General features: G+C 42.8%; 5 protein-coding genes and 2 long non-coding RNA genes across 13 annotated transcripts in view; 4 read left to right on the top strand and 3 right to left on the bottom strand.

Annotated features, from left to right (window-relative positions):
- mllt11 (MLLT11 transcription factor 7 cofactor) overlaps positions 1-2,523 on the top strand; it is a 3,144-nt gene extending 621 nt beyond the window's left edge. The window contains exons 2-3 of the mRNA XM_085445769.1: positions 354-526; positions 1,986-2,523. Of these exons, the coding sequence (XP_085301895.1) occupies positions 359-526; positions 1,986-2,072 (255 nt within the window). The 5' untranslated portion in view covers positions 354-358 and the 3' untranslated portion in view covers positions 2,073-2,523. The remainder of the gene's footprint in view (positions 1-353; positions 527-1,985) is intronic.
- Positions 2,524-3,350: 827 nt separating this feature from the next.
- Positions 3,351-4,439, bottom strand: LOC146682295 (uncharacterized). Its single transcript, XR_014917449.1, has 2 exons — positions 4,375-4,439; positions 3,351-3,802 (listed from the first exon to the last, which is right to left on the bottom strand). It is a non-coding gene; the product is annotated as an uncharacterized LOC146682295 (long non-coding RNA).
- Positions 3,752-12,411, top strand: gabpb2a (GA binding protein transcription factor subunit beta 2a). 5 transcript variants are annotated; one of them, XM_085445762.1, is made up of 8 exons: positions 3,752-3,816; positions 5,684-5,791; positions 6,262-6,429; positions 6,510-6,704; positions 10,381-10,534; positions 10,857-11,033; positions 11,117-11,235; positions 11,979-12,411. In XM_085445762.1, the coding sequence occupies exons 2-8, from the start codon at positions 5,684-5,686 to the stop codon at positions 12,327-12,329; spliced, it is 1,272 nt and encodes a 423-aa protein (XP_085301888.1). In that variant the 5' UTR covers positions 3,752-3,816; the 3' UTR covers positions 12,330-12,411. The 5 variants fall into 5 exon arrangements, with proteins under 5 accessions (XP_085301888.1, XP_085301887.1, XP_085301886.1 ...); XM_085445761.1 differs by lacking the exon at positions 3,752-3,816 and adding an exon at positions 4,564-4,629; XM_085445760.1 differs by lacking the exon at positions 3,752-3,816 and adding an exon at positions 5,020-5,130.
- Positions 12,412-13,868: 1,457 nt separating this feature from the next.
- LOC146682293 (acidic leucine-rich nuclear phosphoprotein 32 family member E-like) lies at positions 13,869-18,561 on the top strand. Of its 2 annotated transcripts, none has more exons than XM_085445766.1 (7): positions 13,869-14,385; positions 15,512-15,661; positions 16,023-16,106; positions 16,184-16,346; positions 16,420-16,541; positions 17,084-17,117; positions 17,202-18,561. In XM_085445766.1, the coding sequence occupies exons 1-7, from the start codon at positions 14,164-14,166 to the stop codon at positions 17,285-17,287; spliced, it is 861 nt and encodes a 286-aa protein (XP_085301892.1). In that variant the 5' UTR covers positions 13,869-14,163; the 3' UTR covers positions 17,288-18,561. The 2 variants fall into 2 exon arrangements, with proteins under 2 accessions (XP_085301892.1, XP_085301891.1); XM_085445765.1 differs by having other exon boundaries at positions 13,872-14,385; positions 15,984-16,106.
- A 738-nt stretch (positions 18,562-19,299) lies between these two features.
- On the top strand, positions 19,300-35,292 carry LOC146682292 (uncharacterized). Its single transcript, XR_014917450.1, has 3 exons — positions 19,300-19,448; positions 22,606-22,849; positions 34,623-35,292. It is a non-coding gene; the product is annotated as an uncharacterized LOC146682292 (long non-coding RNA).
- Positions 35,293-38,222: 2,930 nt separating this feature from the next.
- Positions 38,223-58,054, bottom strand: LOC146682291 (pleckstrin homology domain-containing family O member 1-like). The gene is made up of 10 exons (XM_085445759.1): positions 57,145-58,054; positions 55,953-56,102; positions 49,047-49,187; positions 46,854-46,958; positions 46,660-46,761; positions 46,285-46,575; positions 46,057-46,154; positions 45,624-45,786; positions 42,912-43,024; positions 38,223-42,616 (listed from the first exon to the last, which is right to left on the bottom strand). Exons 1-10 carry the CDS (start codon positions 57,169-57,171, stop codon positions 41,836-41,838), a joined length of 1,971 nt encoding a protein of 656 aa, XP_085301885.1. The 5' UTR covers positions 57,172-58,054; the 3' UTR covers positions 38,223-41,835.
- A 64-nt stretch (positions 58,055-58,118) lies between these two features.
- On the bottom strand, positions 58,119-81,095 carry LOC146682290 (saxitoxin and tetrodotoxin-binding protein 1-like). Of its 2 annotated transcripts, none has more exons than XM_085445767.1 (6): positions 80,854-81,095; positions 80,286-80,431; positions 80,111-80,196; positions 78,086-78,226; positions 77,368-77,483; positions 58,119-58,251 (listed from the first exon to the last, which is right to left on the bottom strand). In XM_085445767.1, the coding sequence occupies exons 1-6, from the start codon at positions 80,968-80,970 to the stop codon at positions 58,177-58,179; spliced, it is 681 nt and encodes a 226-aa protein (XP_085301893.1). In that variant the 5' UTR covers positions 80,971-81,095; the 3' UTR covers positions 58,119-58,176. The 2 variants fall into 2 exon arrangements, with proteins under 2 accessions (XP_085301893.1, XP_085301894.1); XM_085445768.1 differs by having other exon boundaries at positions 77,364-77,483; positions 80,854-81,092.
- Positions 81,096-135,000: the final 53,905 nt, after the last annotated feature.

The following is a 135,000-nucleotide window of genomic DNA, read 5'->3' as shown; positions in this document are numbered from 1 at the left end:
CTGGCTGTGGGTTACCCGGTTATCGGGACCGGGACCAGGACCAAGTCCATTACAAGGACCAAGACCAGGTCTATGACTAAGGCCCAGGAATAAAAAGAGCAGGAATAACATGGAGGATTATTTTGGGTTGCTTAGATCAGATGTTCCACTTCCTGTTTTAGAACCTCAGCTGACCACATAAATATCCTCCCCCACTCGTGGGGTGGAAGGGGGGGGGGATTATTGGATGCACCATCTGTGGAGGCTGGACTCTGTAGGGTCACGGGTTTGACCTCCTGGTTTAATCGATGTTTAAATGATATCAAGGGTGAAAATCTGCTCTGAGATCAGTGATTTTGTGTGTTTTGTCTCAGACGTGATGGAGAAATCGAGCAGCCAGTATGACTCCTTCCTTTTCTGGAGGCAGCCAATCCCGGCTCTCGACCTATCTGAGCTGGAGGACCTGGGTTTGATAGACTGTGAGGCGGCCAACAGCGGGAAGGGAAGGGAGAAGAAGACGCTGGAGCTGTGGAGCTGTGATGAAGAGGTGAGGCTAAAACAGGTGACACATGAAAATGTCCCACTGAGCAGTGTCCGACGAGCCGATATTTCCCAAATCATTATTTGGGAAAAATCTGTGATACAACACTCAAATCTCTGACAGCAGTTTTCAAAGTACTGCAGGCCTGATCATGTGATCAGTTCCAGGTGTATTTACCTCACAGCAGGTGAACACACTCCTGCTGAGAAAGTGCGAACACAAACAAAGGAAATATTGCTTCTAATGGAGACGCTCCAGCTCCAGCTGCTTTATCTGCACCTGCATGTAGATTTAGTGTACAGTTCCTGTGGGTGGTGCTGTGAGTGCTTCCATTGGCTGTTTCCAGAGGACATGAGACACTACACATATCAGGTGACTCTGGGTTCACCAGACCGACAAGCTCAAGTCCACACTCCAGACTTTCCTCTCCCGGCCGAGCCAACAATAAATTGTTCTCTCTTTGCCCCACACAGCCACAGTTTCCAACATCACGGTTACTGCACGCGTGTCACACCACAGACAAAAGCAGAGTGGAAACCTGACATCATGTCCACAGGAAAGAAATCTCCATGTCCTTCACTTACACGGGGGCTTCACTTTTCCTCACTGCTAATATGAAGTAATGCAGTCAGTCAGATGACGCGAGGAAGCTGTTTTCCCTGCAGACGTGCTGATGGTACGAAAGTGGTGTGATGTAGTTATGTATGTCGTAAACTCTTTGGATAAAGAGTGTTTGGGTAAAAACAGATTATTTTATTTATTTTATTGCATAAAATAGCTCTGATTGCAGAGTTTCTGACTCCACGTGACTCAGGCTCTCCTCCACAAATCCCAACATCACAGCTAACAGCTGGATTTTAGCCCAACAGCCATTTCCTGCTGTAGACACAGACAGTAAAGTGACAGTAGATCCTGGTTTAACATGAACTGACTGCTGCAGCACTACAGTGATTCCCTCACACTGATGTTTAGCTTCACTGTCCTTATTTTCCTCTGAGGCACGGGTGGTCAACTCCAGGCCTCGAGAGCCGGTGTCCTTTAGGTTTTAGATGTGTCCTTGATCCAACACAACTGATTCAAATGGCTAAATGACCTCCTCAGCATGTCTCGAAGTTCTCCAGAGGCCTGGTAATGAACTAATCATTTGATTCAGGTGTGTTGACCCAGGGTGAGGTCTAAAACCTGCAGGATGCCGGCTCTCGAGGCCTGGAGTTGGCCACCCCTGCTCTGAGGTATCGATCCTGTCACTAGTTAATGGCAGGCTCCGTACTGACTGGAGGGGGCGCTGTTTTTAAAACTTCACACATGAAGTTACACTATTGAGCCCTGCTCTCAGGATCTAACATAGATGTAAGTTAGCCTTTCTGTATGTAGAGTTTACTCCCCTCTTGGATTTTGCCCTTGGGCTGCGCTGTACAGAGACCTGTTGTTAACTGAAATGTGTCATTCCCTGTGTCTCCTGCAGAGGGAGCTGTCAGAGTTCTCCTCCTTTAATTACTGGAGAGCTCCGATTGCCGCTGTGGACGCCCTGCTCGCTGACCTGCTGCTGTGAAGCCAGCTAACCTCTGACCTCAGACCACACTGAAGCAAAGATGCAGGGTCTGCAGGACAGCACGTTAGGTGCACCACACTTCCAGTTTTCTTCCTGGGTGGAACAGGAAGTGTGGTGCTCTTTGAACCCTTTGATTATCGTTTGGTAAAATAAATTTGACTTGTGATGGAGCAGCTGATGTTTGAAGAACTGCGTCACCCTCTCAGGTGAGGTTCACCTGCAGAACTGAAGGAGATGATGTGACTGGTGTGACAAGGCTTTTTAATTTTCTGGTTTTTGAACAGACGCCTGTGAAGATCACATTGTTCTGTTTCATCTGTGCCTCTTTTCTTTTGTTACAGCTGTTCAGGTTAACCTCACAGTCTGCCCTGTTTATTATTTATATATTTATTTGTGTAGCTGTAATCAAACCTCGCACTCCTGCCAACAACAATAAAAAAGTCCACAGTTACTCGTAAGTTTGGCTTTTATTACAGTAAAAGTAACTAATAAAGTCACACGATCATTAACTGGCCATGTATGTGAATTACAGTGACTATGGAGTAAACCTCGTCATACACGACGAATAAATTCGTGTTCAGCTTCAGGGTCAGAAACACCTCTGTGACATCACTGAGTAATGTTCACAGCACATACCCGAGTGATTACCTCATCACCTGCTGATGATTACAGAATGAGTCGGATAATCAATACATTTGATCAGCAGCTCCTGAAAAATGATCCTCTGAACAGAACCTCTTTCTTCTTGTGCCCGGCGCCTGGTGGTGGATTATGGTTAACGGAGTCGAACATCACAGAAGAAGAAACTTGATTTCTATCATGTGCCTCAGAGCTTCAAACCTCCCTGCACCTGTTAAACAGCGTTTGATTGGTCCATAGGCGCTACAGGTGCAACTGACAGGAAACCCAGGTGTGCTTCTCTGTGATCTCTGCTGCAGGATTTAGCAGAGCTGCCCACGCACCTGAGCCATCAGCAGGTCTGTGCTGTTACCTGATTAGAAGTACTTTCTTATGTTTCACACCTGAACATCGAAAGTGGAGGTTTAAGCTCTTTCAGATCAAAACCCGGCTGACACGCATTTATTTGACCAATCACGTCTCCAAACATCAGGTCTTATTGGTCTGATTCCTCTCAGGTTAATCATGCATCAAGATAATTTTCTTCTTCTATGATCACCTGGGGTCATAGATCGTCTCAGAGAAAACGCACACATCTGTCCTGTCCAACGTGACAGCTCACAAAAACCCATTATCCCTTTAAATAATCGAAACACGTCGAACAGACTATCACTTTTCTTTTTTTATTGGAGATTTATGAATAATTTAAGAACTTAATTTATACATATTTAAATGTGAAATTCCAGAAAACAAAACGCACGACTCTTCTTCTACTACTCCCAACATGTCGTACTCTTCTTTGCTGCGCAGGCGGGAATCAGCCTCTCCTGTTGGCTGATCTGTGGTCAGCCTCGGTCACTGCATCACAGCCCTGTGATGCACACTCTGTTCTTCAAACTGACCTCAGATCTCTTCGCCTCCGCCGGCACAGAGCCCGCCCCCTGGCAGGTTAACACTCTCCGGCTTCCACCTCCGGTGTCGCGGGGCCGCCATCTTTGTAGCACATTAAACATTTAAAAAAAAAAAAAATACCTGTTTGTGAAGGTTTTCTGAGCAGATAAGCGCACCTTTCCGGGTCCCATCCACGCCAGGAGGCGTACGATCGCGAGAACCTTGAGATAAGAAGGTAAAGCAGCTTTATTTTAACTTGTTCCAGCTTACATGCGCGCAGGCTAACGGCTAACATAGCTATAAGCTTTACAGAGGACCACACTTCCTTTGAAGACTTTCAACATAAAATAGTGTACGGTCCAACTGTGGATTTCAGGTACACTTTTACCGTTAATCAGTAGTTTATTGGTTTATTTGCTATTAATTAGCCGAGGGGAAAATACTATAAATTTACATTAGTTGTAATATGAATTTTACCTGCATTTTCGTCAAAAACGGACTATAGGCAGATATCTTCATGACAATAATGTCTGGTTTTCTTCACTTCCAAAGCCTGTTGGCTGAATGTTGTTATTGAGGGCTACCAAATGATTGAAATGCACTTTAAGATCTTTACTCAGAATTTTCAGGAAACATATTTAATTCACAAATACTAAATGGCATTAATCTGAACAATCCCTGTTAATAGTCCTAACGCTGACAGGAGTGCGATGATGACGGTTTACAGTTTTACAAAAACATTTAAATCACTGGACGGCTGTAAAGGCTCTTATTTTGAAGGTTACACCCTTACCATCCGGCCGCGTCTCGCTAACTTTTCTCCGTAAACAGACTCGCTAGAGTCGGACGGGCCAAGCTCTCTTAGTGTTCGGCATTCATGTTCTGGTGCGGTTCTAGTCTTGAAGTGTACGCCTGACTGCACCCATTCTTCCGTAGCACGGATCACAAAACAAGCACAAGCTCCCGCAGACGCCCACGGTGGGGCGGCTAGCATCGAGCCGCTAAGGTTAGCAGCAAGGAGTAGCGCGGCCCCACAAACCTGGAGCCGGTAAGTACTCCCTTCGTCGGCCGCCGCGGGACCACAGCCGCCCGCCGCGGGACCACAGCCGCCCGCGTGCTCCGGCTCGCGTCCTCCGCACGAAGGTGGAATTGCGCGCGCCAGAGTCAACCTTTCCGCACGAGGCTCCGGTGAGCGGTATGACTGCGCGCGCTCCGACAACACCGACTAACCGGATGTGGAAGTAGTTTTTTCTCCGCGTGTAAAATAGGAAATTTCTGTGTGACTTCCCCCGGAAAACCAACAACTTAATATCAAACGGTTTCCTGTCGGTGTTGTTGTGACCGTGGCGGCGGTGCGGGTGGCGAAGAAGAGCACGGACAGGCTGCGCGGGGCGACGCAGCTCATGGCGGAATTTTTCTGCCCGTCGAGGCGCCTAAAATGGCTCCTCGGCCGCGGAGAAGAAGCTCGTCCTTCTCTGCTGTTTCGCAATCACGAGAGCGGTGTGACTACCCGATTTCCATTATCGGACACGGCCTGGGGCACGTTCTGGTAAAATAAAAGCATTCGGTCGGGTGTGAGCCTCCACAACCCGCTCACAGCGGGCCTGGGGGGGTTCAGTCAGCCCCCTGGTGCACTTTAGCAGGTTTCTGTAGCCCTGCCGTGCTAAACCCTCAGCTACGGACCCGTTATCCGACACACACAGGTTTTTGTTCTGTGTGTCTTTTAAAGAGGAGCTAACCCACTGCACATGAGTAGATGTTAGCAAACACACTTTACATTTCTGCTCTTAAAACATAAGCGGGCAACTTCAACTTGAGCCTTACCGACGGAGCAGGTGCAGATGAACCATGTGTGTCCGATAATAGACACCTAACTGTTAGCTTCAGATAAGCGAGCTGGTACGTTTGAAGGAGTTGTTTAATCAGACAGGCTGAGAGAAGTTAAACAGTGTTTTTAAGAAATGTTGAATTAAAGGTTTTTGTTAGTCATAAACAACACCCTGCAAATAAAGGATGGACACTGCAGCTTTCATTGGCTGTTTGAGGATGCCTGAAGTTACTGATTGGGAGAATTGATCAGCTGTATCGATCCCTTTCTGCAGATGTCGCTGGTCGATTTGGGGAAGCGGCTGCTAGAGGCAGCCCGGAAAGGTCAGGATGACGAAGTTCGAAATTTGATGGCCAACGGGGCGCCGTTCACCACTGACTGGGTGAGACTCTGCTGCATGCTTTTTTTTTATTTTTAAATAGCACTAATAATGGGATGGGAACGTCAGCAGGCGGCACAGTGGTTAGCACTGTTGCCTCACAGCAAGAGTTCAGTTCCACCATCAGGCCGGGGTCTTTCTGTGTCGAGTTTGCGTGGGTTCTCTCCGGGTACTCCGGCGTCCTCCCACAGTCCAAAGACTTGTTAGCGGGTTAGGTTAAAGTTAGGTGTGAATGTGAGTGGTTGCCTGTGTCTATGTGTTAGCCCTGCAACAGAATGGCAACCTGTCCAGGGTGTACCCCGCCTCTCACCCTAAGACAGCTGGGATAGGCTCCAGCGCCCCTGAACAGGATACGCGGAAGTGAGTGGATGAAGGGTGGGACTTGAACCTTGAAAAAGAGTTGTTTCTGAGACTCTGAGATAGAAAGCTGCACCTGAGCTCACCTGTTCTGGCTCCTTCTCACTCACCTTCAGCTTGGGACGTCCCCGCTCCACCTGGCCGCTCAGCACGGCCATTACTCCACTGCCGACGTCCTGCTGAGGGCCGGTGTCAGCAGAGACGCCCGCACCAAAGTGGACCGCACCCCGCTGCATATGGCTGCCGCCGAGGGACACACGGTCATCGTGGAGCTGCTGGTCCGGGTAAGACGGCTTGTCTTCATTGGAAGGCTCTGTGTGCTCTAAGCGCTGTGATCTTTGACATATGTGGACCTCCCTTTTAGAACGGCGCTGACATCAACGCCAAAGACATGCTGAAGATGACGGCGCTGCACTGGGCAGCACAGCATGGGCACCACAGCGTGGCTGAAACGCTCATCAAGCACGGCGCTGACGTACACGCGCTCAGCAAATTCGACAAGACGCCATTCGACATCGCCATGGACATCCAGAACACGGAGCTGATGCTGCTGCTGCAGGTGAGTCGACAAGCAGAAGCAGAACATTGAGGTTTCAGTGTGACAGAAAGGTTACAGGTGTGCTCGCACTCTGCAGCGAGGTCGATAACAGAGACTTTCAGGCTGCCCGGAGATCAGGTGAGGCAGACATTTCGCCCGAGTTGTTTTGTGTAGGAATGTTTGTTGCCGGGAGGCCGTAATCAGAGCTGTCTGAGGAAAGGATCTTTAATGCTTCCTTTATTGCCTCCTTTAGCAGAGGAGACACTGGAGTGTTCTTTATGAAAGGGGAGCAGAAAACGCTATCCCATAATTCATAGCAGCAGACTGGAACAATGGATCAATGTTCATTATAACAACATTTTCTGTCTGGTGCAGTGAGCTGCTGAGAGTTTCTGTGCTGCAGTCACTGATAGAATTTATTTACAGCCGTTTCACGTCCGTGACACCGTCAGTCAGCTGAGAGCAGCTCGAGTGATGACAGCACTTGTGTTACTGTGCTTCAGTAGCACAAACACTCAGTCAATAATCCGACAGACTAACACACTTGTCTTTGTTTCACTTGTTGTTTACTGCAGAGAGGCGCTGTGTGTGCACACTGCTGTGAAAAATAAGCTGAGTTCAGTTTGTTGCTGCTGTGAAATCCTGCTTTAATGACAAGCTTTGCTGTAAACACACAGAGGTCTGAGCTAATTGTACCGTGACAGACGCGTGGCAGAGACGACCACATTTTCAGCACTTTTATTTCTGGTTGTCGTACCTCACACACGGCTGCAGCTTTTCAGTTGCTGTCTAACACACACCAACGACAACAACGGGACCCAGTGCACTCTGCTTTGAAGCTGTTGAGGCGCGGTTGCTGCTCGGGTGTGTCCGCGTCCCCCACAGCCGCGCCACACATGCACTTCTCAAAAGGTTGATTCTATTCATCTGGACCCTTCGTCATCATCCAGGTGACTTCTTCAGTCTCAGCTGACTTCAGGTTTCCAACCTTATAAACGGGACATTTGCACAATGACTAAAACTAGCCCCACTGAAGGAACAATGGGCTGTCAGATCCTTGGGGTGGGCCAATTTTTGGGGTTTAAAAGCCACAGAGACGCGGTGTTTAGAAAAAATGTGTCTCAGCTGCTCCGATACGCCTGACATGTACGGGATCACTACAGGTTTTCGCTTGGGCGGCAGTTGTGCGTCAGCTTTTAGATGTCCCCCATTACTGATGGAAATCTCACAGTCTAAGAAGGCTAAGCTGCCACTTTTCATATCCTCCCTGGTGAATTTGATGTGTCGGTCCACCGAGTTAATGTGATCCGTGAATTGTGGAACGTCCTGAGATTTGATTTTCACCCAGGTGTCATCCACATACCTGAACCAATGACTTGGTGATGTTCCAGGGTAGGATAGCAAAGCCCTCTTCTCCACTTCTGAAACGGATGAAATGAAGACACAGTTCAAACACATGTAGTCGATGCTGAGAGTGGTCCTGTTGCTGAGGTTGGGGTTATCCTGTAATCTCTTACGAACTAGGGCTGGGCCATATTATACCGTTCACGGTAATACCGGTACAATGTTAGGCAATGATAACAAAATAAAATATTGTGATAGAATACGGGTAAAACATGCACGCGCAGTGCCTTTGTTTATAATACGCACATGGTGGAAAAAGCATGGCAGCAACAGAGAATGAGAAGGGGGAAAGCGGCTCGTTGAGTGAAACGGATGAACCAGAATTGGTTTGTAAAAATGCTGCAACTTCAGTGATGTGGAACTGGTTTGGTGTTGTCTGCCAGATACACAACAAAGCACTTTTTTTTTTTTTTTTTTTTTGTAGAACATGCAAGCGGGCGTCGTTATTGCCATATTTGTCGGACGGAGGTGCTCTTAAATCAGGGAGTAATCTGGGTCCAAACCTCCGTCAGCTTCAGGTCCCAAAGTCAAACGAACACTGCACCATCACTGAGAGTTAACCTCTTAAGCCTGAAGGGGGTTTCTGAGCTTCATGCTCGAAAATGCAATGCCCAAATTTAATTGGTTATTTCTCTGCAATTACAAACTCTGTGCTTACAATCTTGGTATCAAAATAAAGCTAACACTTGTGAGATTTCATCAGAGGTGTAACTATTGAAGCAGATATTACTGTGTCAAAGTTACTGAGACTGGAACACAGAAAAAGTAAGTAGATTTTATCCTTGCGTAATTCTTTTTAAAATTTTTAGCATATAACCCTTTTAAAAATATGCCTCAGATCACATTTGGTTCCAGAATTTCAGTAACCAACATAATATAATAACCAACATAATATAAACATCATCTGTGCAAAGATTTATGTTTCTAAAGTGAAAGAGTGAAAAATTACAGCCCTGGGTAAGCCAATCTCTGTCTTAGCGTATTTGCGCCGCTGTGTGTTTTTGTGGTTTTCTTTTGCGGTTCATTCAGTGAATTTTGGTCTGATCGTGGTGAAGCTTGGTGTGTGGAGTCAGTGATAGCCCTGGAAGCTAACCAGTCTATCTTTAGCCGGTTACATGAAGTCTGGAGAATTTCCGGTTCGGTTTTGTTTGTTTAGCAGTCTTCTGCGCATTTACATAACTGCTCGTTTAATCATGGCTTGTTTTCAATGTATTTGGTGGTTGTAGAAATGGTTTATATGACATTTTAGCTGAGATTCAGAGGTTTCTGTGGACACCACATGTCTGGACTTATATTTCTCACCCCGTGTTATAACCAATTAAACGTGATCTCCTCCTTTTTGCCCCCGGTACCAGGGGCATGGGGCTGAAGTGGTTGATAACTGTCTAAATTCTTTCATCCTTAATAAAATGATCAGCGTAGCTGTTTTACCAGGTGTAACTATGAAGTTTAACATCCAGGCATCCATGAAAACAGAATTTATTACATTATGTTATTACATTACATTTGCACTGTTAAATGTTTTTATAGCTTTAATGCACAAAAAAACAGCTGCTTTTTTAAGTGAAAACAAATGGATGGGTTTTTTGTTTTATTTTCAATTTGTCAGTTATATTGTTATCGCAAATTTTCATATATAGTGATAAATATTTTTGGCCATATCGCGCTGCTCTATTACGAACTACCTCCAACACTTCAGTGACTGGGATGCAAGTGAAGAGAGGTGTAACATGGAATGAGACCATGGTTTCATCTGCCTCCATAATGACTCAACATGTCTGGATGTTCAGAGCTGCCGACCAACGGGCTTAGGATCGAAGCCAGAAACTCTGACATGCTATAGGTGACCAAGGTGATCATGCAATCACACGTTCTGATAACATCTCCCCTCATAACAGGAAACGGGAATCATAGCAGCCTGGATCCTAACCTATCCCAACCCCTTTACACCCACAGCCGGCAGAAGAAAAGGACATGGGGGGCGTTCCAAAAGTCTCTCCTGTGTCTTTGTACAGTGTTTACAGGAAGTGGGTGGGGTTACTTTGTATGATTGTAGGGTCTTTGCCTTTCAGCACAAAGCACCTGCGCACACCTGATGGCGCCAGAGTGAGGATAAATAAAATGCTACTAACAGAAGCCTCCTGATTGGTTGATTCTGCGGAGGTAGAAATGCAGAAAAAGGCACCTTTAAATTAATGAATGCTTCACTGTGTGTGTGTGTGTGTGTGTGTGTGTGTGTGTGTGTGTGTGTGTGTGTGTGTGTGTGTGTGTGTGTGTGTGTGTGTGTGTGTAGGAGGGCATGCAGAATCAGGTGAATATGAACCAGGTGAGCATGAATGTGGAGACGAGCAGCACCACCAACCAACCACAGTTCATCATCCAGGGCATACCTGCCATTCAGGGGGGCGTGGTCAACCTGGCCGAGCTGCTCAACAAGGCCAATGCAGGTGAGATGTGTGCACACACACACACACACACACAGAGCCCTTTTCCATCTCTACCTCTTTGGTCGGCACGTCACAGCTTGACATGGTGGTAGCAGCTGGTCATTTTTCAGTACTTACTACACCGGGGTTTCCAAGCGATCCAAAAATGCAACCTCAGCAGATTTCTTGCCACCGAATGGCTGGTCAGTGGAAATACTCTGTGAGTCACGAGAGCGCCTCCTTCACGCCATTTTTGAAATGCTGCACAAACAGTACCGCGGTCCCCGACACCGATGAGAAGCCGCAGACCGCATCGCTGTAACGACCCCCTTTTGTTTTTCAGGAGACTCTGAGGAAGCGATGGCTGCCAGCGCTCTTGACTCCAACATCCAGCACGCCACCGTCGTAAACGAAGGTGGTCAGAGGGTCATCACCATAGTAACCGACCAGCACGGAAACCTGCAGACAACAGGAGGGATGGCACAGCCGTTCTTCGTCACCATGCAGCATGGACAGCAGAGTATGATGCTGATGCCTTTGAACAGGAAGTGGCGGGAAGTCCTGAGGCCATTTACATCCTGATTTTTATTTTATCTTATCCAGTGCTTGCCGTGCCTGCCAACACCGTGACAGAGGAGGTGGTGACGGAGGAGCCGCAGCCTCCGCCCTCCAGGAAGAGGAAGCTGGAGGTGACCAACAACCACAACAACACGGGAGAGACGGTGAGCGCCGCCTCCACACTGTGATCAGTGACCTCTGACCTCTGAACGCCGCTTACAGTTTCAGCGAGCTGCGTTTTACAGTGTATAGAAAACAACACTGACCCCAGGCCTAACAAGATGTCACCCTGCCAATGACCCACTGTAGTCTTGAGGGACCATAAAGAAGTGTGTGTGTGTGTGTGTGTGTGTGTGTGTGTGTGTGTGTGTGTGTGTGTCAGATTTGTATAAACCTGCAGAGCTGTGTTCGCCTGAATGATGTGTGCCAGCTCCACTGTGTGTGGATCTAAAGTTGATTTCATCCAATGCTTTTATTTTGAATATGGCTCTGTAGCGCCGTTAACATGGCCGTGCCTCTTGGAACCACGCCACAAACCCAACAGGAAGTTAGACCGTTGTCGTTGCCCCGCTGTAATTGAATTGGATTTGAATCGGGGATCATTTGTGAGCCGGTGCTGTGGGTGGGTTCACAGTGTGGGTTAGTTTGGAGCGAAATTTCCCCAAAAGAGTTGCAAATGCGTACGGCGTGATCCTCGAGCGTGATGTCCAAACCTGAAGTCCAGTTTCATGAATCTGACAATTTCCTCTTTCGAAATCCCCTCAGTGCTACAAATGTCTGAAACCACACCAGCATTCAATACGTGTGCACACGTCACACCACATGGGTTTCTCTCCGTGGTTTGGGTGGGGTGCGCTGGTCTGTATGGTTTTGTGCTGATCGATGAGGATTATTTGTTTTCCTGCAGGAGCTGTTGCAGAGGCAGCTGCAGGAGGCCAACAGGAAGGCGCAGGAGTACCGACAGCAGCTGCTGAGGAAGGAGCAGGAGGCGGAGGAGTACCGCATCAAGCTGGAGGCCATGGCCCAGAGTCAGGCTGGCACCGCCACCGCAAACACGGCGGCTGGCGCCACCAACGCTGCTGCCAGCCCCGAGGAGGTGGTGGGAGGAGAGGAGGATGAGGAGGAGGGATCTGGCGGCGTGGTGGAGGAGGAGGGCGAGATGGTGGTGCTGCAGGAGGGGGGCATCATCATGGAGGGAGAGGAGGGTCAAGTGACGCTGGTGGAGGCGGGGGGAGAGGCGACGGAGGTGAGCTCCTAACGGAGCGCAGCAGGCGGGATTTGCACGATGTACTCATGCCCACAAAAAGACCTGATCCTGGCGTGACACATGCTTCAACAGGGGGCGCCATCCAGACTCCCCGGTTTAGAAACCTTTCACTTCTTTTTTTCAGCAGGGTCCAAAATGGCTGCCGCGTAGAGGACATTGATGACCCAAGGAGGAAGAGGGACCTTGTTTACCCTCAGCCATTTGTTCCCCGAATGCCGCTTTAACGTGTTTCCTCTGCCCGGCGCTGGCGGAGAGGAAGCTTCTTCAAATGTTCCTTCTATGGACTGATTCCTGCCACTCACACCCGCTTTACCCCCTTCACCATCCAGCGGAGGGTGCTGTGAAAGGAGCCGGTTTTCCAGGAATGCTCGGACTCTGCTGTGTTCTTCCGATGTGACCTTGTGTTCATGAGCTGCAGGAAGCGTTACTCTGTCTTCCTGTGACCTTTGACCTGAGCTGAACCAGCTCCATCATGGACTCTGTTCATTAATTATGATGTTGTTTCCAGGTGGTTTCTAAAGGGGCACGCTAAGGTCAGGTGACTATTGATGTCACTACTGAAGTCACATGACCAGCAGTGTGACGCTGCCCTGCTCCACCCTCCTCCACCTCACTCATCTACATAACCGTCCTTAAATTTGGTCTTTTAACTCCTCCCACTTTGGTTTGTGACACTTACATGTTTTGATTTTTACACCAACATCAGACTGGTCACATCACCTCAAGGTCACCGCCACAGCTGTCTCGTAAGCAAACAGCTGTTCTGTGTAAATGCTTCACCGTGAATAATGTGTTTCCTGTTAGAATCTTTCACTTCCTGTCAGGACAGGAAGTGCTAAACGCTAATTCATTCCAGGATACTCTAGACAGGAAATGGAAACCTTAATTGGCCTGCCAGGTGAAAAGTGTCAAGTATAGCTGAGCTTGCCTGATCCTGGACAGTGTGCCTCACCTGCACTGCTCCACCGCTCACTTTTTCATTTCAGAGATAGGCGATGTCACACCTGAGGCTGCAGGAGTGCTCCTCTGCGAGGCTCATGTCTGCCCAGCCTGCTCCCTTATAGAAGCCCACCTGAGAACACACCTGTCCTCCATCACCTGTATAACTTCAGCCATTTTTATACACTCAGTGACGTCGACTTTTTCAGTGTACATATAAATTTGTATTTTTGTAAACTGTACCTTAATGCTTCATGATGATGATGGCGGCTGCCTGTGTACCTGTGATCTCAGGTAAACGCTTCTTCCTTTCAATAAAAGCTTGTTTCATAAGCTAATAGCGAGGTGTTTACTGACCTTAAGGAAATGTCCTGTTTTAGTTTAGCTCCTGTCCTGTAGCTTACAGGCGAATGAACAACGCGTCCCTGATTCTGGATGAAGAACTGAGCTGGACACCGTGGCATCCAGGCTCTGATTTTTGCATTCAAGTGTTTTCTGCACAAACTTAATTGGTAACAGGGGTGATGAGTGCTGGGAGACTGACAAAGCAACAAGGGCCAGCTGCTGCTGTGATGGCAAAATGATTACAATGATGTTTAAGTTTTATATCCATGATGCATTTATTGAGCCAGCTGTAAAGTCAAGTTTAATTGTATTCATACTCTTGAAACTAGTGCAGCGCTTCTGTCCTGTAAATAATTATAGAGCGGTTCATTTTTTTTTTATTAGAACTGCTTTATTTCACTCTGATCTTTCTTTAATTCAATGAAAGAAAAAGGAAGCTTTTGTGCGATTAAACTGCAACTCCCATGAAGCTTTGCAGTGCCGTCTGGGTTTCATGACAAACGACCTATCTGGTAGGACTAGACCTAATCAAGTCTGATTGATGTGCCCGCCGTCCAATCAGCGGTGGCTCAGGCGTGCACGTCCAACCCCGTGGGTTGGTGGGCGGGGCTCGCCGTATCATGGAGGATCAGTAGGCGAACGGCAGCCAGCAGAGGAAGGCAGGCACCGCTCCGACCCCGGGACGCCGTCAGCCGTTCACCGCCACAGCATGGACATGAAGAAGAGGATCACCCTGGAGCTGCGGAACCGGAACCCGGCGGAGGTGAGCCGTTCGGTCTTTGATGTGGCCCGGCAGGTGCGCCCGGGGTCCGGGTGCCCGCTCTCGGGCGTCCAGCTGACGGTCACGACGGGATGCGGAGCATCCTTCAGCTCTGGCCGTCCGAATAGCAGCGGGTTTATAGTCTTAATCCCAGCGGGTCCGGCGTGAGGAGGCAGGGTAACCCGCCTAGGGTGGACGGTGAGTCCCGGAACAGACCGCTCCTCGGAGCCTCCGGGACAGCGACACGGAGCTCGTTTCAGAGGCGGTACCGGGTCACAGAAGCGGATTAACCGCGGAAATGTTCTCTCCTGGCGGACCCTGCGGGCCGTAACTGTAACGAGAGTACCGGGTAACCGGTTTTAGCCTTGCAGATTAGGGCTGGATTACTGCTCGGGAATGTCCTAATCTCCGTTACAGCGAAGTACCGGAGTCCGTGCGCCCGTCGTATGGTGCCGCGTGCGCGCGCTTATGCGTTATATAAGCCGCAGCAGTTGAATAACACGCTCCGCCATTCGGGGGGGGGGAGCAGATGGTGAGTGCCGCCCCCTCCCTACAGGAGCCGGGAGGGGGTGCGGGCGCGTTACATAAACAGGAAGCCAGCGAGAGTCAACGTCACTAACCCTGATCTCCGATCAGATTATTGATCCAGCTGACGGAGGCTGTGTGGACGATCAAACGTGACAAAAGGGCTAATTTACATGTAGATAACTACCTGCTCTGCACTCACCTGTTCAGCTGCATTGTCGAGCCATCTCTACTGGGTTTACCTTTATTTGCTCTGATTGGTTTTCCACACTCTCCGCCCACTCTGATTATAAGTGTGAGTGTTTACCTGTCCATCACGCCTGGCTCGCTCTGGCTCATGTTACAGCAGCCTTCTTAATCAATATGAGTTGCCAGGCAACCTGTAAGTATAATTAATAATTTGTACAGGCTCAGAATGACCTCGACTGTGGTCCTCGTGTTAACTCGGGCTTGACTTATAAACTGATAAATAAACAAATATCACATCTATCACGTTCTGTCTTCTGTACAGTCAGGTATAGGGTTCATCAATACTTCATGTTCAAACTGATTAATAAAACACACACAGAGGCTTATGTCCCATCATGCTCTGCTCTGTCCTCAGATCGCAGAGCTGGTGCTGGACAACAGCCGCTCGGCAGACGGCGAGGTCGACGGTCTGACCGATGAGTTCACAGAGCTCGAGTTCCTCAGCATGGTCAACGTTGGTCTGACCTCGTTCGCCAAGCTGCCCTCGCTGCCCAAACTACGCAAGGTGAGCTCACCTGTCTGACCTCATCAACGGTGCATTCAAACATTTTCAGGGGGAAGAAGGAGATTGGGTTTGAGGTCAGAGAGCACCCTCTGCGGGTGGGAGAGATCTAACGAGCAGGGGGCCTTTGTGCTTTGACAGGTGTAACTGGCAGTATGAAGAACCAATGCCACCAAAATCAAAATCTGCTAAATTAATGTGTAAATGAAGGTGTAGTGGACCCACAAAGTGAAAAGGAAGAAATCCTAATTTTTTGTTTCACACATGGACTGTGGTTCTCCTGGCGGATGGTTTTCCTGACATTCTTGTCTTTGCTCCCCCTCAGTTGGAACTGAGCGATAACAATTTGTCGGGTTCTCTTGAGATGCTGTCGGAGAAATGTCCAAACCTGACCTACCTGAACCTGAGTGGGAACAAGATCAAGGAGCTGAGCACCGTGGAGGCGCTGGTGAGGTTCTTGCGCTGCTCCAGCCATGCTCACAGAGGAAACGTTCTGAGGTTCTAACGTGTCGTTTCCTCCTGTAGCAACACCTGAAGAGCCTGCAGAGCCTTGACCTGTTTAACTGCGAGATCACGTCTCTGGAGGAGTACCGGGAGAGCGTGTTTGAGCTGCTGCCCCAGGTGACCTACCTGGACGGCTTCGACCAGGAGGACAACGAGGCACCCGACTCCGAGGCGGAGGACGAAGGTGAGACCCGCTCAGACGGAGCGCCGTCCTCCTCCTCGTCTCTGTTTCGTCATGCCCGTGTGCGTGTTTGCAGATGAGGATGGCGAGGACGGGGCGGGGCCAACTGGCGCGTACGATGAGGAGGAAGACGAGGACGAGGACGGCTCGGAGAGTGCAGAGGCAGGGCTGGGTTTCCAGGTGAACCGCGCCAACCAGGTGAGCAAATCCAGCTTCATCCTGCAGGTGGAGCCGCAGATGATCCTGGGGTCAGCAGACAATCCCAGGTCCTCCAGTCTGCATGACAAAGTGTCCTTGGCCAAGACCCTGAACCCCGAGTTTCCCCGCAGTGTGTGTGTGGTGTGTGTGTGTGTGTGTGTGTGTGTCCGACAGCCAAACCTTCTGTTGTCAGCCACGCCCCCCATCACTGACAGTTTTGAGGATTAAAAGCACCAAAACAACTATTTGTCATTAACAAAAATTTTTCACCAAAAGCGACACTTTTGTATTTCTCCATTTGTAATGTAATAATTTCTTTGTATTTGTTTATCCTTCTTTTATGACGTATTTCATTTTGTTTTTATTTCCTACATTATTGTTTTTCATTATGTTCTATTACATCTGTTTTTGGAACTTTTGGTCCTCTGAACCTGACGACGAGTTAAATTTGTTTCCTCTGATAACGTGTTCGTTCACTTCCTGTCAGAGGCGTCCAGTCAGAAACGTAAATCTGCTTCTCTTCTTTCTGTGCTTCATCTCAGGATGACGATGAGGAAGACGAAGAGGAGGAGGATGGTGAGCATGTGTTTCAGTGTTGCAGCTGTATCTAGGCTCCAGGTGGGCGGGGCGTGCCCTGATTGGTCCGTTCTGTTTCTGCAGATGATGCGGCGGGCGTTCAGGGACAGAAGAGGAAGAGACAGGCGAACGATGAAGGCGAGGAGGATGACGATGATGATGATGTCTAATCTTGTAGCTGGCCGCCGTCTGTGTGGCGTCCTGTTCTCCTTGGCGGCGGCGTCCCCTGAGATAGTTTGCGTTTGTGAGTCAAGTGTTTAATTTTAGAGAATTTCTGAGAGATTTTGTCCGAACCCCACGCTTCCTGCTGAAGACGCCACGTTTCCCTCTTTTCCCCACCCCGAACTTTGAGCCGCGTTTGAACGCCTCGCTAGTTTGCTGAGCTTCCCGCGTCCTCAGTGGGTTTCAGCTCCTCTGGTCGCCGTTTTCTTTATTATTTCAGGGGCGGCGTTTCCTCCGAGGGGACTGAACGACCTCCCGATGGTTTGTCCTACACTTCCAACACAGCAGAAAGCCACTAGCTTCCAGCGTTAGCGTGTTAGAGCTACAGACAGATGAAAATTAGACCAATGAGTCCAAGCCCGCTTCGTCTGATCAGCCCGGCCCCACCTCGCTATCTGCTCGGGTTTTCGTTGGTGGTTTACTGCGAGCAGGAACTGCAGCCATCCGATAAACGCACTTTCACCTTCCCAGCAGCAGGGCGCGCTCTCCAAATCTCCTCATGACCTTCCTTTTATTGTTTTACTGTTTGACCTTTGACTTTCTCTGCCCTGAATCTATAACTAAATGTGATCAGCTCAGCGCCCAATTACAGCCAGTAGTTCTGAGAAACATGACAGTGAAACAGGAAGTGATTAGTTTAATAATAAAGCTGAGAACGTGAGGGGAGCGTTTGAGTTTTCACGATATCAGCTCCTCCATCAGAGTAAAAGCTGGAACATTCAGGAGCCAGTCAGGAAAAACGGGGCGGTGCTTCCGAAAATATCAGCTGATGTGAAATAAACTGAAATTGTGTGATTTGGATGTTTTATGATCGTTTTTAATGCATTTCAGAGGCTAAACGGCTTGAAGAAAGTTACACTAAACTCCTTCCATCTAAAATGAAAAATACACTTTATTTATTTATGTTAGTTTTTCCTCACCACAGTCGCTTTGAAGTGGTCGTTACTGTTGCTGTGTTAGCGCCCCCTGCTGCCTTTGAACTGGTGTGTTGTCATTCAACAGGTCAAAGTGTGTGACCTGCTGAGGTCAGGGTGAACTCACCACTTCTAAGGCAATACTGTAAATAGACTCAGTTTGGGGTTTTTGAAGTTTTTTATTTTGATGTATCTGCAGCGAGGTAACCCCATCTCTGACCTTTGAACCCTCACCCTGTCTGTAGGGTCAAGATGTTTTACTCTTTGTGGTGTTTGAGTTTTAAATAAAAGATTTTAAACAAGTAAAAGCAGAGTGTGGTGATGTGCTCAGGACAATGGGGAAAAAGCAGAGACGGAGCTCAGTACCCGAGTAAAAGTACTTTCCAGGAGGACAGGAAGTCAGGATGAAACCCTCCGACCTGCACGCCGGCGCTCCTCATCACAACAGGAAGTATCTGCAAAACCTGGGCTCAGGTGCTTATTTCCAAGAATACAAAGAACCAATCGCAGCGGCCGTCCGGTTGGTTATCACCTGTTCGATGACACTGCCCTCTGCATCGTTTGACAGGAATCGCATCGTTACCTGAAGGGTCAAAGGTCGCAGGGCTGGTTGGCTTCAGCAGCCTCGGTGAGTGTCTGGTTTCAGATCATTGTTTGTGCTTTATCGCTTGGTCAGAGCATCCTGAGAGCGTGTGAATGAAGTGAATATCAATCAGCTGTAAATAAAAAATGTCATTTACATTTTTTTAACTGAAAACAAACTCAATGTTATTGATCGCTGATCACATGTTTAAATAAAGTTTTTACAGGAGTGCGAAGCTAAAAAAGTAGACCTATCAATTAGGGGTGCAACGATATTCGTATCGATATTGAACCGTTCGATACAGTGCTTTCGGTTCGGTACGCATATGTATCGAACAATACAACATTTGTCATTTATTTTATCAACTTTCCTTCTGACGATGCTGTCTGTGTTGAGCGCTCAGTGAATCTGCGTTCGACTACTCCGCCTAGGCTGCACTGTCGAGCGCAGATCCACTGAGCGCTCAACACAGACAGCATAGTCAGAAGGAAGAGCGCAGGGCAAGCTAGCGAGACAGAAGTTAAGCTCTCCTTGCAACATGGACCTCCCCACCCTCATTCAGATCTGGCGTTTGGAATTATTTTGGTTTTCATGTGGCGCATGACCCTGAAGGTAAGCGCATCATGGACTAAAGTAAAACAGTATGTTGGATGTGCCATGCAATGCTCAATTACATGGGTGGGAACTAGTGTGTTAGCGCAGTTAGCTCGTTAACGTGTTGGCCGTCTAGCCCCATGCACGGGGTGATCGGCGGTAGCTCGTTAACGGAGATTTGCCGTGTTGTGGCGTTAAGGTCATTTCAACGAGATTAACCTGAAAGCACTAGTGGGAACACAACGAATATGACTGCACATTTACGCCGACATCATCCTAGTGCAAAGACAAAAACAACAAGCATGCTACTAACTTTAGCCGAGTCATTTAGACAGCCGTTAGCACATGATTCTCCTTATGCTGCTGAGAATATAGCCCAGAAGAAGCGGATAGTATAGCTTTTATTTTGGAAAGAGCCATTTCTCTGTAATAAACTCTCTTTTCCAAAGATGAGTGATTCCTCCATCAGATACAGGGCTCGCAAAATCGCTAGCCCGACATCCCGGTGCTAGCGATTTTTTCAGTCGGGCTACCAAAATCTATCTCTGCCCTGCCCGTCGGGCTATTGTAGGAAAAATATATGTCAATGCTTTTGCATTCTTTCAGAAATGTAGCTGGGTAATTATGTCATTGGCATCGGTGAGCCACTGTCAATATGTGACATTGAAATCGCGTTTGAATTTGCGCTTGTTTTTTGCTTTCACTTTGCAATCGTGCAAACTGTGTATAGAGAGCGACAGCACTGATCTGTGAGTGATGATAATTTGTGCACCAATTCCTCTGACATCGTCTTATTAATCGTTAGCTTACTATGCAAACATGACAAGTGAAATCTCCCGCAGCTTAAACATGTGAGAGGTTGATCGCGCAGAGAATCGCTGAGCTTATGTGAGTGCATGTGTAAAAGCAGCAGGATATATATTTCAGTTCTGCTGAGCCAAATAAGACAGGTCAGGGTGAAGAAGTGACAGCCAAAGAAAAGCTTACCACAAAACGGAGAAGTTATGACAAATCAGACTATAAGGCAAAAAGAAAGTGCAGCTTTATGGTTTCATGGACAAAATAATTTCTGTGGCTGCAATATGACGAGCTAAATAACCAGGGCTGCACATAAGTGGTCCGCAGGTGCGCATTCGCTGTCAAAATAAAAAACACGCAAAAAGGGTTAGGGTTAAATTTAAAAACTGTACTTTTGAGTTAAAATATATATTTATAATTTTAATAAATGACAAATTAAAAAGGCATGAAAATTTTTTTTGTATCGAAAAAATATCGAACCGTGACACCAAAGTATCGAACCGAACCGTGAATTTTGAGTATCGTTGCACCCCTACTATCAATGATTAATAACAGGAATTGTGTTTTTCCAGTGTTCACCGATCAGATTGAGCTTTTTCTTTTCTTTTTTTGTCCTGTGGAGGGTGCCAGTGTCCTGCTGCTGAGCCGTTCAACCACCAGCTTTCCTCCTCTTTATTAGTCAGCTGACAGCAAATCAGCAACTTTAAACACTAACACTTATTGATCCTTTTATTCAGTCAGGACGATAATCACAGGTAACAACAGTACTCTGGAGTGGGTGTGGCTTAATATACCTGCTGCCACTGAGTTGTCACTCAGTAAACTGTTTGCCACATCATGGTGGCCTGAAAAAGCCAGGAAGACAGGGTCGTGCCCTGAGCACACATAGATGTTTTATATGTTATTGATATTTTAACGATAAGTGATTCATCACATGACTGATTATTGATGACTTATTAAAAATGGATTGGGGCGATTCAGATGTATAAAGATGGGTGGGTGGGATTTCACATGCTGGCTTTTGAAGCCTTATGATGAGAATTTTATCCACCGCCATGCTTGCTCATTGGCTATCACGGCGCTTACAGACTGCTTAGACTTGACTGATCGATGGAATGATTGTGTGGCAGGGATTAGGATTAGGATTCAACTCTATTGTCATTACACATGTATAAATACAGGGTAACGAAATACAGTTTGCATCTAATCAGAAGTGCAAGAGTAGCAAGTGCAATAAGAGCAGAATACATACAGATAAGTTAAGTAGAGAGCAAATATAGAGATGTACTGATATAGACAGATAAGGGTAGTTTAAATGGTGGAATAGTTATGAACAGATGATGTACAGAAAGAGCAAATATACAGCTGAACTACAAACAAATGTACAGATATACAGATGATCTGTGCACCACACAGATGTTCTATATTGCTATACAGACGGGCAGATATACAGGTGTACTATGAACAAATATACAGATGTGCTACATATATACAGATGTAGCGGTGTGAGGTAAACAGATCTACAGAGTGTTATTTTCAGGTAAATTCTGAACATGTAACTTTTCTCAGCACAGCAGTAATACGCAGTACAGCTGTCTGTTAACTGTGCTACATTTGTATACCATCAGCTTCTTTGTTACTCCATCAGCTCAAATAAGGAAAAACGTTAGAAACAGCTGTTTACCGTCACTGCCGCCATCTTGGAATGTTAAGCCGGGGTTGGAGGGGAAAGCTGAGGTGGGGTTGTTAATCTGGAACGCACCATCAGTCTGACTCGCAGCAAGAGTGTCATTCAGCTGTGTGTGTGTGTGTGTGTGTGTGTGTGTGTGGTCTTCTCGTGTTTCTGCTTCTTTGAAATCTTTAAACTCTCTGAACTAAAAGCTTTTGGTTGTCATGATATTTTAAAGATGCGCACAAACACACACACAAACAGTAAACAGGCAGTATTTTTAGTTCTGTTGCTAAGAGGGGTGCCTCCTCCTCCGCGTGAGGAAGTCAGCCTGACAGTCGCTGTGTGGGACAGGTGATGACCTGGGGAGAAGGCGGAGTCTCAGGTTTGTTTCTGACCTGCTGCAGACTGTTGGAATCACCTTTACACAGACTGTAGACAAAGATGGAGGTCAAGTAGGAAGCTTCTTGATCGCCCCCAGGTTGCTTGCTGTGACTTTGGTTTTAAGCCACGCCCCCTCACTCTGCTTGTTTATATTTGTGTGATTGCTTCATTGATTGATGAATCTGAGCAACCCAGGAGTTAAGTTAGCCACTTCCACTCCGTGCAGCTTCCACTGGGCTGGCAGGCCAGCAGCTAACCTGAATGCCAGTCTTTGTCCACATTGATTTACATCGAAGTAGTGACCAGAGCTCTTTCTCCTCACAGGAAGTGACCGTCAGCAACAGGAAGTGTTGGACCCGAAATAAACACAACATCCAGATGATCCAATGAGACTGAAGAAAACCCAGAAGTGGCATACGACCTGGTACTAAATACATTAGAGGGTTCCCCAGGCAACCAGAGCGTGGAGTGTCCACCAGCAACCAATCGTCAGCTGCAAAGCAGAGTATGACGAGTATGACCAGCAGCTTCAGAGGCCATGCCCTTGATAATGCACACTTCAATCCAGGTGAGTCATAGTTCAGGTCTGATCAGGCTGTAAACATGTTTGTTGAACATGAAGAAGAAACACCCAGTGCATCATGGGAATCCCCGGCAGCCTACGTCTATTGCAGCATAACTAAGGGAGGATCCAGGGTCACCTGGTCCAGCCCTAACTATACCATACCATACCACCTTTATTTATAAAGCACTGTAACATAAAACCAGAGTTCACAAAGTGCTGTACATGCTAATAGCATAAGTAAAGAAAATTAAAATGAGATAAGATAAAATAAATAACTAAAAAACTAAAATAAATTGAAACATGTTAAAACAAATTGAGTCAACCCCTCTAATCAATGCCAAAGGCTTCAGCGAATAAATATGTTTTAAGAAGACTTTTAAATTCAGAGAGAGAAGAGGCCTGCCTTACATGCAAGGGTAGATCATTCCACAACTTTGGAGCAACTACAGCAAAAGCACGATCACCTTTAGTTTTATACTTAGTTTTCGGTACCTTAAGGAGCTGCTGATTGGCGGGCCTAAGGGAACGGGCAGGTTTATATGGTTGTAGTAGCTCCGAGAGGTAGGGGGGGGCAGGCCATTAAGAGATTTAAAAGCAAATAAGAGAATTTTAAAAACAATCCTAAAATGTACAGGTAGCCAGTGGAGTGAAATTAAAATTGGGGTAATGTGCTCAAACTTTTTTGTTCCAGTTAAAAGACGTGCTGCAGCATTATGCACAACCTGCAGCCGCCTAATGGACGCATCACTAAGCCCAAAATAAAGTGCGTTACAATAATCCAGCCTAGAAGTAACAAAGGCATGGATTACTGTCTCAAAATGCTGTTTCGATAAGATAGGCTTTATTTTGGCTAATTCCCTCAAATGAAAAAAGCTAGATCTTACAACAGCTCTGACCTGGCTTTCAAGTTTAAGATTTGCCTCTATTTTAACTCCCAGATTAGTGATGACTGGTTTAACATACTGTGCCAGTGAACCAAGATCTATAATGTCTGTGAAGGTTCTCAGTCATCCAGGTCATCGTAGTCAAAGGAGCTTGCAAAGAAAAGCGTCTGGACTTCTTTAAGTTGCTTGAAGACGTTTCACCTCTCATCCGAGAAGCTTCTTCAGTTCTAAGGTCAAATGGTGGAGAGTCCCAGATATAAACCTAGTGGGAGTTTCCCCCCACAGAGGGACAAAAGGACCCCCTGATGATCCTCTAATCGCCTGAGCCAAGGTGTGAAACTGGGTGTGGGTCCCAATCAGCCAGGGTTTCGGGTGTGTTCATTGTGAAACCTGGCCCCACCTTATCATGCGAATTCCTGAGGTCAGATGGCCCAGGATGTGAGTGGGCGTTAAGGCGTCTGGGGAGGGAACTCAAAACTGGATTATAGATGGCAGAGAGTTGGTGTCATAAGCCCCGCCTCTGTTCAAAGATGGTCGCTCACAGTGGACATAGATGGCTTCTTTCACTCCTCTTTCAAACCATCTGTCCTCTCTGTCCAAAATGTGAACATTGGCATCCTCGAAAGAGTGACCTTTATCCTTAAGATGCAGATGGACTGCTGAGTCTTGTCCTGTGGAGGTGGCTCTTCTGTGTTGTGCCATGCGCTTGTGAAGTGGCTGTTTGGTCTCTCCAATGTAGAGGTCTGAGCATTCCTCGCTGCACTGTACAGCATACACCACATTGTTAAGTTTGTGTTTTGGCGTTTTGTCTTTCGGGTGAACCAGTTTGTCTCTGAGTGTGTTGCTGGGTCTGAAATACACTGGGATGTCATGCTTGGAGAAAACTCTCCTGAGTTTCTCTGATACGCCGGCTACACAGGGGATGACAATGTTGTTGCGTCTGTCCTTCTTATCCTCCCTCGCTGGTGTCTGGTCTTCTTTTCTGTGCCTCTTTGCTGACTTTAAGAACGCCCATTTAGGATAGCCGCACGTTTTGAGTGCTTCCTTTACATGTGTGTGTTCCTTCTTTTTTCCTTCAGGCTTAGAGGGAACATGTTCTGCCCGGTGGTGTAGGGTCCTGATTACTCCAAGTTTGTGTTCCAGAGGGTGATGGGAGTCAAAGAGGAGGTACTGGTCCGTGTGTGTGGGCTTCCGGTAAACTTCGAGGATAAAGGTCACTCTTTCGAGGATGCCAATGTTCACATTTTGGACAGAGAGGACAGATGGTTTGAAAGAGGAGTGAAAGAAGCCATCTATGTCCACTGTGAGCGACCATCTTTGAACAGAGGCGGGGCTTATGACACCAAGTCTCTGCCATCTATAATCCAGTTTTGAGATCCTTCCCAGACGCCTTAACGCCCACTCACATCCTGGGCCATCTGACCTCAGGAATTCGCATGATAAGGTGGGGCCAGGTTTCACAATGAACACACCCGAAACTCTGGCTGATTGGGACCCACACCCAGTTTCACACCTTGGCTCAGGCGATTAGAGGATCATCAGGGGGTCCTTTTGTCCCTCTGTGGGGGGGAAACTCCCACAAGGTTTATATCTGGGACTCTCCACCATTTGACCTTAGAACTGAAGAAGCTTCTCGGATGAGAGGTGAAACGTCTTCAAGCAACCTAAAGAAGTCCAGACGCTTTTCTTTGCAAGCTCCTTTGACCAAGATCTATAATAGTGGCCTCAGAAGCGCCACCAAAAACCATCACTTCTGTTTTCTGTTCATTAAAATGTAAAACGTTCAAAGCCATCCAGGCCCTTATTTCATCAAGGCATCTGAGCAGCGGGTCTACTGAGAAGCCATTTATCTTTTTAAGTGGGAAATAAATCTGGGAGTCATCGGCGTAGCAGTGGAAAGAAATCCCATGTTTCCTGAAAATAGACCCAAGGGGTCGGAGATATAGAGAGAAAAGAAGCGGGCCTAAAACTGAACCCTGTGGGACCCCACATTGAAGAGAAGCAACAGAGGATAAAAACTCCCCCAGTTTCACAGAGAAAGTTCACTCTGCCAAATAGGATCTGAGCCACTGCAGTGCGGTACTCCGCATACCCACCAACTGCTCTAAACGGGAAATGAAAATATTGTGATCCACTGTATCAAAAGCAGCAGTTAAATCTAACAGCACAATAATAACACAGTCACCTGAGTCATTTGCCAAAAACACATCATTAAAAACTCTTAAAAGGGCAGATTCGGTACTATGTAAAGCTTTAAAACCAGATTGGAAAACTTCTAAAATACCGTGTTCTTCTAGGAAGGACATTAATTGCTTGTAAACTACCTTTTCAAGAATCTTTGAGATAAAAGGCAGTTTGGAAATAGGTCTGTAATTCGCAATAATATCATGATCAAGAGCAGGTTTCTTGAGTAGAGGCTGAATCACTGCATGTTTGAGATTGACTGGTACAACACCAGAGGACAGACTACTATTTACAATGGATTGTACAGTTGATGCTATAGAGATTGACAGACCACGTGACTTTCGCGCATTGCATGCCGGTAACTCGTGGCAAAACAATCCAAGTACCGCATCAAATGCAAGCATTTGCAGCACCGCAAAACGTTCATTCTTCGGTTCCAATAAATTCTTGCTTTTTCTTTGCCCCCCAAAAAGGTATGTACAAAACGAAGGAGAACAATGCCGGTCCGTACAAAGACAGACTTAATGAAAAGTCAAAGAAAAGATACGAGGAAAAAAATCAAACCAGTGAAAGTGTTAGACCCTTACGAGCACACAGAGTGGACAAAAGACGTTAGCGTGCTGCCCAACGTCACCACGCTCATATTTATAATTATACGCTTCTTGGAGTGAGTGCATACACTCGTGAAGTTTAGTAACTTCAGGTCACTGCAACAAGCCCAGGTACAGTTTACCGACGGATGGGTGCAGGACCTTGAAATGCACCGTGTAGAACGAAAGACCATCGTACGTATCATAAGTTTACCAGTCTCACAAATCGTCGTCATAAATACACATTCGTTAACCGTTTATTAATAGGACCTTTGAGCTCAATGGTAATTAATTAGTAGTGGAAATAATTTCTGGTAGCATTACAGAAATGTAGCAGTGACAATAATACTGTATGCTGTAATCGTACTGGGCAACTGGTGATACAAAACAACTGTTTTATCCTGTGAATAAAAGTATATGTTTTTGTCAGTGTACCATGGTAATAACAGAAGCGTAATGCAATATTGTGTGAGGACAATTCACTATTGTCGACCGTGGCGACCGTGGCTCAGGGGGTTGGGAATCGCATCTGTAACCGGAAGGTCGCCGGTTCGATCCCTGGGCTCTCTGTCCTGGTCGTTGTGTCCTTGGGCAAGACACTTTACCCTACTTGCCTACTGGTGTTAGCCAGAGGGGCCGATGGCGCGATATGGCAGCCTCGCTTCTGTCAGTCTGCCCCAGGGCAGCTGTGGCTACACCTGTAGCTGCCTCCACCAGTGTGTGAATGTGAGAGTGAATGAATAGTGGTATTGTAAAGCGCTTTGGGTGCCTTGAAAAGCGCTATATAAATCCAATCCATTATTATTATTATTATTATTATTTATGCACAATAAATAAAGGAGCATAGCGCCACAATTTCTGTTCAGCGCCAGACTTGCTTGTAACCTATATCACCAATTATGTTAAGAAAAATGACGCATTAACTACAACAGCAGACTGACCTTTGTGGAAATGCTTGGAGCAGACTAACCTGTGAGCTGGAGTGTTCTGGGACGTTATATTTTGTCTTTGAATGGCTGCAATCCAGTCGCCTCTTTGTTACTTCGGAAACATGGCTCGAACAATTTCTCTTCAACGACGTAATCCGATAAAAACGATCTCTTTACCCGTCGGCTTCCCGTGGCTGTCATGCGACCGGCTATTGCAGTTAATAACACAACAGCTTCTTGACATTTTTGTGTTTCTTTTCATCGCTGTATAGCTGATTTCAATTGAAAGCCTGCGTGCGCTAGTACCTCTTGCCACGAGTTCCCAGAATTCTTTGCGGTTTTACCCCTGAATGACGTCACATTTTCAATCTCTATAGTGAGAAAAACCTCTTTGAAAAATCGAGGAGGGAGAGCATCATAACGGGAACCTGAGAGCTTCATGTGAGCAACCAACTCCTGCAGGCAGAGCAAGGAAACTGGCTCGAACCTGTCAAAGACAGCAGAACTAGGGACAGGGGTAGAAGGGTCGAGAACGGACTGGGAAGTCTGCGCTTTGACAGATGGCACTTTATCAATAAAAAAGTGTAGGAAGTTTTCACAAATTTCCTGAGAAGACTCGACACCAGCAGTCTGTGGAGCGTGAAGGACCATGCCAATAGTCTTAAATAAGACATGAGGCTTACGACAATTTGCCTGAATAATAGCAGCAAAATGTTTCCTCTTAGCATCTTTTACAGTTTTCTGGTAAGAATTCCAGTAGTCTTGTAACATTTGGTATGACACCTGCAGTTGATCCTTCATCCATTTACGTTCAGCTCTCCTACACTTTCTTCTGGCAGCCCGGGTGTCTTCATTCAGCCAGGGTTCATATTTGGCTTTTGCTTGCCTAAGCTTAAAGGGGGCCACTGAATCTAAAGCAGTTTGACAGACAGAGTAAAACCACGTACTCAGCTCTTCTGTATCATTGCATATGAAATCAGGAAGGCCGCCATTCTGATTAAAAACAATAGAGAACTGTCCAGCAGAGGAAGGGTTAAAAATACGACAGCTCCTAGCAGCAACAGGAGGAAGATTAACTTTGGTAGGAGGAAGATTAACTTTGGTACAAGGAAGGAAAACCTCAAACAGGACGGGCCTATGGTCTGAACATACAACATCGCAAACCTCTAAGTTAGAGACAGGTAAATTATGAGTTAAAACAAGATCCAACGTGTGCCCATATTTTTGTGTAGGCAACTATATGCTTTAGCAAAAAGGAAAGTTTGAAGCCTGATCTTGAAAGTAGAGATAGTGTCTGTCTCCTGAATCCAAACTGGAAGCTGGTTCCACAGAAGAGGGGCCTGAAAACTGAAGGCTCTGCCTCCCATTCTACTTTTAAATACTCTAGGAACAACAAGTAGGCCTGCAGAGCGAGAGCGAAGTGCTCTAATAGGGTGATATGGTACTAGAATAGAATAGTATAGAATAGAAAACTTTATTTGTCAATTTCTTCAAATGTACTTGCCATACAAAGGAATTGAAATTACGTTTCACACTGTCCCATGCGTAGACATTGACAACAATAAAGTGCAGATGCACAACAAAAACAGCCCTAACAATGAGGTAATATTAAATAGGTAACAGGGTAGACAAAAAATAAATAAAATAAAGTGTTCCAACAGTGTTCCCTGGAAAATAGTATACTAGTCTACTTGAGGTAGTCCCAGGTTGTGGTTGGTAGGGGTATTTTGTTTTAATGCAGCATAAGACTATAGCAGCAGTAATAGTAATATAATAATATAAATAGTGCTAAAAGAAATACTAAAAATATATAGCAGCAGGTGTGTGCAATTGCAATGCAGAGGTAGTTGTTTCCAGTCAGAAATGTTTTCCAGTTCTTGATTCAGAGAGTGTTTCCTTGTTGGAGAGTGTGCATGGATGGGGGGTGGGAGGGGTAGAGTCCAGTCTGTCTTCCTATACTTCTGCCAATCTGGTGATTCTGCTGGCTGGGAGCCAGGAGGGAAGAGAGTTCAGCAGTCTCACAGCCTGGTGGATGAAGCTGTTGGTGAGCCTGGTAGTGCGGGAGTGGAGACTTCTGTATCTCTTTCCAGAGGGCAGGAGGCTGAACAGACAGTGCGTGGGGTGGGTTGCATCGTTGACAATTGTGATGGCTTTGCGGGTGAGGCGAGTGGTGTAAATGTCTTGCAGGGAGGGGAGTGGTACACCAACTATCCTCTCAGCTGTTCTCACAATGCGTTGTAGAGCTTTCCTGTTATAGTCAGTGCAGCTACCGCCCCACACAGTGATGCAGCTGGAGAGGATACTTTCAATAGTTCCTCTGTAGAATGTGGTCAGGATGGGTGGTGGAGCACTTGCCCGCTTGAGTTTGCGCAGGAAGTAGAGGCGCTGTTGTGCTTTTTTGGCCAGTGATGCTGTGTTGGTGGTCCAAGAGAGGTCCTCACTGATGTGCACCCCCAGGAACTTGGTGCTGCTCACCCTCTCCACCGCAGCGCCGTCGATGGTCAAGGGGGGGTGACAGGTGTGGCCTCTCTGGAAGTTGACAATAATCTCCTTGGTCTTACTAACATTTAGCAGGGGGTTGTTGTCTCTGCACCACGTGGTCAGGAGCTCAACCTCTTTCCTGTAGTGGATCTCATCGCCCTCAGTGATGAGCCCCACTAGCGTTGTGTCGTCCGCAAACTTCACAAGGTGGTTGGAGCTGTAGGTTGGTGTGCAGTCATGTGTCAACAGGGTGAAGAGCAGAGGACCAGAGGTGGGACCAAGTCATTGTTTTGCAAGTCTCAAGTAAGTCTCAAGTCTTTATCCTCAAGTCTCAAGTCAAGTCTCAAGTAATGTCAGGCAAGTCAGAGTCGAGTCTCAAGTCACTGGTGTAAAAGTCCGAGTCAAGTCACAAGCCTGAAACTTTGAATTTCAAGTCCTTTCGAGTCTTTAAAAAAAAAACGAAAAAATAATGTTGCAGTTATGCTAAATGTAAATATTAGACCATGTAATTTTAAAATCTGTGTTTTTCTCAACACATGACAAAATAGTGAACTTAGAAAATATACACAAATTGTGAAATTGCACCTCTTTAAAATGCAGCTCAATTAAACCTAGCTCCAAGAATAATTTTCACCGACAGTTCTGAGATAAGCTGCATGTTATTCTTGGATGCGGTTGTAGGACCGGCTTTAAAATCGCATGACAAAAATATCATACACATTAAAAAAAACTGCATCACCAACGTAGCCTGGACAACATTTGCTAGTTAGATGAAGTCAGCTATCTCATTGTAGCATATTTATATGCATATTTATAATCACACGGTTCTTGGAGTGAGTGCATACACTCGTGAAGTTTAGTAACTTCCGGTCACTGCAACAAGCCCAGGTACAGTTTACCGACGGATGGGTACAGGACCTTGAAATGCACCGTGTAGAAAGTAAAGACCATCGTACGTATCATAAGTTTACCAGTCTCACAAATCGTCGTCATAAATACACATTCCTTAACAGTTTATTAATAGGACCTTTGAGCTCAACGGTAATTAATTAGCAGTGGAAATAATTTCTGGTAGCATCACAGAAATGTAGCAGTGACAACAATATTGTATGCTGTAATCGTACTGGGCAATTAGTGATACAAAAACCCTGTTTTATCCTGTGAATAAAAGTATATGTTTTTGTCAATGTACCATAATAACAGAAGCGAAACGCAATATTGTGTCAGGACAATTCACTATTTATGCACAATAAACAAAGGAGCATAGCGCCACAATTTCTGTTCAGCGCCAGACTTGCTTGTAACCTATATCACCAATTATGTTATGAAAATGACGCATTAACTACAACAGCAGACTGACCTTTGTGTAAATGCTTGGAGCAGACTAACCTGTGAGCTGGAGTGTTCTGGGACGTTATATTTGGTCTTTGAATGGCTGCAATCCAGGCCATCCGTCGCGTCTTTGTTACTTCGGAAACATGGCTGAACAATTTCTCTTCAACGACGTAATCCGATAACAACCGATCTCTTTACCCGTCGGCTTCCCGTGGCTGTCATGCGACCGGCTATTGCAGTTAATAATACAACAGCTTCTTGACATTTTTGTGTTTCTTTTTATCGCTGTATAACTGATTTTAATTGAAAGCCTGCGTACGCTAGTACCGCTTGCCACGAGTTCCCAGAATCCTTTTCAATCTCTATATAATATGCATGTTAAATTTTATATTTGGGGTAAAATATCAAGTCTTTTAAAGTAAACCGGTTCAAGTCCAATTCAAGTCCCAGGTCATTGGTGTAAAAGTCCAAGTCAAGTCACAAGTCTTAGAACATTTTTTCAAGTCAAGTCTAAAGTCATAAAATTAATGACTCGAGTCTGACTCGAGTCCACACCTCTGCAGAGGACTGAGCACACAGCCTTGTGGAGCCCCCGTGCTCAGGGTGATGCTGTTTGAGACCTTGTTGCCCACTCGCACCGCTTGAGGCCTCTGGCTGAGGAAATCCAGCAGCCAGTTGCAGAGGGAGGTGCTGAGGCCCAGTCTGTCCAGTTTACAAATGAGTTGTTGTGGTATTATGGTGTTGAATCCTGAGCTAAAGTCTATGAACAGCATTCTCACATATGAGTCTTTCTTGTCCAGATGAGTTAGGGCTGGGTGGAGGGCAGAGCAGATTGCATCCTCTGTGGATCGTTTCGCTCTGTATGGGAACTGGTATGGGTCCAGGGTGGGAGGTAGGATGGATTTGATGTGTGACATGACTAGTCGTTCAAAGCACTTCATAATAATGGGTGTCAGTGCCACGGGGCGGTAGTCATTGAAACAGGCTGGGGATGGTTTCTTTGGCACAGGTATGATGGTGGCAGTCTTGAAGCATGATGGGACAGTGGCTTGCCTCAGGGAGGTGTTAAAGATGTCTGTGAAGACATTCTTCAGCTCCTCTGTGCAGTCTTTCAGCACACTACCAGGGATGTTATCTGGACCCGCTGCTTTCCGGGCGTTGATGGTGATGAGTGTCCTCTTCACGCTGGCAGCAGACAGGCACAGAGGCTGGTCGTGTGGAGGTGGTGGTGTTTTCTGTGGGCGTGTGTTGTTCTGTGCTTCAAATCATGCAAAGAAGCTGTTCAGGTTGTTGAGCAGAGTGGTGTCGCTCTCACAGCTATGCGCTACAGGCTTGTAGTCTGTAATAGCCTGGATGCCTTGCCATAGGCTTCTTGCGTCCTTGCTATCATTGAAGTGGGAGGTTATCTTGTGTGTGTAGTCCTGTTTCGCTTTCCTGATGCCACGTGACAGGTTGGCTCTCGCTGTTCTCAGGCCTATTTCATCCCCAGCTCTGAAGGCCTTGTCTCTGGCATTAGCATAACAGTGAGGTGATCAGAGGTGCCGATATGGGGGAGGGGGGTGGCTTTGTATGCTCCATTTTCCTGTGTGTAGACCAAGTCCAATATGTTGTCCCCCCTTGTTGGAAAATGTACATGCTGATGAAACTTTGGGAGAGCAGTTTTAAGATCAGCATGATTAAAGTCTCCTGCGAGGATGATGAAACCGTCTGGGTGTGCTGTTTGTTGCTCACTGATGGCCTGATACAGTTCGTTCAGCGCCGCATTTCTATCGCTGTTGTTACTAGATGGAGGTATATAAGTAGCAACCAACAAGATCGAACTTACCTCCCTGGGCAAATAGAAAGGGCGACACTTCACGATCATGAACTCCGCCAGTGATGAGCAGTGTTTGCGTACTACAGTGGCATCACGACACCACTCGTCACGGATGTAAACACAGACCCCACCACCTCGGGTCTTGCCTCCGTCTACGAGAGCCCTGTCGGCTCTGTAGCATGCTAGCTGCTCCAGTTGTATGGCCGAGTCCGGAATGTTGTCATTAAGCCATGTCTAAGTGAAAACTAGCACACAACAGTCACTTACTTTGCGATTCGCTGATCTCAGAAGTCGTATGTTGTCCATTTTATTGTCCAGAGATCGTACGTTGGCCAAGAGGATCGATGGTATGGCTGGGCGAGTTGGCTTAGCCTCAAGCCTGACTCGGACACCTCCGCACTTGCCCCGCTTCCTTGTCCTAGCGCACCGCTTTCGACACCTCCTTGCCCAGGAAGGGGTAGCAGGCGAGTCCGGTGAGTTGCTAGGCCAGCTAGCAGGCTGTCGCAGAAGTCCTATCTCCCTTAGCATCTCAACGTTAGTGTTCAAAACTTGGCAAATCTTGCTTCTCCGAATGTGTAAGAGAGCCTGACGACTGTACACATATTCCGACGTGGACTGCCGAGAAACACTTGCAGAAAGACACTTACTTGACGAACAAAACACCGCATTTTCAGGAGAGCGTGAGGTCGCTGCGTCTACATGCACCGCCATAGTAGGAAAAAGGTCATTAAGATAAGATGGGCTGCTTTGTTTGTTCCCACCTGAGAAGGTGAAACAGGAAACGCTTTGTTGCTGTTTGTCGGTGTGACCGTGTGTGCGTGCTTAAACTGGGTTATTCACTCAGACTGCAGCGGCCGCGACTTCTGATTCATGTTCAGTAAATTATTAATGCTCTCTCTCTCGTTGAGTTATAATGCTCGCTCGCCCACCGAATACAGCCGCGACGAGGTGGGGGCGGGGTTATTCCATGTTTTATTAACACGCACACACATAAGAGGCCAGTGTGCTCGTTCGGCGTTACAGCCTGTTCTCACTGGAGGGATTAGTGAGGATATGGGGGAGGGGAAACGTGCTCGCCGGGACTCAGAGCCCGCGGCGTCTGTTCAAAGCCTCGACCTCCTTTACTCCTCCTCTCCTCTCCTCTCGTACTACCCCACCTCACTTTGTTTCTTCACCTCCTCCTGATACTCATTCCCTGTTTGTTCAGCTTCGTGCCTGTACCTGATGAAATTTGGTGTCACCTGACCTCCTCTGTCTCCATAGGACGCCGAACAGCAGATCTGCTGTCGTTTATTAAACGGTTGTTGTTACTGGTGTTACCGTCACAAACAGCTGCGTTTCTGTCATTGTTTGAAGTTGTTGTGCGATTGGTGGTTGCGCATCCACCTGAAATATTAACAAACCTAGGAAGCTGGACTGGAGCCACAACACTGATGCTCTTTACAGGAAGGGTCAGAGCAGACTCCACCTGCTGAGGCGGCTGAGGTCATTTGGAGTCCAGGGAGCGCTTTTAAAGACCTTCTATGACTCTGTGGTGACATCTGTCATTTTTTACAGTGAGGTATGTTGGAGCAGCAGTTTATCGGCAGCTGAGAGGAAGAGGTTGGGTAAACTCATCAGGAAGGCCAGCTCTGTTCTGGGATGCACCCTGGACCCAGTGCAGGTGGTGGGAGACAGAAGGACTGTGGAAAAATAACATCTCTGATGGACAGAGCCTCCCACCCCATGCATGTAAGTGTTGCTGCAGAGCTGCTTCTGTGACCGACTACTGCATCCTCGATGCATGAAGGAGCGTTTCTGCAGGTCCTTCCTACCTGCAACTGTCAGACTGCACAATCAGAACTGCTCCCAACAAACACAGATGTTTACATCAGCGCTGTAACTGCACTCATCAACCAAACAACTACTACTGTTATAGCTGCATATTACCTATCTCAGTTTATATAAAAAAAACCCTATACTTTAATAACTGTACTTTAATAAACTGTCTGTTTTTGTAATTATTGTCCATAAATATTTTTTTCTGTAAAAATTGTTTGTTTCTCTCTTCTGTTTGTAGATGTGCTTTTATTCTGCTGCTGTTACAACCAATTTTCCCCTTGTGGGACAATTAAAGGATTATTCTATTCTATTCTTTTAAGCTCTAAAAACTGCAGTCCCTCTGACAGCCACCAGAGATTAAATGTTCCCACACAACAAGGTGAGTTTGATGGGCCGCTCCCCTGTTTCAGTAACCTCTGCAGGTACCTTTCACAGGTGAAACAAAATGAACGCTGTTAGACTAAGGATTCTCTAAAAACTTTACCTGTAAAGACTGATTTCTTAAATCCAGCTTCACACACAGAGTTACAGAGTGATGTGTCTGAGAGCAGGCTGTACATGAGCCTTTATACATGTGACGTTTCATGTCCACTTTAACTAAGAACATGTTCTTATCTTGTGGTGCAAACTGATATCACAGGAAAGTTTGCAGTACGTTGCAGCCTATACAACCCAAATTAAAAGATATATGCCTTTAAAGGACTTTTAAAATAATTTTGGCATAAAGAAGGATCACTGCATCAACAAAAACAATTTTCACCCAGACTAAGTCTATTTTAATCTTTAATGAGATCATTAAAAATGCTTCTCTGCCTGCTGCCCTCAGAGTTTAAACGTGAATGTTCACGTACAGAGAAACAGCCTGTCCCTTTAAGGTAAATCTGGATTTCAGTGCACACATGATGGCAGCAGATTAGTCATCAGGAAATGCTCACGCATGCATACATGATCACACACACACGTGATCATGTATGCATGCGTGATGTCCTGGCCTACATCTGCTCAGCTCTTTATCACAGCTCACTGACCCACTCTCTCTCTCTCTCTGTGTGTGTGTGTGTGTGTGTGTGTGTGTGTGTGTGTGTGTGTGTGTGTGTGTCAGTCACACTGGGCACTAGGCCAATAGTGCAGCTGGATTTGTGTCATATGACCTGAATCTGAGGTTGTCATTCTTAAGCTTGAGGTTAAACCTGATGAGTTTCACTTTGTGCAATTTTCAGCCATCTTTAAACAATGGGTGGAAACAAAGAGACTGAATTGCTGTTTGTCTGTCTGTTTGATTGAAAAAGAACAAAAGACTCTTGGGCGCTGTGGTTTACATTCATCCTAAAGCTGACGTTAAAGTTACTGCCAACACCATTTTAAAGTGGTACACAACCTGCAGACTCTCTCTCTGGATGCTCCTAATTTTTATTCTTAGTGATTCTAACAGTTGTAATCTCAAGAAATCACTGAACAATTTATTTCAACATGTCACTTGTCCTACAAGGCATAATAAAACGCTGTATTTGTGTTATGGACCAATTAAGGGGGCATATAAGTCTGTGGCCGGACCTGCACTATGTTCCTCGGATCACAATGTTATTCACCTCCTCCCTGCCTACAGATCTGTGATTAGGAGGGAGAAGGCCTGTGTGAAGCGGACTAATGTCTGGACAAAAGACAGTTGTGTTGCCCTTCAGGGGTGTTTTGATTGCACTGACTGGTCCTGGTTTCAAGAGAACACTTGTGATTTGGATGAACTCACCGATGTGGTGTGTAGCTACTAGGGGTGCAACGATATTCGTATCGATATTGAACCGTTCGATACAGTGCTTTCAGTTCGGTACGCATATGTATCGAACAATACAAAATTTTTAATCCATGCAACATGGCAAACTGAACCTCCCCCACCCTCATTCAGATCTGGCCTTTGGAAGTATTTTGGTTTTCATGTGACGTATGACCCTGAAGGTAAGCGCGTCATGGACTAAAGTAAAACAGTATGTTGGATGTGCCACCAATGCTCAATTACATTGGTGGGAACTACTGCGTTAGCGCAGTTAGCTCGTTAACGTGTTGGCCGTCCAGCCCCACGAACGGGGCGATCCGCGGTAGCTCTTTAACGGAGATTTGCCGTGTTGTGCCGTTAACGTCATTTCAGATTAACGCTGACAGCACTAGTGGGAACACAACGAGTATCACTGCACATTTACACCGACATCATCCTAGTGCAAAGACAAGTGGAAGCAGACAAAAACAACAAGCACGCATGCTACACACTTTACCCGAGTCATTTAGACAGCCGTTAGCACAGGATTCTCCTTATGGGGACCTGATATGTTTAATATGCTGCTGAGAATATAGCCCAGAAGAAGCGTATAGTATAGCTTTTATTTTGGAAAGAGACATTTCTCTGTAATAAACTCTCTTCTCCAAAGATGAGCGATTCCTCAATCAGATACAGGGCTCGCAAAATCGCTAGCCCGACGTCCCGGGGCTAGCGATTTTTCGGGCTACCAAAATCTATCTCTGCCCTGCCCGTCGGCCTATTGTAGGAAGGAAAAATATACAGGTATGTCAATGCTTTTGCATTCTTTCGGAAATGTAGCTGGGTAATTATGTCATTGGCATCCGTGAGCCACTGTCAATATGTAACATATTGAAATCGCGTTTGAATTTGCGCTTGTTTTTTGCTTTCACTTTGCAATCGTGCGAACTGTGTATAGAGAGCGACAGCACTGATTGGTGAGTGATGATAATTTGAGCACCAATTCCTCTGACATCGTCTTATTAATCGTTAGCTTACTATGCAAACATGACAAGTTTGCATAGTAAGCTAAAACGGAAAAGTTATGACAAATCAGACTATAAGGCAAAAAGAAAGTGCAGCTTTATGGTTTCATGGACAAAATAATTTCTGTGGCTGCAATATGACGAGCTAAATAACCAGGGCTGCACATAAGTGGTGCGCAGGTGCGCATTCGCTGTCAAAATAAAAAACGTGCACCAGATAAGAAGTTGCAACGCGTGTTTGCGTACATAAGATTTTCTGGAGGAGGACAGACATTTGTTTAGAACTCTTAAAGATGTCGAAGAAGCTCCTTTAAGCAATTACTGTGATGTTCCTCCACCTCCAAAGAAATGTCAGGAGTCCGAACCACAAAAGAAGCGCGTATTCTCGGAAAAGTGTTTGCAGGAGGTGAGCTGGCTTCAAACAAATGATGAACGCACAGAGATGTGGTGCAGAATGTGCCGTGAAAATCCCACTCGAGCGGACAAAAACACTGCCTTTTATATGGACGCAAACGCGTGTTGCACCTTCTTATCTGGTGCGCGTCTTTTATTTTGACAGCGAATGCGCACATGCGGACCACTTATGTGCACCTGTGTAAATAACATAATGTTCTGCCGGGTGTGTTGTTGGTTTTCCCTCGATTTCTGAGTCGACAAGCGCCTTTGTTACTGGGACCAGTCATTTTAAGAAAGGCCCCCTTTAGAACCCATGAGAAATGCAAGAAATGCATTATTGCTCAGTCTGCAATATCTTTCCCAGAACAAACACCAATTGCAAATAACATACTAAAAATAAACCTGAAAATCTGTTTAGAACAGCGTACTATGTTGCAAAGAGTGAACTACCACTGGCAAAATTTAGCAGTCTTTGCAAACTTCAAAAAGCAAATGTCCTCGATCTTGGTTCCACTTGCCTCTTACCCGTGACTTCAGTGGAAATTTCAGATTCAGGATCTGACACAGACTGATTCATGTCCTACACAGTTCTTACAAGTTCATAGAAATTTCTGTTCAATTAGAACCAAGTATTTGAGTTGATGATTGTAATTTTTATACAATGTTGTAATTTGTTTTTCAACAATTTTTTGATTAATGTTTTGTTTCCTTTACAATATTATACTTTAATGTATAATATTGTAAAGGAAACAAAACAGGAAACAAAACATCAATCAAAAAATTGCTCTCTTTTTTTATTCAGGTTACTTAAATTTATTTTAGGCTACCAAAAACTGAAGAGTTCCTGCCCGAAGGGCTACCAGGGATTTTGAAATTTTGCGAGCCCTGAGATATATTTATTTATTTTTATTACTTTTTTGTTTCAGCAACATTAAATTTAAAAACTGTACTTTTGAGTTAAAATATATATTTATAATTTTAATAAATGACAAATTAAAAAGGCATGAACATTTTTTTTGTATCGAAAAAATATCGAACTGTGACACCAAAGTATCGAACCAAACCGTGAATTTTGTGTATCGTTGCACCCCTAATATATATGTATATTTCTGAATTTGGCTGTTTCTACCCTCGATACAAAAAGACCTAAAAATATGAAATCCACAGCTGTCTATGAAATTCATGACCATAAAGCGCACACACCTGGAGCTGAGCGCGATGTCTATGAATAAATGTGGACAGTATGATGATGTCAGCCTAAAGTATGGAAGCTTTAATGGTCCAAAAGCCCTAAATCATAAAGAGCTGACATGTTGACAGGATACTTCCTGCTGTCTGTAAACACAAATAAAAGAGATGAACAGAGTCTGGTGAACACTCTCATCCCTCCACCAGTTTAGCTTATTTGTAGTTTGCATGTGAAGACGAGCCCTGGATGCTCCCCACAAGAAAATCATCAGTGTTCGTTTGGTGCCATTTACCTCGAAAGCAATGCTGTTTACAATGATTCAAAAACATTACCATACAGATTTACATCAGAAAAAGAACATTTAAATAATGTATTCCATAATTTAACAAACATGAAGGAACAAGGTGCAGTCATTCAAACTACATCAGAATCTTTTCTCATAGTCCAAAGATTTCTGGCGTGATGTAGTCTTTCAGTGCTCAAATGTGCAAAAAGATCAAGAGAAATAAAATCTGTTCAACAGGAACCACAAATCAAGCTGTCAAGCTTTCAGTACCAGAACCTACAGAGGAAGTACAAGTTTGAATTTCACGTAAACCTTTGACTATGAGGTAAAGCTCTGTGCCCTGGGAGCTGCACCTCTGCAGGGGTTTTGGGGGCTGTTCAAAGAGACAGGACCTTAAAGTGAAAGTCTGGTATAAAAATCTCCAATGCTGTAGCGTCTCGTGATTTGAGACTAACTTGAGTCCCTGAACTGGACCTCCCGACTGCGTTTGTGCCGTTGATGCCATTTTTAATGACACCATCTGACCAATAAAATGGCTGTTGTGTGTATCTGCAGTGTGAGGAGTCATGCTGCAGATGAGCAGGACACGTTAAACTTTAACTGGAGACTGAACTGTTTGGCTGCAGCTAACGTTACAGTTTTCATTGCTTCAAAGTTTATAAATGCATAAATGTGGAGCTTTGTAGAAGTGAAATTAGTCTCTGAGTATTCAGCACATAGTGACACAACAAAGTTTACAGTACAGATTATGAATATTTCTTTGTATATTAAAGTTCCTGTAAATATTTGATGATCTGGTGCTACACTGATAAACTGGTAAAAACGGGCGATTATTATCGTGCAGCTGAACAAAAACAATCTCAGAAAGGTATTTCTGCCAGTGAAACACATTTAACAGATGCATCACATGTTGGGCATGTTTATGCCTGAGCTGCCAGCACATTCGTATTCAGAACATGATTAACAACAAACCCAAATGGGTTTATTTGGAGGACAGAAACTACAAAGGACTTAACCTGATGAATAAACGGTAACAAATCAATTGCCTTGAAAACACTAAATGTAATAAATCTTTTATGTAGGCAACACAAACTGACATTACTAATTGTATTTTCTTTTAACCTTTGATTAACGTGTCTGTTCCACTGTTTATTCATTTGTTACCAACAAATTCATTCATCCTTCTCATTGGTTTGTTTACCTACTTGTTTTCCAATTAACTAGTTTTGCTGATTTATATAATTTCCATGTAATTTTTGTATCTTTAAGTCTCCATTATATTCCTAAATTCTTTATGAGCTTTAATAGTAAATTATCTACACTAATATTTAAAGAGATAAATATACTGAAGTAGTAACTTTATTGTGTAGATGATTAAAGGCTCGTATTTCTTATATTTGGTGGATGTGCTGGCACACTTTTTGTTTGTTTGTTTATTAGACTTTATTGAGCCTTTTTCTATGTCACATGTATGTTTCATTAAAGCAAATGTCTCACTGTGTACAACAAATATGTCAGCTGTTTATTGGTTGATGCTATCCAGCATCTGCTGGGCTTCAAGTGTGCAAATTAAATTTCCGCTTTTTTTGCAGAATGCAGAGTTTGAGTTCTTTTTTGTAAACTGCAACACATGAACAGGTAAAGACTTTGTGTCATTATTGCTTCTCGTGTCTTTGTTTAACATTAAACTCCCTGATTTTTGAGAAAAATCCACAGATTACAAAAATCCTGTGAGGTTAAAAAGAGCTGGAAGGACGTTTACAGGAATCTCTGCTACAGTGAAAGCAGAGAGCAACAACTTTGAAGATTAGCAATGACATTAGTAAATACATGAATGTTTTATCGGAGTGAAAGTCTGGGGAAACTTCCAGCAGACTCCCGTCTGTGCTCGTAGTGTGCTTCAGTGACTAATTCAAAAAGTTTCTTGATGTACAAACGCTGACATCTTATCTTGAAAAGGTTTTCTTCAAAAAAACAAAACAAAAATGTTCAACAGATAAACAGAAAATCTTTTTGCCTTCAGGAGGACGGAGAAAGAAGATAAACATGCAGCACCATTGGAGGAAGAGAAGGGGAAAGGGTCCCCGTCAAACGTGTGCGTCAAACATCTGCCACACACACACACACTTCCTGTTTAGTGCACTGTGGAGGATTAAGCCATTAACCCTCCCAGAAACAATCCTGCTCTGTGTGGTCACGTGCACCGTCCGCAGATTAAAACATGGAGACAGAATTTGAAGCAGGCTTCTGTTTGCGTGCTGAAGAAACGCTGCTACTTCCATCGAGAAGTCACTGCTGAACACTCAAACTCCTCGTTCAGGTGTCTCTGAATCTTCCTTGTCCTCTGGTGATGTCGGCGAGATGAGCGTGTCCATTTCTTCTGCCGCGCCGCTCGGTGCAGGTATACCAGCGGCCGCTGCTGCCGATGCCATCTTCTCATAGGTCCTCCTACGCTGCCGCCGCAGCGTCTGGCTCTGGAGCTCCTTCACCTCCTGCAGGACCTCCTGCGCCTCCTTCCACGAGGACACAGCCTCTTCCAGGAGCCGCTCAGCCTCGGCACGCCTCTGCTCCACCTCCGAGTTATCCTCAGACAGCTCGGTGGCTGGTGGAGGTGGGGAGGGGTGGTGGCTGTCAAGGGTTCTTGGTTGTGAGGACTCGAAGGATCTGGACAGGGTCGGGGAGTTCTGGCTCTGAAGAGGAGACTCCTCATTGCTCCCTAGATGAGGAGAGTCGGTCTCACTGCCTCGTGGCGAACCATATCCTTTAACCTGAGAGAAGTCAGATCGTCCGACGCTCAGAGGCGAGTCGGATGGCTTCTGTATTGGAGAGCTGCCTTGCTTGTTGGGAGAGGCAGCGGATGGTCCTTTGAGTTTTGGAGATCGAGCTGCATCGGTGCTCTTTGACCGAGGAGAGCCACTCAGCCTGGGAGAGTCGCTGACTTTAGCAGCGGCTGCATGGGATCCTCTGGAGTGAGGTGAGTCAGTTCCTTTGGACCGATTCTTCTTGGCTTTGGACCGAGGAGATTCTCTTCCTCTGAGGCGAGGAGAGTCGCTGCTCCGGCTCCTCGGAGATCCCGATGACCTGCTAAAGATGGCGACAAAAATCTGATTTTAAGTTCAACAATCAGTATTAAATTAATCTTTCCAACCATTTGAGAACTTTGTGTTTTCTTCTTTACAAACTGCAGTACCACAAACACAAATATGTTTGGTACTGCATCAAACATACTGTAACAGACAGATCATGGGAAAAGTCTTTTTGGAATTTGATTTTGGGATATGCAATCTACATTTTATATATCTGCTTTGCAAATCAAAGCACAAATATTGATGTGAACTAATCAATAATGTCAATTATTAATTAAGGTGCTAAAACTGACCTGGAGTGAGGTGACTCTGAGCCCCTGAGGTGATGGAGTCGAGGAGAGTTGATGCCCTTCAGATAAGGTGAACTGCCCTCTTGTTCTCGCTCTGCTTTGGTCTTCTGCAGCTCCTGTCAGAAACAACATTACCCATATAAGATGGCAGCACGTGCTGATGTATAGGGGCACAGTGCTCCCAGCTACTGTGTACCCTTTTTGTGTTGTTTATTTCTCTTTTTCTTCCTGCAATGCACTGATTACTTTCAGCTGTCGGGAACTAATCGACATCGGCGTCAGCCTGAACCTTTACATTGGATTGGACTGACATTATTCCACCTGAGTTTCAAGACCATCAGGGCTCCGTGGGTTATTGTTGGGAGCGCCAAGCGTTGCAGACAGCGCAAGGAGAGGAAACAAAAGTGGAGAAGCAGAGCTGGCTATCAGGTCCAGCTGTGAAAACAACACTACAAACCCCGCTTCTGTCCATCTTCAACACCAACGCCAGATCCCTTGCAAACGAAACAGCTACAATCAGAGATTTACTACAACCGTGTCGTCTACAGATTGTAACTGAGTGCTGACACCATCCAAAAATCCTTAATGCCTCAGTGGAGTTATCGGGCCAGAGCCTACACCATCGGGACCACAACAAAGACTCCTGTAAGGGAAAGGGCGGAGAGACTACTGGTGCTGTAACAGTAGAGTTATATACAGTCAGTGCTCACGGGACTTGGAGCTCATGTCCAATCAGTTCAGGCCCTTCTACCTTGCAAGCTAATGGTAGTCATAGTTACCATTGTTTACAGCTGCCCCCCGCAATGCTGACGTTAGCTCGCCACTCAACCACCTCCAACAACACCTAAACAGCAAAGAGAGCACCCGGAGGGCATCCATATTGTTGCTGGGGACTTTAATAAGGCACGAAATCTGAAGGCCCGGCTCTGATCAGAACTCAGCCTTCAGGCTGAGGGACAGTTCTCTTTACAGCGCTACCAGAGGACAGACATCAAACAGGACAAGGAGGCCTACAGGAGAAGCGTAGAGGGCTTCCTCACTGATAACAACCCCTGCCAGGTGTGAAGAGGTAACCAAGCTCTCACCAACTACAAAGACCAGCAGAGCCTGTTGGCAGCAGACGACACCACCGTGGTTGGGCTCATCTTTGATGGAGATGAAACAGGGTACAGGGCGGAGGAAGAGAATTTGTCCTGCTAGTGCTTGCAAAATAACCATAAGCTAACTTGATGTATGCTCAATCATCCAGGTAAGGAAATCCCAAAGAGTTCATTCTGTTTGTGGCGTAGCGTGGTTTGTAGCTCAGCCACAGAGGAAGGGTGGTGTCAGGGAGGCTGACGCACACACCTGACCTCATCATGTAATCATGCCTCCCCTTTTAAGGACAATCCTGGGGCTGGATGACAGAGCGGTATGTAATAATAATAATAATGGGATAAGCTATTTTGAACGAGTTTTGAGTTGGGACTTAAAGAGAGAAAAGGAAGAGATATTTCTTAAATCAGGAGGAAGGGAATCCAGAGTCGTGGAGCAGCTGAAAGCCCTGCTCCCCATGGTGGCAAGACGGGGAGGGGACAGAGAGAGAAAGAGAAGAAGAAGATCTGAGACACCGAGATGGGATGGTGATCTGAACCAGGTCAGAGAGATATGTGGTGTTGGTGGGCAGGGTGTTATGTGTCCAGGCCCTCCAACACCCTCCCTTGGTCTGAGAGGGACATACAGTGTACGGATAAGGTACCAAGGCCAGCCTTAGTGGACACAGGCTGCAGACCGTGGTTCGATCCGGGGCATTGCTGGAGGCTGAGTGTGTGGAGGTTAAGTGTGTATGTATGAGGACATACATAATATCCCATAGTGCCACTGCAAATTAAATGCAAGGTCAGTGAATAGAATAATCCTTTAATCCTTTAATTGTCCCACAAGGGGAAATTTGGTTGTAACAGCAGCCAGAAAGACACACATACAAACAGTACACAGGACACAGAAACACACAATGTCTTCTTACATATTTACATCAAGGACAATGGTTACTATAAACAGTGTGCTGTACAGTTATTAAATTAAATTAAATTAACTACAGATAAGAGGCAAACCAGGTTGTAGTGCGAATTGGTTGATTAAATGATTGCAGTTACAGCGCAGATGTAAACATCTATGATCGTTGGGAGCAGTTTTGATTGTACAATAAAGGCTGCAGTTATCCTGTGCACCCCTTAATTCTGGGGACAGATTGGCCAGGCTTTAATAACCTATTGGGGCAGTGTGTTGGGATGTGTTCATGACCTTTAGCAGAATGTAGCATCTGCGATGCATTCAGCGGTGACACGGGGTCGTCCAACGCTGACGGCCCCGCCAGCTCCAGTTATTCACTCAACTGGAGCAGTCTTGTGATGACAGGTATGTCAGGCATTTGTGGTGCCTGATTGCAAGGGTAGCGAAGTTTATTGTTTACATGGCTTATCCTGCACATCCACAAACGTCCACTACCGGCAGCAAATCCAATCGGCTGTGACAAAGTGAACTAATGTCAGTGCTATAGTTCAGGTTTTGTTGTGGTCTGATTAATAGAACTTCCACCTGGTGGACCTAAAAGTGTCAATCCAAAGCACAAGTATTGTCATTTATCTTATAAAAAATAATTGCCACCTAAGCCAGTTGACATCATGAAAATGATCAGTAAACGAATCTATACATTTATGAATGAAGCAGTCAAACCTGCAGTCTCATCTCCTCCAGCAATTCCTGAGCTCGCTGCATCCTCTGGGCAATAAGGCTCTGGATCTGACCCAAAGGCTGGGCCGAGGCCTCGACTCCCGCTTCCACTTCAGCTGGACATCGCCTAACAGCAGAGCAGAACTCTGAGCGAATCATTACTGGTCTAGAGAAAAGGAAGAGGGTTAGGGTGACAGAAGAGTGGAGAAGGTGATGTTTCAAAATTTCAAGACATAAAGGTCAAAGACACTGAAATGGGTTTCACTGGTTCAGTCAGACTTGAGCAGTAGTGAGTCCAGCAGGCCAGACACTGACTTTAACCATGGACTCTACTTCTCCTGAGTATCCTGAATACCTGACAGCCTGATACTCTGCAGAAGAAAGCCTGAACTCTGCGTCTGTTTACTCCCTAACTTTGTTTATTACCAGGTCATACCTGGATGAGAGGACTTCATCCATGGAGGCACAGCGACTCCGGCCCTGCATACTGAACCTCTTCCCTGGCTGTGGCGTTCGATACTGAGCCTGGAGAACCTGAAAGGTAACATTCTATTCAGGTAGGTGTCGCGATTTAGTGCTCATTTTAGCAAAGATATTCAATAAAAACTTGGAGCCACATGCTTCCAGAAGTAAAAAAAGGTTAATGTGGATCTGAAGGGCCCACCTCTATTTGTGGAGACTTGTGGACCTTGGAGGCCTCCAGATGCTTTCCCCAGGACCGCTCACTGCCCCTGGGCAGACTGCTAGTCTTCACTTTGGGCTCCTTGGATGTCATCCGCAGCTTTGATACGTCTGTTCCAGCTCGCTGACGACCTACTCCAATCTGTCCACAAGACCCGCCCCCCTGCAGGTCGACCCGAAAGCTGTTATTCCAGTCGCCATCGTAGTCGTGTGAAAAAACATCCTCTTCGGCCACCAGGTCGAGTGTCAGCATGCCATGGGAAGAGGTGGATGCCTGCAGTGAGAACATGACTTTAATAGCAATAACATTATCTTAACATTCAGACCACAAGACAGATGGAAAAAAGGCTCCCAGTACCACGGCCATGAGATGTCCTTTGGTCGGCAGCCGGCGACCATAAGGGATCTTTGCTCGATCTCTGGTGGGATGAACCAGCGTGCTGTCCTCCTCAATGGTCACCTGTACGCAGACAAACTGAGTTAACACCCTGTTAAAAAAGGTGGCCGAGGTGTTATTAAAACATTTGAATCCATGAAAAAAGCAGCCCGCACCTCATCCAAAACTCTGTTCTTCGCTTTGATGATGGCGATGCTGAGGGCGTTTACCCATGATTCTTTCTCCTCAGGGCTCACAGCCAGAAACACGAGGTTTGGAGCCTGCAAAAAGAATATTCTTACCAATCTGATGTCATATGAAATACATAGTTTATCCCTGAAATGGTGCAAGAACTTAAATGTCAGTTTTTGAGTCTTGCAGCTGATGAAACATCCATATTTTATTGGGTTTTTTACTTTTTATTTGAGTTTTCTTTAAGGCACATTAGCTTCACCAGATAGCTCCCACCATACGTTGGAACTTGCCATGTTGTAGCAAGTAAATGATACATTTACAGAAAGCCATTAGAGAAGCACACATACTCTGAGAAGTACTTACATTCTTTTAAGTTTTAAGGTTATGTGTTGTTCTATGAGTTTCAGCTGCTCTCTTTAGGGCACAGGTGTCCAACTCCAGGCCTCGAGAGCCGGTGTCCTGCAGGTTTTAGATGTGTCCTTGATCCATCACAGCTGATTAAAATAGCTAAATGACCTTCTCAACATGTCTTGAAGTTCTCCACAAGCCTGGTAATAAACTACCCGGTAATCATTTGATTCAGGGGTGAGATCTAAAACCTGCTGGACACCGGCACTCGAGGCCTGGAGCTGGACACCCCATGCTTTAGTGGGCGCCACGATGGATGATCTACCTTATGCTGGGCAGACACTGTGCAATTTTTTTCAGTCGCGCGATTCAGCTCCTGCTCAAACTGTACGATTGACTCGCAGGGGTTAGAAGTTCATAGGTCACGATGCAGGTCTCACACTATACGGCCCGATGCTCTGATGCGACCCGAGTGCTCACACTGTGCGTCCATAAAATTAAGGTTATAACAGAAATTCGGTCGCTCGCTCTTCCTCTCTGTCTTTCACTCACACAGACACACCACCACCATCAACTTTGCTAAATTGCTAATGAAAAACATTGATCAGGCAGCTGTGATTGAGCAGCGATGTAAATCCAACTATTTTCACGGTTGTTGTGGTCGTGATAATTTTGTGAGGCTACATGGAAAAGGCTCGGATGAGCTTGCCACAGTTCTACAAGTTGTACCTCCATCGCTTGTGTCCAGATCACACGCTGCACAGCCGTGCTGCGCCGTCTTTTTCCACTGCCATTTGTGTTTGCATGTGCGCAGTGTGAGAAACTGCGGTGACACCCTCACGACGGTCGCGAGGATTTCAAACCGGTTTGAAATCCTCGCGACCAAGCGACTGATGATCGGGAGCTGGTCGTGAGGTGTTAATCGCTTCTCGTTACCCCACGCATACTACACAATGCACGACGCACAATGAAGGCCAAAATCGGGCCGATCGCCAAAACGGTCGCACGACTCAAAAATCGGCTCAAAATGGGCCAAAAATTGCACAGTGTAAGCCCAGCATTAGTCTCCTCCTATCCCAGCATCCTCCTCTGTCACACCATCCTCTGCATGTCCTCCTTCACTACATCCATGAATCTTCTTTAAGGCCTTGCTCTTTTGCTCCTGCCTGGCAGCTTCGTCTTCATCATCCTTAGCCAAATACATCTACTCTACCTCCAGTTGTAGGATCTCTAAATGAACTCAAACATCAATTTTTTCACATCTAGAAATTTTATAGAGTGTTTGTTGCGGCCCAACACAAATTTACACACAAAGTTTATTTAACCCTCTGAGGTAATGACCCTGATCCTGACTCTATACAATCAGAATGTAGATTCTTGTTTTATTAAATTAAAGCTGAAGGTCAAATCGTAGAAGTAGAAAGAGCAGAGCGTGACAAACTGCAGTAGTTTCTGGGATTATTCCGCTCTGACTCATCCTCTGGCAGTCTAATTGGATTCTGCAGATTAAACCTGTTCAGAATAGGAACAAAAAGCATGCAGCTCAGCCAATCGCAGAACACAGATGGGGCAGGACATCTCAAATCTTATCCACCAATCCTGAGGCACATGTAGGAGGAACTCCACCATCAAGGTCAAGCAGGACAGCGTAATCTCCGAACACCAAGACACGAAAAGATGGGCGCGGACAGAGGTTTCACTTTTGGATCAGATGCTCCATGAAACCAGAAACTTGAGGCGCGAGACAAAAACACTGACACACATATTCTGTAATTCTGTTAGTTACACTCAAGACGACAGGTAAACAGCCGGACAGGTGGACTCACGGTGTTTCCCGGCTGCTTGCAGCGCAGCACCGTGAAGCGGCTGTGGTTCTTCTTGCTGCGGCTCTTGGCCTTCCTCAGCTCCTCGGAGCGCTCGTAATCAGCCAGGTCGAACACTTCCTGAGCCTTACGTTCATCTTTCACCTGAAACACAAAAACACACCTGCATCAGCATGGTTTACAAATAACAGCGATCAGTTCTGCAGGTTCATGATGGAAGAACATAAGTGTACAGGACAGCTTACAGCAGGGGTGTCCAACTCCAGGCCTCGAGGGCCGTGTCCCCTGGGTCAGCACACCTGAACCACATGATAAGTTCATTGCCAGGCCTCTGGAGAACTTCAAGACATGTTGAGGAGGTCATTTAGCCATTTAAATCAGCTGTGTTGGATCAAGGACACATGTAAAACCTGCAGGACACCGGCCCTCGAGGCCTGGAGTTGGACACCCCTGGTTTAGAGGAAGCATGCAAGTTAAAATAATCTGAGATTAGAGATGAATGAATTCTGTGTGTCTCTAATAACGCTCTGCATACACGCTAGCACAGATGCAGTGACAAAGGAGTGTGTGTGTGTGTCACACTGCTTGTTAACAGCTGGCTGAACACACTGAGCAGCTGCTGTCTGAGACCTGTGAACACACCTGAGATTAAAGGGCCATCTGACCGTTTTACCTCCTCCAGTTTATCCGGGGGAACACCAAGGGGTTCCCCGGCCAGCCGAGAGATATAATCTCTCCAGCGTGTCCTGGGTCTGCCCCGGGGCCTCCTGGTGGGACATGCCCGGAAAACCTCGCCCAGGAGGCATCCTGGTCAGATGCCCGAACTACCTCAGCTGGCTCTTTTCGATGTGGAGGAGCAGCGGCTCTACTCTGAGCCTCTCCCGAATGGCCGAACTTCTCACCCGATCTCTAAGGGAGAGACCAGCCACCCTTTGGAGGAAGCTCATTTCTGCCGCTTGTATCCGCGATCTTGTTCTTTTGGTCACTACCCACAGCTCGTGGCCATAGGTGAGGACAGGGACGTAGATCGACCGGTAAATCGAGAGCTTTGGTCTTACACTCAGCTCTCTCTTCACCACAACAGACCGGTACAGCGTCCGCATCACTGCAGCCGCTGCACCAATCCGTCTGTTGATCTCCCGCTCCCTTCTCCCGTCACTCGTGAACAAGACCCCGTCATACTTAAACTCCACCACTTGGGGCAGGAACTCATGCTGAAATCACTATCAGACTAAAAGCATAGATTGAAAGATTAATTCCAACACCGTTTCTGAACGGTCCACAAGAATCAGTGTAAACAAAATAATGTGTGTCCAAAAACAGAAATGTCCTCACAAACCAAAACACTCCCAACAATGACAGTTAAACAGTAAAAATGGTTGTCACAGAGCAGAAACACACACACAGCGAGTCCTCCCTCAGGCATGTACGTTAAAAAGTTCTGGGTTAGCGTACTGCTGAAGAACAGGAACAAGATGAAATATGACGAGTAATGATGGAACAAGTCACAAGCACACACACTCTCTCTCTGGGTTAACGTGAGTCATTACTCTGCTGCTCACAGCAGAATAAATCTCGTACTTATCTGTATGTTACTGAATGTTTGTTTCATCCCCCATCACACACTGCTACTCTCTTTTTATTCATTACACAATACTACGCCACGTTTTTTATCACCTGCACTGATAGTTATGTTATTTTATTTTACCTGATATATTCATATTGTTACTTTGAGTTATTTTGATATTATATTTGCACTATCCTACTGTATCCTACAATTCTTATTGTACATCTTTATTCCTCTGTTCCTCTCTTTCTCTTGCTGCACTGAGCATGGCTCTGACAAAAGAATTTCCAACGGGATAAACAAAGTTCTTCTTATCTTATCACTGAATTCAAAACAATCCATATAAAACTTGCATTAAAAAAGTTTTTGAGATTTGATCAATAGACATAATCTTTTCATGCTTGTGTTAAAGTAAAATTGACGTTAATAATAATAATACATTTTATTTATAGGCGCCTTTCAGACCCTCAAGGTCACCTTACAATAACCCAAGAACAATAGCAGCAATAAAATATAATAAACATGGCAAAATAAAATTTAGACATACGGTTAAAAAAATGTCTGTGAAGGTTCTCAGTCATCCAGGTCATCGTAGTCTAAGGAGCTTGGAAAGAAAAGCGTCTGGACTTCTTTAAGTTGCTTGAAGACGTTTCACCTCTCATCCGAGAAGCTTCTTCAGTTCTAAGGTCACATGGTGGGGAGTCCCACATTTAAACCCAGTGGGAGTGACCCCCCACAGAAGGACAAAAGGACCCCTGATGATCCTCTACCTAATCACATGAGCCGAGGTGTGAAAACGGGTGTGGGTTACAATCAGCCAGGGTTTCAGGTGAGCTCATTGTGAAACCTGGCCCCACCCTATCATGTGATTTCCTGAGGTCAGATGGTCCAGGATGTGAGTGGGCGTTAAGGCGTCTGGGAAGGATCTCAAAACTGGATTATAGATGGCAGAGAGTTGGTGTCGTAAACCCCGCCTCTGTTCAAAGATGGTCGCTCACAGTGGACATAGATGCTTCTTTCACTCCTCTTTCAAACCATCTGTCCTCTGTCCAACATGTGAACATCCTCGAAAGAGTGTCCTTTATCCTTTAGATGCAGATGGACTGCTGAGTCTTGTCCTGTGGAGGTGGCTCTTCTGTGTTGTGCCATGCGCTTGTGAAGTGGTTGTTTGGTCTCTCCAATGTAGAGGTCTGAGCATTCCTCGCTGCACTGTACAGCATACACCACATTGTTAAGTTTGTGTTTTGGCGTTTTGTCTTTCGGGTGAACCAGTTTGTCTCTGAGTGTGTTGCTGGGTCTGAAATACACTGGGATGTCATGCTTGGAGAAAACTCTCCTGAGTTTCTCTGATACACCGGCTACATAGGAGATGACAATGTTGTTGCGTCTGTCCTTCTTATCCTCCCTCGCTGGTGTCTGGTCTTCTTTTCTGTGCCTCTTTGCTGACTTTAAGAACGCCCATTTAGGATAGCCGCACGTTTTGAGTGCTTCCTTTACATGTGTGTGTTCCTTCTTTTTCCCTTCAGGCTTAGAGGGAACATGTTCTGCCCGGTGGTGTAGGGTCCTGATTACTCCAAGTTTGTGCTCCAGAGGGTGATGGGAGTCAAAGAGGAGGTACTGGTCCGTGTGTGTGGGCTTCCGGTAAACTTCAGTGTTGAGGTTGCCAACAGAAGCAGGCAAATCAGGATGAAAGTCTTAGCCACCCTCTCCAGTGCCAAAGTCCCTCCGTCTAACCTCACAATACAAGAAAAGAAGGCCGTCGCTTCCCTGAGCAAAGACCACAACATCACTATATTACCAGCTGATAAGGGAAGATGCACCGTGATCCTAAACACTACAGATTACCACACAAAGATCACTACTCTCCTCAGTGACAACAATACCAACGAAGCCTTAAAGCAAGACCCACAAGCAGCTACAAAAAGAAAGTTATAGCTTGGCTTCAAAACCTTGAAAAGGACAAAATCATTGACCGCCTTATATATCACAGCTCCTTGGAAGACAGGACCAACTTCACCCCCCGATCAGATTTGCACACTGTTCGACCTCTGCCTTACCACTACATATTTCAAATATAATGAGGGTTTCTACGGACAAAAACATGGCTGTGCCATGGGCTCCCCCGTGTCACCTATTGTAGCCAACCTTTACATGGAGGAAGTGGAAAGGAAGGCTCTTGGCTCTTTTAAAGGGAGAGTACCCAGCCACTGGTACAGGTATGTAGACGACACTCTTTGGATGAGAGCTGAAACTTCTTCAATCAACTTAAAGAAGTCCAGACGCTTTTCTTTCCAAGCTCCTAAGGTTAAAAAAACCCCCACAAGCACAAAAGTATTAAGGCTGACCAAGGTAAAAATGGACTAAGACAGATCAGGTGTATGCAATTCTGAATAGATGGTTTTGAGACGTGATTTAAAAGTGGTGAGAGAGTTTGTGGTACGGAGATCTGGTGGAAGTGCATCCGAACTAAAGGCTCTGAGTCCCATAGTAGTCAGGCGAGCAGGTGGAACAGACAGAAGGGAAGCAGGAAGAAGAGCGGAGTGTACGAGGGGGTGAGTATGTATGGAGAAGATCGGATAAATATGGACTCTTAACCTGAGGGCAGGGTGTGACATCAGAGTTATCAATGGATAATGAAAGGTTGGGACTTTAGTCAGTTTTGATCTGGTGCCTATTAAAATGAATTCTGTTTTATTGCCATTAAGTTTAAGAAAGTTGTGAGTAAACCAGACCTTGATTGTTATGCTTCCTGAAAATATTACCTAGGGGTAGGAGATAGATGATAAAAAGTAAAGGACCCAGGACAGAGCCTTGGGATACACCAGAATTAACTGGAGTAGATCCTGATCTTTGAGTGAGTAATTGAATAAACTGTGAGCGGCCAGAGAGATACGAGGTAAACCAGGAGAGTACTGTACCATTGATGCCAATAGATACTAATCTGTGAAGAAAGATGCAGTGGGAGATAGTGTCAAAAGCTGCTGTAAGGTCAAGGAGAATGAGTCCAGAGTCAGCTGCAAGCAGAAGATCATTGGTGATTTTTACTAGGGCTGTTTCTGTACTGTGACATGAACAGAAGCCAGACTGAAACTGTTCGTACAAGTTATTTCCACTGAGATGTCTATAAACCTGTGCAGCCACCATCTTTTCCAGAATTTTTACTAAGAAAGGGAGCGAATGTCATCTCTGACTTCTTTTCGGATTCATGTAATACTGTGAAATGAAATGTTAACTGTAGTCTTGGTGTAGCTGCGTTCTTTAAAAACTGACTTGTTTGATAGATGCAGTTAATAATACAAGCAAAAATATAAAAAATGTTTTCTGAGAGACTTTGATGGGGATAAAGGCGACAGCCTGATGAAAACATCACAAATCCATGAATCAGCTGATTTTTTGTACTTTTAAGAAACGTGAGTGCACCTTTGACGTTTCCTCATTCCTTCATAACACCTGTTTATAACTCACCGTGTTGCATTCTTTGCATTCTTCTGTGGCTCACGTGCATCAAAGTTTGCATTATTGGGGGCGTGACCTCTGTGACTGACAGGTGGATGGTGACACAGAAGGCTGTAGCTGTTAGCTGTCTGCTAGCCTTCACCTGAACTGGACCCTGGATCGTGTTTGTGTTGTTGGAGCCTTTTGGAGCGTTTTGATGACATTACATGACCAATAATATGACTGCTGCAAGGTTACTGTACATAAGAAGGTGGAGCTCTGGTTTTACTGAGTGAATGGATTTTGAGTGGCAGGTTTGTGTGTGATCCTGATGACCTCAGGCATCTTTTCCCTTTACTGTATTTCTTTTTGTTTCTATCTGTGAAATAGAGAAGCTCAAAGCCAGCTGCGAGGCATTTCCTGTGTCCTGATGTGTCCACGAGCTGACAGACATCGTCGTCCTCCTCTTCCTGAGAGTTAAACTCAGAGTTTTGGCAAGAACAAAGTCTGACTCAGCGTCCACGATCTTTGCTGTGCTCTTGCGTAATAGACGCTTACATAAGGCCAGTGCGAACACTTCTTAGTCCAAACACACCTGCTGCAGCCACATTTACACCTGCCTCCACACTGCGTTCAGGGAATATACGGACATATACCACAGAGAAAATAAGGGATGTCCATCTTTTACCTGTTATTTGGTTGTTGGGGGCAGCACTTTAGACAGAGACTTCCAGACCTTCCTCTCCCAGTCTCCTTGAGGCATTCCCAGGACAGCTGAGGGCCATACAGAAATATCTGCAGCGTGTCTGTGATCTGCCCCATAACACCTGACCTGGGAGGTGTCCTCCACTGGCTCGTTTCTATGTGGAGGAGCAGCAGTGGTACAGTGAGTCAGTCTTAAATGACTGAGCTCTTCACCTGATCTCTACAGGAGAGCCGAGCTACTCTCAGAGAAAGCGGCTCACTTCTACTGCTTGAACCCTAAACAGCTTTTGAGGGAGTTCTGGCGAAACATCAGAGATGATGATACCCTCAGGAAGCCCCTGAAACCCCTCCCAGCTGGAAATGACCCTTGCCAGCTGTGTGTAGCCGGCAGGATTAAAAACAGCACTCGCTGCCATGAAACCACTCTGTGGGATGAGGTCTTGTTTGTTCACAAACATCATGTCTGTCTCTTCTTCACTCAGGACATATTTCTGAAATCAGAACATGACATCAGAGGTCACACTCTGTGTGACTTGCCGTTGTTTAGAAATGACTCAGCGTCATCAGAGCTGAAAATAAACAGAGCGGGACTGCCGAGATCCTCTCACTTGATGAAAATCCAAGGTCCGGCCTCAAACGCGTTAACCCACAAACATTTACATCTTCCTTTGGATTAATCCCCATTTCCTCTGTTTCACATGACATTTCTTTGTCTTTTTACTGCATTGTTTATTTGTTTATTAATAAGGAACCCCATTAGCTTCCACAACAGTGGTTGCTAGTCTTCCTGGGGCCCAAACCATCAAATACCACCAAATAAAATGTTACACAATGAGTTGGATGCAAATTGTCCACATAATTTGGCTCTTACATCCACAATAAGGTTTTACAATTCTGAAAATGACTTTTAAATAAGAAACACTCTGCTTTAGGACCATCTCACAGCTTCTGCCTGTTTCTCCTTGCAAACATCTGTAAATGATGCATCTACAATCTCTGTTTAACTGTTGAGCTCTTTTTATCTGAACAACACACCACAGAGAAAATATCAAACTAGATCAGAGATGTGAGCTACGGATTAGCTGCACCCGGTAAACCTGTCGTCTGGCACAGCCTACCCACAGTCCTCCCTGGCCTGTCCAGCAGACTGGAACCAGCAGCCCATAGGGGGTCTGTCCAGTTTCTCTGATTGGTGTTCTCACCTCCTTGTCTGAGATGTAGAGATGGTCTCCTCTCAGCACCATGTACCGACTCCTCCACAGCTCCCTGAAAATCCCTCGACCGCAGAACTTCCGGATCCAGCCCACCTTCTCCGGCTGCTGGACGGGCAGCGGACCGGAGTCCTGAACACCCTACAACACAACGATAACAGGAGGATTCAGAGAAACACAAAGACCAACGGAGACCGATGAAGATACAATGCAAGAGGAACAAAAGAATCTAAGAAAGATGGGAAGACCCACAGAGGCAAGGCAATAAGCAAATGAGAGTAGGACAGAAAACATTTGACCCACAAAGAATAAAGACAACAGAGAGGATCGAGCTCAAAGACACAAACAGGCAAACGGCCTGAGAGAGACTAAACCAGGCATTAAACTACCCAGAGAGATATAAACATGACATATAAAACAAGTAATATTTGAAGACACAAAATTATGTCAGAAAAACAGGAAATGACCTCGGTGGGAAACAAAAACAGTAAACAATGTAGAGGTGACGCGAAACGGCCGAGAGACAAAAAAGAAATCTGAGGTAAAGAAAAAATGGGAGCACTGCAGCTTTCTAAAACTGTATACCAAACAGGTCATTAGAGGCAGAATGAACCTGATCTACACACAGTTTTCATCAGACGTTTAAACTGGGAAGAATCTCAAACACGTGTGTGAAACAATCACATAAAATTATACTGACAGATTCCTAATACTGGCAAATAAGAGAAATGCACACAGGTAGGAATTACGATAAAAACAAGGCAAAGATGTAAACATGTAATGATTGTCTTCATAAATAGAAATGAAATGAAAACAAAATAACGAGAAGAAAAATAACTACATAAATAAAAGAAAGAGCCATGGCTATGGCGGCATCGTGACGTCATCGATGGTGTTGAAACCGCAGATTTTCTTTGTGAACAAAAAAAGGAGAAACTTCCTGAACGAAGCTGCAGCTCCGAGCAGGGTGGAGGCATCACTGCACCACCCTCACCTCACATCACCTGTCTCAGCTCAGTTTGTGTCAGAGATGTGTTTAAATAAAGGTTAAACAAAAATGAAGCTTCAATAAAGCACAAAGCAGCGTCACGTGACGCAAACAAACGGACAGAAAACACCAGCGATCGGAGTCAACGATCAGCGATCACACTGATCGATCCTGAGCTCTCTCTCTCTCACTGACCCGCCTGCTTTGGTTGCTTTTCTTCATCTTCCTCCTCCTCTCCGGGGCTTGCAGCACAGTCACACCGACAGGGAGGAGGTTTGGCCCGGCGGCTGCTGCCCAGCCCGCTGCTGGTCCCGATGGTTCCGGTGTCGGCGGGTTGGCTCGGTTCTCCCGGTTCTTCTTCGTCTTTTTTAGCTCCGCGTCTGTTGTCTGAACCGAGACTGCATCCTCCCTTGCGCGCGCGCGCGTTTGGAGTCAGATGCTCTTTCTCGCTCGTTCTGTGCACCCGCTGTCCCACGCGGACGCGCACCGGAGCCTACTCGAGGTATAAGGAGCCCGAGGGCACCACCTGGCGACAGAGGAGCGCTACAGCAGCGCTTTGATGAAGAATAAAATGTCAGACATGCTTTAACCTAATCATATACAATATGATTATCATTAATTATTTCAAATACAAATAATTAAGAACAAAGAATAAAACGTGACCTGATCAGTCTGGACTTCAACTTCAGAGCTTCATCTCTCACTCTTCTTCCTCCTCAAACATTGACCCTCGTTTTCTTCTTCTGTTTCTTCAAGCCTTTCTCAGTATTATTCTTTTCTTTACAGTATGAAGCACTCTGACTGTAATTTGGTCACATATTGATAAAACTAAACTGAGGCGAGGGTTTTCTTTTTCTTTCTTCGTGTTCATGATTTCTCTGTCCTTCCTTCTCTTTTACATGGTCTCTGCTTTCTTTTCACACCTTTTACTCATCCGTTTCATTCATTTCCTATCTCCTTTTCTGCCTTTTATTTTTTCCTCCTTTCCTTTCTTGTAATTTTAACCTGATAAATCTGAATCCTGACTCTGACTTTGCCCTAAAAAGATCAGGCTTAAATATTTTAAGACAAAAATATCCCAATACACACACACACACACACACACACACACACACACACACACACACACTACTTCAACAGTATCCTCTGAAATCAAACACAACTGAAAGTTTGTGGTTACAGTTCAGTCTTTACTCTTCAGAGTGAAATAAAGTCATCAGATCAAATTCAAGATTCTGAACTAAAACTCGTCTCGTCGTCTTCAGGCGTCTCTCTCTTCTTCCTTCTTTTCAAGACAAAAATCTGCAGAAACACAGACAAGACTTGAGTCAGCAATTTGACCTGCCACACAGCTTTAGGGAGGCTTCAGCACCCCTAAAATAGGCCTAACGACACCACTGGCTTTACTCCACCTTCTTCCACGCAGGCCTGGACCAACAGCTGTCCCCACCAGGCATGTGCAGACGTGGGGGCAGAAGGGGCTTGAGCACCTGCCCCTTCCCTGATGGGTGGCCCAAGTACCCTTTTTTTGAGGCAAATTTTTATAATTTTTTAAAAAAATTATTAGTATTTTTTTCATGTGTGTGTGTGTGTGTGTGTGTGTGTGTGTGTATGTGGAGTCCTGCCTGTACCCCTTAATAACAATGTTCCCTCTAAGCTGCACACGTGCGCAATTGCGCACTGCTGGCACGGTCTCTGCGCACAGAAAATCTGCGTTGTGCACAAAAATAATCTAACCTGAATTGAAATTAAAATTAAAATTTCAACAAGTCTGTTTTGTAGTGTTAGTCAGTAAGTCACTGGCTGCTCCTGTATGTGTTTAGAACGATACCACCTTATCCCATAGTCCAGCCAATGATGCGATTCACATTCGTATATACGCAGCTAATCAACGTCGTTGATGACAGCGTCCTTATGTGCCGACACCGGTGTTTTAACTAGCAAAGCAGCGTGGCTGATGTGGAGTGAAGCCACGTTAATGACAACGTGGACAACCACTGGAGATGTGAGCAGGACAGACGGAACAACTGACGGACAAAGTGTGGACTTTATAGCAGTTTTTAAATTGTGTTGATCGGCCACGTAAAACCAGAGTTATGATAAAATATCTGCAATGTTTGTTTTTCTTCCTGAATACTGTCGTTGTTTATTTACTGCAGGAAGAAACGGTAAAAACGGCGTTTTATAACGCTCGAAAGCACTCTACACCTGTGAGCAAAAACAAAACCAACCCCCCACGCTTTCCTATTGGTCGAAAAAAGTACCATGTTGACCAATCAAAAAATGATATGGCAACGTGGCATCTAGCTGTTAAGACACGGGGGGAAGTTTTAGGAGTGACGGCGGTGTTTTGAGATGTGAGAGATTTGCAACGTTTAGCGCAAATTGCGTGTAGTTAGTGTGTAGTGTAGTCAATAGTTTTGTTGTGTATGTCAGAACAATGAGGCGACTGCTGAGTGTTACAAGTGTTACAGCAGTGATACATCTGCTGTTGTCAAGCCTGCAGGTATCAGGCTGTTGTTCTCCTTCATCTCATAGTGGACAGAAATTTCTTTTTGGAGTGGCACAAATAATTTGTGTGGCATCAGATTTGATGCAGAACAGCTGATTGTTCTGTAAATAGTTTGAAATGTTTATTTAAAAACACCTTGGCTGCATTAAAAAAAAAAAGCTGCAAAAAACTGAGTTACTTTTTTGAAGAAGTAACTATATAATTAATTGCCCAATATTGGTCATTATATGCTATATTTTGCAGACAGAGAGTTACAGACTCTCTCCCAGACCACAGACTCATAATACAAGTCAGAGCTTTATGCAAAAAAGAAAAAGAAAGAAAGTTGTGTTTTTAAAATTGGAGTTCAAGTTATTTTTACTTCCAATAGTGTTAACATACTACACAGATCATGAACAAGACTTTTTACATTTTCATTTCAAGAGCTCCAGGGTCTCCGTGGTTGGTTCTTCCCAGCGGCAAGACAAAGAGGAAACGTAAACAAAGGAGGCAAAAGCGTGGCTGCAGGGCGGGTCCACTAGCTCGGCTAAAGAAACAGCCATTTAAGCCACCGCTTCCGAGTATTTTCCTCTCCAACGTCAGGTCCATAACCAACAAAATCGACGAACTGAGATTACAAATTGCAGTCAATAAGTGTGTACGGGACAGCAGCATAATATTACTCACAGAGACTTGGCTGCAGCCATCAATTCCGGACTCGGCTATTGAGCTAGCAGGCCGCATGGTTCACCGTCACGACAGGAACGGCCACTCCGGTAAGATCAAAGGAGGGGGTTTATGCATCTACACCAATGACAGCTGGTGCAAAAACACAAAGACTGTAGACAGCCACTGTTCCCCGGATTTGGAATACTTGACTGTGAAGTGCAGACCCGTCTACATACCTCGCGAGTTTACTGTTGTCATGGTAACGGCCGTGTATGTACCACCCGATGCTAATGCTAACTCTGCCATGGAGGAGCTGCACAAGACAATAAGCAACCAGCAGAACTCCCATCCAAACGCAGTGCACATTATAGCTGGGGACTTCAACCATGCTGATTTAAGGTCAGTATTCCCCAGATTTGAACAGCATATTAAATGTGCAACGAGGGGGAAAAACACATTGGATAAAGCCTACAGCAACATCCAAAAAGGCTACAGAGCAACCCCTCTACCACATCTAGGTTTGTCAGACCACATGTCCATGCTGTTGATCCCTGCATACACTCCCATTAGGAGAAGAGCCCCCCCAGTCACAAAAACTGTGAAAACCTGGCCAGAAGGTGCATCACATCAGCTGCAGGACTGTTTTGAAAACACGGACTGGAGCGTGTTCGAACATCAGGACCTTGAAGAGCACACAACATCAGTGCTCTCATATATTAACTTCTGTGTCAACAGTGTCACTGTGGACAAACGTCTCCGGGTGTATTCCAACCAGAAACCCTGGATGACTAAAGAGGTCCAGGTCCTGCTGAAGCAACGTGACGCCACTTTTAGATCCGGTGATGGTATGCAGTACAGTGCAGCCAGATCTCAGTTGAAAAGAGGCATCAGAGAGGCCAAGGCAGCGTACAAGAGAAGGATCGAAGACCACTTCACCACCAACAACTCACGACAGGTATGGCAGGGAGTTCAGCACTTAACCAACTACAAACCTGGCAATACCCCGTTGACTGAGGGTAACGCGGAGCTTGCAGAGGAGCTGAACCACTTCTTCGCACGCTTTGAGGTGAAGGGACCAGAGGCAGCAGCAGCAAAACCATCGGACAGCAGCAGCCCAAGCCTCATAGTGCAGGAATATGAGGTGAGGCGCACACTGAGGGCAGTGAACCCCAGGAAGGCCACCGGACCAGATGGGGTAACCGCAAAGGTCCTAAAAGAGTGTGCAGACCAGCTGGCTGGGGTCTTCACTAAGATCTTCAACACTTCACTGTCCCAGTCCTGCATCCCGCCGTGCCTAAAGTCAGCCACAATTGTCCCACTGCCAAAGCGTACTAACATTAGCAGCCTCAACGACTACCGACCAGTTGCTCTAACACCTGTTATAATGAAGTGCTTTGAGAAACTGGTCTGACGTCACATCATGTCCTGCCTGCCACCCACACTCGACCCGCTCCAGTTTGCATACAGAGCTAACAGATCCACTGAAGATGCCATTGCTACAACGCTCCACACCACCATCTCTCACCTGGAAGTGCAGGGCCGTTACGCCAGGCTGCTCTTTGTTGACTTTAGCTCTGCTTTCAATACGATACTCCCGGACAGACTAATAGATAAACTGCTGGAAATTGGACTTCCTTCCACCACCTGCCGCTGGATCAGAGACTTCCTCTCAGACCGTGTACAGAGAGAGTGGGGCCTCATCTTTCCTCAGCCCTCAGCCTCAACACCGGCTCTCCACAAGGCTGTGTACTGAGTCCCCTACTGTACACTCTGTACACACATGACTGTGTTAGTTCCCACCCAGACAACACAGTCATCAAGTTTGCAGATGATACCACTGTGGTGGGGCTCATCTCAGGGGGAGATGAGACTGCATACAGAGCTGAAGTTCAGAGGCTGTCAGATTGGTGTGCAGACAACAACCTGGACCTCAATACCACCAAAACAAAAGAACTGGTAGTTGACTTCAGAAGGAGGAAGTCCGAGCTGCAGCCTGTCAGCATCAACGGGGAGTGCGTGGAAAGGGTCTCCAGTTTCAAGTTTCTGGGTGTGCACATAGACACAGACCTCCAATGGAGCTCTAACACCTCTGCGGTCTTAAAGAAGGCCCAACAGCGTCTCCACTTTCTGAGAATCCTCAGAAAAATGGACCTGAAGAAGGAGCTGCTGACCGTCTTCTACCGCTGCTCCATTGAAAGTGTGCTGACATATTGCATCGGTGTGTGGTTCTCCAGCTGCACCACAGCACACTGAAAGGCACTCCAGAGGGTCATCAACATGGCCCAAAAAATCATTGGACATCCTCTTCCCTCCCTGAAGGACCTGTACAGCACTCGCTGTCTCAAGAGGGCACGCAGCATCCTACGGGACTGCACACACCCAGGACACCGGGTGTTTAAGCTGCTGCCGTCTGGCAGGAGGTTCAGGCTGCTGAGGTCCCGAACAAATAGACTCAAGGACAGCTTTTACAACAGGGCAATAGCCCTGATCAATGTAAATAGCTGACCTGACTGGATACCTCCCTGGACTTTTTAGGGGGAGGTAACAATGTTTAAAACGATAACAATAATATTTATATTTATAACAAGGTGCAATAATAATTAATGTGCAATAATAACAGTGTGCAATACACATACACTTATTCTTCTTTTTTATACTAAGTTAATATACTGTGTTGTGTTGTTTGTTACGTTGTGATGTGTCATATCGTGTCGTGTTGTGTTATATGTAGTGCCGACGTAGGACAGTTTTTCCAATTTCATTGTACTACTGTACTATGTATGACTGTGCAATGACAATAAAGAGTTATCTTATCTTATCTTATCTTATTGTAAGTGGGCTAAAGCAGTTAATTAAAAGTAGTCTAACATAAATGTAAATGCTGTAATTTGATTATTTTAATAAACCATGTAACTTGGATGGATTAGATGCTGGCGTGACCACAGTGCACACATCTGCTGTCGCTCACAGCGGTCCAAGGGACGCTCAGGGAGTTTGTGTGTTTGCTCAGACACATGAAAAATTAGAGGGAACATTGGTCAATAATAACATTTAGCTATTAATCATAGTTTTGCTAGATTAAAGGATCTGGCTTGCATCAGTCACATGACTACCATTACCCAATGATCGCCCTTGACAGCAGAGCGCACTGGTTACGAACCAGAAACGAGCTCGCAAAGTGCACGCGCATTTTTTCCACCTGAGAGGTGTGAAACTGTAGGAGAAACAGACAAAATAACTGGGAGATGCAGACTGATGCATCAAAAACCAGTAAGTAACTGTACTGCGTACACTGTAGTCTATAGCACACAGCAGTATTAGCTTATTATGGACACATTGGTAAGTTGTTTTGTGGCAACTGACAATTTGAAACTAATGAGCATGCTGTGTGTGCAACAGCGTGACAAACATTACCTGTCCTGTTATTAACTGCACAAGTAGTGCTGGTCACAGCTGCTAGCTGGGTAAGGCTGTCAGGGGTCTGTAGCTCTGTCACCGTTTTAGGGAACATGTTTAGTTACAGGTCTTTTCCTGCCTTTGTGGAGGACTTATATTTGACTGAACACTATCTAATATGCATATCCACATAATTATGAATGATTATAATTATGATATTAGGAAAAATCACTGTTTTAAAAATACATTGAGAAACAGATTATATTAGATTTATATTTCAAATAGGACAAAATGCTAATTTTACAGCAGCAACATTATTGTATCTCTACAGTTTAAACATTTAATAAAGTTTCTGCCTGCACAGAGAGGATAGTCAAACAAACTGAATCATCATAAATACATTATTTTATATTTATTACTTTATGTTTTATTCTTACTTTATTATTATTATAGCACTAGGAATAAATAATAAGGGAAGGATTCTGGATCAACACTATGATGCAAAGTTGTGGCCATAGTATATACAGTATTCTGGAGATAATTTAAAATGTCACTGTATGTGTGTGTGTGTGTGTGTGTGTTTTATATGTATAGATTTTTTTTAAATTATTACTCATGAAATATCATTTTCCAGATATGCACAGTAAGGACATGAGGAGGAAACAGTGACATAAGTGTAACAGAGTTAGAAAACACCTTAATGAAGTTCCTCAAAATTGATGTGCTTTGTGAATAGTTGGAGCCACCTGGTGGACAAATACCGAACTGCAACGGTTAAGGTTCCAAATTGCTGCACAGCGCATGCCTCAGCAAACGAAAAATACTCCCAAGCTGGTGGTAGGTGCTTGTGAGCGATGGTGTTGTCAATTTTGTATGTGTATTAGTGAAAACATTCTCATACTGGTAATTGTCAACATCTGTTTTGATTGTAAGCAGTACTAGCACATACCTGTACCCTCAAAGTTACAAGCATTTTGATGCATCAGTACTAACTTTCTTCCCGAGTAGAATTTTTAGTTAACATGCTAAGCTAATACTCGTTAGTTAGTTGGGTGCTTTTTGACTTGCACTTAGTTCAACACCTACGCCAGAATGCTGTTTATAGACTTCAGTTCAGCATTCAATACAATCCACCCCTCACAACTCATCAGGAAACTGACAGACCTGGGCATCAGTTCCCTCATCTGCAAATGGTTACTGAACTTCCTGACCAACCGCCCCCAACATGTCCGGCTGGATAACCACTGTTCATCTACAATCACGATGAACACCAGTGTACCACAAGGCTGTGTGATGAGCCCTTTCCTCTACTCCCTCTTCACCCACGACTGCAGACCTGCTGATGGTTCCAACACCATCATTAAGTTTGCAGATGACACCGCGGTGATTGGCCTCATCAGTGACAACGATGAGGCCGCCTACAGGGAGGAGGTGGATCGTCTGGCTGAGTGGTGCGACAGAAACAACCTGCTGCTTAACACCGAGAAGACCAAGGAGCTCATCGTGGACTACAGGAGGAATGCTGACCCACATCCACCCATCCACATTAAGGGGACGGCTGTGGAGCGTGTGAGCAGCTTCAAGTTCCTGGGATTCCACATCTCCGAGGATCTCATCTAGACAACCAACTGCTCCAAGCTGGTCAAGAAGGCTCACCAGCGCCTCTTCTTCTTGAGGACTCTGAGGAAGAACCACCTGTCCTCAGACATCCTGGTGAACTTCTATCGTTGCACCATCGAGAGCATCCTGACCAACTGTATAACAGTCTGGTACGGGAACTGCTCTGCCTCGGACCGGAAGGCGTTGCAGAGGGTCGTGAAAACTGCCCAGCGCATCGCCGGAGCACCACTTCCTGCCATAAAAGACATCTACAGGAAGCGGTGTCTGAAAAGGGCTGGGAAAATCATCAAAGACCCCAGTCACCCATCACATGGACTTTTCACCCTCCTGCCCTCTGGGAGGCGCTACAGGAGCCTCCGGACTAAGACCACCAGGTACCGGAACAGCTTCTTCCCCACAGCTGTCAGACTCCTGAACTCTGCCTCCTGACATCTGACCCATGTTAACACATGGACTGAACATACACACACCCACAATGGACAACTGTACCCTCAAACACACAATAATAACATGGACTGAACCACCACTCACAACCACTAGCACTTTATATAGCCTCTGTAGGAATTATATCTCACTTATCTTAACTGCACTACTGTATAGCTCTGTGTAAATAATCATTCTGTACATTTGATAAGTTTTAATCCTACAACTGTTTACAACTTGCATAGTTCCCATTTCTGTATAACTGTATATCTCAGATTCTGTAAAGTTAATTATTTGATATTCTGTATAGTTTTTCATATTTATATCCTGTTCATATCCTGTACATAGCTTGTACTCACTACAACCTGTACATACTTATAGTTATAGAATATTCACAACATACCTCATACCGTGTACATTATAGCATACCATAATAGACCCATTTCTGTAATATACTCACATATCTATATTATTGCTAATATATATTGTAATATATCTATATCACTAAAGCACTTCTGGATGGATGCAAACTGCATTTCGTTGCCCTGTACCTGTGCATGTGCAATGACAATAAAGTTGAATTCTATTCTATTCTATTCTATTGTTTCTCTATGAGATTGTAATTGTTCTAATCCTTGCTAACAGCACTGAATGTTGCAGTTGCTATTCACGCTGTTGATGACAACTGTGTGCTGTTTTCTTTGTATTAGGTAGGCTCTGTTAAGTACAAGCTTTAGTTGATACTGTTGTATAAAAAGCTGTTTTTATATGTTATTGTTGTTCTTGGTTAGGGAAAAGGGAGATATAATGGCTCTCATCTCTCAGTTAAGGAGAAAAATAAATAAACTAGAATAAGTTGCATTTCCTGCGAAAATCCAGTGTGAAAGCCATGTAGTACAATCTGCTGAAAACAGCTGAAAAAGCAGAACTTTCTGCTGAATAGAGGTGAAGAAACTAAAATTTGTGCTTAAAAAAGATGAAGTTAAACTTTCTGGTGAAAAGAGGTGAAGAACCTGAAAATTCTGCTGAAAAGGGTTGAAGAAACTGAAATTTGTGTTGAAAAGACATGAAAAAGTTGCCATGGCCGAGATTCAAACCCAGACCTCCCAGTCTCAAAACAGCTGCTCATCTCACTGAGCTAAAACACAGCTCACCCCGGCGAGCAACATCAGTGAGCACACTCGTAATGTGGTCCTATTCATCGAAATGGGCCAAAAAATGGCATAAAAAGCTTAATAATTCAAAAAGTACAAAAGTTATAAGAACCCAAAGATATAGCAGGAATTAGCAGAAGGAGCGGAACAGTTTAAAGTTTTAATGGTAGAAATTGGATGAAAACTGAGGGAGTAGTTAACCACCAAAGAAACGGAGCAACTAGAACTAGAAAAAGTTGCATTTCCTGCAAAAATGTAGTGTGAATGCCGTGTAGTGGAATCTGCTGAAAACAGCTGAAGAAGCAGAACTATCTGCTGAAAAGAGGTAAAGAAGCTGAAGTTTCTGCTAAAAAGAGCTGAAGGAGCTGAACTTTTTGCTGAAAAGAGGTGAAGAAGCTGGACTTTCAGCTTAAAACAGATGTAGAAGCTTCATTTTCTGCTGAAAAGAGGTGAAGAAGCTGAACTTTGTGCTTAAAACGGGTGTAGGATCTCTTTATTGTGTGAATGTAGTAAGGCATTCACATAATAAAGAGAAACAGGAACACAAGGTAGACGAAAGAATAAAGAGAAACGGGATCTCAATATTGCCACTACATGATAACAGATTTGGTTTCAGCTAGAACTTTTAAAGAAAGACTTTGATGATGTTGTATTGTAGAAATATATATTAGTCTTTTGTTAAGTGTTATGTTTTGAGAAAAAAAAGGAAAATAATAGAATAAAAAAGGAGCCCAGCGTAAAGGCAAGTAAGTAAGTAAGTAAGTAAAACTTTATTTATATAGCACCTTTCAAGATAAAAATCACAAAGTGCTTCACAGAAGCTAAAACCTAAAAATAAAAATCAACTAAAAGCAAGTTTAAAAAGATGGGTTTTTAGCTGTTTTTTAAAAGTGACCACTGAGTCCACAGATCTCAGGCTCAAAGGGAGAGAGTTCCACAATCTGGGGGCCACAGTTCCAAAAGCTTTGTCGCCTTTTGTTTTCAGCCTCGTGTGCTGGACAGCAAGCAATCCCTGGTCACATGACCTCAGGGACCTGCTGGGAATGTATGGATGCAAAAGTTCACTTATATATGTTGGTGCTTGTCCATGCAGGGCCCTGAAAGTCAAGGTCAAAACCTTAAACTGGATCCTGAATTTAACGGGGAGCCAGTGCAGCTGAATCAGCAGGGGTGTGACATGGGAAAACTTGGAGGACTTGGTCAGAAGCTTTGCAGCAGCATTCTGAACAACTTGCAGACGATCCAAAGAGGCTTTACATAAACAAGTAAACAAAGAATTACAATAATGCAGACGAGATGAAACAAATGCATGAATGACAATTTCTAATTCGGAGCGCGATACAATGGGACTCAGCTTAGCAATGTTTCTCAAATGATAAAAACAGGAGCGAACCAAAGATTTTACATGGGCATCCAAAGTCAGAGCTGAGTCAATACTAACACCAAGGCTCCTGATAGACGGTTTTGCAAATGTAGCAAGTGGACCCAAGTTTTCCATAACACTAGGTACAAAAGTTTTAGGAGCACAAAGAAGAACTTCAGTCTTCTCCTCATTTAGTTGAAGAAAGTTTCCAGCCATCCAACATCTAATGGAGTCTATGCACTTGTGCAAAATTTGTAGCTTGGAAACATCATGGGGCTTAAAGGAGATATATACCTGAATATCATCTGCATAGCAGTGATACGAAATGTCCTTAAAAGTGCTCAATAAGTGTTGAAGAGGAAGTAAATACAGTAAGAACAATAAAGGCCCCAAAACTGAACCTTGTGGCACACCATAGGCAAGAAAAGTAGAAGAGGAACTGTACTTAGAGGTAGCCACAGAAAAGGATCGTTCATGCAAATAGGATTCAAACCAGTCCAAAGCAGCCCCTGATATACCCACCCAGTCTCTCAGCCTATCTAGCAGAATATGATGGTCCACAGTATCAAAGGCGGAGGTCAGGTCCAACATCAACAGAACGGAGCATTCTCCTGCATCACATCTCATTAAAATGTCGTTGGAGACTCTAAGAAGTGTAGTTTCAGTAGAGTGAGCTCTACGAAAGCCAGATTGGAATTTATCCAGAATGCTGTATTCATCTAGAACAGCTATAAGCTGCTTAGCCACAACCTTTTCTAAAATCTTAGAAATGAACGGTAATTTTGAAATCGGTCTGTAGCTACTGAGAAGAGAAGCATCAAGCTTAGGTTTTTTTAACAGTGGGTGAATAACAGCATTCTTACAATAAACAGGGACCTGACCAGAAACCAGTGAGGTATTAATAATTGTGAGCACACAGGGACCAATAGACTGAAAGACATTTTTAAACAAAGATCCAGGTAAAATATCAAGAGAGCAGAAGGATGCTTTCATTGAATTAACCAACTTGACCAGCTCAGGTAAGGACACAGGTAAAAATCTTTCTAACATTACAGGCCTAGCTTGAGTTGGAGCAGACAAGAGAGACACAGAAGGAGAGATACTGTTCCTCACGTTACTGACTTTTTCAACAAAGAAAGAAAGAAATTTTTCACAATCTTCATTTGATGAAATTGGGACAGCAGGTGGAGCAGGAGCAACAATATCACTAATGGTGTCGAATAGTACCTTGGGGTTACCTCTGCTCTTAGACACTAAATCTGAGAAATAGGCCGCCCTCGCATCTCGAACTGAAGTGTTAAAAGAGACTAAAAGGTCCTTTAGATAAAGGAGATGGACATGCAAACGCGTTTTCCTCCATAAACGCTCAACCTTACGGCAGCAACGCTTTAAGAAGCGAATGCTGTCATTTAACCAGGGAGACGACTTTGAAACCGGAACTAGTCTAACTTTGACAGGACAAACATTGTCTAAAATACAAAGACAATGATTATTAAAAGGATTTGTTAAAAAATGAACATCATTATAGGGAGATAAAACTAAATTAAAAGCATCGGAAAATTTAACAGCACTAGAGGAAGTTAAGATGCGAGAGCTAACCACGTGTCGAATAGGAGAGAAGGACAAATGAAAAGACAGATTAAAAAGAATACAATGATGATCCGAAATAAAAATGTCCTCAGTACAAATAAAATCAATGTTTAAACCTAAAGTAAAAACAAGGTCCAGTGTGTGTCCTTTGGTGTGTGTGGGACCAGACACATGCTGAGTAAAATGAAAAGAATCCATGACGCTAAGGAAACCTCTGGCAAAGAGGTCAGAGTCATCATCAACGTGTATATTAAAATCCCCGACTATAACCAGTCTGGACAGCTTCAAAGTCGAGGATAAAAAGTCACTGAACTCCTTTAAAAACATAGTGTTTAGGCCAGGTGGACGATACACTACAGCGCAGTAAAATGGATCTTTATTTCCAATTCTAACCAGCTGTAGTTCAAAGGATGAAAAATGTCCGACCAACACTGCGCGACAGTAAAACCGGCTTCCAAACACCGCAGCGACACCTCCTCCTCGACCCGACGTCCGAGGCTGGCTGATGAATGAGTACCCACTCGGACAGAGTTCAATGAAGGATGAAAAGTCACCATCGCGCTGCCAGGTTTCGGTTAGAAATAAGAAGTCCAGTTTCTTGGAAAGAATAAAATCGTTCAGCAGGAACGTTTTATTAGTCATTGATCGAGCGTTGAAAAGCGCCACTCTCAGCGAATTAGAAGACATATTATTAACAGAAGCGGCCCGATTTAGGGGACGAAGAAACAGAGAGTTTGATCCGCGACGTTCATAAATTCCACTCACCGCGGGGATGGAAGGCCAAACAACAGGAGAGTCTGGATGAACACTCCTGAGGTAGCGCCATCTCATAGATCCAGGCACAGTTAGTCCCCGCTTCCAGAACAGTCTGAGTTTTACCTGGACACCTGCTCTTTTCCCTCTCCTTCTCCGTGACTTGCGCGGACACAGAAAGGCGCCACTGATGACACCTAACGAAGATCCAGACACCGGTGTCGGCAGCGGAGGATGGAAAATACCGCAGGAGGATAAGGCATCTTGACTTATCATAGAGGATCGGATGGATAATAGCGTCAGGCGATCATAGACAAGGGCAGCCAACACATTAGTGACAAAAAGCGAAAGCAAAAAGGCCGAAAAAAACAGCACAGAGAAACCACGGCCGGCAGCGGCAAAGCCAAACACAGGCGCCATCATACCGGAAGTCCAGCGTCTCAGTGCTGTCCTTTCTACATGGGCATATCACACCACATGCACCATAGACTCTCAGAACAGCAACAACTACATAAGGAGCTGTGTGAGGCTGTGGATCCCTCAGCAGCTGGATTACAAAGAGCACAGGTAACAATAACACCTGTACCAGTTGTTGCATTGCAGAGATATTCAAGTATAAAAACAATAATAAACACAATGTTTTGGTTCTATAACGGTTTCTATTATTACTTTATTATGGATTGGGTGCAGGAGTTTTTGAGTGTGGATAATTAAAGAACAGATTAATACAACAGCAAATTGTGCCTTGTTCTCAGATGGACAGCAAGTGGAGAGTAATAGATGAGATGATGAGATGAAGGAAGAGAGGCAAAGAGTGAGTCACAGGCAGAGTCTAGTTTTTTCTCACAGTTTGTTGCCTTATAGTTCCACGCACTGTCACCAATCTTTGAATTATATTATTATCTCATAACACTTGATCAGCTCCCATCTCTCCTGTGGACTCTTTAACGTCTACAGTCTCAGATCAGTGGAGCCCTGCCCTCCAGCACTATCATCAGCAGGAGCAACATTGTACCCATCAGGTAAAACATGGCCTACGTTTGCTTTGTCCCCACCTGATGACAGTGATATAGTATGATAAGATTCCATATTAGATTCTAGATGGAATGTGTGTTGTTGTTATTCAGCCTGGTTCTATGTGCCCCTTTTTTTAACTTTGAGCACCCGCTCCTTTAAACATCTCTACACAGCCCTGGTCTCCACAGATGAGGGACCAAACCACATCATCTGACAGGATGGTGTTTCTGAAGTTTTTGTTTCGATTTTATTTGATTCGTATTTGTTAGAACAATAAAGAAGCTCAGTCTAATGAAATTGATTCATTGCAACACTACTGAGTCATTGATTTTTGCTTTTATGATTTTCATAGGAAGGCTTCTGCTCTGATTCTGTGTTTTTGGGTCATGGCTTTATTGTTAGTCTCAATACTGACAGTCAACTCTCTCTAAACCAGACTCTCAACTTCAGGTTCTTAAACACACTCAGATAAAAACGTGCATTACACATGTCATGTTACTGTTCAAAACAAAACGATCCCTGCCAGTGCCACTTCCTTCACTCAGAGACGTCATCAGATTTTGATAATAAAATGGTGAGCTATGAAATAAAATCACAGTGAAGTTCATGTAGCACAGAGATGAATGTTTAATGTTGATTAATGAGAGACTCAGCAGCAGATCAGAATCAAGCAGAAGAACATTTAGACATTTTCTGCATCAGCACACGAAGATATGCATATTCAGTCTGAGCTGCTAGAGCTTTACAGCTGGGCTTCATTCACTGCTTTCAGGAACAAGTTGTACATAGAAAATCTATCACACTGAAAATTATTCTGAGGAAATGGTTCAGCTGATTTTCAACCATTTTTGCAAATTTCATCAGAGCACCTGTAAAAATAACTATCTTAGTATTACTAATTAGGGGTATGCCATATCACATCATTCACGATTCATGATGATTCATGGTGGCCGGGTCGCGGGTGCAGCAGCCTAAGCAGAGAAGCCCAGGCCTTCCTCTCCCCAGCCACCTCCTCCAGCTTGTCCGGGGGAACACCCAGGCGTTCTCAGTCCAGCTGAGAGATATAAACTCTCCAGGTTGTCCTGGGTCTGCCCTGGGGCCTCCTCCCAGTGGGATATGCCCGGAACACCTCACCCAGGAGGCATTCTGGTCAGATGCCCAAACCACCTCAACTGGCTCCTTTCGATGTGAAGGAGCAGCAGCTCTTCTCTGAGCTCCTCCCTGATGGCTGAACTTCTCACCCTATCTCTAAGGTGAGAGGCCAGCCACCCTTTGGAGGAAGCTCATTTCCACCGCTTGTATTTGTGATCTCGTTCTTTCGGTCACTACCCACAGCTTGTGACCATAGATGAGGGTAGTGAGGGTTGTATGGGATCTAATGGCCCGTAGCAATGGGCCAGACACCCCATACTCCCGCAGCACCTACCACAGGACACCCAGAGGGACACGGTCGAATGCCTTCTCCAAGTACACAAAACACATGTAGACTGGTTGGGCAAACTCCCATGTCTGTGAAGGTTCTCAGTCATCCAGGTCATCGTAGTCAAAGGAGCTTGCAAAGAAAAGCGTCTGGACTTCTTTAAGTTGCTTGAAGACGTTTCACCTCTCATCCGAGAAGCTTCTTCAGTTCTAAGGTCAAATGGTGGAGAGTCCCAGATATAAACCTAGTGGGAGTTTCCCCCCACAGAGGGACAAAAGGACCCCCTGATGATCCTCTAATCGCCTGAGCCAAGGTGTGAAATTGGGTGTGGGACCCAATCAGCCAGAATTTCGGGTGTGTTCATTGTGAAACCTGGCCCCACCTTATCATGCGAATTCCTGAGGTCAGATGGCCCAGGATGTGAGTGGGCGTTAAGGCGTCTGGGAAGGGATCTCAAAACTGGATTATAGATGGCAGAGAGTTGGTGTCATAAGCCCCGCCTCTGTTCAAAGATGGTCGCTCACAGTGGACATAGATGGCTTCTTTCACTCCTCTTTCAAACCATCTGTCCTCTCTGTCCAAAATGTGAACATTGGCATCCTCGAAAGAGTGTCCTTTATCCTTAAGATGCAGATGGACTGCTGAGTCTTGTCCTGTGGAGGTGGCTCTTCTGTGTTGTGCCATGCGCTTGTGAAGTGGCTGTTTGGTCTCTCCAATGTAGAGGTCTGAGCATTCCTCGCTGCACTGTACAGCATACACCACATTGTTAAGTTTGTGTTTTGGCGTTTTTTCTTTTGGGTGAACCAGTTTCTGTCTGAGCGTGTTGCTGGGTCTGAAATACACTGGGATGTCATGCTTGGAGAAAACTCTCCTGAGTTTTTCTGATACACCGGCTACATAGGGGATGACAATGTTGTTGCGTCTGTCCTTCTTATCCTCCCTCGCTGGTGTCTGGTCTTCTTTTCTGTGCCTCTTTGCTGACTTTAAGAACGCCCATTTAGGATAGCCACACGTTTTGAGTGCTTCCTTTACATGTGTGTGTTCCTTCTTTTTTCCTTCGGGCTTAGAGGGAACATGTTCTGCCCGGTGGTGTAGGGTCCTAATTACTCCAAGTTTGTGCTCCAGAGGGTGATGGGAGTCAAAAAGGAGGTACTGGTCCGTGTGTGTGGGCTTCCGGTAAACTTCGATGTTGAGTTTGCCGTTCTCTTCAATGTGCACAGCGCAGTCCAGGAAAGGCAAACAGTCGTCCTTTGTGTCTTCCCTGGTGAACTTGATATTTTTATCCACAGCGTTAATGTGCGCAGTGAAGGATTCCACTTCTTGTGTCTTGATTTTGACCCAGGTGTCGTCCACATATCTGTACCAGTGGCTGGGTACTCTTCCTTTGAAAGAGCCAAGAGCCTTCCTTTCCACTTCCTCCATGTAAAGGTTGGCTACAATAGGTTACATGGGGGAGCCCATGGCACAGCCATGTTTTTGTCTGTAAAAGCCTTCGTTGTACTTGAAATATGTAGTGGTGAGGCAGAGGTCTAACAGTGTGCAGATCTGATCGGGTGTGAAGTTGGTCCTGTCCTCCAAGGAGCTGTCTTCTTGTAGTCGTTTTCTGACAGTCTCCACGGCCTCCGTGGTGGGTATGCAAGTGAAGAGAGAGACTACATCAAAGGACATCAAACTCTCAACTAACGGACAGACTCTCCTTTCCAGCACCCTGGCATAGACTTTCCCAGGGAGGCTGAGGAGTGTGATTCCCCTGCAGTTGGAACACACCCTCCGCCCCCCCCCCCCGGCAAAGTAGATGTATGCCATACTTCGCGGAAAATGACCAGGCTGGCCTAGAACTCTTTACAAGAGAAAAGGACCCAAAAGGACCCATTTTTCACAATAAAGTTATTGCACTCAAAGCTACCGTGTATTTTTCTGTATTTTGTCATATCGTGAAATTTAGTGCTATCGTGAGAATACACTGATAATATTTAATCACTCATCATAATATTGTGATATTATGTGTGGGCAATATCACCCATCCTAGTTTTATTACTATTTTCTGCAATTGTCTTCAAATGTTATATTTTCCTAACTCGTCTATTAATGACAGTACAGGGTAGGGTGAAAACAGGTCCATTGTTGTTGATATCATGATGTTATAATTAGAGATGGACCGATCCGATATTACGTATCGGTATCGGTCCAATACTGACTCAAATTACTGGATCGGATATCGGCGAGAAATAAAAAATGTAATCGATCCATTAAATATCAAAAAAGCACCTCACAAAACTTGCTACATGGCGTAACTCGGCTCATAACCGTAGCACCTCGCAGCAGTATGCATCACGTGATAGAGCGGCTGTGTGTATTTGTAGCCTCACCAGCATTTCATCTCCGAGGAAGTTATCCCAGAGAGAAGTAAAGCAAGTGTGTAAGTTCATCTCTGAATGTTTGTAAAGCATTCCAGTGTTAAGCTTAACAGATATATGGAGCGACTGCCTCTCTCTCTCCTGATGCTACTTCAATCGTGAAACTGCTTAATGATCAGCTGATCGGCTTTTGTGTCGCGACTCCGTCTGTCTTCTTTGTTTTTGGCCCACTTCTCACCAGAAAGAGGAAACCAGCGGCTGAACAACAGCAGCACTTTTAAGCTTGATAAGCTGTTGTTAGAATTTATTTAATATTACTTTCTACACCAGGATCTTTTTCTACAGCTGACGGCTGGTAACTATGCAGGGGCAGATCTAGCAAAGTTTAGCCAGGTGGGCGATAGGGCATGAACAGGGAAAAGGGGGCACAAAGACATAATTTTCTTTCTTATTCTCATTTAAAATTTCTAGCTTTTAATAAATAATTATCTGACTCTTACACCCAAAGTTTTAATCTGATGTAAAATATATAGAAGTCCATTACTGTATATAGTAACTGTTAAGTCTAATATACCCTAGTAAGCTATAGTACTTTTTCCTTTGGGAAAGTACCATCTGTGAATTTTGCAATTCTGTTGAAGAAAGACGTTGAATCTATTTAATTATTCTTGAAAAAATAATTTATTTCTGTGCATTTTTCCCCCTGCATCAAATTAAATTTGATTACATCGATTAAGCATCATGAGGTGGAGGGTGGGGGGTGGTTCCCTATTTTTTTTTGCTGGGAACTTGCAACCCTATTAGTTAGGTTGCTTAATATTTCTGCTAAGTACTCTTTAAAATACCAGAATAGGGAGGATGGAGTAGGTTTAAGTTTATTAGATTGATCAGTATTGCTGAACTATGAAATATTTTGGGCGCAGTGTATTTTTTACATACAGGTATAACAGAATAGCTTTAGTGTTGTTATTTATTTAAACTTGAGTATAAACATATACAAAATGCAGCAAGATATTAAAAAAACGTTTTATTGATTAAAAAAACACTATCGGATTCATATCGGTATCGGCAGATATCCAAATTTATGATATCGGTATCGGACATAAAAAAGTGGTATCGTGCCATCTCTAGTTACAATGTACTCACACAGAGGCAGTTCATCAACAGTACTGTCATTGCTGCAGCAGAAAGAAGATGAAGAGGTCATTTTATGTGACAAATTGGTTTGGCCATAATGAACACCATGTTCGAACATAAGAGTGTCCATAAGTGCACATGGCACCAGGACGCTCTGGGCCGCAGGTCAATGATCGATTTTGTAATCGTATCACCAGACTCGAGTGTCTAGTCATATTCTGGATATGTAAAGAGAGGGGCTGAGCTGTCAACAGATCACCACCTGGTGGTGAGTTGAATCAGGTGGAGGGGGAGGACGATGGACAGAGATGGTGCGCCTAAACGTATAGTGAGGGTGTGCCCTGGTCTCCGAGATCTTTATCGTACACCTCCGGCAGAGCTTCAGCAGCATTCTGAGGGAGACTGCGGACATTGAGTCCGAATGGACCATGTTCCGCACCTCCATTGCCGAAGCTGCTGCACTGAGCTGCGGCTGAAAGGTGGTTGGTGGCTGTCGTGGTGGTAACCCCCAAACCAAATGTTGCCTGTTCTGACAGGGTCCTGCTGTTGTTGCCTCCCTATCTCTCTCTTTTTCCTTTGACCGTTTCTCTTTGTGTGTGTGTGTGTGTGTGTGTGTGTGTGTGTGTGTGTGTGTGTGAGAACTCTTGTTCTCGCCAGCTACACCTGCCAACAATCACCTGCTGCTGATGAGCCCATTATCTGTGCCCTATTTAACAGGGTGGCTGAACCTTATTTGATGCTGGATTGTTGTGTAGCATCAGTCAGTGAACCCCGGCTCGTACAACTCTGAAAAGTAAGAAGTTAATCATTTTGTTTTGTCTTCTGTTCAGGAAACTTTTGGAGTGGTGTTTATGTGCGTGTGCCGGCTGACTGGATCACACCCACAAAATGAGAAAATGTAACTCAAACCCCGTGCAAGGCAGTTTCAAAGAAACTGCAGAAAATGGCATTATTCACACTAACACCACTAACCCTTTCAACAGGTAGTGTAAATGCTAGCTAATTTCCAGATTTTCTCTCTCACCTGCCTTGCCATCATATATGAAGGTTGTCTCAACATTGAACTTGAGGCACTCTGCCAGCTTCCTGTGGATGCTCTCACCCGCCTTCAGCTCATCAGTGTCCGTATGCTTCCCTTCTTTTCCTGAAAGGCAGAGAAAAACAATTCAAAGCACTGAAAAAAAACCAAAAAACTTGGGGTCCACCATCCACGGAGAGTGCAGTCAGGGTGGGCTGGGTGGAGTTGAGCGTTAGGAGTGACTTGTGACAGAAAGATAGCAACAAGAGCAAAGGGGAAGGTTTGTTATTCACGGTGCTCTTGCATTTGGAGTTAGTTTTGTGGTCTAGTTCCTTTTCATGGCTTTTTCAGAAACATTCAAGGCTTTTCACAATACTGTAGCTTCATGAGAACACTCTGTGGGGCACCTGCTAAATTCAGTGTGTTGAGTTCTGCTTTGTGTTTTCCATTTCAGAAGACTGTCCCCTTGGTCGATATGATCCTGTTGAACTCTCAGCTCTAAAGTTTCTGAAACTTTCATTATTATTAGGATTTGCTCATTTAAAAACAGTCAAATTCTTTCAGATGTTCCTTTTTTCAGTGAGAATTTCTTTCAGGGCACTGTCTGTGTTTCACTTGGTATGATGTGATGCTGAGTGCACAGTGGACACTTCTGCCTCCTGTTTGCATGAGTTTTCTGTTCAGTTTCTCACTGATGACTCTGTAAAGTTAGGGTGTTTCATTCTTACTGTAGATGAGCAACAGCCTTCCTGGAATTCCCTGAAAGACGCCGCTGTAGACAACGGTCAGACAGTCTGCACAGCCCTGGTAAACATCTGCTCGGCCCTGATCATTGTATGGAGACACCAACCCGCCAAACTCCATAACTCCTAATGGGAACACATTTAAAAAAATCATTAACATCTCACCACAATAATGACTAATAGTTGAGACCTCGTTGGAAGATTTTGTTTTCCTCTTTAAGTAGTTCCCTGTCACGGTCCGTCACGAGTGGAGAATGCGTGTAATGGACCCAGGTGCGTACACGAGTGAGCAGACGGGAGTGAGCTTTAACAGAAGGCGAGCCTTTAATATGGCTGAAAACAAGGTGTACAAATACAGCAGGGATAACGTGGCTAAACAGAAACCTAAACTGGGAACAAACGATGGTGAGGCTATGGCTTGGAAGACAACAGACCAGGCATGGAAACACGGAGGGTGGGAACACAGACGACGCAACACAGACTGTAAGAAACACAGAGACTAAATACACATGAGGGATGATCAGGGAAAGTGGCCACACATGGGAACGCAGCTGACACACATGAACTTAACGACAGGACAGGAGGAGTGAAACTGAATACACTGACAGTGAATGCAGGCCTTCAAAGTAAAACAGGAAACATGAAACATGAGACATGAACCGGGGAGATGTAGTACAGGGGGAGGTGACAATACTGACAGCATGAACTTGACAGTACAAGACGCACAGACATAAACACACGAAGGGCAAGGGAGACGTAATGCAAGGGTGATATATACAAATGGCTGGACTACCTTAATGAACCTAAACAATCAATAAACATCAAAATAGACTAAAAACAAAACACCGGGTCGCACGACCCAGGACCATGACAGTTCCCCATGACTGATGCTGTTAGGTTTTGTATTGTTGATTGTCATTTATGCTTAGAAACATTTACTCATATATGCTTAGAAGTATATAATCATTTGTAGATTGAAAGAATGTCTCATGAGGGGAGTGCGTTCACTCCTCTAAAGAGTGTTCTGGCATAGATCACACCTCCTAGCTTGCTGATATATGGGTTACCAAACACACGTATATCTCTTTAAGTATAAGAGCTCTTTGTTCAGATAGATCTGCTAGACGCCTGGCACCAGCTAGCACCAGAGTCTTCACAGGGTCACATCTTGACCCTACACACACACACACACACACACACACACACACACAGGCAAGGTACTCTTTGTGTGTATGTAGACGTCATATGTTAATGAACCTATGCAGATTCATGTAACCTCAATAAAAAAACAGTGGTACGGGAGAACGGACGAGAGCAACTGGGGTCAAGCGAAGGAACGGCGCCTGTCCGGTTTTCTCTCCCGTGCACGAGAAACATGAAGAAGCTTGCCTACTTGTGTCTTGCTTTGCTGTGTAATTATATTGTCCTCAACGTTCCAGCAGATAGGTTCAAGCTACAAACCTATCAGATGCTACAGACAGACAGGCGTCCCCCTAAAAAAAAGTTCTGTAGTTTAGTTTGGAGATCAGAAACTTTTTTAAGTACAAATTTTGTAATATACAAAAGGGAATTTTAAAAGAAAATTTTCCTGTGGTTGAGGTTTTACCAATATGTCAACATTCTGATCTCTAAAAACCTAACTGACAACTTTAATTACCTAACACTTGATAAATAAAAAGTGGAAGTTTAAAAAAAAATCCTTTTCACAAGGTTCTGGTCTAACTCTCTTGGCCACTGGTATGTTAGCTACCTTGTGGCCATACTGAGAACATTGCTGTGCTCTGTGGTGTTATCTCAGTAGGTCAGACATCATGGTAGCAGTGTTAGTGTTTGTTTTTTCTTTTTATTGCTGTGAATCATCAGAACAAACCTCTCACTTCCAACCAAAATCAAACAACATTAGGAAAGTTGTTTTTATACTTTGAAAAATCTTTTAATTACATTTCTCTGGCTGCTTTCACATCCAAATGTCTTAATAAAAGGTCTAGTCTGGGCCTGTTTTGGACTTACCAGGGCTGTCCAGAACCATGCTGTGGTTGGAAGTCTCGGGATCAGGAATGGACATGTTGACTTGAAACACAAGACATTTTCCAGAGCTGTAAACAAAATAAATAAAGTAAAAAAAACTTTTGCAGAAAGTAAGCAGGTACTGAACTGCTGTTTGTCCTCAGTTTGACAAACTTACACTATGTTTCTCTCGATGAACAGAAAGGTTTCATTGTTGAATGCCTCCTTCATCTCCATCAGGGAGCTGTTGGCATGCTTCACCAACCTCAGACCTGCTGGATAATCTGAGAACGCTTCCACCAGAACCCATCGTGACTCAAACACCTGTGAGGAGGAGCTAGGGTAAACCCACAAGCATTTGTTTTCTGGATTTATTACAGTTTCCTAATATTACTTGAAATGTAGGTAAAGTAGAACCGTGTGGTAGCATCTGCGCTTAAACTGCATAGGAGATACAAATAATACTGCAAATACTTTTTAATGTAATGAATACCTTGAAGACATTTTAAAGAAAGGAAAAACATTTAACCTTCTTACGCTGTAATTGCCTTGACTGTATGCTTTTTTTCCAGAATGCATTGAATGTTCATAGTACTTAAAACTCTATTTTTAAATTAGCCTTAATTGAGCAGATTTTTGCACAGCAGACCGAAAAATTACCAAATATATTTTTGTAGCCTCCTTTCACTGTAAAGAGGTATCAGTCAACAAGTAGTGACTTGGCAGATGTTTCTGTGAGTTCCCACCTTGTGCAGTACCTCCTGTTGCAACTTCGGTGGGAGGTCACATTCCTTTGCGGCAGCTTCAGCACTGCAGCTCTGCAGAATCAGAGCCAGCAGAAAAACTCTGAACAAAAGCTGCATCCTGGATCAGGAGGGCCTGCTGTGTTTGTGAGATCTGGAGGGAAGAAGCTCTGAGGTAAACTCGGAGAGAGGCGTCTCATGAAGACTGCAGACTGAGCACAGCTGGTCCAAAGAGTCTGTTTGCTTTTTTATAGAAGATAAACTGAACTCTGAACTGCAGGATGCAGCAAACCACACACTGCTGTAAATATTATGTTCAGCACTTACACATGTATTGATTTGCGTTTGGTTTTTTTTACTGATAGTACTGCTGTAAATATTACTATTATTACTTCATATTTTTACAAGCTCATTTATTTTATTTAGCAGCATGTTTCCCACTTAGCTGCATCACACCTACTCTGTCAGTGTTTGAACTGACCAGTTCAATTCAGTTTCATTTATACAAATCACAACAACAGCTCCTCAAGGTGCTAGGAGAGTGTCAATGGAAAACTGTACTGAGTAGTCAGTATAAGCTTTTAGTGATATAAGTTTATTGATGATAGAATACTGCATGATGACCTTTTCCTTGTTTAGAACTGATTGTTCTTTTCATTGCTCAGAACTGATTGTTCTTTATGAAACGTGTTCTGATATTTGTATCTGAATCTTTCCACAGCGATAGTAAGAAGTTGAACAAGCAGTTCTGACCTTGCACAAACACACACACACACACACACACACACACACACACACACCAAAGCACACAGACAGACACTGTGAGGTCTGTAGTGCAAAATTTGAATCTCAGAGCTTTGTATCTCTCTCTCTCTCTCTGTCTGTCTTTCTCTCTGTCACACACACACACACACACACACACACACACACACACACACACACACCAAAGCACACAGACAGACACTGTGAGGTCTGTAGTGCAAAATTTGAATCTCAGAGCTTGGTGATTTGTCTCCCTCCAGTGGCCCACTGCAGGTATGATGAGGGTTAACGTATAGGGTTAGGGGGTAATAGCCAGTAGTTGACGGAATAAAATGGAATAACTGGGAAAGTAAGTGTCGTAGAGGGATGAAAGTGGTATCTACAGGGGGGGGGGGGGGGGGGGGGGGTTGGGGTCCTCTGGACACCCTGGTGAAGACCCCATGTCGATAGCACCAACGGTTCTGGACTTTGTGTAAATGGGTCAAAATTTGACGGAATAAAAAGGTCAAAGTGGCAGATAGGAGTGTTTGATCGGGCTGATTAGGGTGTGGAAAAGGAAACAGGGTCCCAGCAATTGCTGGTCCCCTGTTGGTGCACTCTCACTCAACTGGAGTGGGCATTGATGCCCCCTGATCAAAAAATTACCCATCTTGGGTTATAGTTGCTAGCTGCTTGTGATTGAGCCCGTCGCGACGTTTCGGCGTTGTTTCGCCTTCATCAGGCTGGGCTCAATGATGTAGGGACTGTCTTGTCCTCTATTTATATGTTTCCCTTAACTTAGTTTTTCTTTGTGACTTTCTTGTCTTCTATTTCTCTGTTTCTTCTTACTTAGGTTTTTTTCTGCACTTTCTTAGCTTTTTCTGTGCTTTTTTCTGTTTTTCTCAACCCTGCTTGGGGAGTTCTATTTTTCTGTTTGTCTCAACCCTACTTGGGGAGCTTTTCTTTTATGTGCTTTCTTCTTAGCTTTCTCTGTACTTTTTTCTTAGTTTTTCTCTATTTTTCTTCTCTGTGTACCCTTTGTGACTCTCTTGTCATCTATTTCCATTTTTCCTTTTTGTTCTCTTGTTTTTATTCATGGCACCCCCTATTCCTTAGTCCACTCTTTCATCTTTATATTTCTGGCACCCCCATCTTTAGTAACCACTCTATTTAGGCTTCTTTTTCTGTTTTTCTGTTTTTCCATTTTTTAGGCTTTTTTTCTGTTTTTCTGGGGGGTGGGGGGGAGGGAGGGGGGATAGGTTAGGATTAGGGTAGGAGATATGGGCAGGGGCATCACCCACTCCACCGGGACCTGGCTGGTTAGGGTGTGGAAAAGGAAACAGGGTCCCAGCAATTGCTGGTCCCCTGTTGGTGCACTCTCACTCGACTGGAGTGGGCATTGATGCCCCCTGATCAAAAAATTACCCATCTTGGGTTATAGTTGCTAGCTGTTTATGATTGAGCCCGTCGCGACGTTTCGGCGTTGTTTCGCCTTCATCAGGCTGGGCTCAATGATGTAGGGACTGTCTTGTCCTCTATTTATATGTTTCCCTTAACTAAGGTTTTCTTTGTGACTTTCTTGTCTTCTATTTCTCTGTTTCTTCTTACTTAGGTTTCTTTCTGCATTTTCTTAGCTTTTTCTGTGCTTTTTTCTGTTTTTCTCAACCCTGCTTGGGGAGTTCTATTTTTCTGTTTGTCTCAACCCTACTTGGGGAGCTTTTCTTTTATGTGCTTTCTTCTTAGCTTTCTCTGTACTTTTTTCTTAGTTTTTCTCTATTTTTCTTCTCTGTGTACCCTTTGTGACTCTCTTGTCATCTATTTCCATTTTTCCTTTTTGTTCTCTTGTTTTTATTCATGGCACCCCCTATTCCTTAGTCCACTCTTTCATCTTTATATTTCTGGCACCCCCATCTTTAGTAACCACTCTATTTAGGCTTCTTTTTCTGTTTTTCTGTTTTTCCATTTTTTAGGCTTTTTTTCTGTTTTTCTGGGGGGTGGGGGGGAGGGAGGGGGGATAGGTTAGGATTAGGGTAGGAGATATGGGCAGGGGCATCACCCACTCCACCGGGACCTGGCTGGTTAGGGTGTGGAAAAGGAAACAGGGTCCCAGCAATTGCTGGTCCCCTGTTGGTGCACTCTCACTCGACTGGAGTGGGCATTGATGCCCCCTGATCAAAAAATTACCCATCTTGGGTTATAGTTGCTAGCTGTTTATGATTGAGCCCGTCGCGACGTTTCGGCGTTGTTTCGCCTTCATCAGGCTGGGCTCAATGATGTAGGGACTGTCTTGTCCTCTATTTATATGTTTCCCTTAACTAAGGTTTTCTTTGTGACTTTCTTGTCTTCTATTTCTCTGTTTCTTCTTACTTAGGTTTCTTTCTGCATTTTCTTAGCTTTTTCTGTGCTTTTTTCTGTTTTTCTCAACCCTGCTTGGGGAGTTCTATTTTTCTGTTTGTCTCAACCCTACTTGGGGAGCTTTTCTTTTATGTGCTTTCTTCTTAGCTTTCTCTGTACTTTTTTCTTAGTTTTTCTCTATTTTTCTTCTCTGTGTACCCTTTGTGACTCTCTTGTCATCTAGTTCCATTTTTCCTTTTTGTTCTCTTGTTTTTATTCATGGCACCCCCTATTCCTTAGTCCACTCTTTCATCTTTATATTTCTGGCACCCCCATCTTTAGTAACCACTCTATTTAGGCTTCTTTTTCTGTTTTTCTGTTTTTCCATTTTTTAGGCTTAGGGTTAGGGGAAATCAAGTTTGGGAGTCCGGTCCCCGAAGGGGGCCGGGCTCCAATGCACGGTCCATACCTGTTCCCATCCCGGGCGTCAAGGTCCCCCATAGCATGCCCCAAGAGGCTGTGATCGTCCAACGGATTGGTATGATGTCCCTATCCCGTTTCCAAAAATTACCCGTAGGTAGGTCATTGTTATAATTATTATTATTATTTTTTTGTTGTTTTGTGTTTTAATGTTGTGCTTCTGTGTCATTGGGCCGTCGCGACGTTTCGGCCGGTTTAGGCCTTCCTCAGGCTGGCCCAACGTGTGCGTCTGTGTGTTGTCTGCGTGCCTCTCTTGGCTTTTATAGTGTGCTGTCTCCTCCCACTCTTGGGTTTTCCGTTTCATTCTTTTTCTGTTTAATATTCTTAATGTTTTTGTCCTTTCTTTTCTTTGGCTTTCTTTGTTTTTATATTTTTAATGGCACCCCCTTCTTTAAATGTCCTTTCCAGTATTTGTCTTACGTTATTTATGGCACCCCCTTCTTATTTGTCCTTTCCTTTGGTTTTTACGTGACTTTATGATTTTATTCCTTTCTTTGTAACCATCCTGTCCCACCTTCCTTTGTCCTTGTTATGTCCTCCTCTGTGACCTTTTGTGTGATGTCCAATTGTTTTATGTCCTCCAAGTCCTCCTTATATTTTTCTGTCCCGATTATGTGTTTCTCGTTTTGGCTTGTCCAATTGTTTTGTATCCTCCAAATCCTCCTTTTAATTTCTTGTCCTAATTATATGTATGTCTTTATTGACTTTTGTATTTTGTCCAATTGTTTTGTGTCCTCCACGTCCTCCTTTTATTGTTTTGTCCTAATTACGTGTTTGTCTTATTGACCTTTGTATTATGTCCAATTAGTTTGTGTCCTCCAATTCCTCCTTTAATTGTTTAGTCCTAATTCTGTGTTTGTCTTTATTGATTTTTGTATAATGTCCAATTGTTTATATTCAGATTGTATGTGGTTAGGGTCAGGATGTGTTGTGTCCAATTGTTTTTGTGTGTCCTTTAGGGTTAGGATTGGTGAGGGGGTCGGGATACTCCCAGCCCAGTGGCCAAAGAACCTCCTGAGGGAGCCTTCAGGGAACCCCGCGCTACCCAAGCGGGCGGACAGGCGGCACTGGCGGGTTAGGGGAAATCAAGTTTGGGAGTCCGGTCCCCGAAGGGGGCCGGGCTCCAATGCACGGTCCATACCTGTTCCCATCCCGGGCGTCAAGGTCCCCCATAGCATGCCCCAAGAGGCTGTGATCGTCCAACGGATTGGTATGATGTCCCTATCCCGTTTCCAAAAATTACCCGTAGGTAGGTCATTGTTATAATTATTATTATTATTTTTTTGTTGTTTTGTGTTTTAATGTTGTGCTTCTGTGTCATTGGGCCGTCGCGACGTTTCGGCCGGTTTAGGCCTTCCTCAGGCTGGCCCAACGTGTGCGTCTGTGTGTTGTCTGCGTGCCTCTCTTGGCTTTTATAGTGTGCTGTCTCCTCCCACTCTTGGGTTTTCCGTTTCATTCTTTTTCTGTTTAATATTCTTAATGTTTTTGTCCTTTCTTTTCTTTGGCTTTCTTTGTTTTTATATTTTTAATGGCACCCCCTTCTTTAAATGTCCTTTCCAGTATTTGTCTTACGTTATTTATGGCACCCCCTTCTTATTTGTCCTTTCCTTTGGTTTTTACGTGACTTTATGATTTTATTCCTTTCTTTGTAACCATCCTGTCCCACCTTCCTTTGTCCTTGTTATGTCCTCCTCTGTGACCTTTTGTGTGATGTCCAATTGTTTTATGTCCTCCAAGTCCTCCTTATATTTTTCTGTCCCGATTATGTGTTTCTCGTTTTGGCTTGTCCAATTGTTTTGTATCCTCCAAATCCTCCTTTTAATTTCTTGTCCTAATTATATGTATGTCTTTATTGACTTTTGTATTTTGTCCAATTGTTTTGTGTCCTCCACGTCCTCCTTTTATTGTTTTGTCCTAATTACGTGTTTGTCTTATTGACCTTTGTATTATGTCCAATTAGTTTGTGTCCTCCAATTCCTCCTTTAATTGTTTAGTCCTAATTCTGTGTTTGTCTTTATTGATTTTTGTATAATGTCCAATTGTTTATATTCAGATTGTATGTGGTTAGGGTCAGGATGTGTTGTGTCCAATTGTTTTTGTGTGTCCTTTAGGGTTAGGATTGGTGAGGGGGTCGGGATACTCCCAGCCCAGTGGCCAAAGAACCTCCTGAGGGAGCCTTCAGGGAACCCCGCGCTACCCAAGCGGGCGGACAGGCGGCACTGGCGGGTTAGGGGAAATCAAGTTTGGGAGTCCGGTCCCCGAAGGGGGCCGGGCTCCAATGCACGGTCCATACCTGTTCCCATCCCGGGCGTCAAGGTCCCCCATAGCATGCCCCAAGAGGCTGTGATCGTCCAACGGATTGGTATGATGTCCCTATCCCGTTTCCAAAAATTACCCGTAGGTAGGTCATTGTTATAATTATTATTATTATTTTTTTGTTGTTTTGTGTTTTAATGTTGTGCTTCTGTGTCATTGGGCCGTCGCGACGTTTCGGCCGGTTTAGGCCTTCCTCAGGCTGGCCCAACGTGTGCGTCTGTGTGTTGTCTGCGTGCCTCTCTTGGCTTTTATAGTGTGCTGTCTCCTCCCACTCTTGGGTTTTCCGTTTCATTCTTTTTCTGTTTAATATTCTTAATGTTTTTGTCCTTTCTTTTCTTTGGCTTTCTTTGTTTTTATATTTTTAATGGCACCCCCTTCTTTAAATGTCCTTTCCAGTATTTGTCTTACGTTATTTATGGCACCCCCTTCTTATTTGTCCTTTCCTTTGGTTTTTACGTGACTTTATGATTTTATTCCTTTCTTTGTAACCATCCTGTCCCACCTTCCTTTGTCCTTGTTATGTCCTCCTCTGTGACCTTTTGTGTGATGTCCAATTGTTTTATGTCCTCCAAGTCCTCCTTATATTTTTCTGTCCCGATTATGTGTTTCTCGTTTTGGCTTGTCCAATTGTTTTGTATCCTCCAAATCCTCCTTTTAATTTCTTGTCCTAATTATATGTATGTCTTTATTGACTTTTGTATTTTGTCCAATTGTTTTGTGTCCTCCACGTCCTCCTTTTATTGTTTTGTCCTAATTACGTGTTTGTCTTATTGACCTTTGTATTATGTCCAATTAGTTTGTGTCCTCCAATTCCTCCTTTAATTGTTTAGTCCTAATTCTGTGTTTGTCTTTATTGATTTTTGTATAATGTCCAATTGTTTATATTCAGATTGTATGTGGTTAGGGTCAGGATGTGTTGTGTCCAATTGTTTTTGTGTGTCCTTTAGGGTTAGGATTGGTGAGGGGGTCGGGATACTCCCAGCCCAGTGGCCAAAGAACCTCCTGAGGGAGGGTTAGGGGTTAGGGTTTGTGAAAGAAAACGCAATGATCCCTCCCCACTTCGTCCGACGACTGGGTGGTTGGATGGAGGGCCACTGGAAAGGCACGGGCCACCGCACGTCATGCTCAGTCCCCATCTCCCTTCCCCGTCTCAGTCCTCCTCCTTCTGTCCTTGAGAAGTGACCAACTTGCCCCCAGGAGGCCCTGAGACAGCACTCTTGGCCACTCCCCATGTATATGATGCCCTTCATTTACACACTTAACCTTATTGTTTAAATACTTTTCTTAGTCTGAATCCATGTTCTTTTCAATCCGTTATTATTTATTGTTACGTTTTCTTTTTATTAATTTTATTGTATTATCTTTTTATTGTCTCCTTAATTTGACATTATTGTGTATTTTAATTTTTTAAGGTAATATTTAAGGACACATCATCAGTAGTGGACCTTGGAATCATTGGGTGTTTCGGCCATTTATCACTAGACACCCTCTTCCAAGGAAGGCCCCGCCCAGGTTGATCAAGCCTTGGGGTGTGTCATCAACTAAATAAAATAACAGTAATTAATTAATGCCTTTCTGGGCTTTAATTTTTAAAGTTTCCAAGGGGTCAATGTTGTATCATTAATTGTTGTTCACATTTAATGACATACTGTCTTGTTGAGTCGCATTTCAAAGAGTTAATGAGGCCCTATTTGGGCTCATGGAAGTCTAACGTATATACGTGACTTTGAAAATTTGACTCATTAGTTCACAATTCAACCAAATAAAATAACAGTAATTAATTAATGCCAATCTGGGCTTTAATTTTTAAAGTTTCCAAGGGGCCAATTAGGCCCTGTCAAGTTCAGTCCAAATCCAACGAGGTGCCGTGATTTTGTAAAATCCTAACGTTAGTCGTTTTATCTTCATTTCAATAAAACCATCCAAAATCAAGTATTCCTGTTGTACCGTTAATTGTTGTTCACATTTAATGATATACTGTCTTGTTGAGCCGCATTTTAAAGAGCTAACGAGGCCCTATTTGGGCTCATGGAAATCTAACGTATGTACGTGACTTTGAAAATTTTACTCATTAGCTCACAATTATTCGCTTTTAGCTTCTACAAATTTAAAGTATTAATATCATCACATAGATGCTTCTCCTTCATTCGTTTCCTATATTTGTTATCCTGTATTCCCACTTACTTGTACCTTGTTCTTCAAATGAGGCTTCCTCACTGCCTGACCTGTCTGCCATCTGCTCCCTGAGCTCCATGTGCTCTGCCTGGTCTGACTTCCTGGTTCCCATCATGCACTTGGTCAGTATCCAGGGCAACCACTTTTGTATCCTTGAACTGCCATTTTGAAATCCGCCATCTTCTCTCCACGGTAACCATTTTGTTTATAATCGCCATCTTGGATCATTAGCTTTAGCCATAGTGCAATGTTAGCTTCCATATTAGCATCAACGAAATTCAATATAAAGTTGACTAGTCACATGTACATATTGTCCTATATCATGTGTCACTGTCATATAATTGTTAGCATTAGCTTAGCATTAGCATTAGCCCTCCACCATTTTGTAACCAAGGGCGACTGTATTTGTTTACAACGAACCGCCATATTGGATCTGGATGAGTTCCTCCACCATCTTGGGTCTTCCATCTTCTTGTCACCAGGGGCAACCAGTCCATGTCCAGCTGGACCACCATTTTGGATCCTGATGAGCACAGGCAGCCATTTTGTTCCCACTGATTTAAAAAAAGAGGTGAGAAAGAAAAAAGGAGAGAGAGAGAGAGAGAGAGAGAGAGAGAGAGAGAGAGAAAGAAAAGAGAAGGAATAGACTATTTAATCCTATATTAATTTATTGTATTTTATTTTATTTTATTTCCTATATTATTCTATTTTATTTCTATATTATTTACTATTATCCATTATTAATATTATAAGTATTTACTATTAGTATTATTAGTACTATTGTTATTATTATTATTATAATTTACTATTAGTATTATTAGCACTATTATTATTTATTATTATTAGTATTATTATGTACTATTAGTATTATTTATTATTAGTATTATCTACTATTATTTAATATTAGTATTATTAGGACTATTATATCATTATTGTTATTCCTTCTCTTGAGAGGTGAGGAAGCAGAAGAGAGGGAGGGAGAGAGAGAGAGAAAAAGAAGAGAGGGAGGGAGAGAGAGAGAGAAAAAGAGAGAGAGAGAGGAAGGAAAAGGAAGAGCCAGGAGGGGTCCGCCAGTCTGGCAGGGTCCCCTCCCTGCCGGATCGGGCTGGCCCACACTCATTCCTCCCCTCAGCCCCCAAGAGATGGATAGACAGAGGGGAGAGAAGAGTGATGAAACAGAACAAATTCATCTAAATTAAGTCCATCCTTGGTTAGGGTTAGGATTAAAATCCCTGGTCAGGACATCCCATGGTTAGGGTTAGGATTGGATTTCTTGGCTAGGGTCCCCCACGGTTAGGTTAAGGGGTTGGAGTCCTGGGTAAGGATGTCCATCTCCGGTGTTGGTCCAATTTTAACCAAAAAGTATACTTATCACTTCACGAACAATCTCCGATCGTATAAGGGCACAAGTAGGTACTTGGAGGGGGTCCGGACGAGGATCACTGGACTCTAGAGGGACCTGTATTCCGAAGGCACTGGCTGGTTAGGGTTTGTGAAAGAAAACGCAATGATCCCTCCCCACTTCGTCCGACGACTGGGTGGTTGGATGGAGGGCCACTGGAAAGGCACGGGCCACCGCACGTCATGCTCAGTCCCCATCTCCCTTCCCCGTCTCAGTCCTCCTCCTTCTGTCCTTGAGAAGTGACCAACTTGCCCCCAGGAGGCCCTGAGACAGCACTCTTGGCCACTCCCCATGTATATGATGCCCTTCATTTACACACTTAACCTTATTGTTTAAATACTTTTCTTAGTCTGAATCCATGTTCTTTTCAATCCGTTATTATTTATTGTTACGTTTTCTTTTTATTAATTTTATTGTATTATCTTTTTATTGTCTCCTTAATTTGACATTATTGTGTATTTTAATTTTTTAAGGTAATATTTAAGGACACATCATCAGTAGTGGACCTTGGAATCATTGGGTGTTTCGGCCATTTATCACTAGACACCCTCTTCCAAGGAAGGCCCCGCCCAGGTTGATCAAGCCTTGGGGTGTGTCATCAACTAAATAAAATAACAGTAATTAATTAATGCCTTTCTGGGCTTTAATTTTTAAAGTTTCCAAGGGGTCAATGTTGTATCATTAATTGTTGTTCACATTTAATGACATACTGTCTTGTTGAGTCGCATTTCAAAGAGTTAATGAGGCCCTATTTGGGCTCATGGAAGTCTAACGTATATACGTGACTTTGAAAATTTGACTCATTAGTTCACAATTCAACCAAATAAAATAACAGTAATTAATTAATGCCAATCTGGGCTTTAATTTTTAAAGTTTCCAAGGGGCCAATTAGGCCCTGTCAAGTTCAGTCCAAATCCAACGAGGTGCCGTGATTTTGTAAAATCCTAACGTTAGTCGTTTTATCTTCATTTCAATAAAACCATCCAAAATCAAGTATTCCTGTTGTACCGTTAATTGTTGTTCACATTTAATGATATACTGTCTTGTTGAGCCGCATTTTAAAGAGCTAACGAGGCCCTATTTGGGCTCATGGAAATCTAACGTATGTACGTGACTTTGAAAATTTTACTCATTAGCTCACAATTATTCGCTTTTAGCTTCTACAAATTTAAAGTATTAATATCATCACATAGATGCTTCTCCTTCATTCGTTTCCTATATTTGTTATCCTGTATTCCCACTTACTTGTACCTTGTTCTTCAAATGAGGCTTCCTCACTGCCTGACCTGTCTGCCATCTGCTCCCTGAGCTCCATGTGCTCTGCCTGGTCTGACTTCCTGGTTCCCATCATGCACTTGGTCAGTATCCAGGGCAACCACTTTTGTATCCTTGAACTGCCATTTTGAAATCCGCCATCTTCTCTCCACGGTAACCATTTTGTTTATAATCGCCATCTTGGATCATTAGCTTTAGCCATAGTGCAATGTTAGCTTCCATATTAGCATCAACGAAATTCAATATAAAGTTGACTAGTCACATGTACATATTGTCCTATATCATGTGTCACTGTCATATAATTGTTAGCATTAGCTTAGCATTAGCATTAGCCCTCCACCATTTTGTAACCAAGGGCGACTGTATTTGTTTACAACGAACCGCCATATTGGATCTGGATGAGTTCCTCCACCATCTTGGGTCTTCCATCTTCTTGTCACCAGGGGCAACCAGTCCATGTCCAGCTGGACCACCATTTTGGATCCTGATGAGCACAGGCAGCCATTTTGTTCCCACTGATTTAAAAAAAGAGGTGAGAAAGAAAAAAGGAGAGAGAGAGAGAGAGAGAGAGAGAGAGAGAGAGAGAGAAAGAAAAGAGAAGGAATAGACTATTTAATCCTATATTAATTTATTGTATTTTATTTTATTTTATTTCCTATATTATTCTATTTTATTTCTATATTATTTACTATTATCCATTATTAATATTATAAGTATTTACTATTAGTATTATTAGTACTATTGTTATTATTATTATTATAATTTACTATTAGTATTATTAGCACTATTATTATTTATTATTATTAGTATTATTATGTACTATTAGTATTATTTATTATTAGTATTATCTACTATTATTTAATATTAGTATTATTAGGACTATTATATCATTATTGTTATTCCTTCTCTTGAGAGGTGAGGAAGCAGAAGAGAGGGAGGGAGAGAGAGAGAGAAAAAGAAGAGAGGGAGGGAGAGAGAGAGAGAAAAAGAGAGAGAGAGAGGAAGGAAAAGGAAGAGCCAGGAGGGGTCCGCCAGTCTGGCAGGGTCCCCTCCCTGCCGGATCGGGCTGGCCCACACTCATTCCTCCCCTCAGCCCCCAAGAGATGGATAGACAGAGGGGAGAGAAGAGTGATGAAACAGAACAAATTCATCTAAATTAAGTCCATCCTTGGTTAGGGTTAGGATTAAAATCCCTGGTCAGGACATCCCATGGTTAGGGTTAGGATTGGATTTCTTGGCTAGGGTCCCCCACGGTTAGGTTAAGGGGTTGGAGTCCTGGGTAAGGATGTCCATCTCCGGTGTTGGTCCAATTTTAACCAAAAAGTATACTTATCACTTCACGAACAATCTCCGATCGTATAAGGGCACAAGTAGGTACTTGGAGGGGGTCCGGACGAGGATCACTGGACTCTAGAGGGACCTGTATTCCGAAGGCACTGGCTGGTTAGGGTTTGTGAAAGAAAACGCAATGATCCCTCCCCACTTCGTCCGACGACTGGGTGGTTGGATGGAGGGCCACTGGAAAGGCACGGGCCACCGCACGTCATGCTCAGTCCCCATCTCCCTTCCCCGTCTCAGTCCTCCTCCTTCTGTCCTTGAGAAGTGACCAACTTGCCCCCAGGAGGCCCTGAGACAGCACTCTTGGCCACTCCCCATGTATATGATGCCCTTCATTTACACACTTAACCTTATTGTTTAAATACTTTTCTTAGTCTGAATCCATGTTCTTTTCAATCCGTTATTATTTATTGTTACGTTTTCTTTTTATTAATTTTATTGTATTATCTTTTTATTGTCTCCTTAATTTGACATTATTGTGTATTTTAATTTTTTAAGGTAATATTTAAGGACACATCATCAGTAGTGGACCTTGGAATCATTGGGTGTTTCGGCCATTTATCACTAGACACCCTCTTCCAAGGAAGGCCCCGCCCAGGTTGATCAAGCCTTGGGGTGTGTCATCAACTAAATAAAATAACAGTAATTAATTAATGCCTTTCTGGGCTTTAATTTTTAAAGTTTCCAAGGGGTCAATGTTGTATCATTAATTGTTGTTCACATTTAATGACATACTGTCTTGTTGAGTCGCATTTCAAAGAGTTAATGAGGCCCTATTTGGGCTCATGGAAGTCTAACGTATATACGTGACTTTGAAAATTTGACTCATTAGTTCACAATTCAACCAAATAAAATAACAGTAATTAATTAATGCCAATCTGGGCTTTAATTTTTAAAGTTTCCAAGGGGCCAATTAGGCCCTGTCAAGTTCAGTCCAAATCCAACGAGGTGCCGTGATTTTGTAAAATCCTAACGTTAGTCGTTTTATCTTCATTTCAATAAAACCATCCAAAATCAAGTATTCCTGTTGTACCGTTAATTGTTGTTCACATTTAATGATATACTGTCTTGTTGAGCCGCATTTTAAAGAGCTAACGAGGCCCTATTTGGGCTCATGGAAATCTAACGTATGTACGTGACTTTGAAAATTTTACTCATTAGCTCACAATTATTCGCTTTTAGCTTCTACAAATTTAAAGTATTAATATCATCACATAGATGCTTCTCCTTCATTCGTTTCCTATATTTGTTATCCTGTATTCCCACTTACTTGTACCTTGTTCTTCAAATGAGGCTTCCTCACTGCCTGACCTGTCTGCCATCTGCTCCCTGAGCTCCATGTGCTCTGCCTGGTCTGACTTCCTGGTTCCCATCATGCACTTGGTCAGTATCCAGGGCAACCACTTTTGTATCCTTGAACTGCCATTTTGAAATCCGCCATCTTCTCTCCACGGTAACCATTTTGTTTATAATCGCCATCTTGGATCATTAGCTTTAGCCATAGTGCAATGTTAGCTTCCATATTAGCATCAACGAAATTCAATATAAAGTTGACTAGTCACATGTACATATTGTCCTATATCATGTGTCACTGTCATATAATTGTTAGCATTAGCTTAGCATTAGCATTAGCCCTCCACCATTTTGTAACCAAGGGCGACTGTATTTGTTTACAACGAACCGCCATATTGGATCTGGATGAGTTCCTCCACCATCTTGGGTCTTCCATCTTCTTGTCACCAGGGGCAACCAGTCCATGTCCAGCTGGACCACCATTTTGGATCCTGATGAGCACAGGCAGCCATTTTGTTCCCACTGATTTAAAAAAAGAGGTGAGAAAGAAAAAAGGAGAGAGAGAGAGAGAGAGAGAGAGAGAGAGAGAGAGAGAAAGAAAAGAGAAGGAATAGACTATTTAATCCTATATTAATTTATTGTATTTTATTTTATTTTATTTCCTATATTATTCTATTTTATTTCTATATTATTTACTATTATCCATTATTAATATTATAAGTATTTACTATTAGTATTATTAGTACTATTGTTATTATTATTATTATAATTTACTATTAGTATTATTAGCACTATTATTATTTATTATTATTAGTATTATTATGTACTATTAGTATTATTTATTATTAGTATTATCTACTATTATTTAATATTAGTATTATTAGGACTATTATATCATTATTGTTATTCCTTCTCTTGAGAGGTGAGGAAGCAGAAGAGAGGGAGGGAGAGAGAGAGAGAAAAAGAAGAGAGGGAGGGAGAGAGAGAGAGAAAAAGAGAGAGAGAGAGGAAGGAAAAGGAAGAGCCAGGAGGGGTCCGCCAGTCTGGCAGGGTCCCCTCCCTGCCGGATCGGGCTGGCCCACACTCATTCCTCCCCTCAGCCCCCAAGAGATGGATAGACAGAGGGGAGAGAAGAGTGATGAAACAGAACAAATTCATCTAAATTAAGTCCATCCTTGGTTAGGGTTAGGATTAAAATCCCTGGTCAGGACATCCCATGGTTAGGGTTAGGATTGGATTTCTTGGCTAGGGTCCCCCACGGTTAGGTTAAGGGGTTGGAGTCCTGGGTAAGGATGTCCATCTCCGGTGTTGGTCCAATTTTAACCAAAAAGTATACTTATCACTTCACGAACAATCTCCGATCGTATAAGGGCACAAGTAGGTACTTGGAGGGGGTCCGGACGAGGATCACTGGACTCTAGAGGGACCTGTATTCCGAAGGCACTGGCTGGTTAGGGTTTGTGAAAGAAAACGCAATGATCCCTCCCCACTTCGTCCGACGACTGGGTGGTTGGATGGAGGGCCACTGGAAAGGCACGGGCCACCGCACGTCATGCTCAGTCCCCATCTCCCTTCCCCGTCTCAGTCCTCCTCCTTCTGTCCTTGAGAAGTGACCAACTTGCCCCCAGGAGGCCCTGAGACAGCACTCTTGGCCACTCCCCATGTATATGATGCCCTTCATTTACACACTTAACCTTATTGTTTAAATACTTTTCTTAGTCTGAATCCATGTTCTTTTCAATCCGTTATTATTTATTGTTACGTTTTCTTTTTATTAATTTTATTGTATTATCTTTTTATTGTCTCCTTAATTTGACATTATTGTGTATTTTAATTTTTTAAGGTAATATTTAAGGACACATCATCAGTAGTGGACCTTGGAATCATTGGGTGTTTCGGCCATTTATCACTAGACACCCTCTTCCAAGGAAGGCCCCGCCCAGGTTGATCAAGCCTTGGGGTGTGTCATCAACTAAATAAAATAACAGTAATTAATTAATGCCTTTCTGGGCTTTAATTTTTAAAGTTTCCAAGGGGTCAATGTTGTATCATTAATTGTTGTTCACATTTAATGACATACTGTCTTGTTGAGTCGCATTTCAAAGAGTTAATGAGGTCCTATTTGGGCTCATGGAAGTCTAACGTATATACGTGACTTTGAAAATTTGACTCATTAGTTCACAATTCAACCAAATAAAATAACAGTAATTAATTAATGCCAATCTGGGCTTTAATTTTTAAAGTTTCCAAGGGGCCAATTAGGCCCTGTCAAGTTCAGTCCAAATCCAACGAGGTGCCGTGATTTTGTAAAATCCTAACGTTAGTCGTTTTATCTTCATTTCAATAAAACCATCCAAAATCAAGTATTCCTGTTGTACCGTTAATTGTTGTTCACATTTAATGATATACTGTCTTGTTGAGCCGCATTTTAAAGAGCTAACGAGGCCCTATTTGGGCTCATGGAAATCTAACGTATGTACGTGACTTTGAAAATTTTACTCATTAGCTCACAATTATTCGCTTTTAGCTTCTACAAATTTAAAGTATTAATATCATCACATAGATGCTTCTCCTTCATTCGTTTCCTATATTTGTTATCCTGTATTCCCACTTACTTGTACCTTGTTCTTCAAATGAGGCTTCCTCACTGCCTGACCTGTCTGCCATCTGCTCCCTGAGCTCCATGTGCTCTGCCTGGTCTGACTTCCTGGTTCCCATCATGCACTTGGTCAGTATCCAGGGCAACCACTTTTGTATCCTTGAACTGCCATTTTGAAATCCGCCATCTTCTCTCCACGGTAACCATTTTGTTTATAATCGCCATCTTGGATCATTAGCTTTAGCCATAGTGCAATGTTAGCTTCCATATTAGCATCAACGAAATTCAATATAAAGTTGACTAGTCACATGTACATATTGTCCTATATCATGTGTCACTGTCATATAATTGTTAGCATTAGCTTAGCATTAGCATTAGCCCTCCACCATTTTGTAACCAAGGGCGACTGTATTTGTTTACAACGAACCGCCATATTGGATCTGGATGAGTTCCTCCACCATCTTGGGTCTTCCATCTTCTTGTCACCAGGGGCAACCAGTCCATGTCCAGCTGGACCACCATTTTGGATCCTGATGAGCACAGGCAGCCATTTTGTTCCCACTGATTTAAAAAAAGAGGTGAGAAAGAAAAAAGGAGAGAGAGAGAGAGAGAGAGAGAGAGAGAGAGAGAGAGAAAGAAAAGAGAAGGAATAGACTATTTAATCCTATATTAATTTATTGTATTTTATTTTATTTTATTTCCTATATTATTCTATTTTATTTCTATATTATTTACTATTATCCATTATTAATATTATAAGTATTTACTATTAGTATTATTAGTACTATTGTTATTATTATTATTATAATTTACTATTAGTATTATTAGCACTATTATTATTTATTATTATTAGTATTATTATGTACTATTAGTATTATTTATTATTAGTATTATCTACTATTATTTAATATTAGTATTATTAGGACTATTATATCATTATTGTTATTCCTTCTCTTGAGAGGTGAGGAAGCAGAAGAGAGGGAGGGAGAGAGAGAGAGAAAAAGAAGAGAGGGAGGGAGAGAGAGAGAGAAAAAGAGAGAGAGAGAGGAAGGAAAAGGAAGAGCCAGGAGGGGTCCGCCAGTCTGGCAGGGTCCCCTCCCTGCCGGATCGGGCTGGCCCACACTCATTCCTCCCCTCAGCCCCCAAGAGATGGATAGACAGAGGGGAGAGAAGAGTGATGAAACAGAACAAATTCATCTAAATTAAGTCCATCCTTGGTTAGGGTTAGGATTAAAATCCCTGGTCAGGACATCCCATGGTTAGGGTTAGGATTGGATTTCTTGGCTAGGGTCCCCCACGGTTAGGTTAAGGGGTTGGAGTCCTGGGTAAGGATGTCCATCTCCGGTGTTGGTCCAATTTTAACCAAAAAGTATACTTATCACTTCACGAACAATCTCCGATCGTATAAGGGCACAAGTAGGTACTTGGAGGGGGTCCGGACGAGGATCACTGGACTCTAGAGGGACCTGTATTCCGAAGGCACTGGCTGGTTAGGGTTTGTGAAAGAAAACGCAATGATCCCTCCCCACTTCGTCCGACGACTGGGTGGTTGGATGGAGGGCCACTGGAAAGGCACGGGCCACCGCACGTCATGCTCAGTCCCCATCTCCCTTCCCCGTCTCAGTCCTCCTCCTTCTGTCCTTGAGAAGTGACCAACTTGCCCCCAGGAGGCCCTGAGACAGCACTCTTGGCCACTCCCCATGTATATGATGCCCTTCATTTACACACTTAACCTTATTGTTTAAATACTTTTCTTAGTCTGAATCCATGTTCTTTTCAATCCGTTATTATTTATTGTTACGTTTTCTTTTTATTAATTTTATTGTATTATCTTTTTATTGTCTCCTTAATTTGACATTATTGTGTATTTTAATTTTTTAAGGTAATATTTAAGGACACATCATCAGTAGTGGACCTTGGAATCATTGGGTGTTTCGGCCATTTATCACTAGACACCCTCTTCCAAGGAAGGCCCCGCCCAGGTTGATCAAGCCTTGGGGTGTGTCATCAACTAAATAAAATAACAGTAATTAATTAATGCCTTTCTGGGCTTTAATTTTTAAAGTTTCCAAGGGGTCAATGTTGTATCATTAATTGTTGTTCACATTTAATGACATACTGTCTTGTTGAGTCGCATTTCAAAGAGTTAATGAGGCCCTATTTGGGCTCATGGAAGTCTAACGTATATACGTGACTTTGAAAATTTGACTCATTAGTTCACAATTCAACCAAATAAAATAACAGTAATTAATTAATGCCAATCTGGGCTTTAATTTTTAAAGTTTCCAAGGGGCCAATTAGGCCCTGTCAAGTTCAGTCCAAATCCAACGAGGTGCCGTGATTTTGTAAAATCCTAACGTTAGTCGTTTTATCTTCATTTCAATAAAACCATCCAAAATCAAGTATTCCTGTTGTACCGTTAATTGTTGTTCACATTTAATGATATACTGTCTTGTTGAGCCGCATTTTAAAGAGCTAACGAGGCCCTATTTGGGCTCATGGAAATCTAACGTATGTACGTGACTTTGAAAATTTTACTCATTAGCTCACAATTATTCGCTTTTAGCTTCTACAAATTTAAAGTATTAATATCATCACATAGATGCTTCTCCTTCATTCGTTTCCTATATTTGTTATCCTGTATTCCCACTTACTTGTACCTTGTTCTTCAAATGAGGCTTCCTCACTGCCTGACCTGTCTGCCATCTGCTCCCTGAGCTCCATGTGCTCTGCCTGGTCTGACTTCCTGGTTCCCATCATGCACTTGGTCAGTATCCAGGGCAACCACTTTTGTATCCTTGAACTGCCATTTTGAAATCCGCCATCTTCTCTCCACGGTAACCATTTTGTTTATAATCGCCATCTTGGATCATTAGCTTTAGCCATAGTGCAATGTTAGCTTCCATATTAGCATCAACGAAATTCAATATAAAGTTGACTAGTCACATGTACATATTGTCCTATATCATGTGTCACTGTCATATAATTGTTAGCATTAGCTTAGCATTAGCATTAGCCCTCCACCATTTTGTAACCAAGGGCGACTGTATTTGTTTACAACGAACCGCCATATTGGATCTGGATGAGTTCCTCCACCATCTTGGGTCTTCCATCTTCTTGTCACCAGGGGCAACCAGTCCATGTCCAGCTGGACCACCATTTTGGATCCTGATGAGCACAGGCAGCCATTTTGTTCCCACTGATTTAAAAAAAGAGGTGAGAAAGAAAAAAGGAGAGAGAGAGAGAGAGAGAGAGAGAGAGAGAGAGAGAGAAAGAAAAGAGAAGGAATAGACTATTTAATCCTATATTAATTTATTGTATTTTATTTTATTTTATTTCCTATATTATTCTATTTTATTTCTATATTATTTACTATTATCCATTATTAATATTATAAGTATTTACTATTAGTATTATTAGTACTATTGTTATTATTATTATTATAATTTACTATTAGTATTATTAGCACTATTATTATTTATTATTATTAGTATTATTATGTACTATTAGTATTATTTATTATTAGTATTATCTACTATTATTTAATATTAGTATTATTAGGACTATTATATCATTATTGTTATTCCTTCTCTTGAGAGGTGAGGAAGCAGAAGAGAGGGAGGGAGAGAGAGAGAGAAAAAGAAGAGAGGGAGGGAGAGAGAGAGAGAAAAAGAGAGAGAGAGAGGAAGGAAAAGGAAGAGCCAGGAGGGGTCCGCCAGTCTGGCAGGGTCCCCTCCCTGCCGGATCGGGCTGGCCCACACTCATTCCTCCCCTCAGCCCCCAAGAGATGGATAGACAGAGGGGAGAGAAGAGTGATGAAACAGAACAAATTCATCTAAATTAAGTCCATCCTTGGTTAGGGTTAGGATTAAAATCCCTGGTCAGGACATCCCATGGTTAGGGTTAGGATTGGATTTCTTGGCTAGGGTCCCCCACGGTTAGGTTAAGGGGTTGGAGTCCTGGGTAAGGATGTCCATCTCCGGTGTTGGTCCAATTTTAACCAAAAAGTATACTTATCACTTCACGAACAATCTCCGATCGTATAAGGGCACAAGTAGGTACTTGGAGGGGGTCCGGACGAGGATCACTGGACTCTAGAGGGACCTGTATTCCGAAGGCACTGGCTGGTTAGGGTTTGTGAAAGAAAACGCAATGATCCCTCCCCACTTCGTCCGACGACTGGGTGGTTGGATGGAGGGCCACTGGAAAGGCACGGGCCACCGCACGTCATGCTCAGTCCCCATCTCCCTTCCCCGTCTCAGTCCTCCTCCTTCTGTCCTTGAGAAGTGACCAACTTGCCCCCAGGAGGCCCTGAGACAGCACTCTTGGCCACTCCCCATGTATATGATGCCCTTCATTTACACACTTAACCTTATTGTTTAAATACTTTTCTTAGTCTGAATCCATGTTCTTTTCAATCCGTTATTATTTATTGTTACGTTTTCTTTTTATTAATTTTATTGTATTATCTTTTTATTGTCTCCTTAATTTGACATTATTGTGTATTTTAATTTTTTAAGGTAATATTTAAGGACACATCATCAGTAGTGGACCTTGGAATCATTGGGTGTTTCGGCCATTTATCACTAGACACCCTCTTCCAAGGAAGGCCCCGCCCAGGTTGATCAAGCCTTGGGGTGTGTCATCAACTAAATAAAATAACAGTAATTAATTAATGCCTTTCTGGGCTTTAATTTTTAAAGTTTCCAAGGGGTCAATGTTGTATCATTAATTGTTGTTCACATTTAATGACATACTGTCTTGTTGAGTCGCATTTCAAAGAGTTAATGAGGCCCTATTTGGGCTCATGGAAGTCTAACGTATATACGTGACTTTGAAAATTTGACTCATTAGTTCACAATTCAACCAAATAAAATAACAGTAATTAATTAATGCCAATCTGGGCTTTAATTTTTAAAGTTTCCAAGGGGCCAATTAGGCCCTGTCAAGTTCAGTCCAAATCCAACGAGGTGCCGTGATTTTGTAAAATCCTAACGTTAGTCGTTTTATCTTCATTTCAATAAAACCATCCAAAATCAAGTATTCCTGTTGTACCGTTAATTGTTGTTCACATTTAATGATATACTGTCTTGTTGAGCCGCATTTTAAAGAGCTAACGAGGCCCTATTTGGGCTCATGGAAATCTAACGTATGTACGTGACTTTGAAAATTTTACTCATTAGCTCACAATTATTCGCTTTTAGCTTCTACAAATTTAAAGTATTAATATCATCACATAGATGCTTCTCCTTCATTCGTTTCCTATATTTGTTATCCTGTATTCCCACTTACTTGTACCTTGTTCTTCAAATGAGGCTTCCTCACTGCCTGACCTGTCTGCCATCTGCTCCCTGAGCTCCATGTGCTCTGCCTGGTCTGACTTCCTGGTTCCCATCATGCACTTGGTCAGTATCCAGGGCAACCACTTTTGTATCCTTGAACTGCCATTTTGAAATCCGCCATCTTCTCTCCACGGTAACCATTTTGTTTATAATCGCCATCTTGGATCATTAGCTTTAGCCATAGTGCAATGTTAGCTTCCATATTAGCATCAACGAAATTCAATATAAAGTTGACTAGTCACATGTACATATTGTCCTATATCATGTGTCACTGTCATATAATTGTTAGCATTAGCTTAGCATTAGCATTAGCCCTCCACCATTTTGTAACCAAGGGCGACTGTATTTGTTTACAACGAACCGCCATATTGGATCTGGATGAGTTCCTCCACCATCTTGGGTCTTCCATCTTCTTGTCACCAGGGGCAACCAGTCCATGTCCAGCTGGACCACCATTTTGGATCCTGATGAGCACAGGCAGCCATTTTGTTCCCACTGATTTAAAAAAAGAGGTGAGAAAGAAAAAAGGAGAGAGAGAGAGAGAGAGAGAGAGAGAGAGAGAGAGAGAAAGAAAAGAGAAGGAATAGACTATTTAATCCTATATTAATTTATTGTATTTTATTTTATTTTATTTCCTATATTATTCTATTTTATTTCTATATTATTTACTATTATCCATTATTAATATTATAAGTATTTACTATTAGTATTATTAGTACTATTGTTATTATTATTATTATAATTTACTATTAGTATTATTAGCACTATTATTATTTATTATTATTAGTATTATTATGTACTATTAGTATTATTTATTATTAGTATTATCTACTATTATTTAATATTAGTATTATTAGGACTATTATATCATTATTGTTATTCCTTCTCTTGAGAGGTGAGGAAGCAGAAGAGAGGGAGGGAGAGAGAGAGAGAAAAAGAAGAGAGGGAGGGAGAGAGAGAGAGAAAAAGAGAGAGAGAGAGGAAGGAAAAGGAAGAGCCAGGAGGGGTCCGCCAGTCTGGCAGGGTCCCCTCCCTGCCGGATCGGGCTGGCCCACACTCATTCCTCCCCTCAGCCCCCAAGAGATGGATAGACAGAGGGGAGAGAAGAGTGATGAAACAGAACAAATTCATCTAAATTAAGTCCATCCTTGGTTAGGGTTAGGATTAAAATCCCTGGTCAGGACATCCCATGGTTAGGGTTAGGATTGGATTTCTTGGCTAGGGTCCCCCACGGTTAGGTTAAGGGGTTGGAGTCCTGGGTAAGGATGTCCATCTCCGGTGTTGGTCCAATTTTAACCAAAAAGTATACTTATCACTTCACGAACAATCTCCGATCGTATAAGGGCACAAGTAGGTACTTGGAGGGGGTCCGGACGAGGATCACTGGACTCTAGAGGGACCTGTATTCCGAAGGCACTGGCTGGTTAGGGTTTGTGAAAGAAAACGCAATGATCCCTCCCCACTTCGTCCGACGACTGGGTGGTTGGATGGAGGGCCACTGGAAAGGCACGGGCCACCGCACGTCATGCTCAGTCCCCATCTCCCTTCCCCGTCTCAGTCCTCCTCCTTCTGTCCTTGAGAAGTGACCAACTTGCCCCCAGGAGGCCCTGAGACAGCACTCTTGGCCACTCCCCATGTATATGATGCCCTTCATTTACACACTTAACCTTATTGTTTAAATACTTTTCTTAGTCTGAATCCATGTTCTTTTCAATCCGTTATTATTTATTGTTACGTTTTCTTTTTATTAATTTTATTGTATTATCTTTTTATTGTCTCCTTAATTTGACATTATTGTGTATTTTAATTTTTTAAGGTAATATTTAAGGACACATCATCAGTAGTGGACCTTGGAATCATTGGGTGTTTCGGCCATTTATCACTAGACACCCTCTTCCAAGGAAGGCCCCGCCCAGGTTGATCAAGCCTTGGGGTGTGTCATCAACTAAATAAAATAACAGTAATTAATTAATGCCTTTCTGGGCTTTAATTTTTAAAGTTTCCAAGGGGTCAATGTTGTATCATTAATTGTTGTTCACATTTAATGACATACTGTCTTGTTGAGTCGCATTTCAAAGAGTTAATGAGGTCCTATTTGGGCTCATGGAAGTCTAACGTATATACGTGACTTTGAAAATTTGACTCATTAGTTCACAATTCAACCAAATAAAATAACAGTAATTAATTAATGCCAATCTGGGCTTTAATTTTTAAAGTTTCCAAGGGGCCAATTAGGCCCTGTCAAGTTCAGTCCAAATCCAACGAGGTGCCGTGATTTTGTAAAATCCTAACGTTAGTCGTTTTATCTTCATTTCAATAAAACCATCCAAAATCAAGTATTCCTGTTGTACCGTTAATTGTTGTTCACATTTAATGATATACTGTCTTGTTGAGCCGCATTTTAAAGAGCTAACGAGGCCCTATTTGGGCTCATGGAAATCTAACGTATGTACGTGACTTTGAAAATTTTACTCATTAGCTCACAATTATTCGCTTTTAGCTTCTACAAATTTAAAGTATTAATATCATCACATAGATGCTTCTCCTTCATTCGTTTCCTATATTTGTTATCCTGTATTCCCACTTACTTGTACCTTGTTCTTCAAATGAGGCTTCCTCACTGCCTGACCTGTCTGCCATCTGCTCCCTGAGCTCCATGTGCTCTGCCTGGTCTGACTTCCTGGTTCCCATCATGCACTTGGTCAGTATCCAGGGCAACCACTTTTGTATCCTTGAACTGCCATTTTGAAATCCGCCATCTTCTCTCCACGGTAACCATTTTGTTTATAATCGCCATCTTGGATCATTAGCTTTAGCCATAGTGCAATGTTAGCTTCCATATTAGCATCAACGAAATTCAATATAAAGTTGACTAGTCACATGTACATATTGTCCTATATCATGTGTCACTGTCATATAATTGTTAGCATTAGCTTAGCATTAGCATTAGCCCTCCACCATTTTGTAACCAAGGGCGACTGTATTTGTTTACAACGAACCGCCATATTGGATCTGGATGAGTTCCTCCACCATCTTGGGTCTTCCATCTTCTTGTCACCAGGGGCAACCAGTCCATGTCCAGCTGGACCACCATTTTGGATCCTGATGAGCACAGGCAGCCATTTTGTTCCCACTGATTTAAAAAAAGAGGTGAGAAAGAAAAAAGGAGAGAGAGAGAGAGAGAGAGAGAGAGAGAGAGAGAGAGAAAGAAAAGAGAAGGAATAGACTATTTAATCCTATATTAATTTATTGTATTTTATTTTATTTTATTTCCTATATTATTCTATTTTATTTCTATATTATTTACTATTATCCATTATTAATATTATAAGTATTTACTATTAGTATTATTAGTACTATTGTTATTATTATTATTATAATTTACTATTAGTATTATTAGCACTATTATTATTTATTATTATTAGTATTATTATGTACTATTAGTATTATTTATTATTAGTATTATCTACTATTATTTAATATTAGTATTATTAGGACTATTATATCATTATTGTTATTCCTTCTCTTGAGAGGTGAGGAAGCAGAAGAGAGGGAGGGAGAGAGAGAGAGAAAAAGAAGAGAGGGAGGGAGAGAGAGAGAGAAAAAGAGAGAGAGAGAGGAAGGAAAAGGAAGAGCCAGGAGGGGTCCGCCAGTCTGGCAGGGTCCCCTCCCTGCCGGATCGGGCTGGCCCACACTCATTCCTCCCCTCAGCCCCCAAGAGATGGATAGACAGAGGGGAGAGAAGAGTGATGAAACAGAACAAATTCATCTAAATTAAGTCCATCCTTGGTTAGGGTTAGGATTAAAATCCCTGGTCAGGACATCCCATGGTTAGGGTTAGGATTGGATTTCTTGGCTAGGGTCCCCCACGGTTAGGTTAAGGGGTTGGAGTCCTGGGTAAGGATGTCCATCTCCGGTGTTGGTCCAATTTTAACCAAAAAGTATACTTATCACTTCACGAACAATCTCCGATCGTATAAGGGCACAAGTAGGTACTTGGAGGGGGTCCGGACGAGGATCACTGGACTCTAGAGGGACCTGTATTCCGAAGGCACTGGCTGGTTAGGGTTTGTGAAAGAAAACGCAATGATCCCTCCCCACTTCGTCCGACGACTGGGTGGTTGGATGGAGGGCCACTGGAAAGGCACGGGCCACCGCACGTCATGCTCAGTCCCCATCTCCCTTCCCCGTCTCAGTCCTCCTCCTTCTGTCCTTGAGAAGTGACCAACTTGCCCCCAGGAGGCCCTGAGACAGCACTCTTGGCCACTCCCCATGTATATGATGCCCTTCATTTACACACTTAACCTTATTGTTTAAATACTTTTCTTAGTCTGAATCCATGTTCTTTTCAATCCGTTATTATTTATTGTTACGTTTTCTTTTTATTAATTTTATTGTATTATCTTTTTATTGTCTCCTTAATTTGACATTATTGTGTATTTTAATTTTTTAAGGTAATATTTAAGGACACATCATCAGTAGTGGACCTTGGAATCATTGGGTGTTTCGGCCATTTATCACTAGACACCCTCTTCCAAGGAAGGCCCCGCCCAGGTTGATCAAGCCTTGGGGTGTGTCATCAACTAAATAAAATAACAGTAATTAATTAATGCCTTTCTGGGCTTTAATTTTTAAAGTTTCCAAGGGGTCAATGTTGTATCATTAATTGTTGTTCACATTTAATGACATACTGTCTTGTTGAGTCGCATTTCAAAGAGTTAATGAGGCCCTATTTGGGCTCATGGAAGTCTAACGTATATACGTGACTTTGAAAATTTGACTCATTAGTTCACAATTCAACCAAATAAAATAACAGTAATTAATTAATGCCAATCTGGGCTTTAATTTTTAAAGTTTCCAAGGGGCCAATTAGGCCCTGTCAAGTTCAGTCCAAATCCAACGAGGTGCCGTGATTTTGTAAAATCCTAACGTTAGTCGTTTTATCTTCATTTCAATAAAACCATCCAAAATCAAGTATTCCTGTTGTACCGTTAATTGTTGTTCACATTTAATGATATACTGTCTTGTTGAGCCGCATTTTAAAGAGCTAACGAGGCCCTATTTGGGCTCATGGAAATCTAACGTATGTACGTGACTTTGAAAATTTTACTCATTAGCTCACAATTATTCGCTTTTAGCTTCTACAAATTTAAAGTATTAATATCATCACATAGATGCTTCTCCTTCATTCGTTTCCTATATTTGTTATCCTGTATTCCCACTTACTTGTACCTTGTTCTTCAAATGAGGCTTCCTCACTGCCTGACCTGTCTGCCATCTGCTCCCTGAGCTCCATGTGCTCTGCCTGGTCTGACTTCCTGGTTCCCATCATGCACTTGGTCAGTATCCAGGGCAACCACTTTTGTATCCTTGAACTGCCATTTTGAAATCCGCCATCTTCTCTCCACGGTAACCATTTTGTTTATAATCGCCATCTTGGATCATTAGCTTTAGCCATAGTGCAATGTTAGCTTCCATATTAGCATCAACGAAATTCAATATAAAGTTGACTAGTCACATGTACATATTGTCCTATATCATGTGTCACTGTCATATAATTGTTAGCATTAGCTTAGCATTAGCATTAGCCCTCCACCATTTTGTAACCAAGGGCGACTGTATTTGTTTACAACGAACCGCCATATTGGATCTGGATGAGTTCCTCCACCATCTTGGGTCTTCCATCTTCTTGTCACCAGGGGCAACCAGTCCATGTCCAGCTGGACCACCATTTTGGATCCTGATGAGCACAGGCAGCCATTTTGTTCCCACTGATTTAAAAAAAGAGGTGAGAAAGAAAAAAGGAGAGAGAGAGAGAGAGAGAGAGAGAGAGAGAGAGAGAGAAAGAAAAGAGAAGGAATAGACTATTTAATCCTATATTAATTTATTGTATTTTATTTTATTTTATTTCCTATATTATTCTATTTTATTTCTATATTATTTACTATTATCCATTATTAATATTATAAGTATTTACTATTAGTATTATTAGTACTATTGTTATTATTATTATTATAATTTACTATTAGTATTATTAGCACTATTATTATTTATTATTATTAGTATTATTATGTACTATTAGTATTATTTATTATTAGTATTATCTACTATTATTTAATATTAGTATTATTAGGACTATTATATCATTATTGTTATTCCTTCTCTTGAGAGGTGAGGAAGCAGAAGAGAGGGAGGGAGAGAGAGAGAGAAAAAGAAGAGAGGGAGGGAGAGAGAGAGAGAAAAAGAGAGAGAGAGAGGAAGGAAAAGGAAGAGCCAGGAGGGGTCCGCCAGTCTGGCAGGGTCCCCTCCCTGCCGGATCGGGCTGGCCCACACTCATTCCTCCCCTCAGCCCCCAAGAGATGGATAGACAGAGGGGAGAGAAGAGTGATGAAACAGAACAAATTCATCTAAATTAAGTCCATCCTTGGTTAGGGTTAGGATTAAAATCCCTGGTCAGGACATCCCATGGTTAGGGTTAGGATTGGATTTCTTGGCTAGGGTCCCCCACGGTTAGGTTAAGGGGTTGGAGTCCTGGGTAAGGATGTCCATCTCCGGTGTTGGTCCAATTTTAACCAAAAAGTATACTTATCACTTCACGAACAATCTCCGATCGTATAAGGGCACAAGTAGGTACTTGGAGGGGGTCCGGACGAGGATCACTGGACTCTAGAGGGACCTGTATTCCGAAGGCACTGGCTGGTTAGGGTTTGTGAAAGAAAACGCAATGATCCCTCCCCACTTCGTCCGACGACTGGGTGGTTGGATGGAGGGCCACTGGAAAGGCACGGGCCACCGCACGTCATGCTCAGTCCCCATCTCCCTTCCCCGTCTCAGTCCTCCTCCTTCTGTCCTTGAGAAGTGACCAACTTGCCCCCAGGAGGCCCTGAGACAGCACTCTTGGCCACTCCCCATGTATATGATGCCCTTCATTTACACACTTAACCTTATTGTTTAAATACTTTTCTTAGTCTGAATCCATGTTCTTTTCAATCCGTTATTATTTATTGTTACGTTTTCTTTTTATTAATTTTATTGTATTATCTTTTTATTGTCTCCTTAATTTGACATTATTGTGTATTTTAATTTTTTAAGGTAATATTTAAGGACACATCATCAGTAGTGGACCTTGGAATCATTGGGTGTTTCGGCCATTTATCACTAGACACCCTCTTCCAAGGAAGGCCCCGCCCAGGTTGATCAAGCCTTGGGGTGTGTCATCAACTAAATAAAATAACAGTAATTAATTAATGCCTTTCTGGGCTTTAATTTTTAAAGTTTCCAAGGGGTCAATGTTGTATCATTAATTGTTGTTCACATTTAATGACATACTGTCTTGTTGAGTCGCATTTCAAAGAGTTAATGAGGCCCTATTTGGGCTCATGGAAGTCTAACGTATATACGTGACTTTGAAAATTTGACTCATTAGTTCACAATTCAACCAAATAAAATAACAGTAATTAATTAATGCCAATCTGGGCTTTAATTTTTAAAGTTTCCAAGGGGCCAATTAGGCCCTGTCAAGTTCAGTCCAAATCCAACGAGGTGCCGTGATTTTGTAAAATCCTAACGTTAGTCGTTTTATCTTCATTTCAATAAAACCATCCAAAATCAAGTATTCCTGTTGTACCGTTAATTGTTGTTCACATTTAATGATATACTGTCTTGTTGAGCCGCATTTTAAAGAGCTAACGAGGCCCTATTTGGGCTCATGGAAATCTAACGTATGTACGTGACTTTGAAAATTTTACTCATTAGCTCACAATTATTCGCTTTTAGCTTCTACAAATTTAAAGTATTAATATCATCACATAGATGCTTCTCCTTCATTCGTTTCCTATATTTGTTATCCTGTATTCCCACTTACTTGTACCTTGTTCTTCAAATGAGGCTTCCTCACTGCCTGACCTGTCTGCCATCTGCTCCCTGAGCTCCATGTGCTCTGCCTGGTCTGACTTCCTGGTTCCCATCATGCACTTGGTCAGTATCCAGGGCAACCACTTTTGTATCCTTGAACTGCCATTTTGAAATCCGCCATCTTCTCTCCACGGTAACCATTTTGTTTATAATCGCCATCTTGGATCATTAGCTTTAGCCATAGTGCAATGTTAGCTTCCATATTAGCATCAACGAAATTCAATATAAAGTTGACTAGTCACATGTACATATTGTCCTATATCATGTGTCACTGTCATATAATTGTTAGCATTAGCTTAGCATTAGCATTAGCCCTCCACCATTTTGTAACCAAGGGCGACTGTATTTGTTTACAACGAACCGCCATATTGGATCTGGATGAGTTCCTCCACCATCTTGGGTCTTCCATCTTCTTGTCACCAGGGGCAACCAGTCCATGTCCAGCTGGACCACCATTTTGGATCCTGATGAGCACAGGCAGCCATTTTGTTCCCACTGATTTAAAAAAAGAGGTGAGAAAGAAAAAAGGAGAGAGAGAGAGAGAGAGAGAGAGAGAGAGAGAGAGAGAAAGAAAAGAGAAGGAATAGACTATTTAATCCTATATTAATTTATTGTATTTTATTTTATTTTATTTCCTATATTATTCTATTTTATTTCTATATTATTTACTATTATCCATTATTAATATTATAAGTATTTACTATTAGTATTATTAGTACTATTGTTATTATTATTATTATAATTTACTATTAGTATTATTAGCACTATTATTATTTATTATTATTAGTATTATTATGTACTATTAGTATTATTTATTATTAGTATTATCTACTATTATTTAATATTAGTATTATTAGGACTATTATATCATTATTGTTATTCCTTCTCTTGAGAGGTGAGGAAGCAGAAGAGAGGGAGGGAGAGAGAGAGAGAAAAAGAAGAGAGGGAGGGAGAGAGAGAGAGAAAAAGAGAGAGAGAGAGGAAGGAAAAGGAAGAGCCAGGAGGGGTCCGCCAGTCTGGCAGGGTCCCCTCCCTGCCGGATCGGGCTGGCCCACACTCATTCCTCCCCTCAGCCCCCAAGAGATGGATAGACAGAGGGGAGAGAAGAGTGATGAAACAGAACAAATTCATCTAAATTAAGTCCATCCTTGGTTAGGGTTAGGATTAAAATCCCTGGTCAGGACATCCCATGGTTAGGGTTAGGATTGGATTTCTTGGCTAGGGTCCCCCACGGTTAGGTTAAGGGGTTGGAGTCCTGGGTAAGGATGTCCATCTCCGGTGTTGGTCCAATTTTAACCAAAAAGTATACTTATCACTTCACGAACAATCTCCGATCGTATAAGGGCACAAGTAGGTACTTGGAGGGGGTCCGGACGAGGATCACTGGACTCTAGAGGGACCTGTATTCCGAAGGCACTGGCTGGTTAGGGTTTGTGAAAGAAAACGCAATGATCCCTCCCCACTTCGTCCGACGACTGGGTGGTTGGATGGAGGGCCACTGGAAAGGCACGGGCCACCGCACGTCATGCTCAGTCCCCATCTCCCTTCCCCGTCTCAGTCCTCCTCCTTCTGTCCTTGAGAAGTGACCAACTTGCCCCCAGGAGGCCCTGAGACAGCACTCTTGGCCACTCCCCATGTATATGATGCCCTTCATTTACACACTTAACCTTATTGTTTAAATACTTTTCTTAGTCTGAATCCATGTTCTTTTCAATCCGTTATTATTTATTGTTACGTTTTCTTTTTATTAATTTTATTGTATTATCTTTTTATTGTCTCCTTAATTTGACATTATTGTGTATTTTAATTTTTTAAGGTAATATTTAAGGACACATCATCAGTAGTGGACCTTGGAATCATTGGGTGTTTCGGCCATTTATCACTAGACACCCTCTTCCAAGGAAGGCCCCGCCCAGGTTGATCAAGCCTTGGGGTGTGTCATCAACTAAATAAAATAACAGTAATTAATTAATGCCTTTCTGGGCTTTAATTTTTAAAGTTTCCAAGGGGTCAATGTTGTATCATTAATTGTTGTTCACATTTAATGACATACTGTCTTGTTGAGTCGCATTTCAAAGAGTTAATGAGGTCCTATTTGGGCTCATGGAAGTCTAACGTATATACGTGACTTTGAAAATTTGACTCATTAGTTCACAATTCAACCAAATAAAATAACAGTAATTAATTAATGCCAATCTGGGCTTTAATTTTTAAAGTTTCCAAGGGGCCAATTAGGCCCTGTCAAGTTCAGTCCAAATCCAACGAGGTGCCGTGATTTTGTAAAATCCTAACGTTAGTCGTTTTATCTTCATTTCAATAAAACCATCCAAAATCAAGTATTCCTGTTGTACCGTTAATTGTTGTTCACATTTAATGATATACTGTCTTGTTGAGCCGCATTTTAAAGAGCTAACGAGGCCCTATTTGGGCTCATGGAAATCTAACGTATGTACGTGACTTTGAAAATTTTACTCATTAGCTCACAATTATTCGCTTTTAGCTTCTACAAATTTAAAGTATTAATATCATCACATAGATGCTTCTCCTTCATTCGTTTCCTATATTTGTTATCCTGTATTCCCACTTACTTGTACCTTGTTCTTCAAATGAGGCTTCCTCACTGCCTGACCTGTCTGCCATCTGCTCCCTGAGCTCCATGTGCTCTGCCTGGTCTGACTTCCTGGTTCCCATCATGCACTTGGTCAGTATCCAGGGCAACCACTTTTGTATCCTTGAACTGCCATTTTGAAATCCGCCATCTTCTCTCCACGGTAACCATTTTGTTTATAATCGCCATCTTGGATCATTAGCTTTAGCCATAGTGCAATGTTAGCTTCCATATTAGCATCAACGAAATTCAATATAAAGTTGACTAGTCACATGTACATATTGTCCTATATCATGTGTCACTGTCATATAATTGTTAGCATTAGCTTAGCATTAGCATTAGCCCTCCACCATTTTGTAACCAAGGGCGACTGTATTTGTTTACAACGAACCGCCATATTGGATCTGGATGAGTTCCTCCACCATCTTGGGTCTTCCATCTTCTTGTCACCAGGGGCAACCAGTCCATGTCCAGCTGGACCACCATTTTGGATCCTGATGAGCACAGGCAGCCATTTTGTTCCCACTGATTTAAAAAAAGAGGTGAGAAAGAAAAAAGGAGAGAGAGAGAGAGAGAGAGAGAGAGAGAGAGAGAGAGAAAGAAAAGAGAAGGAATAGACTATTTAATCCTATATTAATTTATTGTATTTTATTTTATTTTATTTCCTATATTATTCTATTTTATTTCTATATTATTTACTATTATCCATTATTAATATTATAAGTATTTACTATTAGTATTATTAGTACTATTGTTATTATTATTATTATAATTTACTATTAGTATTATTAGCACTATTATTATTTATTATTATTAGTATTATTATGTACTATTAGTATTATTTATTATTAGTATTATCTACTATTATTTAATATTAGTATTATTAGGACTATTATATCATTATTGTTATTCCTTCTCTTGAGAGGTGAGGAAGCAGAAGAGAGGGAGGGAGAGAGAGAGAGAAAAAGAAGAGAGGGAGGGAGAGAGAGAGAGAAAAAGAGAGAGAGAGAGGAAGGAAAAGGAAGAGCCAGGAGGGGTCCGCCAGTCTGGCAGGGTCCCCTCCCTGCCGGATCGGGCTGGCCCACACTCATTCCTCCCCTCAGCCCCCAAGAGATGGATAGACAGAGGGGAGAGAAGAGTGATGAAACAGAACAAATTCATCTAAATTAAGTCCATCCTTGGTTAGGGTTAGGATTAAAATCCCTGGTCAGGACATCCCATGGTTAGGGTTAGGATTGGATTTCTTGGCTAGGGTCCCCCACGGTTAGGTTAAGGGGTTGGAGTCCTGGGTAAGGATGTCCATCTCCGGTGTTGGTCCAATTTTAACCAAAAAGTATACTTATCACTTCACGAACAATCTCCGATCGTATAAGGGCACAAGTAGGTACTTGGAGGGGGTCCGGACGAGGATCACTGGACTCTAGAGGGACCTGTATTCCGAAGGCACTGGCTGGTTAGGGTTTGTGAAAGAAAACGCAATGATCCCTCCCCACTTCGTCCGACGACTGGGTGGTTGGATGGAGGGCCACTGGAAAGGCACGGGCCACCGCACGTCATGCTCAGTCCCCATCTCCCTTCCCCGTCTCAGTCCTCCTCCTTCTGTCCTTGAGAAGTGACCAACTTGCCCCCAGGAGGCCCTGAGACAGCACTCTTGGCCACTCCCCATGTATATGATGCCCTTCATTTACACACTTAACCTTATTGTTTAAATACTTTTCTTAGTCTGAATCCATGTTCTTTTCAATCCGTTATTATTTATTGTTACGTTTTCTTTTTATTAATTTTATTGTATTATCTTTTTATTGTCTCCTTAATTTGACATTATTGTGTATTTTAATTTTTTAAGGTAATATTTAAGGACACATCATCAGTAGTGGACCTTGGAATCATTGGGTGTTTCGGCCATTTATCACTAGACACCCTCTTCCAAGGAAGGCCCCGCCCAGGTTGATCAAGCCTTGGGGTGTGTCATCAACTAAATAAAATAACAGTAATTAATTAATGCCTTTCTGGGCTTTAATTTTTAAAGTTTCCAAGGGGTCAATGTTGTATCATTAATTGTTGTTCACATTTAATGACATACTGTCTTGTTGAGTCGCATTTCAAAGAGTTAATGAGGCCCTATTTGGGCTCATGGAAGTCTAACGTATATACGTGACTTTGAAAATTTGACTCATTAGTTCACAATTCAACCAAATAAAATAACAGTAATTAATTAATGCCAATCTGGGCTTTAATTTTTAAAGTTTCCAAGGGGCCAATTAGGCCCTGTCAAGTTCAGTCCAAATCCAACGAGGTGCCGTGATTTTGTAAAATCCTAACGTTAGTCGTTTTATCTTCATTTCAATAAAACCATCCAAAATCAAGTATTCCTGTTGTACCGTTAATTGTTGTTCACATTTAATGATATACTGTCTTGTTGAGCCGCATTTTAAAGAGCTAACGAGGCCCTATTTGGGCTCATGGAAATCTAACGTATGTACGTGACTTTGAAAATTTTACTCATTAGCTCACAATTATTCGCTTTTAGCTTCTACAAATTTAAAGTATTAATATCATCACATAGATGCTTCTCCTTCATTCGTTTCCTATATTTGTTATCCTGTATTCCCACTTACTTGTACCTTGTTCTTCAAATGAGGCTTCCTCACTGCCTGACCTGTCTGCCATCTGCTCCCTGAGCTCCATGTGCTCTGCCTGGTCTGACTTCCTGGTTCCCATCATGCACTTGGTCAGTATCCAGGGCAACCACTTTTGTATCCTTGAACTGCCATTTTGAAATCCGCCATCTTCTCTCCACGGTAACCATTTTGTTTATAATCGCCATCTTGGATCATTAGCTTTAGCCATAGTGCAATGTTAGCTTCCATATTAGCATCAACGAAATTCAATATAAAGTTGACTAGTCACATGTACATATTGTCCTATATCATGTGTCACTGTCATATAATTGTTAGCATTAGCTTAGCATTAGCATTAGCCCTCCACCATTTTGTAACCAAGGGCGACTGTATTTGTTTACAACGAACCGCCATATTGGATCTGGATGAGTTCCTCCACCATCTTGGGTCTTCCATCTTCTTGTCACCAGGGGCAACCAGTCCATGTCCAGCTGGACCACCATTTTGGATCCTGATGAGCACAGGCAGCCATTTTGTTCCCACTGATTTAAAAAAAGAGGTGAGAAAGAAAAAAGGAGAGAGAGAGAGAGAGAGAGAGAGAGAGAGAGAGAGAGAAAGAAAAGAGAAGGAATAGACTATTTAATCCTATATTAATTTATTGTATTTTATTTTATTTTATTTCCTATATTATTCTATTTTATTTCTATATTATTTACTATTATCCATTATTAATATTATAAGTATTTACTATTAGTATTATTAGTACTATTGTTATTATTATTATTATAATTTACTATTAGTATTATTAGCACTATTATTATTTATTATTATTAGTATTATTATGTACTATTAGTATTATTTATTATTAGTATTATCTACTATTATTTAATATTAGTATTATTAGGACTATTATATCATTATTGTTATTCCTTCTCTTGAGAGGTGAGGAAGCAGAAGAGAGGGAGGGAGAGAGAGAGAGAAAAAGAAGAGAGGGAGGGAGAGAGAGAGAGAAAAAGAGAGAGAGAGAGGAAGGAAAAGGAAGAGCCAGGAGGGGTCCGCCAGTCTGGCAGGGTCCCCTCCCTGCCGGATCGGGCTGGCCCACACTCATTCCTCCCCTCAGCCCCCAAGAGATGGATAGACAGAGGGGAGAGAAGAGTGATGAAACAGAACAAATTCATCTAAATTAAGTCCATCCTTGGTTAGGGTTAGGATTAAAATCCCTGGTCAGGACATCCCATGGTTAGGGTTAGGATTGGATTTCTTGGCTAGGGTCCCCCACGGTTAGGTTAAGGGGTTGGAGTCCTGGGTAAGGATGTCCATCTCCGGTGTTGGTCCAATTTTAACCAAAAAGTATACTTATCACTTCACGAACAATCTCCGATCGTATAAGGGCACAAGTAGGTACTTGGAGGGGGTCCGGACGAGGATCACTGGACTCTAGAGGGACCTGTATTCCGAAGGCACTGGCTGGTTAGGGTTTGTGAAAGAAAACGCAATGATCCCTCCCCACTTCGTCCGACGACTGGGTGGTTGGATGGAGGGCCACTGGAAAGGCACGGGCCACCGCACGTCATGCTCAGTCCCCATCTCCCTTCCCCGTCTCAGTCCTCCTCCTTCTGTCCTTGAGAAGTGACCAACTTGCCCCCAGGAGGCCCTGAGACAGCACTCTTGGCCACTCCCCATGTATATGATGCCCTTCATTTACACACTTAACCTTATTGTTTAAATACTTTTCTTAGTCTGAATCCATGTTCTTTTCAATCCGTTATTATTTATTGTTACGTTTTCTTTTTATTAATTTTATTGTATTATCTTTTTATTGTCTCCTTAATTTGACATTATTGTGTATTTTAATTTTTTAAGGTAATATTTAAGGACACATCATCAGTAGTGGACCTTGGAATCATTGGGTGTTTCGGCCATTTATCACTAGACACCCTCTTCCAAGGAAGGCCCCGCCCAGGTTGATCAAGCCTTGGGGTGTGTCATCAACTAAATAAAATAACAGTAATTAATTAATGCCTTTCTGGGCTTTAATTTTTAAAGTTTCCAAGGGGTCAATGTTGTATCATTAATTGTTGTTCACATTTAATGACATACTGTCTTGTTGAGTCGCATTTCAAAGAGTTAATGAGGCCCTATTTGGGCTCATGGAAGTCTAACGTATATACGTGACTTTGAAAATTTGACTCATTAGTTCACAATTCAACCAAATAAAATAACAGTAATTAATTAATGCCAATCTGGGCTTTAATTTTTAAAGTTTCCAAGGGGCCAATTAGGCCCTGTCAAGTTCAGTCCAAATCCAACGAGGTGCCGTGATTTTGTAAAATCCTAACGTTAGTCGTTTTATCTTCATTTCAATAAAACCATCCAAAATCAAGTATTCCTGTTGTACCGTTAATTGTTGTTCACATTTAATGATATACTGTCTTGTTGAGCCGCATTTTAAAGAGCTAACGAGGCCCTATTTGGGCTCATGGAAATCTAACGTATGTACGTGACTTTGAAAATTTTACTCATTAGCTCACAATTATTCGCTTTTAGCTTCTACAAATTTAAAGTATTAATATCATCACATAGATGCTTCTCCTTCATTCGTTTCCTATATTTGTTATCCTGTATTCCCACTTACTTGTACCTTGTTCTTCAAATGAGGCTTCCTCACTGCCTGACCTGTCTGCCATCTGCTCCCTGAGCTCCATGTGCTCTGCCTGGTCTGACTTCCTGGTTCCCATCATGCACTTGGTCAGTATCCAGGGCAACCACTTTTGTATCCTTGAACTGCCATTTTGAAATCCGCCATCTTCTCTCCACGGTAACCATTTTGTTTATAATCGCCATCTTGGATCATTAGCTTTAGCCATAGTGCAATGTTAGCTTCCATATTAGCATCAACGAAATTCAATATAAAGTTGACTAGTCACATGTACATATTGTCCTATATCATGTGTCACTGTCATATAATTGTTAGCATTAGCTTAGCATTAGCATTAGCCCTCCACCATTTTGTAACCAAGGGCGACTGTATTTGTTTACAACGAACCGCCATATTGGATCTGGATGAGTTCCTCCACCATCTTGGGTCTTCCATCTTCTTGTCACCAGGGGCAACCAGTCCATGTCCAGCTGGACCACCATTTTGGATCCTGATGAGCACAGGCAGCCATTTTGTTCCCACTGATTTAAAAAAAGAGGTGAGAAAGAAAAAAGGAGAGAGAGAGAGAGAGAGAGAGAGAGAGAGAGAGAGAGAAAGAAAAGAGAAGGAATAGACTATTTAATCCTATATTAATTTATTGTATTTTATTTTATTTTATTTCCTATATTATTCTATTTTATTTCTATATTATTTACTATTATCCATTATTAATATTATAAGTATTTACTATTAGTATTATTAGTACTATTGTTATTATTATTATTATAATTTACTATTAGTATTATTAGCACTATTATTATTTATTATTATTAGTATTATTATGTACTATTAGTATTATTTATTATTAGTATTATCTACTATTATTTAATATTAGTATTATTAGGACTATTATATCATTATTGTTATTCCTTCTCTTGAGAGGTGAGGAAGCAGAAGAGAGGGAGGGAGAGAGAGAGAGAAAAAGAAGAGAGGGAGGGAGAGAGAGAGAGAAAAAGAGAGAGAGAGAGGAAGGAAAAGGAAGAGCCAGGAGGGGTCCGCCAGTCTGGCAGGGTCCCCTCCCTGCCGGATCGGGCTGGCCCACACTCATTCCTCCCCTCAGCCCCCAAGAGATGGATAGACAGAGGGGAGAGAAGAGTGATGAAACAGAACAAATTCATCTAAATTAAGTCCATCCTTGGTTAGGGTTAGGATTAAAATCCCTGGTCAGGACATCCCATGGTTAGGGTTAGGATTGGATTTCTTGGCTAGGGTCCCCCACGGTTAGGTTAAGGGGTTGGAGTCCTGGGTAAGGATGTCCATCTCCGGTGTTGGTCCAATTTTAACCAAAAAGTATACTTATCACTTCACGAACAATCTCCGATCGTATAAGGGCACAAGTAGGTACTTGGAGGGGGTCCGGACGAGGATCACTGGACTCTAGAGGGACCTGTATTCCGAAGGCACTGGCTGGTTAGGGTTTGTGAAAGAAAACGCAATGATCCCTCCCCACTTCGTCCGACGACTGGGTGGTTGGATGGAGGGCCACTGGAAAGGCACGGGCCACCGCACGTCATGCTCAGTCCCCATCTCCCTTCCCCGTCTCAGTCCTCCTCCTTCTGTCCTTGAGAAGTGACCAACTTGCCCCCAGGAGGCCCTGAGACAGCACTCTTGGCCACTCCCCATGTATATGATGCCCTTCATTTACACACTTAACCTTATTGTTTAAATACTTTTCTTAGTCTGAATCCATGTTCTTTTCAATCCGTTATTATTTATTGTTACGTTTTCTTTTTATTAATTTTATTGTATTATCTTTTTATTGTCTCCTTAATTTGACATTATTGTGTATTTTAATTTTTTAAGGTAATATTTAAGGACACATCATCAGTAGTGGACCTTGGAATCATTGGGTGTTTCGGCCATTTATCACTAGACACCCTCTTCCAAGGAAGGCCCCGCCCAGGTTGATCAAGCCTTGGGGTGTGTCATCAACTAAATAAAATAACAGTAATTAATTAATGCCTTTCTGGGCTTTAATTTTTAAAGTTTCCAAGGGGTCAATGTTGTATCATTAATTGTTGTTCACATTTAATGACATACTGTCTTGTTGAGTCGCATTTCAAAGAGTTAATGAGGCCCTATTTGGGCTCATGGAAGTCTAACGTATATACGTGACTTTGAAAATTTGACTCATTAGTTCACAATTCAACCAAATAAAATAACAGTAATTAATTAATGCCAATCTGGGCTTTAATTTTTAAAGTTTCCAAGGGGCCAATTAGGCCCTGTCAAGTTCAGTCCAAATCCAACGAGGTGCCGTGATTTTGTAAAATCCTAACGTTAGTCGTTTTATCTTCATTTCAATAAAACCATCCAAAATCAAGTATTCCTGTTGTACCGTTAATTGTTGTTCACATTTAATGATATACTGTCTTGTTGAGCCGCATTTTAAAGAGCTAACGAGGCCCTATTTGGGCTCATGGAAATCTAACGTATGTACGTGACTTTGAAAATTTTACTCATTAGCTCACAATTATTCGCTTTTAGCTTCTACAAATTTAAAGTATTAATATCATCACATAGATGCTTCTCCTTCATTCGTTTCCTATATTTGTTATCCTGTATTCCCACTTACTTGTACCTTGTTCTTCAAATGAGGCTTCCTCACTGCCTGACCTGTCTGCCATCTGCTCCCTGAGCTCCATGTGCTCTGCCTGGTCTGACTTCCTGGTTCCCATCATGCACTTGGTCAGTATCCAGGGCAACCACTTTTGTATCCTTGAACTGCCATTTTGAAATCCGCCATCTTCTCTCCACGGTAACCATTTTGTTTATAATCGCCATCTTGGATCATTAGCTTTAGCCATAGTGCAATGTTAGCTTCCATATTAGCATCAACGAAATTCAATATAAAGTTGACTAGTCACATGTACATATTGTCCTATATCATGTGTCACTGTCATATAATTGTTAGCATTAGCTTAGCATTAGCATTAGCCCTCCACCATTTTGTAACCAAGGGCGACTGTATTTGTTTACAACGAACCGCCATATTGGATCTGGATGAGTTCCTCCACCATCTTGGGTCTTCCATCTTCTTGTCACCAGGGGCAACCAGTCCATGTCCAGCTGGACCACCATTTTGGATCCTGATGAGCACAGGCAGCCATTTTGTTCCCACTGATTTAAAAAAAGAGGTGAGAAAGAAAAAAGGAGAGAGAGAGAGAGAGAGAGAGAGAGAGAGAGAGAGAGAGAAAGAAAAGAGAAGGAATAGACTATTTAATCCTATATTAATTTATTGTATTTTATTTTATTTTATTTCCTATATTATTCTATTTTATTTCTATATTATTTACTATTATCCATTATTAATATTATAAGTATTTACTATTAGTATTATTAGTACTATTGTTATTATTATTATTATAATTTACTATTAGTATTATTAGCACTATTATTATTTATTATTATTAGTATTATTATGTACTATTAGTATTATTTATTATTAGTATTATCTACTATTATTTAATATTAGTATTATTAGGACTATTATATCATTATTGTTATTCCTTCTCTTGAGAGGTGAGGAAGCAGAAGAGAGGGAGGGAGAGAGAGAGAGAAAAAGAAGAGAGGGAGGGAGAGAGAGAGAGAAAAAGAGAGAGAGAGAGGAAGGAAAAGGAAGAGCCAGGAGGGGTCCGCCAGTCTGGCAGGGTCCCCTCCCTGCCGGATCGGGCTGGCCCACACTCATTCCTCCCCTCAGCCCCCAAGAGATGGATAGACAGAGGGGAGAGAAGAGTGATGAAACAGAACAAATTCATCTAAATTAAGTCCATCCTTGGTTAGGGTTAGGATTAAAATCCCTGGTCAGGACATCCCATGGTTAGGGTTAGGATTGGATTTCTTGGCTAGGGTCCCCCACGGTTAGGTTAAGGGGTTGGAGTCCTGGGTAAGGATGTCCATCTCCGGTGTTGGTCCAATTTTAACCAAAAAGTATACTTATCACTTCACGAACAATCTCCGATCGTATAAGGGCACAAGTAGGTACTTGGAGGGGGTCCGGACGAGGATCACTGGACTCTAGAGGGACCTGTATTCCGAAGGCACTGGCTGGTTAGGGTTTGTGAAAGAAAACGCAATGATCCCTCCCCACTTCGTCCGACGACTGGGTGGTTGGATGGAGGGCCACTGGAAAGGCACGGGCCACCGCACGTCATGCTCAGTCCCCATCTCCCTTCCCCGTCTCAGTCCTCCTCCTTCTGTCCTTGAGAAGTGACCAACTTGCCCCCAGGAGGCCCTGAGACAGCACTCTTGGCCACTCCCCATGTATATGATGCCCTTCATTTACACACTTAACCTTATTGTTTAAATACTTTTCTTAGTCTGAATCCATGTTCTTTTCAATCCGTTATTATTTATTGTTACGTTTTCTTTTTATTAATTTTATTGTATTATCTTTTTATTGTCTCCTTAATTTGACATTATTGTGTATTTTAATTTTTTAAGGTAATATTTAAGGACACATCATCAGTAGTGGACCTTGGAATCATTGGGTGTTTCGGCCATTTATCACTAGACACCCTCTTCCAAGGAAGGCCCCGCCCAGGTTGATCAAGCCTTGGGGTGTGTCATCAACTAAATAAAATAACAGTAATTAATTAATGCCTTTCTGGGCTTTAATTTTTAAAGTTTCCAAGGGGTCAATGTTGTATCATTAATTGTTGTTCACATTTAATGACATACTGTCTTGTTGAGTCGCATTTCAAAGAGTTAATGAGGCCCTATTTGGGCTCATGGAAGTCTAACGTATATACGTGACTTTGAAAATTTGACTCATTAGTTCACAATTCAACCAAATAAAATAACAGTAATTAATTAATGCCAATCTGGGCTTTAATTTTTAAAGTTTCCAAGGGGCCAATTAGGCCCTGTCAAGTTCAGTCCAAATCCAACGAGGTGCCGTGATTTTGTAAAATCCTAACGTTAGTCGTTTTATCTTCATTTCAATAAAACCATCCAAAATCAAGTATTCCTGTTGTACCGTTAATTGTTGTTCACATTTAATGATATACTGTCTTGTTGAGCCGCATTTTAAAGAGCTAACGAGGCCCTATTTGGGCTCATGGAAATCTAACGTATGTACGTGACTTTGAAAATTTTACTCATTAGCTCACAATTATTCGCTTTTAGCTTCTACAAATTTAAAGTATTAATATCATCACATAGATGCTTCTCCTTCATTCGTTTCCTATATTTGTTATCCTGTATTCCCACTTACTTGTACCTTGTTCTTCAAATGAGGCTTCCTCACTGCCTGACCTGTCTGCCATCTGCTCCCTGAGCTCCATGTGCTCTGCCTGGTCTGACTTCCTGGTTCCCATCATGCACTTGGTCAGTATCCAGGGCAACCACTTTTGTATCCTTGAACTGCCATTTTGAAATCCGCCATCTTCTCTCCACGGTAACCATTTTGTTTATAATCGCCATCTTGGATCATTAGCTTTAGCCATAGTGCAATGTTAGCTTCCATATTAGCATCAACGAAATTCAATATAAAGTTGACTAGTCACATGTACATATTGTCCTATATCATGTGTCACTGTCATATAATTGTTAGCATTAGCTTAGCATTAGCATTAGCCCTCCACCATTTTGTAACCAAGGGCGACTGTATTTGTTTACAACGAACCGCCATATTGGATCTGGATGAGTTCCTCCACCATCTTGGGTCTTCCATCTTCTTGTCACCAGGGGCAACCAGTCCATGTCCAGCTGGACCACCATTTTGGATCCTGATGAGCACAGGCAGCCATTTTGTTCCCACTGATTTAAAAAAAGAGGTGAGAAAGAAAAAAGGAGAGAGAGAGAGAGAGAGAGAGAGAGAGAGAGAGAGAGAGAGAAAGAAAAGAGAAGGAATAGACTATTTAATCCTATATTAATTTATTGTATTTTATTTTATTTTATTTCCTATATTATTCTATTTTATTTCTATATTATTTACTATTATCCATTATTAATATTATAAGTATTTACTATTAGTATTATTAGTACTATTGTTATTATTATTATTATAATTTACTATTAGTATTATTAGCACTATTATTATTTATTATTATTAGTATTATTATGTACTATTAGTATTATTTATTATTAGTATTATCTACTATTATTTAATATTAGTATTATTAGGACTATTATATCATTATTGTTATTCCTTCTCTTGAGAGGTGAGGAAGCAGAAGAGAGGGAGGGAGAGAGAGAGAGAAAAAGAAGAGAGGGAGGGAGAGAGAGAGAGAAAAAGAGAGAGAGAGAGGAAGGAAAAGGAAGAGCCAGGAGGGGTCCGCCAGTCTGGCAGGGTCCCCTCCCTGCCGGATCGGGCTGGCCCACACTCATTCCTCCCCTCAGCCCCCAAGAGATGGATAGACAGAGGGGAGAGAAGAGTGATGAAACAGAACAAATTCATCTAAATTAAGTCCATCCTTGGTTAGGGTTAGGATTAAAATCCCTGGTCAGGACATCCCATGGTTAGGGTTAGGATTGGATTTCTTGGCTAGGGTCCCCCACGGTTAGGTTAAGGGGTTGGAGTCCTGGGTAAGGATGTCCATCTCCGGTGTTGGTCCAATTTTAACCAAAAAGTATACTTATCACTTCACGAACAATCTCCGATCGTATAAGGGCACAAGTAGGTACTTGGAGGGGGTCCGGACGAGGATCACTGGACTCTAGAGGGACCTGTATTCCGAAGGCACTGGCTGGTTAGGGTTTGTGAAAGAAAACGCAATGATCCCTCCCCACTTCGTCCGACGACTGGGTGGTTGGATGGAGGGCCACTGGAAAGGCACGGGCCACCGCACGTCATGCTCAGTCCCCATCTCCCTTCCCCGTCTCAGTCCTCCTCCTTCTGTCCTTGAGAAGTGACCAACTTGCCCCCAGGAGGCCCTGAGACAGCACTCTTGGCCACTCCCCATGTATATGATGCCCTTCATTTACACACTTAACCTTATTGTTTAAATACTTTTCTTAGTCTGAATCCATGTTCTTTTCAATCCGTTATTATTTATTGTTACGTTTTCTTTTTATTAATTTTATTGTATTATCTTTTTATTGTCTCCTTAATTTGACATTATTGTGTATTTTAATTTTTTAAGGTAATATTTAAGGACACATCATCAGTAGTGGACCTTGGAATCATTGGGTGTTTCGGCCATTTATCACTAGACACCCTCTTCCAAGGAAGGCCCCGCCCAGGTTGATCAAGCCTTGGGGTGTGTCATCAACTAAATAAAATAACAGTAATTAATTAATGCCTTTCTGGGCTTTAATTTTTAAAGTTTCCAAGGGGTCAATGTTGTATCATTAATTGTTGTTCACATTTAATGACATACTGTCTTGTTGAGTCGCATTTCAAAGAGTTAATGAGGCCCTATTTGGGCTCATGGAAGTCTAACGTATATACGTGACTTTGAAAATTTGACTCATTAGTTCACAATTCAACCAAATAAAATAACAGTAATTAATTAATGCCAATCTGGGCTTTAATTTTTAAAGTTTCCAAGGGGCCAATTAGGCCCTGTCAAGTTCAGTCCAAATCCAACGAGGTGCCGTGATTTTGTAAAATCCTAACGTTAGTCGTTTTATCTTCATTTCAATAAAACCATCCAAAATCAAGTATTCCTGTTGTACCGTTAATTGTTGTTCACATTTAATGATATACTGTCTTGTTGAGCCGCATTTTAAAGAGCTAACGAGGCCCTATTTGGGCTCATGGAAATCTAACGTATGTACGTGACTTTGAAAATTTTACTCATTAGCTCACAATTATTCGCTTTTAGCTTCTACAAATTTAAAGTATTAATATCATCACATAGATGCTTCTCCTTCATTCGTTTCCTATATTTGTTATCCTGTATTCCCACTTACTTGTACCTTGTTCTTCAAATGAGGCTTCCTCACTGCCTGACCTGTCTGCCATCTGCTCCCTGAGCTCCATGTGCTCTGCCTGGTCTGACTTCCTGGTTCCCATCATGCACTTGGTCAGTATCCAGGGCAACCACTTTTGTATCCTTGAACTGCCATTTTGAAATCCGCCATCTTCTCTCCACGGTAACCATTTTGTTTATAATCGCCATCTTGGATCATTAGCTTTAGCCATAGTGCAATGTTAGCTTCCATATTAGCATCAACGAAATTCAATATAAAGTTGACTAGTCACATGTACATATTGTCCTATATCATGTGTCACTGTCATATAATTGTTAGCATTAGCTTAGCATTAGCATTAGCCCTCCACCATTTTGTAACCAAGGGCGACTGTATTTGTTTACAACGAACCGCCATATTGGATCTGGATGAGTTCCTCCACCATCTTGGGTCTTCCATCTTCTTGTCACCAGGGGCAACCAGTCCATGTCCAGCTGGACCACCATTTTGGATCCTGATGAGCACAGGCAGCCATTTTGTTCCCACTGATTTAAAAAAAGAGGTGAGAAAGAAAAAAGGAGAGAGAGAGAGAGAGAGAGAGAGAGAGAGAGAGAGAGAAAGAAAAGAGAAGGAATAGACTATTTAATCCTATATTAATTTATTGTATTTTATTTTATTTTATTTCCTATATTATTCTATTTTATTTCTATATTATTTACTATTATCCATTATTAATATTATAAGTATTTACTATTAGTATTATTAGTACTATTGTTATTATTATTATTATAATTTACTATTAGTATTATTAGCACTATTATTATTTATTATTATTAGTATTATTATGTACTATTAGTATTATTTATTATTAGTATTATCTACTATTATTTAATATTAGTATTATTAGGACTATTATATCATTATTGTTATTCCTTCTCTTGAGAGGTGAGGAAGCAGAAGAGAGGGAGGGAGAGAGAGAGAGAAAAAGAAGAGAGGGAGGGAGAGAGAGAGAGAAAAAGAGAGAGAGAGAGGAAGGAAAAGGAAGAGCCAGGAGGGGTCCGCCAGTCTGGCAGGGTCCCCTCCCTGCCGGATCGGGCTGGCCCACACTCATTCCTCCCCTCAGCCCCCAAGAGATGGATAGACAGAGGGGAGAGAAGAGTGATGAAACAGAACAAATTCATCTAAATTAAGTCCATCCTTGGTTAGGGTTAGGATTAAAATCCCTGGTCAGGACATCCCATGGTTAGGGTTAGGATTGGATTTCTTGGCTAGGGTCCCCCACGGTTAGGTTAAGGGGTTGGAGTCCTGGGTAAGGATGTCCATCTCCGGTGTTGGTCCAATTTTAACCAAAAAGTATACTTATCACTTCACGAACAATCTCCGATCGTATAAGGGCACAAGTAGGTACTTGGAGGGGGTCCGGACGAGGATCACTGGACTCTAGAGGGACCTGTATTCCGAAGGCACTGGCTGGTTAGGGTTTGTGAAAGAAAACGCAATGATCCCTCCCCACTTCGTCCGACGACTGGGTGGTTGGATGGAGGGCCACTGGAAAGGCACGGGCCACCGCACGTCATGCTCAGTCCCCATCTCCCTTCCCCGTCTCAGTCCTCCTCCTTCTGTCCTTGAGAAGTGACCAACTTGCCCCCAGGAGGCCCTGAGACAGCACTCTTGGCCACTCCCCATGTATATGATGCCCTTCATTTACACACTTAACCTTATTGTTTAAATACTTTTCTTAGTCTGAATCCATGTTCTTTTCAATCCGTTATTATTTATTGTTACGTTTTCTTTTTATTAATTTTATTGTATTATCTTTTTATTGTCTCCTTAATTTGACATTATTGTGTATTTTAATTTTTTAAGGTAATATTTAAGGACACATCATCAGTAGTGGACCTTGGAATCATTGGGTGTTTCGGCCATTTATCACTAGACACCCTCTTCCAAGGAAGGCCCCGCCCAGGTTGATCAAGCCTTGGGGTGTGTCATCAACTAAATAAAATAACAGTAATTAATTAATGCCTTTCTGGGCTTTAATTTTTAAAGTTTCCAAGGGGTCAATGTTGTATCATTAATTGTTGTTCACATTTAATGACATACTGTCTTGTTGAGTCGCATTTCAAAGAGTTAATGAGGCCCTATTTGGGCTCATGGAAGTCTAACGTATATACGTGACTTTGAAAATTTGACTCATTAGTTCACAATTCAACCAAATAAAATAACAGTAATTAATTAATGCCAATCTGGGCTTTAATTTTTAAAGTTTCCAAGGGGCCAATTAGGCCCTGTCAAGTTCAGTCCAAATCCAACGAGGTGCCGTGATTTTGTAAAATCCTAACGTTAGTCGTTTTATCTTCATTTCAATAAAACCATCCAAAATCAAGTATTCCTGTTGTACCGTTAATTGTTGTTCACATTTAATGATATACTGTCTTGTTGAGCCGCATTTTAAAGAGCTAACGAGGCCCTATTTGGGCTCATGGAAATCTAACGTATGTACGTGACTTTGAAAATTTTACTCATTAGCTCACAATTATTCGCTTTTAGCTTCTACAAATTTAAAGTATTAATATCATCACATAGATGCTTCTCCTTCATTCGTTTCCTATATTTGTTATCCTGTATTCCCACTTACTTGTACCTTGTTCTTCAAATGAGGCTTCCTCACTGCCTGACCTGTCTGCCATCTGCTCCCTGAGCTCCATGTGCTCTGCCTGGTCTGACTTCCTGGTTCCCATCATGCACTTGGTCAGTATCCAGGGCAACCACTTTTGTATCCTTGAACTGCCATTTTGAAATCCGCCATCTTCTCTCCACGGTAACCATTTTGTTTATAATCGCCATCTTGGATCATTAGCTTTAGCCATAGTGCAATGTTAGCTTCCATATTAGCATCAACGAAATTCAATATAAAGTTGACTAGTCACATGTACATATTGTCCTATATCATGTGTCACTGTCATATAATTGTTAGCATTAGCTTAGCATTAGCATTAGCCCTCCACCATTTTGTAACCAAGGGCGACTGTATTTGTTTACAACGAACCGCCATATTGGATCTGGATGAGTTCCTCCACCATCTTGGGTCTTCCATCTTCTTGTCACCAGGGGCAACCAGTCCATGTCCAGCTGGACCACCATTTTGGATCCTGATGAGCACAGGCAGCCATTTTGTTCCCACTGATTTAAAAAAAGAGGTGAGAAAGAAAAAAGGAGAGAGAGAGAGAGAGAGAGAGAGAGAGAGAGAGAGAGAAAGAAAAGAGAAGGAATAGACTATTTAATCCTATATTAATTTATTGTATTTTATTTTATTTTATTTCCTATATTATTCTATTTTATTTCTATATTATTTACTATTATCCATTATTAATATTATAAGTATTTACTATTAGTATTATTAGTACTATTGTTATTATTATTATTATAATTTACTATTAGTATTATTAGCACTATTATTATTTATTATTATTAGTATTATTATGTACTATTAGTATTATTTATTATTAGTATTATCTACTATTATTTAATATTAGTATTATTAGGACTATTATATCATTATTGTTATTCCTTCTCTTGAGAGGTGAGGAAGCAGAAGAGAGGGAGGGAGAGAGAGAGAGAAAAAGAAGAGAGGGAGGGAGAGAGAGAGAGAAAAAGAGAGAGAGAGAGGAAGGAAAAGGAAGAGCCAGGAGGGGTCCGCCAGTCTGGCAGGGTCCCCTCCCTGCCGGATCGGGCTGGCCCACACTCATTCCTCCCCTCAGCCCCCAAGAGATGGATAGACAGAGGGGAGAGAAGAGTGATGAAACAGAACAAATTCATCTAAATTAAGTCCATCCTTGGTTAGGGTTAGGATTAAAATCCCTGGTCAGGACATCCCATGGTTAGGGTTAGGATTGGATTTCTTGGCTAGGGTCCCCCACGGTTAGGTTAAGGGGTTGGAGTCCTGGGTAAGGATGTCCATCTCCGGTGTTGGTCCAATTTTAACCAAAAAGTATACTTATCACTTCACGAACAATCTCCGATCGTATAAGGGCACAAGTAGGTACTTGGAGGGGGTCCGGACGAGGATCACTGGACTCTAGAGGGACCTGTATTCCGAAGGCACTGGCTGGTTAGGGTTTGTGAAAGAAAACGCAATGATCCCTCCCCACTTCGTCCGACGACTGGGTGGTTGGATGGAGGGCCACTGGAAAGGCACGGGCCACCGCACGTCATGCTCAGTCCCCATCTCCCTTCCCCGTCTCAGTCCTCCTCCTTCTGTCCTTGAGAAGTGACCAACTTGCCCCCAGGAGGCCCTGAGACAGCACTCTTGGCCACTCCCCATGTATATGATGCCCTTCATTTACACACTTAACCTTATTGTTTAAATACTTTTCTTAGTCTGAATCCATGTTCTTTTCAATCCGTTATTATTTATTGTTACGTTTTCTTTTTATTAATTTTATTGTATTATCTTTTTATTGTCTCCTTAATTTGACATTATTGTGTATTTTAATTTTTTAAGGTAATATTTAAGGACACATCATCAGTAGTGGACCTTGGAATCATTGGGTGTTTCGGCCATTTATCACTAGACACCCTCTTCCAAGGAAGGCCCCGCCCAGGTTGATCAAGCCTTGGGGTGTGTCATCAACTAAATAAAATAACAGTAATTAATTAATGCCTTTCTGGGCTTTAATTTTTAAAGTTTCCAAGGGGTCAATGTTGTATCATTAATTGTTGTTCACATTTAATGACATACTGTCTTGTTGAGTCGCATTTCAAAGAGTTAATGAGGCCCTATTTGGGCTCATGGAAGTCTAACGTATATACGTGACTTTGAAAATTTGACTCATTAGTTCACAATTCAACCAAATAAAATAACAGTAATTAATTAATGCCAATCTGGGCTTTAATTTTTAAAGTTTCCAAGGGGCCAATTAGGCCCTGTCAAGTTCAGTCCAAATCCAACGAGGTGCCGTGATTTTGTAAAATCCTAACGTTAGTCGTTTTATCTTCATTTCAATAAAACCATCCAAAATCAAGTATTCCTGTTGTACCGTTAATTGTTGTTCACATTTAATGATATACTGTCTTGTTGAGCCGCATTTTAAAGAGCTAACGAGGCCCTATTTGGGCTCATGGAAATCTAACGTATGTACGTGACTTTGAAAATTTTACTCATTAGCTCACAATTATTCGCTTTTAGCTTCTACAAATTTAAAGTATTAATATCATCACATAGATGCTTCTCCTTCATTCGTTTCCTATATTTGTTATCCTGTATTCCCACTTACTTGTACCTTGTTCTTCAAATGAGGCTTCCTCACTGCCTGACCTGTCTGCCATCTGCTCCCTGAGCTCCATGTGCTCTGCCTGGTCTGACTTCCTGGTTCCCATCATGCACTTGGTCAGTATCCAGGGCAACCACTTTTGTATCCTTGAACTGCCATTTTGAAATCCGCCATCTTCTCTCCACGGTAACCATTTTGTTTATAATCGCCATCTTGGATCATTAGCTTTAGCCATAGTGCAATGTTAGCTTCCATATTAGCATCAACGAAATTCAATATAAAGTTGACTAGTCACATGTACATATTGTCCTATATCATGTGTCACTGTCATATAATTGTTAGCATTAGCTTAGCATTAGCATTAGCCCTCCACCATTTTGTAACCAAGGGCGACTGTATTTGTTTACAACGAACCGCCATATTGGATCTGGATGAGTTCCTCCACCATCTTGGGTCTTCCATCTTCTTGTCACCAGGGGCAACCAGTCCATGTCCAGCTGGACCACCATTTTGGATCCTGATGAGCACAGGCAGCCATTTTGTTCCCACTGATTTAAAAAAAGAGGTGAGAAAGAAAAAAGGAGAGAGAGAGAGAGAGAGAGAGAGAGAGAGAGAGAGAGAAAGAAAAGAGAAGGAATAGACTATTTAATCCTATATTAATTTATTGTATTTTATTTTATTTTATTTCCTATATTATTCTATTTTATTTCTATATTATTTACTATTATCCATTATTAATATTATAAGTATTTACTATTAGTATTATTAGTACTATTGTTATTATTATTATTATAATTTACTATTAGTATTATTAGCACTATTATTATTTATTATTATTAGTATTATTATGTACTATTAGTATTATTTATTATTAGTATTATCTACTATTATTTAATATTAGTATTATTAGGACTATTATATCATTATTGTTATTCCTTCTCTTGAGAGGTGAGGAAGCAGAAGAGAGGGAGGGAGAGAGAGAGAGAAAAAGAAGAGAGGGAGGGAGAGAGAGAGAGAAAAAGAGAGAGAGAGAGGAAGGAAAAGGAAGAGCCAGGAGGGGTCCGCCAGTCTGGCAGGGTCCCCTCCCTGCCGGATCGGGCTGGCCCACACTCATTCCTCCCCTCAGCCCCCAAGAGATGGATAGACAGAGGGGAGAGAAGAGTGATGAAACAGAACAAATTCATCTAAATTAAGTCCATCCTTGGTTAGGGTTAGGATTAAAATCCCTGGTCAGGACATCCCATGGTTAGGGTTAGGATTGGATTTCTTGGCTAGGGTCCCCCACGGTTAGGTTAAGGGGTTGGAGTCCTGGGTAAGGATGTCCATCTCCGGTGTTGGTCCAATTTTAACCAAAAAGTATACTTATCACTTCACGAACAATCTCCGATGGGTTAGGGTTAGGGTTAGGGGGGTTAGGGTTAGGGGGTTAGGGTTAGGGTTAGGGGTTAGGGGTTAGGGTTAGGGTTAGGGATGTGGAATTGAGTCCGGTCCCGAAAGGGTCCAGACGGTGCTCGGTCCATCCCTCCACCCCTGCCACTTGTCCCCCGCTGGACACGTCTACGGGAAGGCAGCCGCCCTCTCCCGTGACGCACCACCGTCCAGCCTTCTGAGTCCATCCGGGACCCCATGGATTTTCTTCTATCTCTTGATGTCGCCTTTGTTATCTTTATTTAATAATTGTTTTAATGTGCTATTTATTCCAGTTAGATATGTAAATTATGTGTATATGAATTTACAATCACAAACAAGGCGAGAAAAAAAAGGGAAAGTAAAAAAAGTAAATGAAATTTGTTTTTAAACAAAAATAGATGAAATTAATAAAATTGTTTAATTTTTAATAAGTGAAAACCAATGAATTAATGTGCCCACTGCCGCGACGTTTCGACCCAAGATAGGTCTTCCTCAGGCTGGGGCACAATGAATAAGCTGGGAATGCACAGAGAGAGAGAGATGTTGCCTCTTCAACGGTCAGCTCCCAAATGAGCTCCTCTCTACTGTGCAGCCTTTTATAGGCTTGGTTTCCAACGTGAGTTTTTTTCGAATTTTAGGTTTAGGCAATGTATTTTGAAATGGCTGGGATGGTTTTAGACTAAAATGAATGTGTGTTTTTTAACCTTTGTAATAAAATTGCATGAAATGTATTGTTATTTTGTATATTATGTGAATTTTCAAAAAACTGTATTTTTAAGTGATGTATATGAGATTTTAAATTTGCATTTTTATGTTTTAAATCCAATCGTGTTTTTATGAATTTTTAAGTGACGTATATTAGATTTTAAATTTGCATTTTTATGTGTTAAATCCAATCGTGTTTTTATGAATTTTGGTGAGTTATATAGAGAAATGAGTTTATGATTTGAAAATTGTATTTGTGTTTTTAGCCAAATTGTGTTTTTATGCTTCTTGGAGTTGTGTATTTAATCAACATGTATTTTTAGGGGTTTTTTAATAAATTTTGATTTAATAACATGGGTTAGGGTTAGGGTAAATAATTGGGTTGGGGCCACAATCATAGTGGTTAGGGTTAGGGCAAAATATGGGGGTTGGGTTAAAATTAAATCGTAGTGGTTAGGGTTAGGGCAAAATATGGGGGTTGGGTTAAAATGGGTTAGGTGTTGAGAAAAGAATCAGGCCACCAGCAAGCTGGTAGCCTGAGATGCACGGGCCATCGATGGGGCCGGGTGGTGGTGTCCCTGCCCTGGTTCAAAAAATTGCCCTTATCTAGGGTTATAGTGCACATTTAGTATCAACTGGGCCGTTCGCGACGTTTCGGCATATTTTTGCCTTCTTCAGGCCGACCCAGTGTGTCTTCTGTTTTCTGTCTGCCTCTCTTGGCCTTTTATACTTTTGTTAGCTCCTCCCACTTGGGCTTTACTTCTTGTCTTTTTCTTTTTCTTTTTCTGCTTAGCTTTCTTTCTTTTACGTGACTGCTTGTCTTTTTCTTTTTCTGACTTCTTGTCTTTTTCTTTTTCTGACTTCTTGTCTTTCTTTTTTACGTGACTTCTTGTCTTTCATATCTTTAGTTTTCTTACTATTTTTTATGGCACCCCCTGTCTTTTTTGACATCCCGTCCTTTGTTCACTGTATATTTGTTTATGGCACCCCCTTCCATTAAATCCTTTCCGTGTGTTTGTTTACATTATTCTCTTTGTTTTATCTTACTCGGTTTCTTTACCTTTCTCTCTTGTACGTGACTTCTTGTCTTTTTCTGTTTCTGACTTCTTGTCTTTTTCTTTTTCTGCTTATCTTTCTTTCTTGTACGTGACTACTTGTCTTTTTCTTTTTCTGACTTCTTGTCTTTTTCTTTTTCTACTTGTTTTTCATTTTTACGTGACTTCTTGTCTTTTTCTTTTTCTACTTGTTTTTCTGTACGTGACTTCTTGTCTTCGTTTTTTGTTTTAGGGACCCCCCTATGGTTAGGGTTAGGGTAAGATAGAGGGCAGGGGCACCCCCAACCCCACGAGGCACTGGCTGGTTAGGTGTTGAGAAAAGAATCAGGCCACCAGCAAGCTGGTAGCCTGAGATGCACGGGCCATCGATGGGGCCGGGTGGTGGTGTCCCTGCCCTGGTTCAAAAAATTGCCCTTATCTAGGGTTATAGTGCACATTTAGTATCAACTGGGCCGTTCGCGACGTTTCGGCATATTTTTGCCTTCTTCAGGCCGACCCAGTGTGTCTTCTGTTTTCTGTCTGCCTCTCTTGGCCTTTTATACTTTTGTTAGCTCCTCCCACTTGGGCTTTACTTCTTGTCTTTTTCTTTTTCTTTTTCTGCTTAGCTTTCTTTCTTTTACGTGACTGCTTGTCTTTTTCTTTTTCTGACTTCTTGTCTTTTTCTTTTTCTGACTTCTTGTCTTTCTTTTTTACGTGACTTCTTGTCTTTCATAT

The sequence above is a fragment of the Copadichromis virginalis genome, linkage group LG22 (assembly GCF_057382275.1).
Source record: "Copadichromis virginalis isolate Kocher_CV1m ecotype Utaka linkage group LG22, C_Virginalis_male_GT1.1, whole genome shotgun sequence".
In the NCBI taxonomy this organism is placed as follows: Eukaryota; Metazoa; Chordata; class Actinopteri; order Cichliformes; family Cichlidae; genus Copadichromis; species Copadichromis virginalis.
Note: the sequence above shows the minus strand (reverse complement) of the source record. Positions and strands in the feature narration are given on the sequence as shown.

Coding starts and splice junctions, on each gene's coding strand:
- LOC146682291 (XM_085445759.1), bottom strand. CDS start 57,171: ATGAAGAAAAGCAACCAAAGCAGGCGG. Junction 46,576..46,659: donor AAGGACATCTCATGGCCGTG/GTACTGGGAGCC, acceptor TTCTCACTGCAG/GCATCCACCTCTTCCCATGG. Junction 42,617..42,911: donor TCAGAGTCACCTCACTCCAG/GTCAGTTTTAGC, acceptor CGCCATCTTTAG/CAGGTCATCGGGATCTCCGA.
- LOC146682290 (XM_085445767.1), bottom strand. CDS start 80,970: ATGCAGCTTTTGTTCAGAGTTTTTCTGCTGGCTCTGATTCTGCAGAGC. Junction 80,432..80,853: donor AACAGGAGGTACTGCACAAG/GTGGGAACTCAC, acceptor TCCTCCTCACAG/GTGTTTGAGTCACGATGGGT. Junction 58,252..77,367: donor CCTTCATATATGATGGCAAG/GCAGGTGAGAGA, acceptor GTGTTTCTGCAG/ATTTTTGTCTTGAAAAGAAG.
- gabpb2a (XM_085445760.1), top strand. CDS start 5,020: ATGGCTCCTCGGCCGCGGAGAAGAAGCTCGTCCTTCTCTGCTGTTTCG. Junction 11,034..11,116: donor CATGCAGCATGGACAGCAGA/GTATGATGCTGA, acceptor TATCTTATCCAG/TGCTTGCCGTGCCTGCCAAC. Junction 11,236..11,978: donor ACAACAACACGGGAGAGACG/GTGAGCGCCGCC, acceptor GTTTTCCTGCAG/GAGCTGTTGCAGAGGCAGCT.
- LOC146682293 (XM_085445765.1), top strand. CDS start 14,164: ATGTGCCCGCCGTCCAATCAGCGGTGGCTCAGGCGTGCACGTCCAACC. Junction 14,386..15,511: donor GGAACCGGAACCCGGCGGAG/GTGAGCCGTTCG, acceptor CTCTGTCCTCAG/ATCGCAGAGCTGGTGCTGGA. Junction 16,347..16,419: donor CTCCGAGGCGGAGGACGAAG/GTGAGACCCGCT, acceptor GCGTGTTTGCAG/ATGAGGATGGCGAGGACGGG.